The 144179-nt window shown below is 41.5% G+C and overlaps 1 protein-coding gene and 2 pseudogenes across 3 annotated transcripts; 2 read left to right on the top strand and 1 right to left on the bottom strand.

The window, feature by feature from the left end:
• Positions 1-5734: 5734 nt before the first annotated feature.
• Pcgf5 (polycomb group ring finger 5) lies at positions 5735-106652 on the bottom strand. Of its 3 annotated transcripts, none has more exons than XM_051199606.1 (10): positions 106493-106652; positions 46808-47094; positions 28319-28415; positions 25793-25848; positions 25624-25683; positions 22145-22293; positions 19048-19146; positions 16846-16935; positions 12386-12445; positions 5735-6548 (listed from the first exon to the last, which is right to left on the bottom strand). In XM_051199606.1, exons 2-10 carry the CDS (start codon positions 46917-46919, stop codon positions 6501-6503), a joined length of 771 nt encoding a protein of 256 aa, XP_051055563.1. In that variant the 5' UTR covers positions 46920-47094; positions 106493-106652; the 3' UTR covers positions 5735-6500. The 3 variants fall into 3 exon arrangements, with proteins under 3 accessions (XP_051055563.1, XP_051055564.1, XP_051055565.1); XM_051199607.1 differs by lacking the exon at positions 106493-106652 and adding an exon at positions 48994-49220; XM_051199608.1 differs by lacking the exon at positions 12386-12445.
• Positions 73182-73282, top strand: LOC127233587 (uncharacterized; annotated as a pseudogene).
• LOC127233582 (uncharacterized) lies at positions 87131-87243 on the top strand (annotated as a pseudogene).
• Positions 106653-144179: the final 37527 nt, after the last annotated feature.

Genomic DNA, 144179 nt, shown 5'->3' on the forward strand with positions numbered 1-144179 from the left:
GATGCTTTGACTTTGGTTTCCAGAAAATTACCACCTGTAAATTCCCAGATACATACAAATAGAACTTCTCAGGTCTAGCCCAAGCACAAGACCCTCCACATCCTTCTACATTGGAGAGAATAGCTAAGCCTGTGTTGACAAAAACACTCTGAAACTGTGACTTCCTTTCACAAATGCAAATGAAGAAAGTGATTATTGGTTTATGTTAAATGTGTTTTCCTGCTTGGGGGATGGTTGTCCTCCAAGCAGGCTAACTTCTGGTCAAGGAGGACGAAGTGTACCAGAGTCCATGTATCCCCTCCCTGTGCAGGATCCTTCTTGTTCTTTCCATTCTGAGCAGCCATGGTGAAAGTGAGATAAGATGCAAGAGGCTGAATCCAGCCATATCACACCTTACTGAGGGCCTGGGCTGTACTGCTACCTTCATGGTTCACTAATGTATCACTGAGCTCAGGAAAGAGCCTCCCTCCTTTCCGACTTACAGGTCTTTAGCCTAACTAGAATCTCTGAAGCAATTGGCATACAGAGACACAGCTAAAGGTTGACTTCAACGCTTCTGGAGCCAGATGGCAAAGGCCTGAATCTTCTTGCTTCTTGAACTCTGGCAAGTGAGCACTAGTCCTATGTGCCTGAGTTTTTCCTTGTATAGTGAGGCTACTAACAGAACTTATCTCAGAACTAAATGATCTAATACACTTAAGAGACCTGAGAGCGACACTAAGCACACCAGAAGTGTCTTAATGTCCAGTCATTGCTGTCATCTTTGTGTATCTTTTTGTAAACCTTGCTTTGTCACCAGATATAGAAGGGTTGCAATTAGGTATAATCCCTAAATACAAGTCAAGCTTGTGTCATTAGCTATTACAAAACCTAGTCCATTAAGCATTGCTTTTAAGACCTTTAAAAAAGCCAAAACACCACAACAAAAACCAAACAACTCCACCTGTAAAAAAACCAACCAACCAACCAAACAAGAAAATAAGCCAAGTTATCTAACTGGTGGAGGAAACAGTCTTTCAGATCTCTCAAGACTCTTTGATCTATAATTTCTTTTTTAAGAGACTCCCTGGTGTAGATAATTTGGTTTGTGTGTGTGTAGACACCTGAAGTATTAGTGAAGGGGCAGTCACATCTTTGGGAAAGCTCCTTAACACTCTTATTTATAATCTCGAATATGCAATAAACCTCAATAAAGTTAGCTATGGAAACTACTTAAAGGAACATTTTTTTTTTAAACAGTCTATACCAAGTAACACTAAACAGGCAAAATAAATATGCAATTAAAATTTAATAACAAAGATACTATTTTCAACATGGTCAAATATACATGGCTAAGCCCCGAATTAAAAAAAAAAAGGAAACGTATCCAGCTCAATAGTCATACAGTTTTGTACAGAACATTCCATAGAGCAACAGAAAATACATGAGCACAAAAATAAAAAATATTTAAAGACAATCTCTAAGCAGCATTTTCTTTCTGCAAAACAGACATAGATCTTGTATTGATTAAATATCTACAAGTGCTTTTCCTTTACAAAAATACATAGATTCTTAATAGATTAAGTCATTAACAATGACCTGGTAATTCTTTCACTTCAATTTGAATGATTCATAAGCTAAATCTTACAACCACAAAAAGGTTTTTATTTGTATTAAGATATTACCACTTTTGACAAAAAGCTTAAAATATTTCATATTTCAAAATAAAATTAGCAACATGACTTTACAATATATTCTGTGCTAGATTTACTGTGAGGGCTAGACTATGAAATGATCGCTGTTGAGTTACCAGACACAGCAAAGTGAAGGAACACATACCCCTCCCCCCCACACTCTTGTCCTGGACCACAGCTTCTTAAGGACACTTGGGCCCCCACTCTCATTCTGAAAAAGACTGCAAAAGAAAACTGGCCGTCAACAATGCCAGGTTGAACTCCAAACATGCACATGTGTAGAAAGAGCCAGTCCTGGTCCCATGTCAATGCACTAGACTGTGTAGAGATGCGTCCAGAATGGGTAGTCTTCACTTGTCTACAGTTTGTTTTCTATTAAGTGCTGCAAGACGGAAGAAAATCAGGCCCAGTACTTAACATATCTATTACAGCTGATTCTAGATTAGAAGACAATTAAGATGAAAACACATTGCTAGAAAGCCTCCATTTTGAATCATGGAAAAGAGGCCTGAGGATAGACACATCCACATGAGAATTTAAAACAATTATTTTGAAAAGTTTAATTCTTACCATTTTCTGAAGTGCCCACACATTTTACAGCTTAGCACAATGAAAGCCCCTACAGTTTAAGGATGATTGATGTATTTTAATCTCATGTTTTGGATCAAAACACACTGAGTGAATCTGACACTGTTCAATTTCTCATGAAGCAGACCTAGCAGACACACTATGTTCCTTATTGCTCTCCAGGGGATGTACATACAGACCTAGCAGACACGCTGTGTCCCTTACTGGTTACATACATTCAGGATTTACATACTAAAAACAATGCTAACAGCATTTCAAGTTTGTATGATTCTAATCCAAACAAGAAGTTTTGGCAAATTCATACTGATATTTTGATATAAAGCATGGATTTCTAGAGAATTCCTTATCCAATCAGAGAAATGGATGAGGGATCCGGCTCAGTTGCAAAGTGCTTATAGAGCAGACTACATGGGCCTATGGGCCATTTTGTCCACTCTGCTGATGGTTTACTTTAGGTAGATTTTACCCTAGAGGTGGTACAGGGAAAGAGTGGCATAACAGGACATTTTTCAGTGCTCAATTTTGTCAAAATTTGGCCACATGGCTAAGTTGAACAACAATAAAGTAGCAGCTGACAGCTACTTTTAAAGAAAAAAAAAATCACAGGCCCTTATGGAATTTTGCTTTAAAAATAGCAAAAGCACTTCTGTAAATCTAGTAGAATATGCTGTGCTGTGTTGTACGCAGGCAGGCCAGCTCTTCTATTGAAGTCTGCCTTCAAGGAAACTTCTCATCTTACTAAGAACCCAGGAGCTATCAGACATAACTTCCTCTATACCACCTCCATGGAATAAAAAACTTCTTAAAATTTAAGAATCTCCATTTTCTTTTATAAGTTTTTTTCTCCATTTTTTTTTTTAAATGGAGAGGATATTTGTTTTACTTCTTTGAGGATTTTCTAAGGTTTACCAGATGGTGCTGAAAAAAAAAGTGAACATATTTGAAAGGAAATATGCTGACTGTAGCAAAAAAGACATTTGACTCATCCCACCAAGAAATCTCAGTGTGGTGACTTCATTGGCAATGTTTTAGTAGTCAATCAAGGTTGCTACCTATTTAGTCACAGCACACCCTAACAGCTCCCATTCTCTGAACTGCCCAAGCTGTCTCCAACATGGTTATTAACAATAAAACATCTTTGGTGATACCTCTATTCTTACAAAACTCTTTTGAAAGACTACTGTAGTTTGCTAAGTGCCCATTTACAATGAGGCCACTTAAGAGACAGGTACAGATAACTGGAGACTTAGGCAGGAAACCTACAACAGAAATGCACTTTAGCAATGAGGCACTTTCTTTTAAATAGTCACTAAAGCTTAACAGTTTACAATATTATATAACACACTGGTTTTCTTAAGGACTTGTTCAAATAAACAGCAGTGCTCACTACGTTTGTACAATGTGGCAGATGAGTATGAGGCAGAGGTTTAGAAAGCAAAGAATATTTAAAAGTTGTGAAAGAACATTAGTCTAGTTACCCAAACCTCAGATTTAATATAACCTCCCCATGAGCCTTTTAGTTTTTTTTTTTTTTTTTTAAGCTTGAGGAAAGGACATTTTCATTTCTCTATTAACTGATGTGATCACTGCAATTCACAGTGATTCTTACAGACCACAGACATTCTTGATTATCCCAGATTCCTTGGCCCCTTTATGTTTGATTTCTAAGGCAGGTAAAACAGGTAAGAAAATCTTTTCTGGAGTAAAGTTCTTTAGTTTATTGCTTAAGGAACAACAAACAGGTTGAAGAATAATGTTCATTTGTTCTTGACTGTATGGACTCAGAGAGTTGTTCCTGAAGATTATTGAAACACAGAGGGCTTTGTTAAACAACCCTGCTCATGTAAAGCTGGCCACGAACAGTGCCTGCTCATGTTTCCTACAGTAGGTTCCTTACAAGGGCAACTAAGTGGCAATTTGGGGCATGTCACACCAGACAAGAAAGTGGTCCACACCTGACTGATATACCGGAGGAAGCTGGCTGAAAAAGCCTGATTCCACAGGCAACATGTTACTCATGTTCCCAAAGGACAACAGCCATCCTTAATGGTATGTTTTGGCACATAGTATACTGCATGTCAGTGAAAACGTCAATGTATAACATTAAACAAAGGACTTTTTATAAAAATGCTTTCTGTTTCATAGTCATTCCCTTGGAAAACAGTCATAACATGTGATCAGGCAATAGGCAAAATTTAAGGAGACCTTGTATATAAAATTCATCTATGGCCCTAAGTCTGGGTTGGGAAGCCAAATAGCCAAGTCTTAGTGTGTGGCTTTCAAAATTGATTTTTGACTTGTTAATTAAAATTAACCTTCTTATTTAAAATACACTTATCTAAATGTGATGAATTGTAGTACCTTTAAATTTTTCTTAGGGATAACCAGGAACTAGGTTTTACAAACAACAAAATAATTTCTGTAGTTAGATAGTAAATTTAGTTTTTGGTCAAGTATAATGGTCTTTTCTAAACTTCTGAGTAAATCAACTGCCTTGTAAATCCTGCTCATGAGTTCTTTCAGGAACAGACAATTTAATAAGATAAGTTAAAGAATTTCTGTGGCCTTCTAATATAGCAAACTTTAATACACTTTTTGATTTGAAAACTAATCACAAACTTTCAGCTGTTTATATGATGAACTACACAGAGACTGAGCTGCACTTTGTGTATTTCTTAGAGCTGTACAATGTTTTATCTCTATGAAGCACTCTGGACTGCAGGAAGCATTAGATTGTTAAGCATTTTACTGGGAAATGTAGAGCACATGTTCACAGTCTAAAAACCAAGTGTGGAATACTCTCGGTACCCTTACCAGATTTCTACAACAAGTCATTTTTCCTATTTCCCCCATTTCTCAGAAGTTAATTTGTTTTTTTCAAAGCAGCCAAGAGATGTGCTCTATAGTTTTCTTTTTCAACTATCTATTTTACAAGACCCAAGATGTTTTTCATGTAATAAGGTAACAGAGGACTCTGATTTGCAGGCTAATTTCAAAATGAATGGAAGACTTAACCAAACTGTCAACATGAAGGACATCACCAATGTTCTGACTTCAGATACACTCACCTTTAATGAACTCACAGTTAAAACAATAATCACACTTCCCTGTTTACTACGTATCTAAAATAAAATATCCCCAAAACATTAATTTTGGTTAAAATATTTATCTACTACAAGGCATTTATTTTGTTTTGTGCCTATGGTTTGGAAATGTGATACGTAACAATTTGGATCAGTAACTTGAGATTTTGGAAATTCATGAATGAGTGAATGGTTATCTAAAATCTTACTACTTAAAACCATCATACATAACTCTCTGCATGCCACAACACATGCCCAAGGCCAACTTAAAAGAAACAATGCTTTCATAAATGGCATTAACAATGCCATGATGCACACATAATATGGGCTAGACAATGGAGTTTTGTAAAGCAACACCCACTTGCCCCAAGACAGTAACAAACATTAACATACTTACACATTAATTTTATTAGAAGTCAGTATGATCAGCTGCCAACATTATGAACTTCAGTTGTTCAAGTCACATGTTTTCAATGTGAAGGGCTAATATACCTTCCTGTGCAATGATAGAGACTACCCAGACATTCAGGGTATCTCCAATTGCAATGTGCTCTGGTCAAAAGATAACAAAGGACTTGCACACTCAAGAATGAGCTGGCATATTGGGGTTTTTTTTTTTTTTTTGGCTGTTTATTCTTTTTTACATAAAAGTTTACCAAGAATAGGACAGTGGCTCAGAAACCACTTTTCTAAATATACTCTTATACAAAATAATTTCAAGATATAATTATACTAGGTTCTTGTACAGTACTCTATTTTAACAAGAATAAAAGTATTAAGTACGTGAAAACTGCAACACCACAAGGATTGAGCCATTTTACTAGTGTAATTAACATTAGAACAATCTTGCAACAGGCAAGCAAAATATTGAGAAAGCAGAGTCACGGCTGCACACCTAAGTGGCTTCAGCCGTGCTTTGCACACTGAGAGACAAAACGAGTATCCTATGTAGATGGTCAGTAGCAGAAGGGCACTTGGATTGCTCCTAATGGAAACAACATGAAGGGAACTGACACTTTAGACAGGCGACGGCCTTATGTGCATGCTGAAGATCAGATTGTGTCTCTCAAGTCCACACACGGCTCACTGTGCAATCTGCTGACGAGTAAACAAATAGTGCAGAGTTGATTCATTCAGTGCAGTCTGGGCCCTTGGCCTACCCAAAATCAATTCTTGGTCGATACTGCAATACCATGGGGTATGACTACAAAAGAGAAAAGGATGAGTAAGACCATATTTACATAAAACAGTGGTTTATACAGAAAAGCTTTGAACAATTGGGGATTATAATCTATATTTCCTGATAACTGTGATTACAAAAGTTAAAATTTAAGTTGTCATTTAAGATTCTAGTTACTATCAGCACCTCTCCCTCTCCTCCTGTCCCTATAGGCTTGTGGAGGACCATAAGTTGCATCCCACCAGCAACTCTGTGGGCTGAGCATTTCAGCCCTGGATTCTCCAGGGTTGCTGCTGGTGAAAACACACCAAACCATACAAGAGTAAGAGACCCTATTCTGCAAATGGGTGAAACCGGAATTTCGACAATACTGTTCATACATCTGATACCTCTTCCTTTTTTTTTTTTTTTTTTTTTTTTTTTTAGTTTTTTGAGACAGGGTTTCTCTGTATTGCTTTGGAGCCTGTCCAGGCTGGCCTCAAACTCACAGGGATCCTCCTGCCTCTGCCTCTGCCTCCTGGGTGCTGGGACTAAAGGTGTGCACCACCAATGCCTGGTTCTTATTTAAATTAAAAACAATCTTACTTTACACACCAATATTAGTTCCCTCTCCTTCCCCTCCTCCCATTCCTCCCACCAACTCCCCATCCCACCCCCCATCCACTCCAGGGAAGGTGAGGCCTCCCATGGGGGATCATCAAAGTCTGTCACAGCATTTGGGGCAGGAACAGGCCCTCCTCCATGTATCTAGGCTGAGAGAGTATCCCTCCATAGGGAATGGGCTCCCAAAGCACATTCATACACTAGGGATAAATACTGATTCCACGGCCAGAGGCCCCATAGACTACTCAGGCCCCCCAACTGACACCCACATTCAGGGAGCCTGGTTCAGTCTTATGCAGGTTCCCCAATTGTCAAGTCTGAGGTCTGTGAGCTCCTACTTCCTCAGGTCAGCTGTTTTTGTGGGTTTCCCTAGAATGGTTTTGGCCCCTTTGTTCATCACTCCTCCCTCTCCACAACTGGATTCCAAGAGTTCAGCTCAGTGCTGTGGGTCTCTACTTATGTTTCCATCAGCTACTGGATGAAGGCTCTATGATGGCATTTAAGGTAGTCATCAATCTCATTATAGAGGAAGGACATTAAAGGTAGCCTCTCTACTATTGCATAGATTCTTGGTTGGGGTCATTCTTGTAGATTCCTAGAAATTTCCCTAGTGCCAGGTTTCTCATTAAGCCCTAACAGCTCTAATAAGGTATTTCCTTTCTGGCTCTTCTCTGTCCTTCCCCCTCTCATGCAAATGCATGGAACTAGAAGAAACCATCTCGAGCGAGGTAACCCAGACACAAAAAGAAAAACATGGTATGTACTCACTCATAAGTGGATATTAGACATAGAGCAAAGGATAACCAGCCTACAAGCCATGATCCCAGAGAAGCCAGGAAACAAGGTGAACCCTAAGAGAGACATACATGGACCCCCAAGAAGGGAAAAGGGACAGGATCTCCTGAGTACATTGGGAGCATGGGGGGGGGGGATTGAGGGAGGTAGGAGAAAGAGGAGGGGAGAAAGCGGGGGGGGGGGACATCAGGGATCAGGAAGGTATAGTTGGGGGAAAAACCGAGAAGGAGAGTAAGGAAAGAGACCATTTTAAAATGGTCCTGTTACAAGTAACATGTTCCTAACTGATAAAAGTAATGGTGACAGTCTCCTTTCAATATGATTTAGAGTTCACAGCTATAGCATAAGTAAAAACTTTCACTGTCCTTGGTGCCATTGTATGTAGCAAGTATCTGGCTGCCAGGTACCTAGCACACAGTCCTAGAGAGGAGGGAGCCTCCTGCAGAGGGAGGCAGGGGCCATCTGCTTCACTGTCACTATCACAGAGAACCGCATCATCAGAAGCAGTCTATAGAAGCCATGCTTTTCCTGCTGTAAGAGCTACAGATTCCCACTTTTTAAATGAGATTCAATGAGTTAACTTCCAGAGAATTAAGAAAAGGCTGAGATGGCCACCAACCAATGTTCTGCTATCTCAGGGTAGGTGGGTACAAAGCCTTCAGTACAGAGAATACTGTATTCCTTAATATAGAAAAGAGGCAGACACAGATTCTACAATTCCGAGATGCCCTGTCAGCACTTACATGCATGTCACACACCGAGAGACTCGAGGCTGCTACCTCGACAGGACAGGACAGGAGAATTGGGGGGGGGGGGAAGCCATGGGCCCTGTTCTCAGCTGAAGGATAAAGCAGGCACTACTTCTAATTAATAGGGTAATATAAAAGTCTCTGACTTGCAAGGTTCCAAAGGTCTTAGCCTTATTCTGCTTTTTAATTTTGTTTAGTTGTCCTCTCTTAAGTTTTACTCTGGTCTTACAGAAACAGCTTACAACTAGGTTGAGCACAAAGTTCTCTATTTCTGAAGCCCAGTCAGATTTTTGAGGCCACTGAGACAGCCAGCCACCTTATCTGATTTTACTAAGCCTGGTCCTATTTCTCTTCAACTCCTGTATTATAGTCTTTTGAACTTTCCTTTCTATTCCTCATTAAAGAATTTGCATATTTTTGCAATTAAATTACCCATTTTAGAATACATTCATTATACATAAAAGTCCAGCAATGATTCTACTGAGCGTGAAAAACAGATAAGTAGAAAGGTTTGGTGTCAGTGGCTCAGATTTTCTGTTTGGGCTAAGATTCTTTTTCTTTTTAGCTTCCCCCCTCCCAAAAAAAAACTTGTGTTTGTTCTGAGGATACATGAAGTTTAATAATTTTACTGAAATGTGCAAATTCTTGACATATTCTTTCCCTTCTTAATTAGGTAATTTAATAAACACAAAATACAATTTTACCATATTTCCTGACTTCCAAAAAGTTAATTACACGTAGTATATTTTATTTGTCAATTATATTTCCTTTCATGGCAAGTTAAGCTTTTTCTTACAGATATATTGTAGTTATGTTTAACAACATTAAACCACTTCTGATCAGATACTGCAAAAATTATGAGATTTCTGCCTTGTGCTTTTCAATATTAATAGTTAAGTCACAATTTGTCCCTTTTAATTTTCAAAGGTACAGTATGAAAGGTCGTATCTGTTATAAAATCATTTGCCCAACTGTATTTTTTTTCCTTCACCATTATATTACCATTTTTCATAGTCACTGTTTTGCTCCATCAGGACTGTGTATAACCTGAAGTTTGGGTTGAGTGCCTTGCTGTGGTCTTAGGGCAATCAGTGAAAAAGTGCCACATCTGCAGCTAACCTGCATCTCTGCATGTACCATTTCCAACCACAGCCTCTGTACTTTACTGTCTGCTCCTTGAGATCCTGAATGGTGAGACATGCCTATTTCTCAAAGGCCACTATGTGTGTTCCGTTGGCTTTAAGTGTTCTTCATTATATTTACATGTGCCTCACAATCCAAACCTACCACATCAAAGAATTTCTGATGTATTTTGAAATATATTCCTGTGTGTGTGGGGGGGGGGTACATGCTCATACAGTTGTACATGGGGCCCCCTCTCTTCCTCCCTCCCTCCCTCTCTATGTACAGTTGTAGAAGCTAAAAGTAATCATGGGTATGGCTCCTCCAGAACTATCCACCTTATTTTCTGAGACAGGGACTCCCATTGACCTGGAGATAGCCAATTAGGTAAGGCTTGCTGGCCAGTGAGCCACAGCAATTCACCTGTCTCTGCCTCCACAGCACTGGGATTAAATGTACACCTGCCCAGTTTTATATGGGTTCTGGGGTTGAATGCAGGTCCTCACACCTGCAAAACAAGCACGTTACCAACAAAGACATCTACTTAGGCCTCTAAGCTATATTTATTTACAGTTTTTATTGGACACTAAATTGTCCTTGTTTTGTCTATCTGTTCTGAGAGTAAATCTGTGTTTGATGTTTACTCCTATTGTCCCAGGCCTGGAAGCATATCTCATGCATACTTAAAATGCTCCACAGCTATTTGTTAAGGAGCCTTTCTGTCTCAGCCCTTGGAACCATTGCACTGGGTGACTCCTGTACGAGAACTTATTCTGGAGCAGCTCTCTCCTCACCCATGTGCTTTATAATGCACTGTTCACTACTTATCTGAAATTGTGACTGACCAGAAATACTTATTTCCTGATTTACATTAGTTTTACTAACTTTATTCGGTTAAATAAAATCTTGTAAAGTATGCAGAGTTACATTTAACTTCCTGCAGAATCTGACATCTAAGATGCTATTTAAAGTCTTTGTGTGTGAAACAGATTTCTGGATAAGCATGAGTAGGTCTTTGTTTTAAGAAAATATATAAGGATTGAAAATTTTATGATCATCTGTCCTTATATTTAGCTTATTTTTAACAGCTTTATTTAAAAAAAAACTAAGATGCATACAATGAGACAAAGAGGAGACAGAAAATGTGAAGTATTAATTGATGCTCCCTTTAGGAAATGATTTTGGGAAAATTTAAATTTGCAATTTAATCTTTTTACAAGATTGTTATCCACAATGAAGTGTTGGAGAAAAAAAAGGGGAGAGTTTATAAGTGTAGATTTGTCTCATTCCAATGTTCTTCAAGACTTAGCATCAGAGTTAAAATGGAACTTCATCTCTCAGGAAACAGACATCAATATGAAGATTAAAAAGTGGCAGTCTATGAATCATGCGTTATAGCTACAGACAAGGTTATCACTATGATTTATCATCCAACTATCTAGATTTCACTACATCAACTGAACTGCTCTGCTAGCTCAGCCCTCTCCCTCTTCTGCAAAATGAGAGGATGGCTTCCTTCCCGAGTGGCTTTCTGCTTGCCTATCTGCAAGTTTGGTTACTCCATTTCTAAAGAACTAGGACTTAACAGTATGTATCAAAAAGCTCATATTAGAGATTCCCACACCAGAGGACTAACAAAAGCCTGTGGGAAACTCTAACATACTCTACTCATTAAAACTTTTGATTAGTAATTTTACATGTGTTCTATGAGACACAAATGTAAACTAATTTGTCTCAACCTTGGAGCTGCAACCCTGAAGTTTGGGGTAGGGTAATGGGTTATTTTAAAGCAATACTATGACTCACCCATGAGATTAAGACTGAACATGTTATCTCTGCACTTACTAATATAGTATTTGTGTCTTACTATACTGCACAGACCCTTCTGTTTTCCATTTGAAATATTTATTTTTAAACATATGTATCGTATGTATGTGTGTGGGCATGTGCATACTAGTGAAGGTGTCTATGGGACCTAGAGGTCTCCGATGCCCTGAACCTGGAGTTATAGGTAGTTATGAGCACCTGATCTACATAGGTTCTGGGGGCCACCTGGTCTGTGTGGGTTCTGGGAGTTGGTTCCTGTTTTGAGCTGCTGAGCCCTCCCCAGTCCATTTTCCAAATCTCTAAAATATGTTTTTCTTACACGTGTTTTCCTTAGACACAAGTTTAAGCCCCTTGTGTGTTATGAAGTGATCTCATTCATTCCTCTGTGGTAGCCCAGAGCAGCAGTTAGGGCTGGGCCCCGCAGCAGCCAGGTCACAATTAGAGTTAGCCCTAGCTCCTATTTAGTCACTCAATTTGATATTTCATCTCAATACAGGACAGATTAAGAGATTTTTCAAAGGCTGAGGTAAATATTATTAAAAATTCTCAATTCATAAATAATAGTTATCACATATAATTTCATTTTAAGTTTAGTAAAATGGTTAACTCGGGGGAACTAAAATAACTGGAAACCTGTTATTTAAGTTTGAAAGGACTTTAAAAATTGGTTCTATAAAGTGGCATGCCTGAGAACTTGAGATTGGGATGGGGTGGTAAGCACAGGGCACTGTGATGGTCATATGTACCATTATGAGTGCCTCTTACCTGATACAAAGTGCCATCCTGAGAGCAGACTTGCGAGGCTGAGCAGTTCAGACAGCGAAACTGCGGAGGAGATGAACTCATCAGATAAGAGGCATCCACAACGGGACACATTTAAAACGTGCTATTTAAAGTAGTTTAATGTCAAACACAAGTACCAACATGAGAAATTTAAATAAAGACTGAGAAATGGTGTGGGTTTTTTGTTTTATTTATTTATTTACTTTTTTGGGTTTTCAGACAGGGTTTCTCTGCATTGTTTTGGAGATTATCCTGAAACTCACTCTGTAGACTGGGCTGGCCTCGAACTCAGAGATCCGCTTGCCTCCAGAGTGCTGGGATAAAAGGTGTGTGTGTGCCACCAATGCCCAGCTAGGTGTGGGTATTTTGGAAGGGAAATATTTAATAACTGGTGATTGGCAAATTTTAGTGTTAAGTAATTTTAGCATTTATCTATGAAGGTTTATGTCAGTTTGTTTGTTTTTAATATTCTAAACCTACCAAGATGGTATCCTACCCCTTTCATTGTCAAATGTTAGTTTCTGGGGAACCCTCATCTCCTAGTAGAGTGGGTACCATCTTCCTTCCACCTGTGCCTGAGATTAATCTCTCCTATGCCTTCTCTACAGCTACTCTGAGAGCAACATTATTTAAGATCACAACTCTTGAGGGGACATGGAACTGATCTTGGAGAGACTGGTCCATTACCCTTTTCCTTTCATATCGCTCAGGTTAGATTTTTAACCCCCATGCCTGCTTTAATAGCATTGATGAGTTCCTGGAGTCTGATCCTCATGTTTGAAGTCTTAATAGTTATGCAACTTATACTTTTCAGTTATGCACATTTTTAACACTGTATATTCTTCCAAGTTGAAAAGAATGAAATCTATAAATAGCTGAAAAATTAAACATAGAAATGTAAGTTTAATCAGGAAAAATTTAACTTCCCAAAGTAGACCTTTAAAGGCTATACTTTAGAAGATTTTAAACTCCACCAAGTTCTCTCTGGAAGTTGGTCCTTTATTATGCATAGTGATCACAATCTACAGACAGCCTGCACTTCTGCCCTTCACTGACTTGGATGGGTCCACAAGCTCTAACCTACTGCATATTGTCTGACTGTGAAAGTTGCAAAAATCATTCAGTAAGAATACAGAATTAAGATAGAAGTGATTTCATTATTTTTTCCCGTTAATCTTTTTGGTATCAGTTACATATTTTTTCCCCCTGAAACTGCCACAGATTATAAACCAAGCAATGAGAGACAGGCATTGTCTGAGGCTGCAGAAAAGGTGGAAACTGCAAGGAGCATCTTGGAAAAGGCAGCTAGATTGAGGGAATGCAACCTACCCACAAGACAGTGAACAGGAAGAACATGGGTCTGATGGGGGATGTCCTTTAGAATGCTGTGAATATGTTTCTCTTATTGGTTGATGAATAAAGCTGTTTTGGTCAATGGACAGGCAGGAAGTATAGGCGGGGCTACCAGACTAGGAGAATTCTGGGAAGAGGAGTTACAAGAGTGAGTTGCCAGAGAGATGCCATGTAGTTACCGGGAAGATAGGACTCCCAGCCATTCTCTGGTAAGCCATGACCACGTGGAGATACACAGATTAATAGAAATGGGTTAACAATAGAGATAGCTAGCCAATAAGAAGCCCGAGTCATAGGCCAAACAGTTTATAGTTAATATAAACCTGTGTGTTTATTTGGGATGGAACAGCTGCGGAACCAGGTGGGACAGAAACTCTGTCAACACAGTCTGTGATGGAAGCTGGGGGTGAACAGACAGATGCTGATAACAGCTCTCATGGAGTGGAGGAAGGGTGGATGAGGATCATAACACAGTTTAACAGAGACATTGTTTTCTACATTATTAGATTAGGCATTCTGTTAAATACTTTAGTACACAATATTAATTCTTGCTCAATTTTCCTTACACAATACTAGTATTGTCACAATTTTAAGGATCCCAAAATCTGAAGAAAAATTGGGATAAGAATACAACACAAATATATAGCAAAATGTGTTCAGAACACACAAGCAGTTCCTAAAAGTCAACAAGATGACAAACTCGTGATTAAAAGGGCAATGAACATGAATACTCACAAAGATGTTATATTACTAATATGAATATCAAGAAGTCAGAAAATGGGCCCTCTTGAATATTACGGGAATGACTGCAACTTGTGAAACTTAGTCCATCGTAAACCTAGCAATCTAGGCAATGGATATACTTGTTCATTTGCAAAAATACATGCCTTGGACTATATACAGCACTGCTTGTAAAGTTAAAATGAAAATAAAACCCCAATGACCACCAAAATAGTTAATTAAATTATGCTAGTCACACAAATAGAAATGTACCAATACATTAAAAAATAACTTGAAAATGTAATCATTTTCATTAAGACATATGGAGAATAAAGTTGCTAGCAATATATATGATTCCATTTATGTCTCAGAAAACTGATAACCACTGGCACTGGCATTATGAAGAGAAATACTAGGTAGATGGTAAGATCAGATGGCTACATACATAATCCCTGACTGAAACATTAATCTCTAATTACACACCCTCAATTTATAGAAGCCACAGAAGAAAAGAAACCTGGTCACAAATCATGTCTCCCAAACCTTGTTCTAAAGATCAGAGATGTTCATACATTGAGTAGAGCTTTCTAGAAATGAGTCTCAGGCCTGCCCCAAGCCTATTGAGTAGAGCTTTATTTTGTCATGACCATTTGTATTTGCACTAAGTATCTTTATCCTACTAGTCAACAACAGATCAACTCCAACATTAAGCATAACAACTGTCAAGCAAAAATACTGTCATGAATTATTAAATTTATAGCAGCTGTTTGACCACATTTGTTTTACTCTACAGGGAAAAGATATTTAAAAATAACACATCATAATGGTGACAAGGTTAGAAGGGGTCATCTTTTCTACAAGGTACTAAGCTTGAAGAAGACCCTAAGCTGGGAAATAGCAAAGACAGAATTCCATTTACCGCAGTACGATAACTGCAGAATTAGAATATGTTTCTGATAGTGCAGATTTCCTCTCTGCAGTGTGCACCTCACCTGGCATCTCAAATGCTTCAGGCTTAAGGATCACATGGAAGCCATGCACTTGCAACCCTTAAAGCCCACAAACAAGGCAGCTTTTATTTACGCAATACAATTGTACTAAAAAGGTGATCCCTCAAGAGTTTGATGAGTTCTTCAAGGACACACAACTATCAAGTGACTGACACTAGAATGTAAGTTTTCCTCCCTGGTCATTTTTTGCCAGCGACTAGGGTATTGAGCCTTACAGAGAAGATTTTTATCCACATGAAAGCTAGATAGGAAAACAACACAAATCCTTATTTAAGAAATTAGTATTTCAGTATTCTTGTTATCACTCATTTTCTTCTGAAAAAAGTAAACAAACATCTTAATCACTATATAGCACAAGGAGTTTTTGAGGGACTCTAACATCTCAAAAGATGTCACTTAAATGTGATGTCAGCATACCTGTGAACTACTGAAACACAGCAACCACCATTACTTGTAGATACTACATTATCTATATTGTGTGAGGTAACAACTAAACTTTCTGCTGTATTTCATAATTAACATTTTCATAAGGAAATGCCGTAGAGACATTATAACGCATGGCATACTATACTACAGTCTGTATCAGACTCTCGATGTCTCATGGAGAAGCTTGGGTGTTAACTTTTGCAGCTTTCTAGTCAATCTTAGGTACATTATGTATTCAGAGCATCAGGGGAATCTGGTAGCATTACAATAGTGCTCCTTATTCCCAGATGGCTTGTAATAAAGTACACAGAGTGAGTGCCTCGCACTTCCCTAACATTCCTGGCTCAGGTGCACTCAAAGAGTTAACCTAAGCAAAAATACTTACAACACAAAAACCCATTTTTGGGGGAAGGAGCTGATCTTAGGTTTCTCTTGTGAACAATTTCTCCCTCATCACTAGGGCCCAGGGCACAATCATCTATTTCTGGTATGAGAAACCTGCACCAATTCACTTATCCGTAGGCCTGACTTTACACTTGTAGTGATTATCTAATCTTACCCATCTGTTCTCTCCATCACAGCCCCAACAATTCCCCTTTCTGACTGTTAGTGATCTCAGGCTAGAATGGAGTCTCTGACCCCACTTCACACACTCACATTTCTAGGGGACGGTAAGATTTAAAAAGCACACACCGCCTCTGCTATCAGGCTAGCAAAATCCTGGATATATTTATTACTGGACTTAAAAACTCACCTTCAAAATATTTAACAGAGACATTATCTTGTACTTGGCCAAATTTTAAGGTGCTGGAGAATAAAGAGGAACCAGCTTCTTCTCATTCCCAAACTAATTTCTTAAAGCTGCTAAATAATATTGTTAAATTTGAATTATATAACTAAATATATTCATAGGTAAATATAAAAGCAATTTACATTTTCTCCTCTTAGTCGCCATCTTGTCATATAGATGAATTCCATAGTATGATCCTTCCCCATAATTTCACCATTGCACAGCACATCCAACTTTAAAAAGAATAATTAAAATATATCAGTCCAAAGAAAATTTGAATTTATAAATTTTTATACATTTTCAAATTGTAAAAGATCCAACTAGTTATACCAACATAAAAGTATTAGTTTCAAAAAAACACTGAAATTTCAATCTCACAGAATGTCAATAGTTCAGATGTAACACGAAACAGCATTTATCTTGTGCTATAAAACCATATCTCAAGTTGATACACAGTTTACAAATGCAATACCAACCATCTTGATTCATGTTTCTGCAATCCTCCGCGTTTTATTCTTTAAACCTGGGACTACTCTTACAGAATGAAAAAATGCAACAAGTGTATTAAGAGTGTGGGAAGTGCGTAGAAGGGTAGCAAACTCATTCTAAATCCACCGCTCTGCATCCTCTGGAGTCCAGGATGGAAAGCAGTTTTACCTCTCCTTAGTCTAGGGTCAGAGATGGGGCATCACAATGGTGGCACACACCCGTGCTCAGGGCTGTCTGGCTCTGGTGTACTTGTGGGTCCTCTTCTCACCTTGTATGAAATGTCACAGCGAACAAGTCTATAGGCTATAGGAAAACACCCCTAAAAGCTTAGGAAGGCCACAAGAACTTTGTGTGCGGTTCACTAATTCAACAAAGAATATGTAATGAGTGTTTATCAAAGATCCCTATTAATGAGATATCTGTCCTCTAGTTTCTAGTGAAAGAAACAGGTTAAGATTTTATTTCAGATGTGGAGGGGGGAAATGAGTTTTAAATAATAGTCTATCTATCTATACAAAGACTGCAATTTTGAGCTTGAAGCCTAACACAAAATATAGTCCAGATTATATTAGATATATGAACTAAAAATTGGTATTTTAATGATCTATGGTGATATATAACCTTTGAAAATTTTCACTTATGAACTCTTAAGAGAACGAAGTAGAACCTCTTTATCTTGCCTGTAAAACAAAGCCCTAAGCAAAGATATAAAGGTGCAATTACTAATCAGGCAGGCTGCACCCACAGTCACTAGCAACTTGAAGTACCCTGTCCCAATTATCAATGCTGCCATAGAAGTTTTAGACATTTCATTAAATCAAAGCCCTATATGCTGGGAAGCAAAATAACAGGAGACCAATCTATATCTTAAAGAAAGCAAAGGACAAGTTCTTTGATTGGGATACATAAGAAATTGTTAAAAATGAAAATCATAGTACATGGCAGAAGACAGAGAACAGTTCTCTTAACTCTAGTAACTTCCTGAAGATAATTAACTCAGCAAACCAGACTTTAAAAAAAGTACCTATACACAATATTTTGCATTAAGAAAACAAAGAAACAACACAGTAAAAAAATTCATTGTAAAGAAACAACACAGTAAAAAAAATTCATTGTATACTTGTCACTATAGATGTTATCTATAAATTGTTATCTTTTATGTTTATAACGATTTATTTTTATTTTATGTGCATTGGTGTTTTACCTGCATGAACATCTGTGTGAGCATGTCAAATCACATGGAGCTGGATACAGACAGTTGTAAGCTGCCATGTGGGTGCTGAGAATTGAACCTGGTTCCTCTAGAAGAGCAGCCAGCTGCTGAGTAATCTCTCTAACCCCCATATAGGGAATTTTTTAAAAGAACAGAATCAAACTAATAAAACTCAATGAACCACAAACAAAAGGAAGGCACAAAAGTAGTAGAGTGTACTGAAAAGGGTTCCAATCAGAGGAGGGGCAGATGGGAGAGGACAGTGGTAGGGAAGCAAGTCAGATTCACTATGTAAATGCATAAAGCTGTTAAACAGTAAAACAAAACAAAACAAAAATTAAAAAGGTGACACATCTTAAAGCATGTTGACATTATAAAAACCATTAAGCTAGATTTATTTGGGAGTATTTTATATAAGTTTCACAAATATCTTCTTTAGTTACAAATGCATTGATGTGATTTGCTTGGGACATATTGTTATAAAATATCACATAAATATTATATTGTATATGCTGTATATACAATGAAAATAACCAGTTTCTACAAAACATTTGAACATATCATTATTTCACTGCTTTTTCTAGAATTTTCCTACAGATCAGAATCATCAAAAACAATCACAATTAGATATTATTTTACTTACCTCATAAGAACTTGGAAGTTTTAGTTTTAAACTTAGAAACTTTTTAATAGTTCCTACAGTAACTCGTGTAGAACATCGAATGAATTTCTTCATGAGACCCTAAAGGAAACAAATGACAAATGAAACACTTTTTTTTTTTTTTTTGGACTAAAATCTTAGGCATTCTCGGGCATATACTTGTAATCCCAGCATTCAGAGGATAAGAGGGCTTCGAGTTTGACTTCCACCTGGGCTGCAAGTTTCATAAGACTACCCCAAACCAAACCGTAGCAACCAAAACCAAAGGCATGATTTTCACTATACACTTTGAGTATTTTCAAAATGGAAAACAAAAAACAAAAACTTTTAATTCTTTTAAGTAACATGTTCTTAAACATTGCCCATTTATATGATATTCTTCAACAATGCATTAGTGGGTGAATTAGCAAGATCCTATCAAGTAGACAATCTGTTTTTCTCTAACATTTTTAAATAAAGAAAATAGTTTAAGGAAAAGGCCACAAAATATCAACATTTTATTAGATGGTGTTACTTCAGAAAGCGGTAGGGACACTTGCTCAGCATAGTGCAGAACTGGAACTAACTGCAGAAAGCAACGCTTTCACATACGACTTGGGAGGAGCTCCGGACAGAGCAGAAGGCCCCAGCACCTGCCAGGTGTGCAGTGTGGGCTCGGCGCTGAGGAAGAGCATTCCCCAGGGAGCGGCTACTGCAGATCCCTACATATCACTAAGGCCTGCATGCTCCATGTGTTTCTTGTTTTACATGGAGACACGGGTTCTGACTCAGTCTTTGAGCTTGAGCAGAGCTCCTGTTCTCCAACTGCTCCTTACACACCACTGTTCAACCTCCTACAAGTCATTAATAATTCAGAGACGTCAAAATAGGTAAGGGAACATTTTTAAGATAAGGCAAGAGGATGTTTCTATAATTCATAATTCAATAAAGTCTGACACAAATCTAACACAATTCTAACCTGGAGAACGTGAAAGTTGACTTGGAAATACTTAGAAAATAAGCAATAAGCACTTTCTCTAGAAATACTTTATAATGAAACCAATTAACTTGCCCTGCTTCTTGGTTTTTTACGCCTGAGATTATCGTATGGATGGCTAGAAAGCACGGACACCATAAGAGGCAATGACTCACAGCGAAGTCAGGATGGCGCAGAGAAGCTGGGAGCCAGCTTCTTCGCACCATCTCCTACCAGACATATGGAGAATGGGAGCACTGTGCTACAGCCCAGGGCTCACAGGAGACTGCAGGGGATGGGGAGGAGGTCCATGTCTAACCCTACCTACCCTGCTCAGCTGTCTAGAAAGGAACATCTGCATATCTGAAGTAACACTACATGGAACAAGACTGTTTTGTTTCAAGAATATCATCTTCCTCCCCAAGGCACCAAAGCCCTTACTCTGCCCTGTTGTCTTTCTCCAGTCAGGAAGGGCAGAATTCAGAAATGCCCCTTCCTTCTAAGCTATTTTCCCTGAGGCCACAGTGTGAGTGCATCGTCTGAAGTGCCCGACTCAGCTACTTCAGAGACAGAAGGCTCAGCAGCCTTTAGAGGCTGACAAAATACAGACCTGATCTTCCTTTGCTTCGGAAGAGTTAAAAGACTAAACCCAAAATCTGCAGCGGTCCCTCATGTGGGTTCCAAGGGGACTGCAGCTGGATAAAAACAAAGTCAGCTTCTTGTTTAAGCCCAAATTCTTTAGTATTGCATTTCACATCTCTACCAAGCAGAGTAATTAACAAGTGTGACTTTAACTTCATAAACTGAAATATATCACCATAAAGTCATTATTTAAAATGAACAATTTAGTAGTTTTTATACTTGTTCAACCATTACAATATTTAATTCAAACTTTTCCTTGTCCTCCAAGGAAATCCTTTACATGTGCGCAGTAGCAGTTAACTTTCTATTCTGCTCCACCCTACCTGGCACCTGCTCATCTGTCCTGAGTGACAGGCCTTTCTTTTTAAACCACTTCTATCACTAATCACAGTGAGTAAATACTCATTTGCTTACTATGCTTCAATATATTCTTTGCTACAAGATGCTGATAACTGAAAATCTAAGTTAAAAATGATTTTTAATATCCTAATACAAAGTACCATCATTATTAATAATACAATAGTAAATAAATTCAACTGAAAGATCTATTGAGTTACAGAGATGAAACAAAACAAAATTATAAGCAGAAAACATGAACATGTACACAAAACAAAATACAGAGAAAAACCCTCAGTGACTAGTATGGACAAAATGACAGAAATCTATATAAGAGCTAAAGTAGTGAATATTTATAATGAGGATGAAAGCTGCTGCCAATTTAAAAAAAAATCAGGAAACAGTAAGACAGCAGTGAGTTTTAAGATCCTTTAGGAGGAAGTTGAACGATCAGATGTAGGGACACAGGATAAGAAATGAGGACCACATAGATAACAACTAAATCCTTGAAGGAGTGTATTCGTTCATAGGGATTTTATAACATAGCTTTACTTCAAAACCTACCATTGTATTAGTAAAACATATTAGCCATGCCACTGGAAGCTTAAAGAATTTCAAATAAAAGTACAAGAGTGAAGAATATAATTCAGGGCTGCAGAGACGGCTCAGCAGTAAGAACACCAGCGGTCTTCCAGAGGACCCAGGTTCAATTCCCAGCACCCACATGGCAGCTCCCAACCACCTGTAACTCCAGGGGACACTCACTGATAGCTTTTGATGGCCACAGGAATGCATGTGATACACAGACATACACAGAGGTAAAACATCTACAGATAAAAAATAAAACTAAATTTAAAAAAGAAAACATAAAGATAATAAAAAAGGGTGCAGACATTGCTTGAATGAAATAACCAGCCTTGAACTGACTGCTGCATTTTAAAAATTAGCCACTAGATGGTGGCATTTGCCCGGGAAGGTTGGGGGTGGGATGATAGGTGCATGGAAAGCAAGGTCTGGGTCATTCCCAGTGTGAGCCCGGGAGAGGTTGGCATTCAAGTGCATTATGTTAACAAAAAACCTTGAAAGAAATCATTCTGAGGAGTTGGAAAATTTGTCAAAAATTAACAGTGAAATCTGTCCACTCACCTTTACTACATTGTCCCCTGACTGCCCATTATTTCGTAAACAATCTAGACAGATAGCAATTTGTGGGTCACTTCTATGGTAGTCCTTATCATCTTGGTTTTCATCACCTTCTTCATCTGCTTTAGATTTGTCAGCCTTTGAAATGTCATCTGTAGAATTGAACAAAGCCCATGGAACCCAACACTGAAAGTCCGTCAATAACACAGTACTCATGAAAGCAGTAAGCACCCTGAAATATTTCCTAACGGTCTTAAGAAATGTTAATACTTTTTAAGGTCTTCTAACATACTCAGCAATGGAGTACTCATCAAAGGCCATTAGAAACTTTACACTGTAAGAATTCTAGGCATACTGGAAAAATCCAAATCAAAGATTCTGGATTAACTGTATTTGGTCATAAAATGGCGTTGGTGATTAGGCCACTTCAGAAGGCAAATAGGATACGAAATACTTCCAAGTTCAGTAACTGATGTGCTCAAATTAAAAACCAACTGTTAACTTTCAAATTATATTCTCTCTAAATTCTCCAAATTACAAATTATTTATAAAATCAGCTATAGAAAAAAAATGAGAATTAGATTTTTAAAAACATGCTTTGTAGCCATTTAACATGTTAAAATTGCACTAAGAAAATATGAGTACTATGAACGACATTAAGTTTATTTAAAATGTTACATGCATGCAACAGCATTTATTGATGTGTTTATGGAGTTTCAGACACACATTGTGCACTTAGTCTGAGGTACCAAAATGTCTGAAGAGGAAAAACCTTCCTTGGGCTCTTGTGCTGGTGTGGTGCTGTCTGGGAGGCTACGGAGCCTCTAGGAGGGAGTCTTGCTGGAGACGAGCGGCTCTGGAGGGTTACTGCTCAGCTTCACTTCCTAGTCTCTTCTTGGTGGCAATGGGTTAATGTGACTAGGAGCCTCCTGCTCTCGCTCCCACACCACACACTAACCCACCTTCCTTTCTTCTTGACAAGAGGCAACCAGGAGGGGATGGGGAGGCAAGTACTTTGTAACAGAAATGAGGAAGTAACAAATACCAGGAGTTACCATCTTCAGAGTTATGGTGTCAGGGTATAGGAAAGGGGAAAAATAATTTTAAAAAAGGCAAATATAGGATGGGGAAGTAAATGAAATATGTGACCATGTAAGATCCAGGAAAGTTTCAGATAACATGTTTCTACCTAAGCTAAATATGAAAAATCAACTAGCCAAGAATTACACCTATAAAGTCCCCCTACCAATTGAGAGGACAGTCTTTGTTAATATAGTAAAAGCCTCACACTGTACCTTACAAAAGAGGAAGATGGCTCTTTCTTTTTCCCATCCATATTTACACAGAACCCATGTACAGACACTGTCTTTCATGAACCAAACACCTAGCTCAATGAACCCCATCCCCCACTGAAGACCAAATCCAAAAATATTTTGAGAAGGAGAAAATAGGAAAACGGAGACAGAAATCACAAACCAGGATATAAAAAGTGTCTGTTTTGTGTATGGCCCTCATATACAAAAGAAATCCTAGCTTAAACCTATTCTATAATTCTGACAGCAATTCCATGTGCTTCTGTGCTAGTAAAGACTGGAATATTTAATTTTGCATGATCCACTGTTTTTTTTAAAACACCAAGCTGTCTAAGCACATTGTACACAGGTAAAATAAGCTTTTGGTTAAGCAATTTCAGCATCTTCATTTTGTTGTCCATAAAAACAGCCTCTTGCTACCTTATTCTACTAATAAAAATTACTATCAAAGCTCCCCTGCTGAGGGATTAGTTCTACAGTTAAGTAAACTATTAAAGCCATTATCCTCATTATAAATTCGAGAGAGCCAGCATTTCCTCGTCCATCTGAAATGGCACTGTTTTTATGAAACTTGATGACAATTCAATGGTTTTATGAGAAAATTAAGGCCAGGACTACATTCACAAATGCACAGAGGATACTTTGATGATATTTTGGACAGCCTGAATGATGTGTTTAAAAACATGAAGAATGATAATACTTTATATTTTAGATATCCCTTTGTATGGCTAATATACATACAAACAGCTCATTCTCAGTACAGTAATATCTACGTTGTGAACATTATTTGAAGATGTGTTACATTTGTTTATGCTCTGGAACATTTGTTTAACGATGCAAAGATGTGTTGCTTTTTTTTTTTTTTTTTTTTCATTTGTTTAACTCTGCAAAGCTGTGCTACTTTGCCTGTCTAAAACACCTGATTGGTCAATAGTGAGGCAGGAGAAAAGGATAGGCAGGGCTGGCAGGCAGAGGACATAAACAAAGGAGAAAAAGAAAGCAAAGAGGAAGAAGGAACAAGAAAAGGAGGAGGACATCAGGGGTCAGCCACCCAGCTACACAGCAAGCCACGGGGTAATAAGTAATGAAAGGAATACAGAACAGAGAAAGATAAAGGCCCAGAGGCAAAAGGTAGATGGGATAATCTAAGGTAAGAAAAGCTGGCAAGAAACCAGCCAATCTAAGTACAGGCATTTATTTACATGGTTTTTTTTTGGGGGGGGGAGCTGGGTGTGGGCTCCCCCAAAAGTAAAGACTTAGAAAAAAATTCAGCTACAATTTGCCACTTTGTTGAAATTACTGTTGTTACTGTGTGTAAATGTGTGCATGAATGTGTGTGTGTGTGTTATGCATGTGTGTTCACAGAGGACAAGACTCAATCTTGGATGCTCTTCCTCAAGTGCTATCCACGTTGCTTTTTTGAGATGGGGTCTCTCACTGGCCTTGAGACTAGGCTGGCCAGCAAGCCTCAGAGACTGGCCTAGCTCTGCCTTCTCTGTGCTGACTTTTAAACCCTGTATACATGCATATATGTGAATGTCAGAGGACAGATCTCCTCCAAGTCAGTTCTCTCTTGTCACCTTGAGGGACTGAGGGACCCAACTTAGTTATGTCTGTGTGCAAATTTCTCCGGGCCCTGCTGAAATGGTTAATTATTACCTGGGTCCCAGAAAAGAAACCTGGACACTTGGTCTGATGATGGGAATATCCTGATGAGCGCACACAAAGACACCTGCTGACAGATCCAAGTCCTAAGCCTGAACCCTGAGCATTCCACTTATGTTCCTTTCAGAGCACAGCAAATCCCAACTTGGCTCTTAGCCACATTTCATTTCTATCTCCTGTTAAAGTGTTTTTATAAGGGAAGTAAAATTAAAATGCCCTCACGTTTGAGGTGCACACTTAGATGATTTCTTATGTCAGGTTTTCCTGTCCTGAAACTATTGGTATTAACACCTATTCAGTTTTCTCTTTCATTTCTTTTCTTTCTCCTTCCCAAAAATCCAATTTCCACTCTCCAACTACCTTCACCTATGCTGCTCTTCACTGATTCAGATAATACCTCATGAAGGGCTGCACGAGTCTTGTACAGGAAAACCGTGAGCGTAGAAAGACATTACTCCACCAACTTAACAATGAGAGGCTTCAGAAAGACACAGAAAGAGTTACCTTGTCCATTTTCTTGAGGTTTGTTTTTTTTCCAAAATTCCAATTCACGCTGAAGTTCCTCTAATTTGAAGGAAAAAAAAAAGTGAAAAGCATAGGATGATGAAATCTTTCAAAGAAATACTGATCTCACAAAACATGGAAAGTCTGTAGAATCCAAAGGGCAACTTACGTTCTCGTAGTCCAGGTACCAGCTTAAATATAATCTCCTCCAGTGTATTATCCAACCTTCAGGGGTTGGGAGGATAAACAACGAAGATGTCAAAATCCAATATACAAACAGCTCAGATTTCTTAGATGACACACAGACTGCAGGGGCTTTTTACATTTACTTTTTTTTTTTTTTTTTTTTTTTTGTTAAAAACCCTTTACTTACTACACCAGGGTTGCCTTCACATGGGAGCATGCCCACTTCTAGTAGTAGTCCCCAAGTTCCCAGCCTTCTCTACATGTACACCCTCTCTGAACATGCCTTTGCTGTTCTTCGCTTGATAAAGAGGTAGAGCACAGATGTCTGAGAATTCCCAATCCCAAGAATAGGGACTGCACTGGAAAACTGCTTAGACCAGACAGAATGTGGGGCAAATGATGCTGAGCTTGGACCCTGCCTGGGTCTTGAGGCCTTGCAATTCTGCTCCATGTGCAGCAGCCAGAGAGGTGCTCCACTGCCCTGTGGAGGCTGCCCTAGACCACCGCACTGGCAGTCCACCCCAGTAAGCAGCAGAACACAGCAGTTAACCGAATGAGCAGCGACGAGCACCGCCAAGGCCAGATTGCTCACTAACCCACACCAATGGCGAGGAGAAAGGAACGCTGTCATTTGAAGCGTTAGTGTAGGGGTGGTTTGTCATACAGCAATAGCTAACGTCCCACTCTTCAAATCCCACAGCACTGGCTCTTTCCTAAAAATGAATACTCTCCATTTCACCTTCTGCTAGCACCTAGACACAAACTTATTTACCTTGGCAATTTTCTAGTTTTCTTTTCCTCATAATACATATCCCTTCTTTTTCCTGGCTCCATTTCTTCAGCCTATTGTGCTGCTTCTACAACACCTGCCCTTACCTCATTTTATCCTGCTTAACAGAGTTACTCTTCTTACTGCACAATCATCTAAAGAAGCAAAATCTCTCCCTTGAGCGTCTGTTACAGCTATTTCTGGAGCGGGAGAGGTGGCCCAGCAGTGAAGAGTACTAGATGCTCTTGCAGTGAACTGGAGGTCAGTTCCCAGCACCCACACTGGGCTGCTTACAACTGCCCCTAACTGTAGCTCCAGATCTAATGCCTTCTTCTGGGCTCTGCACAGATCTGCAGTAGACACACCACACAGAGACAGACAGGCAGGTAGGTGGGGGTGGGGGGTGGGTGGGCAGACGGATGGACAGATGGATACACACTTTTCGGATGGATACACACTTTTAAATCTTCTTTCAACTTCAAAAAATCTGAAGAGTATAGCCTGCTATTTCTGTTACATACTCTGTTACTAGCTGCTTTTTACCTTCCTGAACTCCCTATCATTGGTCCCTATGACCAGTGATCTGATAGCATGGCTTCACACCAACTCTGAAATTCCCTTTCCCTGTTTAAATTTTTTCTCGTCTGTTCTATGTGCCTAAATACTTTTCTTTATCCAACTAAAGTTATCCCCCACTGTTAGGGAGCTGGTTCCAGCACTCTTCACAGACATCAAATCTGGGTGGTCGAGTCTTTCATATAAAACACTGTAGGACATCAAAGCTAATACACATCTTTCTATAGCTTCAAATCAGCTGTAGTTGCATGTAGTAATACAATGTGAATGCATTGATTAATTTTTTGTTTGGGGATAATGACAACTGAATGCTCAGTACAGAAGCAATTTTTCTTGCAAATATATCTGATGGGAGGTTGGCCAAGTCCACTGGAGACAGAACCCGGCAATAGGAAGGGCTGCATATTCTGTGTTGCTCTCTGTATGTCACCTTCCTTCTTTCAGTTCTTTTCCACGGGCCATGTTTCCAGGGTCCTCATCTATTTTTGTAGCTGGAAACTAACATGTGAGCAGTTGTTTGCTTCACACCTTAGGTCTAGTCTGTATTTTCAACAGATGCTGAACAATCAGCCACCTCCTTTTACCCACGTATGTCAAGACTGTCTCATAAAATCCCTCCAGAGCAACATAGAACATCCCTTAGCTACCTCACTTTCTTACAGTTTTAAATAATACTACAACACTCCCAAACAGGCCCAGAGTAGAGGACTGTTTTTTCCACCCGATTCTCACACTTTTCTCTGAGCCTCACTCTCAGCTACTCCTTGGTCTGTCTCCCACATACCCTTTCTTAAGTACCTCACACCATCCTTCCATTCTTAGGTACCATCACCTGTCAGTCTCTTTTCTCCCAGCATGCATTTTTCCTACCATTGCCTTCCTGATAATTGTATTACCAACACATTTATCCAATCTAGTTCATCTGCATCTGAAAATAATTCAACTGAAGTCACTCTGAAAAGCCCAAGAAAATATTGTCATTTTAACTGCAGATATATTTCCTAAATATTACACAATCTTATTTCAAACTTTTATTAAAAGATTTAAAAATGAAGTAAAATGCAATAAAAAGACTAAATGTCTGACATGTTCAAATAGCATAATAAATGATAAAGATTACAAATGTATATAAAATTATACAAATTATGAAATATGTATCTTTACCTCAACATTTCTAATGGATTTGTTTCATGAACTTGGTTGCCACACCTCGGACAATCATTGCTGTCTTCAAAGTGCTGGACAATACAGGTCTTACAGACTAAGAAAAAATAAGACAGTAGGTTAAAATTAAACACTACAAAATGTGGTGATATTTTGTTTATGATATAACAAATAAAGCTTGCCTGAATATCAGAGTGCAAAGCTAGCCACACTAGTTAGCCACAGAGGCCAGGTAGTGATGGTATACTCTAATCCCAGAGGCAGACATATATCTGTGAGTTTAAAGCTACCCAGAGCTATACAAAATTGATCCCATCTAAAAGAGAAACAGAGCTCACACAAAGATGATCTCAGCACCTGGGATCCCATGGCTTTAATCCCAGCACTGGAGAGGAATATAAGGCGGGAGGAGACAGGAGCTCAGCCAAGTCTGAGGACCAGTGCAGTTGGGAGCAGTCTGAGGTTCTGTGGATCACCCCTTTGATTTGAGCATTAGTGGCTGGCCGATTTACTTCTCTGATTTTCAGCTTTTACTCCAATATGTGTCTCTGGGTTTTTATTATTCGTGCTACAACAAATTTTTAAAATTATACTCCCCAAATAAAGCCTAACTGAAATCAAATACTACTGCCACAATATCAAAAGAAAATTCCAATTTACTTATTGTTTCTCTATTCATAGCCCATTAAAAACTGGTACATTTTATATAAAAGTGTCTTTCTTATTTAAAGTATGACAGAGAAACGTAAAAATTTCTGATTTTATTTCTTTTGCTAAAAGTTTATCTGATTGAAATATAAACCATTCTCAATAAACTTGAAAGGCTGGACATGTAGCTCAGCGGTAAAGCACATCATGTCTGTGAGACCATGGGTTTAATCCACAATAATGGAAAAACAAAACTCTGCAGAGTTTTCAACATGTTTGATTACTTATACTGTTGAGGTGGGTCCTGGGACAAAACAGTGATTACGACAGAATTTCTGGGCCTTACAGAGCATGATGAATTTGCGCTCAGGGATGCCAGTGTCACAAAACATACAGAATAGGATATGGGTGTCATGTTGGCACAAAGGCATAAGAGGTGGAACTGGAAGAAAGGCTGAGAAATGGACAAGGGAATTAGAAGATTCTAAATGAAGAACAGAAAGCTTAGGAGATGCTGCCGAAGGGGAGAAGTGGTTCTGGAAAAGGGGAAGGAGGGGCAGCCTCTCGGAGTGACAGGTGCTTACAAGAAGGTCAGGGCCCTAAAGGTGGTGGCAATGCAGTAAAGGTCAGACACATTCTATGTGAAAAACATGGCAACATCATGGAAGCCATTGACAAGTTAAAGTCTGGGATGAGATTCAGTGATCACAATATAGTGAAGATAAAGCCAGAGGGACCTGGGTAGGATGACCAGAGGGTCCATTGTAGGACCATTTCCTGCCTGTAAGTGGGATGGATAAGCTTGTGTTTACAGACCCACCGGTTAAGACAAAATTTGGATATCATATTATTATGGTTGAAGGGAGAAAATAAAATCACATGAGAGACAGAAAAACAAAAGTTTGGAGCCATATGGCAAAACAGCCCACATTTCCTCTGAACAGAACTAATTTCTGTGGTTATGGGTTCCTTTTATCTTTTACCTATGCGTCTGTTACCTAGTAAGCCAACTGCAAATTTCAGCAACTGAACTATAAAACTGCAATCCAATCCCTATCCTAATAATTCCCTTTCCAGTATCTTTTCTCTATATTATCTCATTTTCCCTCTGGGTATAGACCTGCTACTCTTCCTTTATTTTACAACTGCCCCCACGCTAATCCCTTTCTTCTCCTTATATCCCATATGCTCTGACAGAAGTGAAGTTTGTCTAAATGACTGGTCAGGAGCAAATACAAAGAGGTCTCCCACTGAGATTAAGTCTGCAAACTCAGGCATATCACACACACTGCCTAGAGCAACAACAGGGAGAATTCTGCCAGTCATTTCATTTTTTTTTTTTTTTTTGTTTATTTGTTTTTTTGAGACAGGGTTTCTCTGTATTGATTTGGAGCCTACCCTGGAACTAGCTTTGTAGACCAGGCTGGCCTCGAACTCACAGAGACCTGCCTGTCTCTGCCTCTAATCTTAAAATTACTTAGTATGTATGGGAAATAAAATCACTTACTTAATTTAATTTTTCATTTACTTAAAGAACTGAATGTCAGGTATTAGACTAGAAGCTGGCAATATAGGAATGAATGACACAAAAGTCCCTATCCTTAAAGAATGTATACTATGCTTAGAAACACACGTACATTTTAATGGTAAGTGGCAGTCTTATCTTCCCTGCCCTTAAGAAGGTAGAGGCAGAGTCCTGATGTCTGGCAGTTGTTTAGATGCAATGATCAGGGTAGGTAAGAAAGTGCCATCTCAATACATCTTTTCTATGCTGTTTGATAAGGGCATTTAAGTCCCATTCTATCTTTCCCTTTATTCTAACAGTCAAGGGTAGTAATCTCTTCACTATAATTCTTCTGAAATCTAGATGAAAGGCATTGGAAAACATGTTTAAAAGTTAAGATAATAAAAGTAGCCCAAAGTATAATATAGAAATATTAGTCTTGTTCTTCAAGATATCCTGATACCTAAAGAGTGCATACAAGTTTTTGTTTGTTTGGTACAGGGACTCATGTAGCCCAGGCTATGAATTTATTAATCTTGGTCCTCCTGTTTCTAGCCCTCCAGGACTGGGATTACACATAAGCACCACTGTGCCCAGACTCCAAAAGGGTTCTTAAATGTTTGTTCAAAAGTCAAAATAATCTCTCAGAGGGTCATTTTGTTAAAAACAGACGGAATTCCTTTAGGAAAGTCCTGGTATGTATGTACTCATTCCCTAGAGTCACTAGATAACTAAAAGTTAAAGGGAAAAAATAATAGATAACAAGAGTAAATGATTTTTGATGAAGCCTAATACGGCTAATACTGACCTGGAGCTCTGATTCTTGTGATTCACAAGTTTTATCACACTTAATGAATTCAGCAACCCATGGTTGTCTACAAACCTTGACCAAACACAGGTACATGCCATGCCCAGAGCAAATCCTCATTAGACTAGCCAAGACACTAAGGGTAAGACCATATCTTCCCAGGGACACCAATACTAATCTAAGTTATCTGATCAAAGAGACGTAAGGCTGAAGCATGCAAAGGTACACAGAGTTCTAAAAATAATGTGTGTGAGCTGCTTGTGGTCAAAGCAGCATCAGTACCAGAACACTGATGAGGAATACTTATCTACATTCTAGATCTGGATTTTCAATATGGAAGCCACTGGTCACATGCTGTTACAAGTACCTGAAATGTGGTTAAGTTGAGATGTAATGCAATTGTAAATACACACTAGATTTAAAATATTTAAAATATAATTAACCTAAATAATTTTTGTTATACAAATGGGAATACCAATTATCTTAGATATACTGGTTAAATATTAAACTTGTTTCTTTAAATGTGGCTATGAGATACTCTAATTTTTAGGATTTTGTGCAGATGGATGTTTTGTCTGCATGTATATCTGTGCATATGTGTGCAGTGCTCTCAGAGACCAGAGAAGGCCTTATATCCTCTAGAACTAGAGTCACACATAGATGGTTGTGAGCCAACATGTAGGTGCTGTCAATAGAACCTGGATCCCTTGAAGAGCAGTGATCTTAGTACTGAGCCAGCTCTTCAGCCCTGTATTAATAGCAGATAATTTTCAATGCACATGCGGGCTACTTTTGGGGGGTGGGGACTAAATCCAGGGCCTTCACCATGGCAGGCAGGTGTGTCCCCAGCCTTGTTTGAAATTTCAGTTTGAGACTGAATCTCAGTAGCTCAGGGTGGTCTTGAAGTTACTATATTGCTCAGGCACACTATCAAATTATATGGGGTTACAGGCAGGAACCACCATACCTATTGTGGACCACAGTTATTTCTACTCAAGACTCTAAATGGACAGAAACTCCTGTCAAAAAGTGGGTTTATTTTTCAATGGGGACATTTGAAAATACCATATTTTATTCATGTCATCAAAATGAAAAAACAAGAAGCTTCTGTGGGTCTTTTCTATTAATGATAACAATAATACCTAACTAAATGCAGGATTTATGACATGAACTGAGACATTTCTAGAGTTTAAGGCTCAAAACTAACCTTAAAAATAATTAAATTTGAAAAATAAATTTAAAAAGAAAAATTAAGATGTAGAACACCACCCCATTTTTATCCTAGAGTTCCTCAATGTTCAAATGATTTGCTGGTGGCTGGATGGCTGCAATCATCATCAGTATATGACAGGAATTACATAATAGCCACCATCCTACATATGTATGTATTTTCTGACTTCTATGTATAATGTGAATATCCAAATTGACAAGCAATTCAATGTATCAATTTAGTGATCCTCAACCTTCCTAAGGCTGCAACCCTTTAATATGCAGTTCCTCATGTTGTGGTGACCCCAACCATAAAATTATTTCATTGCTACTTTATAACTATAATTTTGGAGAGAGAAGTTTGCCAAAGGAGTTGCAATCCACAGGTTGAGAACCACTGCATTAGATTCATTAATACAATCTAATAATCTGATTTCCACTAAATTGGGTAGCAGTGTTTGACCTCATACATGAATAGAGGACAAACTGTCCAACATTATCAATGATAGACAGTAAATGGTGAAAGTGAGGACTTGAATTCAGAGTCTATGTCATAACTGATCCATACAATGTATCTCTTCATGCTCTTTCCTACTGGTATATAAAATATAGAATGAGACTTCCTTATTCATTAATTTGGGAGTTGTACATGAGTCAGCTTGTAGAATTAGATCTCCTTTAGTATATTTCATAAATAAAATGGCCTTTCAAATAGCTATTTGTTCTTTTCTTTAAAGAAACAAAACTCTAGGAAATATAACTGCCTTCTGGCTTTTCTGAGGTGCAAAGTAAACACTGTGTTTATATTACACAAATGAAAGCTTGAGGAAACCTAGGCCCAAAGAAAAACGTGAAATGGCGATAAGGTTTCTAATGTTTAACAACTTTTCATCACTCGGAAGCGGTCTGTGAGCCTCAGTTCAGGAACCGAAATCCAGACTAGCAAGAGAGCACACTTTAAGGAACCTTATAGAAATGTTGAACTGTTCTCCTGGCTAACCTAACTGGCCTCTGAATGGTGTTAAGAAGGCCCCAGTCTCTGAAGACTAAGCATGAAGATCACCAAGCCTTCCTTCTCACCAAGCCACTCCAGAGATGTGGCAGACACAGTTCGGCTCTTCAGATATCCCAGGTGCAAAAGCACTTCAATGACAACGCTAAGCATGTCGAGTCCTAGCAGATGCCAGACTCTGGGCTCAGATCTTTGTATGGACTACATTTCAGACTCTGACCGCGCTCCTCGGACAAATGAGCAATGCACTAAAGACCCCAAAAAGACAGTCCTAGCCATGCAGTAGAACTGGCATCCAAATTTCCCAATTTCACATCTAAAGCACAATGCAATGTATCTTAGGATAGAGAGAACTTAGCCCCTGACTTCAAGAAGACATCTTATTGTTGCTGCAAAGTGGTGGATAAATCCAGGGCCTCAAGCGTGTTAGGCAAGGACTTTATACTACCCCTCCCCTACTTTGTATCTTTAATTTATCATTAATTCACCATAAACATCATTAGGTGAAAAAGATTACTAACTGAATTCTTCTACAGTTCTTTAGGTTTGAACAAGGTCAAGTATACAAATTAACAGGGAGATGGCTATTGCTGGACCATAGTTTTAAAGAGCATATCTGCAGGTTCCCTTTGGGATTAATTCACCTGCCCCAAGACACTAACTCTGCAAAGCTCTTTCATTGGGGAAGCCAAAGGTAACTTGGGAAACACTGGAAAGTGATGCACGGTGGACAGAAGCTGGTCACAAACATCCTCCTTTACAGAACCTGTTAGATGCTTCAGTCTAGGATGTGGCTCCCTGCTACACTATACTCAAAAGCACTTGATCAACCTCAAGGATTAGTCACTGTCACAGGACAAGATATAATCAAATAGTATGTGAGTTAGGTACAAGTAGGGAGGCTAAAGTAGCACAGCATGGTCATTCCGGATGACTGCCACAGACTGCTCACACCTGAATCTTACCTACCCCGCCATCAGGCAAGTGGTTTGTTCTGTAACCGAGTATAAGGGAGATTTAAAAAGGTATACCTTACTCAGTTGTTATGAGGACCAAATGTAATTACTGGTTTATAGTGTCTGGTAACTTGTAAATTCTTGGTAATTGTGAGCTCCTTCTGCTAATTAGATTACTGGGTGAGCATACACTCAGAAGAAGGAGAATCAACAAGTATTGAATACCATCAGACCATTACTGACTTGATATACCTATTTTAACAGATAGGCACTCCACTGGGATTGAAATGCCTATCATGTTGTAGTTAATATCCTGCAACCATTTCAACTTTGTAATTCTGATATGATGTTTAAGACACATTAATGGCTTCACCTGGAAAAAACTATCTTCTCATGTAGGACACTTCTTTTTCTGGGGCAAGGTGGGGTAGGTTCTTGTCCAAGCTCCACTAACACTTCATCACTAGCCATTTTCTCCTGAGTCTCATGCTCAGCACACTCCAGGATTGCTCCTTGGGCTAGAAGTTAGCTCACAGTCACTTCCCAATCATTCTGAAGAAACCTGCTTTGATGCACTATTAAACACCGACTTCACAGCTGAATTATCCAAGAACTATCTCACTTCCTTATTTTCAAGATTTTGGAGGCATCTGCACAACAGGTACAAGGTCATTTGTTGGCCTATCTTAGACAAACAGCTCATCCACATTTCTTATCTATCACAGAGCCTGTTTCCAGCTTCGATAGCACAAGGTAACTCAGATTTCTCTTCCTGAGCACTAATTCTGACATTACTGACCATAAAATACTGATCAACTTTTCTCTCATATCTTTAGCATTGCCATCATTAGTAACACTTTATTTAGCAAACTGCCCAAGGGCAGACTTCTGCTAAGAATATCTAGTGTATTGGTCTTATGTGGCAACTTAAAACATTTTTTACCTCCTTCTTTGACTGTATCACCTTATGTGTCATTCTTTAAAAAGAACAAAAATAAATCAAAACCAAAGAAACAAAACAGTCTCCTTATGCAGGTTTGGCTGGCGGGGAGCTGGTCTCTAGCTCAGAGGTCTGCCTGCCTCTGTCTCCTGAGTGTTGGGGCTAAAGGCATTCACAACCATGTCTTGCTGTACCATTCTTTGTTATTTTTTGGGTGCTGGGGGTCAAGCTTTCCACCACTGAACTAGAACCTTAATCCTATAAGTCATTATGGGTAACATTTTTTTTCATACTGTTTTTGTATTGAGGACTTTATCTGCTAACAGGTTGTAAGTAGGCTATGACTATTTGCAGGACAGGTATGTTTCCTGCTTTTTATAACATATATTCCTACATGTGTAACTAACACTGATTTTAAAATTCCTCAACAGCTTCAATTTACTTCCATGAGCGTTTTGGTTTTTCTAATATTTCTCCTATGCTGTTAAATATAGCTTGCCTCAAAACACTATTGTAAGGAGTATGGTTTTTCCGCCAGTCTGGTCCCACCGCCGCGCCAGCCCCAAATAACGCACAGAGACTCTGTATTTGATACAATGCTATTGGCCAGGTTCTAGTTTCTTATCGGCTAGCTCTGTCTTAAGTATTAACCCATTTCTATGTATTTCCACGTGGTCTTACCGTGAGCGGAGGAACGGGGGTTCTGTTCTCTCCAGACTCTCCATCCTGACTCCTCCTCACTACTTCCTCCTTGTCTCCTAGTCCCTCCTATCTTCCTTTCCTATTGGCCAACAGTGCTTTATTCATTAACCAGTATGAGAAACATATATGCATAATGGCATCTCCCATCACACTATTATGATAACAACTGCATGGTGTATATCAGAATAGCATTTTTTTTCCCTCTCCATACTTCCTCAAATGCTGTATCCCTTTCTCTCCCACTGGGACAAAGAAACAGGAGGCAGCAAGGGAAAAGGCTTTAAACAGATTCAGGACAGAGACTATGCTTTATGTATGATGTGGGAAACCTGACACTGAGTAGGAAGGCAGAATGAGAGGAACCTCACATGAGAAGTCAGGTAGAATACCATGGATGCAGCAGCATCACTACTCTTGTTTAACACACACGCGCGCGCACGCACACACACACACTGCAGCATTACTACTCTTGTTTAACACACACACACACACACACACACACACACACACACACACACACACACACTTCAACTCCTCTGCCTCTCTGCTATGGTTTGGATGAGGTCTGCTCCCGCAGAGTCTGTATGCTTCATGCTTGGCCCCTAATGTTAGGATGCAGGAGGTGATGCACCCTTTAAAAGTGGAGTCCAGAGCATGGTCTCTATGTCTCGGAGGCACTGCTTTTGAAGGGGAGGTAGCTCTAGCTATTAGGAGCTTCTACACCAGCTTGGTCTCTCCTTCCTCGATCTGCTTCCTGATTTGAGATCTGACTTTTTGCTCCTGCAAATGCTTAGGCCACAGTGTGGTGCCATCTGCAGCAATCACCAGAAGCCACACTAAAGAGCCTCCTGATTTTAAACTCTTTCTCAAACCTCTTTTCTTTGAAAGTTGCCTGTCTTAGGTGTTTCATTATAATAATAAAACACAGACTAAAAATGCCCTTTTTTCTTTGGTCACACCAGCTCAATTAAACCAGAATCTTGATTACATTTAAATCCTACATATTCTGATTCAAATCCTTCTCCCTTCTCACTATTCACCAAATACCTCACTTCCCCCTTTACTAAAAAAAAAAAAAAAAAAAAAAAAAAAAACAATACTAACAGAATCAAAGGGAACTTGTACCAACACCTACTTACCTACTTCTCCACTAGTTCCTCTACTGTGTCCTAACCTGTTTCCAGAGCACTCATGGACCTACCTCTGTAATTTCAGCCCTGTGCACTGGATATCTTATCTGTCACCTGGCATATATAAACCCCTCCTAACGATTCTTACTAGTAGTGTACAGGCAGGCCATTTTCTTAGTGTAAAATACTTGCTGATTCTATTCCTTGCCAACTATCTCTCCATTGCTTTGTTCCCTGTTGTAATAAAACTAGAAATTGATACCTATATAACCCCCCCAAAAAAACCCTTATTTTTTCATCCAATCTGTATCTTTATTAAGGTTAAGTACAGGGCTTGGATTTTCTTTAGTGGTAGATTTTGTACCTAGGACTTGTGAGGCCTCAGGTTCAATTTCCAGCATTACAAAAGAAAAAAAGTTAAATATATCATTCACAGTACAATGGTCAACTAGGAAATTAAAGGGTTTCTGTCTTCCCAAATGTACTCATATTTTTTTCTCCTTTCATCTACTAAAACTGCTCTTAACAGGATCCATACAGCCAAACTTGTCCTACTAACTTAACTAAACACATAACTCAGCTGATTTCCCCCGTTCTTAACACTCAGAGTCTGCCTACCTCTTGGCTCCTCTTTATTGTCTCCTGGGTTAAGCCCTCATTTGGTATTTTATTCTGTAATCCATATTCATTTTCTTCATGGTTTCACTGTTCATGTATGTTCTATATGCTGACAGTCTTCATTAACAAGCAGGGTCTACCTTCAAAGCATATTCAGAATCTGTCATTTGCCAGCATCACCACCCTGGTGCAAGCCATGACCATCCCTTTCCATAAATATTGCAGTAGGGTCCTGATATTTCTATTTTCAATACAGTAATTTAGGCGGTTCTTTTTTTTTTTTTTTTTTTTTTTTTTAACTATAATGCAGTTTGTATTATCCCTTTACTCAAAACCATTCATGAAATGGGCTTCATTTCCCTCAGAAGAAACAAAACAAAAGCCACCCAAATCCTTAGATGTGCAGATCCTGTAGCCCACACCACCACCTCCTCACCTCTCCACTTCCACTGACTCACTGATGTCTAGCTGTACTGGCCTCCTTGTTGCTTTCCAACATGCCACATTCATACCTTCAAATCTTTGATCTTGGTATTTGCTCTGCATAGAACTTCTTTCTCTATGATAACTGACAGGCTAACTTCTCTACCATAAGTTCAAACATACTGACTTAATGAAGCTTATTCTAGATACCATACAGACTTTTATAAACTATAACACCTTCTTGACTGTCCAATTTCCCCTGCCCAGTATGACCTTCCCTTTATCTACAGCATATAGTGATAACTTTCTAATATACACTGTGATTTACCTACTGCATGCTCTACTGCTTACTATGTCCCAAGTGCCTGAACCAGAATCTAAGCAATAACAAGCTCAATAAATGTGTAGAGACAAAAGGATGCCATAGGGGTTAGGATAGTAAAGGGAGCCAAGATTCTAGGCCTACAACTCTATCACTGTACTCAAGTTAGAAAGAAGCCTATGTAGTCAACTGAAGGAATTCTGAGTTTCCAGCAACAATCAAAATGCACCCCTTTCAATCGTAACTAATGTCTACAAGGAGCTTTTCTCTATCAGTCAGTAGGAGCAGATTCTAAGGGAGTTTTGTTTACTCCTTTTTTTTAATACAATAGTCTGTAGAAAATCAGTATTATAAAACAAAGCAATTGTGAAGATTCTTCAAAGTATGCAAAAGAAGTCATTTTCTACAACATTAGATTGCAGTTCCTTAGTTTGCATCCAACCTTCAAGCTGGTTCTTAATCAGTACAGTGTATTTACCATTATCTCTAGCACTGAGGCCTTTCTGTTTCATACTTTGACCTCAGTCCAACACTGGTATGGGTTCTAATTCATCCTGGCCCATGTTTACTACCAGACATCAATATACAAAACAATTCCAAGTTTTAAATTTTTGTTATCCCTTAGTTTATCTGTTTGTGTCTTCTATGATGATGCTTTGCTTGGTGGTTTATTCCTCACTGCTTCAAAATAAAAAAGATCCATAAACTTAACATAATTCATCTTTAGCATAATTAACAGCTAGTACCCAGACTGTTTAAAACCAGTAACTACTCTTATTTCTAAAAATCATCAAAATGAACAATGTAATCACTTTTATTAATGAGTGCTAAAACACTACCTGGCGCTTTTAAAACCAGTACGATGGTGTCTTCATTTCTACTGCAACCTATGACACTATATGCGCACCTACTAGTAATGTAATTTCAATTTGGATATTTTATTTTTCTAAATAAAAACAGATTTTTACTCCCACACTAAAAACCTTATTAAGAAAATATCAGAAATTTCATAAAAAATAATGTCTTTTTACATTAGGATAGCTATTCAATTCAGAACTAATAGAGGAGATTCATATCTTTATTGAGTGCCTAGTAATACCTCACAAAAATCAGTTTTCTCTCATACATAATTAATGTTACTTAATGAAATATTAAAAATAAAGGTAAGTAGATGAAGAAAAAAAGAAACTTAGGGAAATGTCTTAATGCATTTGCAGCTGTGCCCGAGTCTCACAGTGGTGGAACTGAGGGCCCAGCTCTGGTATTTACTGGTTGTTTCTTATTTCTCAGTTCTCCTCAAGCCTTCTGTACCCTGTGTCTTCCTTTTCTGAGGTCTCTGATGAATAACAACAACCAAGAAAGGCCTTTCTTTGCTTCATTTCCCTCACAGTATTTGTTACATAAAGAACCTAAAATTCCTTTTTTTTTTTTTTTTTCCCTTTTTCTTTTTGTCTGTCTGCCCTATCAGAACATAGATTCTAGGAGGTCACAGGGTGGGTCTGTCATGTTTGTTTCTGTTTCCTGTAGCAAGAATAATGCTTCCAATAAACACTTGCTGAATGACCAAATAATACTGCCCAGCTACAAGGGGTCTTGGTTAGATTAAATAAGACAATGAAAAGAAAGCTTGAACTCCCATGACAAACACTCAATAAGCAATAGCTTCGACTTCAATCTTTTAATAGCATGTATTTTAATCATGATATGATTAAACTGTAAACTGTCTAATTTAAGAAATGCTAGAATGACAACATCTGGTCTAGCGTGGTGCCTGACAGACTCTCATATAGCACAGAATCACCTAGAGGACTTGTTAATACAGGTTCTGCTTATCCCCATAGGTTCTGATACCACAGGTCTAGAGTGAAGCCCAAGAATCTGCACTGCTAATGAGTTCCCAGGTGACATTGTTGCTCATGGATGCTGATAGCTTGGAGACTGCACTTTAAGCAAGAGTATGGGATGTAAGATTTTAGCATTAAATATCAGCCCCTATACCTAAACTAAGTAGTCAAATGGTTATGATATTCAAAAACAATACATGGGTGCTAGAGAGATGGCTCGTCACTTACGAGTGTGTACTACTCTTACACAGTTATAGAGGACCAGAGTTTGATTCCAGACTCCCATGCTGGGCAGCTCAATCTGCAACTCCAGCTCCATGGGATCTGTCATCCTCTTATGGCTTCTGCGGGGACCTACACTCATGTGCAAAACCCCATATAGGCACACTTAAAAAAATAAATCTTCACAACAAGACCAGTGAATAATTAATTATAATTTGCCACCATGAGTAAGCTTCTTCCGCATTGTCTTACATTTACTGTGTGTATCTATGTGAGGAATATAACTCAGGCTTGATGGCAGGCACCTTAACCTGCTGAGTCAACTCCTCCATTCTTAATGTTGTGTTAAGATATGAAATCACCAGTTCTTCATAGTAACATCAACTGTACCTTTCAGTGAACCTGCCTTGTTTGTATAAGTTAAAAATGAACACAATCAGTGTTTTGTTCCAAGGGTTACTGCAATAATTTCTGAAAGGGCAGGAAGAAATTATGTGCCACAGGATGTATTTATTTATTTATTTGTGTGTGTGTGTGTGTGTGTGTGTGTGTGTGTGTACAGCATGGAATTTCATGTCTATGAACACATTTTCTCCCCCTGAGGGAAGAACTGTAAGAGTCCCACAGGGGCTCTGATCTAGAAAGAGGTAAGCACCAATGCAGTGCAGTGATGACATCACACTGCACTGATGACATTGGCATGGCACTGCAGTGATCACATCTGAGCTTTTGGAATGATGCTCTTTTGTCCTTAAGTGATTTTTTTTTTAAAGTCAACAATGTATACAATCACTAGTATATACACCCTAGGTAACTCCCACACACTTTTTAGGGCCTGTTGTAAGACAGAGGATAGCCTTTGGTCTAGCACCATCACACACTGTTCCTACTCTGCAGTCTATCTTTCTCTAATACTCACAGATCCCTACCTCAGTTGGTTCTAGGATTTTTTTTTTTTTTTTAAATTCCTAACTCCTATCCAACATTGTGTGCATGTCCTTCAAGTTAGCTAGTACTACGTTTGAGTCGCTGAAAGGAAAAAAACACAGTAATCAATCATTAACTGTGCATTTAAGCTTGTATCACACACTCCCCTGATATAAAAGAGACACTTAGTCTACATCTATGTGGACAGAGCGGGCATGGATTAGATGGAACTTGGAGGAACCAAGTTTCTAGTTAAAGGATGGATAACTGCTGGCAGAGAACAGAGCAAAGGAAGTCCGTGCAAGGAGGTAAAGTACCTGAACCAAGTGTCTCCTCTGTGGAGAAGAAGAGGCAGGGCAAACAAACCAGAGACAATAGCTTAATTCACTCCGGAGGCAGCAGTATACCACTGAGACATTTTTTGGTCAAGATGAAAAGTCATAGCACAGCGACAGACATCATGCCTTTAGAAACAGCCACCCTGATACTGGTTAAGAATGTGCTACAGTGGGTCTGGTGAGAGGGAGGGAAGGTGGACTTGAATGAGAACAGCAGCAGGGGTGGGCCTAAATGGACTGGGATTCTGCAACAGTTTTGTTGTTAAGGGTAAAGAGAACCAACCAACAGCTGTCTAATTGGACCAAAGGTCCACTCAATGGGGGGAGGGGGAACCATGCCTAATACTGAACACCTACCTACCCTGCTTCCTGGAAAAAGTGAGCTCAGGGTCACTGGGAAAGAATCTACTACAGGTATTTTGCTAGATTAATGTAATTCCTTACTACATTCCAAATCTTACCCTTAGACCCACAAGTAAGTGTAGCTGTCAGTGCTCACCAAAGAAGTCCATCTTTATACTAAATGGGGATCATTACAGAAAGCTACAAATGGACACAATGCAGAGATCAGTGGGTCATGGGAGACACACAACTGTCATAGCTCCTGTGTCTGTGGCTCAGGGAACACTGCAGAAGGGAGGGAAAGAGGCAGGAATTCTGCCATGAAACAGTGTCTCCTAGAAATGGCTGCATAAACCAGCCTGGAAGAATGACGATACCAATATGCATATCAAAGTGGAAGGGGGGGAATTTAAATGTGTTCCCAGTGCTACAGCAACTGGTGACTGCTGGGACAAAGCCTCTCCTAGAGAGGAACCCTTATAGGCTGTCCAATGCAGAATGGTCATCCCTGAAACCACACACACACACACACACACACACATACACACACACACACACACACACCCAAAAGTAGACTTAACAGGTTGTTATTTAATTATTTGTGCACACATGTGTGCACTTATATCACCTGAGAGTGGAGACAACATGGAAGGGGCTGGAGGGAGGAAAGGGAAGGAGGAAATGATATAATTCTATTTCAATTGAAAACGTATTTTTAGGAAGTGAGAATGAAGCTAGATAGAGGCAAGTGATCTCTGTGAGTTCATGGTCAGCTTGGTCTACAGAGCTAGTTCAAAGACAGCCAAGCCTACAGAGAAACCCTGTCTTAAAAACCAAAAATCAAAACAAAACAAAAACCACCACCACCACCAGAAGAAAAGAGAGAGAGAGAAGAATGAGGAAGGAGTACAGTAATCTGAGGGGAGGCTGAGGCATTTGCCCATGCCAAAGCTCTGTGATGGAGAACTCCCACTCCTCTGTTGCCGCAGGCCCAAGGGCATGTGGCCCTACCTGGAAAGGCCTAAGGCCTCCAGGAGCTCAGAAATTCTCTAATTCCACTCTGCTCTAATATCCTGACCCACACTTGAGATTCTATCATGTCCATTATCTTCACTGTGCCTCTTTTACACATTTTTTAAAACTCGCTCACTCTTCTCCAGCTTGACTAGCTAGGCCAGGGGGCAGATTCCATGTCTGGTTTTGCTCACTCGCCTAACTTCACTTATGTATTTCTCATTGACTGACTAATGGGACAGAAGTCTTCTAAGTTCCCACAGCAAGAATAAATGTGTATTCATTCTTTACTAGTGTATCATTCCACTGTAGTTTTGTGCAGACATTTTAATAAGATACTCTTAGTATAAAGTTAAGTATAGAATTCTCAGATCTCAGGCACCAGGCTGAATATCCAACTTCTCCGGTTTCTGGTCAGGGTTCTCTTTGGATGATAAAGTCCACATTTAGGGTAACCATTATATTCTAATCAAAGTTCTACCACTGCAACTCTCAGTAAAGGGGCCAGGCCATTGCCAAAGGACTGTTTACACTAGAATGATTTGTATAGTTTGTTATTTACTTCTTTAAACTTTCAACTACTATTTCAACAAGCTATTGCCAAGGCTATTATTGGCTGCTCTCCACAAACTGATAGTATGGGCCTATTGCTGAAGACAACACTAAGATATCTCATTGAACACAGAGAAGCCAAGCCCGGGGAAAATCAAATACTCTTGTTCTGCTAAAGAAAGATAGCAATGAAATGACTCCAAATGACATTCTGTTACATCAGTAGATCAGTGCCTCAATCAGCCATCATCAAAAATGCTTCTTCTTGCAGTAGATGGGAACTAACAGAGACCCACAAGTGGGCGGTATACATAGGGTAAGGGACTTTGGGACACTCAATCCTCAAAGGGATGTCTTTATCAATCTCTCCATTTAGGGCTCAGGGACCTACCTATGCAAAAAGGCTGTAAAAACCAGAGATGATAGAGAATTTTATGGAAACTGCCCCCAGACACAACAGGACCAGTACATATATGAACTCACAGAGACTATGGAAGCAAGCACAGGGCCTGTACAGGTTCAAGCCAGATAGGTCCTCACTGAGACCGGGGAGTGGACACAAGCTCTTACCCCTAACCTAGAAGCTATCTGCAATAGGTACCCAACCGCAAAGGAAACATCAGTCTTCACCAATGGAGTCTCACTGAGTATATTATCCATACTTCAGAGTAGGCTCCATGCCTAGGAGCAAGAGCAGATGGCCAACACAAAACAAACTCAATGGTATTTTTGTAGGTTTTTTGTCTCATATTTGTTCTGTCTTATTGGTCTTTTACTTGTATATTTTACTTGTATGATTTTGTGTTTTTGTGGGTTATCGTGTTCACACATGCATACACCTAGGTGAATTTCTTGGGGTTTTGTTATTCATTCTTTAAAAAGAGAAAGAAAGGGCATGGTGTTGGGTAATAGACAGGCGAGAGGAGGAGGGATTCGGGGAGGGGAACATGTAATCAGACCACAGTGCATTAAAAAAATAAAATAAAAAAAAAAAGGCAAAAAAAAAAAAAAATCTCAGCTACTCTTTCTATGGAAAATAATCCTTCTCTATACAGAATTTTAACAGTGTATTCTTCAATGTTAAAATAAATGGTAAAGTGCTACTTTAAGTAGCTAAGTAAAATTTCATGGTTCGTCAGGAAAAAGATCGTAAATATGTGTGTGTGTGTATGCATGTGTGTATACTTCCACAATTTTTTGGTTTTCTTCAAAAATGAGATACTAATTGAATTTTATTTCAAAATTTGTTTCAGGACATAAAATTTGTAGTAGACAGGAATTGGGAGATTTGTGCTTTTTTTAATCTTATCTCTCATAGTTGGCCATTTCTGCTGGAGAGATCCAAATACAAAAACAATGCACATATGTTAGGATTGGCAAAACAAAACAGACTGTGAACCACTTATATGTCTGTATAGGTACAATAGGAAACACAATGTGCTTGACTGTCCACTCCAGTGTGCATACCTTACTGACTCTTCTCCCAAAACATCCAGTCTAGCCACTCTTCACTACCTCTATCCCAAATTTTACTATCTTTCTTTGAAGTCTATGTCTTACAGGGGTGGTGTGTGTGTGTGTGTGTGTGTGTGTGTGTGTGTGTGTGTGTGTTTATGTTGTCTTAACTGATCCAATGTTTCTTGAACCTGCTATTCCTACTCCTTCTGTCTAGAAGGTTCTTCCCATATCCCCACAGAGCTCAATCCCCTAAAGTTTCTGTTAAGATGGCGTAGAGAGGCTGACATGGCAACATATAAAATAACCCCATCCTTATCTACAATGGTTCCTTCCCATGCCATTCATTACCAATATGGAATATACTTATTATAAGCTTCCTTTCCTAGAATGTAAACTTCTTGGTCAGAGATTTTATTATTATTTTGAGAACTCTTGTATCATCTGTATTTAGCAGATGAGACAGAGTAGATAATCAATAAATGTTTCCAATGACAATTTATTATTAACTGTTCAAGTTAAATATAAGGCAAGAACAAGTTAACTATAGAAGACATTTCATAGTTAACTACTAATTGAACAGCATGTGGCAATTACTGTCACAGAGGAGTATCCATCAACACCACTAGACATATTTCCCACAGTATATGTGACCAGAGCTGACCACAAGAACCAGTAGGTATCAGTATGTTCAAACAGCATTCAATAAAATTCTGTTTTTAAAACTGTGATTAATTTATATGTAACATAAAATTTGTCATTTTAATTCCCACATGATTTTATTTGGCTCATTTCTTTGAAACAATAAGTATGAATTTTATCTGTTCATGGGGGGAGAAGCATTCAAAGGGAGCTTTGAAAAAAGGCATTGCTGCTAGTTTAGAATGCTTAATAGACATTAAACTGAGCCTACTGGAATTAATTCCACTGAAGTCAGAAAATAAAACTTTACTAGCAGAAAACACAGAAAGTATATACGCATACAAGTGGTTATAAAAAGGTCTCCTCCCCTCTGATAAGACAGGAAACAATGAGATCTTAAAAGTTCTTCAGCTATGGCAATACTGCCATGGACTCTATGTTGGCATGCTTCAGAATTACCAAGGCAACTCCCTAAAAGACAGGTAGTGGTCTGTGAACAACCTGCATTCCCATTAGGTTCTTAGGACAGGCCGATAGTGCTGGGACTGGTAAAGGAAACAACTCATAGGCATCCTCTAGCTCCTTCAGGGCCATTAAAAGAAACTGAAATAGTTCACTTTTTGCAAATTCATTACCAATTAAAGCCTTTTAAGAACATTGTACAATCTGGTTTTAAAAGTCAACATGTATTAGGATTGAACTGGTAGGAAAACCTCATGCTTACGACACCCCCGAGATAAATATTCTGAAAATTAACTTGGAAATAATTCCGAGATTGCTTTTTAAAACTTAAAATCCATCCAGACAAAACCAGGGTGCAACAGTTTTAAAGGAACAAACACAGATAAATTCTGATGAGCAGGTGACATAAAGATACCTACATGTATGGAGGCATTCTGTCACCGTCGTCGGCTTGATCAGGTACCCTTTACAGATGTAGCAGGTGATGTAAGGGTTGAAGTCTTTCACCAAGTGTTTCCTTTGGGTAGCCATTCGTGGTTACCTGGCTTCAGCAGTTCAGGCAAAGAGGGGCACTAAGTGGATGCAAAGCTGGTCCCAGTAGCTGGCACAACGTTCTTGGTAGATGTCCTGAGGCATGAGCATGAACATCCAGCCTGAGCACAGACCACTGGTCATCACTCCCTTTCACAGTCCTGCTTTTTCATATCTGTTTCCAAAACCACAGAAAGAAGGCATCAAATTCCTTGGATTACATTTAATATCATTATCAGTGAGCAGAACATCACCTTTATTGTCCAGTTAACCTATAAGTCTATTACAACTTAACTGAGTAACAAATTCACCCAGTTCTGAAGCCTCAATTATTACCGCCACTCACGAACACCCAAAGCTACTGAATCTAGGAGTAGATAGTTGCATGCTGCCAATGCAAAGTACAAAGACTCAAAAGTGAAGTCATTAACCCACCTAGCAAAATGCTCTCTCTTTCTTTCGGCACTCTCCTAGTTAATAGTCAAGTCAAGTTGATGCCCTTATCCTCTCCTCAAAGAGACGCCTGCCACCCTCCAGTCAGGCCAGCTTATATTCTGCTACCATGTTGATTACACCCATTGCAGTCAATGTTTCTCAAAAAAATGTCAGCGCTTCCCCTTCACTAACAGGAAAAAAAAAAAAAAAAAAAAAAGTAACCACACTCCTGGTTGATTTTAACCTTTCCTTCAACACTTCAGGTAGACTGACAGGCTCGTATGTTTCCTCCTGAGAGCTGCATGCTGCTTGTCTCCGCGACTCCCTCTCCAAAGCTGTCCTCAGTGTTATCTCTACTAATGCTCACTTCTCCCTGATTACACTTTCCTTTCATTTTGACTTAAAATTATTCATTCATTCCTGTTTTCCGAGGTTGAGTTTCATATAGTTCAGGCTGGCCTAGAACCCTTGAATTGATCCTCCTGCTTTGGGAGGATCACAGTGCTGGGATTACAGGTATTCACCATTCCCAGTTAACACGGTAACATAGGGCAAACTCAGCACTGAGCATGCTGGGCAAGCACTCTACCAACAATTTATTCTCTATCTCTATTAAGCAGAAAGTTTCAATAGAAACCAGTCACACATAATAGATATATACCCTGGGGAATGTACTTTCTCCAAGTCTCAGATGGCTGTTTATTTTGTTGATTTTTAACTGTAAAATAACAGTAAAAGCTCCAGGTACCTAGAAAGGAGTAATACAACTTGATAGTACACAGTGAAAAACTGAAGAAATGCCATTACTTTTCTTGCAACTTTACGAATAGCTATCTCATTGGGTTATTTGGAGTTTTGCAAGTTCCTTACAAGAAAGATGTGCTTAGAAAACAATGCGAACGAAGATGCTTATGTCACGAAGTTCATTCTACACCAAGCTCATGCTTCAGAAGGGAACTTTTCTCCTATCTTGGCTGTTACATCATAGGCGAGTATAAAATAACTGGAAAGGTCTAGAAGGCATCATTCCGCCAGCACACACCTACTGTGAATGTTCAAGGCATAGGCTCTGAGCATCTATCCCTTCGGGGAAATGGTGTTAAGGATGTGACAGAAGGTGTAATTTAATTAATTGCAATCTGAAGATTCTGGCCTTAGCCCTTCGTGACCTTCAGCAAAGCATTAATATCCCAGCCCGGGTCTCCGCTGTTTTCTCTGCTTTTCCTTACTCCCAGGACTTACTCGTGCGCTCGCGGCAAAACCTGTGGGAAGCGCAGTCCCGATCCCAAGCCCTGTCACCCGAGACTGGGAAAGGAAGCGAGTGCTTGCGGTGTCGCGCGGGCGGCCAGGGGCAACTTTTCCGCGTCGGGAGGCGCGGGTCCCGGAGGTTCAAGCCCTCCCGCCGCTTAGCAGGTGCTCGGCCCGGGAGCCGGGGCCACCCGCGCGGAGACCGCGGGACAGGACAAGTTGTCGCGGGCCGGCCGGGCCGCCCCCGAGCGAGCTCACATCCGAAGCCCCGCACGCCCGCCCCGCCCCCGAGCGGCTCGGGCTCCAGCGCCCGGCGCGGCAGGTGTCTGGGACGCCGCGACCGCCGGCGCAAACTTGGCGCGCGGCCGGGCCGCCCCCGCGCGGTACCTACCCAGCGGCCGCCGCCGCTCCTCAGTCCGCCGGCGCGCCCGCCTCCGAGCCCGGGAAAGCGAAAGAGAAACAGCGCCTGCCGCGGCCTGTCTGCTCCCCGCGCCCTGTCCGCCCTCCCCCAGCAGGCGGGAGCGCGCGGGCTCCACGGGGCCACTCGGCTCTGGCGCGATAGGGCGCGGCGGGCCTCGGGGCCAAGCCGGTGCCGCCTCCAAGGGCAGCTCCACCCACCTCCAACCGCCAGAGCCGTCCGCCCGCCGGCCACGCCCCATCCCACGCCCTTCCTCGTGGGCCCCGCCCCTCTCCGCCGGCCACGCCCTCAGCCCTCGCTGGCTTGCCGGTGCTCCTCCTAGGCGCCTGGGCCACCCAGCCTTCCCTGCCCCCCACCCCTGTCGCTCCCTTGTGACACGTAGCTGTGGCCAAATTTATCTCTGTTCTTCTTATCCTCGTCACCCATCTCCCGCTCGCTTTCATTGTAACAATGACCAGTATGGTTTTTTTTTTTTTTTGTCTTGTTTTTTGTTGTTTTTAGCTGGCGGGGTCAGTGTTGATACTGAGTCACCTCACTAAAATTTCCCCTTGGGTTCAGCGGGTAAAAGCCCTGAGCTCTTGAGTTCAATCCCCAGTACACAAATGCAGGGAGATGAGAATGGACAGAATGACTCCTGCTAAGTTGTCCTCTGACCTCCACAAGGGCAATGTGGCACAAGCACACCCCCACACATCCATCCATACATATATATATATATGAAATCGCTATTGAATTCGTTGCAATAAGGTGGGTCCAGCAGTCATGATCATTGACAAATACAGGTAAGCTAGAAATTTGTGTAGGGGGTGATGATGGTAAGTGGTAAAAATTTATTGCTGTTTGCAAGGTTCTAAACAAATACCCCCCCCCCCCCAGTGCTCTTTCTAGTGGACTTTGAGATAGATTTCCAGCGGAATTCACTGAAGGAAAAGATTTCTTGAAAGGCTTCCTGAATTTCTTCATTCAATCATTTTCTAACGTGTTCCCCAAACTCAAATTCCTACTAATACAACTGTGCTAAGCATTAGCTGGACACCAGGTCATTTCCGTCTTAGAAGACTATACTCCAGGACTGGGTTCTAGGCAAATCAAGGTAGCCTTCACTTACTGACCAAACATAAGGAGCATTTTCCAAAGGGCAAACTGCAAAGACAATCTTGGATCTCACATACCAGAAAGAAACAGGGTTGCAATTCCACCATCTCTTTTGTAAAAGCCAGAGCAAAGGTGGCTAAAGAATTCACAGAGAATGCTGAGCATTTGCATTTATCCCCTACAGACAGGCAGCACCTCTGGCTAGTGACAGAGTGCAGGCACACAGGTGTCCAGAGATACATCTCAAATTTAAAACTCACCAAGTACAACAAGAAACTTTAAAAATTATCCACGTTATAACTAAACTTTGAAAGTAAAACAAACTCATTTGAATATTGCCACAGCAAGAATACATCTTCTGATAGAGCTCTAAGTGATTTCTCTACAACCTTCGTAAAGACCTCTTTGTAAAACTATTATTCCAGGATGGGGTGACTTCCACAAGACACAGCAATCGCAGTATGCAAAAGGAAACAAGTCAGGCCAAGTGACTACAAGCTTCATAGCTTTTGATCTGAACATATCCAGATGGGAAAGGTCAATCTATTTCCAGTCTATTTAGAATATGCAATAAAAGGTTCTATTAAAACATTGCAGGAAAGATCCTGCAGTATACACCGTAGCACATATAAAACGGCCTAAAACTGTTCTAGTTTGTGTCTGAGATTATCTTAAATGTCTTTTTCAGGAGTAACAGTTTGTGTAACTCCAAGTGGAATGAAATTGATGATCAATAAAGGAGCTACCCAGTATTTTCAGAAATGATCTTGACCATGGGTTCAAGGAGGACGTACACTAGCAAAGGAGATAAGGAGGGCTCATACTGTTGTTGCAGGCAGTCGCTGAAGATGGATGTAGAGGTGGAGATGCTGGGGAGCTGGAGTGTGATGGTGGGGCTGAGAGACGGGATGGGGGTCCCATCCTTTGTGAGGAAATCTGTGTTTTGTGTCTCTACACACAGCTCTAGTTGAACAGTGTCTTAGTCATTGTTCTACTGCTGTGAAGAAAAACCATGACCCCAGCAACTTGTCCAAAGGGCAAAGCATTTAACTAGGGGCCAGCTTAAAGCCTCAGAGACTTAGTCCATTATCATCATGGCAGGGAGCATGGCAGCAGGCAGGTGTGGTAGCTAAAAGCTTTACCTTGATTCCTGTAGGCCAACAGAGAGACTGGGCCTGGCAAGTGTTTTTAAAACCTTAAAGCCCACCCCCAGTGGAATGCTTCCTGCCACAAGGCTACATCTCTTAATCTTTCTCATCCTTCTTAAATAGTGCCAATCCTACATGATTAAGCATTCGAAAATATGACTCTATGGGGTCATTCTTAGTCAAACCACCACAGTTTGTGATTTATTCGCTCTCTTCTTTAGCGAACAAATTGATTCTCTTACCCTCAAAAAGCCAAACACACACCCATCAACAACCCCCTCCCCAAATAAAAACCCTCAAACACTAGAGCAATGCTAGGGAAGGTAGCATTCCTCCTGAGTATACACTCTAACCTCTGACTTCATTTTTGTCACACTAGTTCTAGTTGGTATCAATAATAAAAACTCAAGAGACAGATATTGGGGTTAAAGCTGAAGATCAGAGAAGCAGAGTGGTCAGCCACTAGAGTTCTCACCTCTAGCAATGCTCAGACTGAAGGGGTGATCCTGTCCATAGACTGCATCTCCAGACTGCACTGCTCCCCACCAAACCTCAAACTGCACTGAGCTCTTGTCTCCTCCAGCCTTGTATTTCTCTCTGGTGCTAGGAAGAGAGGCATGGGATCCCAAGTGCTGAGATCATCTTCATGTGAGCTGTTTCTCATTTAGACTGGATCAATTTCATGTAGCTCAAGGTGGCCTTGAATTAAGAAATCTGTCTTCCCCTGTCTCCTGAGTGTTGGGATTAAAGGTGTGAGTCACTACTGCCTGGCTTCTATGGCTAACTAGTGTGGCTGCTGGGATTAAAGGTGTGTGCCACCACTGCCTGGCCTCTAAGGCTAACTAATGTGGCTAGCTCTGCACTCTGATCTTCAGGCAAGTTTATTAAATCATAACAAAATATCACCACACTTTTTACAGACACAATACCAACGCCCTGAAAAGGAGCAAACTCACATCACAGCTGATTTGGGTTGCAGCAAGCCTAAAACAAAAATATCAGTTTCCGTTTTGTTTACACCTTTAAGAAATTCTCAAGTACAAGAAGTTATGAGATATTAAACAGAGTAACTTAGAAACAACCCAAAAATGTATGGAGAAATGGGAGGGATAAGCAAGTAACAGCTGCTCTTTTCACCACTAATTAATTAGCAAGTTAATATCAACTGATTTTAATGGTATTACTTTTTTGAAAATTAGGGTGATGTATTTCCCTGAGTATTTACTTGATTGCACTGTGAAACTCTAAGACTGTGTTAATAAAATTTACCTTGGATCAGGGGCCAGAGCCAGGGATTAGCTGACAGAAATTAGCCATAGAGAATATGGAGGAGCCAGGGATATGGACAGAGAGACACAAAGGAAGGAGGGGGGGGAGGGGGCACTTCCGAGACTCAAGGGCCTCTTTGGTTTGAGATGGAAAGAGTGATGCTCTCTTGCTGGGTAGCGGGTTGCTTCACAGCCTCTCTGAGCTAACAGGTTTTCACCCCAGTATCTGATTCCCGAGTAAAGAGGACAATGTGGATAAAAATAACAATTCCTTTTCATCATTTTAAATTGTTTTATGTACTTCAATATAGTCTTTTTTTTTTAACAGTATCTTTAACATATAAGCTGCCTTCTGTAATCTAAATGTCTTTCTATAGAGATTGCAGAAAATATTAAAATTTAATGTAAGTATTCTATTGGGCGCAAGTGCCTTTATGACATAAATATTACAGCCCCAAACCAATGAGTGCCTAGAACTGGTGATGAAGAGCTAGGCGGTTGTGTGCTGAGACGGGAATGAAGCAGAGTCAGCCATCCTTGACTATGCCTCCATTTCTCACTGTGCCTGTTTCCACAACCCAGTAACTGCCAAGGACTCTGCCCGTCCCTCAAACCCCTATCCCTGCCTCCTCGGGTCAGAAGCATCTCTCCCCTTCATACACGCCAGACTCTGACTCAGTGTCCTTCAAAGCTGTTACCCAGTGGTCCTCAGTAGAGCCACAGTCTACAGTGTGCCACATCCTGCCTCCACCTTCAGAAAAGCCCCTGTGTTATTAAGAGAGCTCTAAAACACCTGATAAGGCCACCCCAGGCCCCTGTTATCTCCACAGCCCCCACTATCTTCCATGATGGACCTCCCTGACCTCTGGCTAGCTCAATGGTCTTCTTATAATTTGATGCCTAATCTAATCCCTTCACTCTTTCCTGCCGCTGTTAAGTCTGAACAGTCCTTATGTATTTTCCAGGTATCCACTTATTCTCAAGGACAGTTCCTGGAGATATCCAGAGTTCTGAAGAGCCTTTTCTATGACACAAACCACACATGCATATATATGGCAACACACTTTCTTGCATGTGTCTGCCTGCATGTGTTTTCACCTGTGTAGGTACATGTGTACAAGTATGTACACGCATGTGGAGGCCCAAGGCTGATATTGAGTATGTTCCTTGGTAATTTTCCACTGTATTCACTGAGCCATCTCTCACATTTTTGGTTGTGACCCTAGTCTTTAAACAGCCGAGCCATCTCTCCAGCCCTTGAGCAATATTTTGAAAGGAATCTAGAGATTGCTGATACAATCAATGCATTATCTGTCTCTGACTCCTGAGCACTGGAATTCCAGGTGAGCTAACAGAACTACCCAGAGTTTATGTGGACACAGGATCTGAACTCTGATCCTCATGCTTGCCTGGAAAGTGCTTTATCAGCCCAGTCACCTCCTGAGCCCCAAGGGCCACATTCTTACTCTTTCAAATCACCTATCTCTCTGACTTGGAATGTGGTCTGAATTAGAAGATGAGCCCAGTGCATCTGTATTTGCCCTGGACTATGCACCCCCAGTGCAGGTGACAGCAAACAGCAAACACTCAAAGAAATGTTTATTAAAAAAAAAACAAGAAAAACATGAATAGTTACATTTGAAGACAGAGACTCTATTCTTTCTTTGATTTCTTCTAGGGTGAATCTTAACAGAGTATGATATAGTTATAATCCCTGCCTTCTAGGATGGTTAATTAAAATCACACCAGGGAGTGGAGACTTAGCCACAAGAAAGAGTTAGATAGAAATACATCAAGTTTGTTAATGGTGTTAAACAGAACATGACCAAATGGTAAGAGTGCCAGGTGAAAAAGGGCAGTACTATGCAGCGGTCAAGCCATCAGTCCCACGTGCCACCCTGTCTGTTAGAAAGGCCACAAGGCACAATCCCAAAGGCTTCGGGTCTGAGGGACAAAGGGAAAAGCCAGAAAGGAGGAGACACCCGGCACACTAGAAAGAAACAAGCAGAGAGAGGCCAGAGACAGGAGCAAGACTAAGATTCTGAAACAGTAAACGTCTTTTCTTTTTTGTTGTATGTACATGTGTATGTATGTGAGCGTGCTTACATGTCCAATCATGCATTTCATTCCCTCCTCACCTTATCTTTTTGAGACAGTGACTCTAACTGAGCCCGAGTGACACCAATTGGCTACACTACCCTGCCAGTGAGCTCTGGGGACCCAGCTGTCTCTGTCCTCATTACCCTAACAGAACCCTGCTTTTACATGGGTGCTGGTCATCCAACTTCTGTTTCCATGCTTGTATGGCAACTACTTTAACCACGGAGCCATCTTCCTGGCCCAATATTTTAAAGCACTAGAAATGGACTATGCTAAGATGAAAAGTCAACATTTGTTTCCTTCTTTGGAAAGTATGTGTGGTGGTGGTGGTGGGGAGACAAATCTAGTTTTCTTTACTATCGAGTTAATGGCTGGATGAAGCAAGTTCCAGTACTTCTCAAAGACTAACGGAGATAACTGAGTGGGGACTGGAGAGATGGCTCAGGGGGGGAAGAGCATTGGCTGCCCTTCCAGACGACCTGGGTTCAGTTCCCAATTTAAATTCTAACTAGTGGCTCATGACTGTAACTTTAGTTCTAGGGGATCCTATACCATCTTCGAGCACCCATGGGCACTGCACACATGTGGTGAACAGATAAACATGCAGGCAACACACTGCCTCACAAACACACAGAGAACAGAACTGCAATGGTTTCAAACTGTAAGGGAAACTGCATTTCTCCAATCGTCGGGCCTGCGACATGTCAAATCATCCTCATGAAACTGCAGGAGGTTAAAGTCCTAGGGTAGTAAATGTACAGGAGATCTGAAGGTAGAAACTAAGAATAAGTCCCAAATCTCCAGTGACGTCAACAACCGAATGCCAGAAGGGTAAGTTACAAGGAAAGTTTTGATCTTTATTGATAGCTGGGGATTAGAATTAAAGGAAAGACTAGTGGCAAGAGATGAGTTTTGTTCTCGTTTATTTAAAAAATGTATACTTATTTAGCACACACACTGGCCTGCGGGAGCCCCTGTGCTGTGGTAAGCCTATATTCACCTCTACAGGAAGGGAACTCCACAGCGGGGAGGTCAAAGGGCAAATTTTAGAAGCTGGTTCTGTCCTTTCACCACAGGTTCTGGGATGGGACTCAGGCCATCAGACCTGCATGCCAAGCACTTTTTCCTGAGGAGGCAGCTTGCTGTCTCAAGAACCGGTATTTTGGTAGCATAAATCAGTTCCCTCGGTATCCTTCCTATGAAAATGGGGATTATTTCTTCCTTTGGTGAAGGGAAGTATTTGGGATCAAATCCAAGGCCTTATGCTAGACAAGTGCTCTTACATCCCCAGCAGAACACTGAGGCCATATCATCATCTTAGCCATTATGTATGTGCAAGAAAGATCTTCTTTATATATTTTATTTATTACAACAAATATGATTGAGATGATAGATCTCAATGGCCACATTCAAGTTGTTACCCCCTCCTGAGACAGGTTTTCTCTGGGTAGCCCTGGCTGTCCTGGAACTTACTCTGAAGACCTGGCTGGCCTCAAACTCACAGAGATCTGCCTGCCTCTGTCTCCTGAGTGCTGCAATTAAAGGTGTGCTCCACCACCACCCAAAATGTTCCCCCACACACAATCAAGTTTTAAAACTAAGATGGGAAATCATAAACATTTCACTAGAAAACTTATATTCATAAAGGTTTTAATAACTAGGTCAACATTAAGAATTTACTTACTTCCCTCTAGTGAGGGAGTAACAGAATTTCCCCCCCAGTAAGATACAGATTCTCCATAGGGTGTGTGCGCGCGCACGTGTGTGTGTGTGTGTGTGTGTGTGTGTGTGTGTGTGTGTGTGTGTGTGTGTGTGTGTGTGTGGTCAGAGTTAACCTTGTGAGGAGTCCATAGTTAGTAGTTGATGGGCAGGGAATGCAGTGCTGTCGGGCAGGCAGGCAGCCAGCAGGAGGAAGAGGTGAACAGAGAAGGCAGCAGGCAAAGCACTAAGAAGGGAAGTTGCTCTCCCACCCATTCGCAATCCCATCTTGGACCTTGAAGCTCAGAGGGCAGGAAGGAAGAAGGAAAAAAAAAAAAAAAAAAAAAAAAAAAAAAAACCAAACCACTCTTAAAAAACAAGAGGTAAAATCAGTTTATCTGTTGTTTTCAGGTATTCAAGTAGTTAATAATTGACTACAGTACAGGTCTCTCTCTCTCTCTCTCTCTCTCTCTCTCTCTCTCTCTCTCTTGGCTTGTGGAAAGCTAGATGGAGTCTAATTTAAAGCAGGGAGACATTCGCTAAAATATTGGATGGAAGCTCATAATTCTTGAATTTTAGGATCATGAACCTCTGAAGGGACTGTAACTTCTCCCTCATAGTACAAGGAGATAAAGAGCATCTGTCTTGAATGGTTACCTCTGCTGGGAAGAACTATCTTAATCATCTAGAGAAAAGTCTTTCTTGGTACAAAAGCTGTAATGTCTTCTTGACGAAAAGCTAGGAAGAGATCACCAATTTCAATGCATCTCAAGTAAATTGGCTCTATGGGTATACAGTGAATGGAGCATAAACTCCACATGGGCTGGGCATCTGCCACCATTGTCAATCCCTAAAACACAACAGATTCTTATTAAATGTTTGCTGAATGGATCCACAGACAAACAAATGAGGAAACAAACGATGTCCACTTTTGCAGGCAAGACTGCTTATGTTCAAATCACGATACAAATAAGCATCCATGGCTCAGTCTCCCATCACTTAAATCACCCTATTCGAAAGAAGAGCACATCACATAGGAGTTACGTGACTTATAAAGGTCATGCTATGGATGCACTGACTTCAGAGTCAATGGGCAGACACATTCTGAATTAACTTATAATTCCTACACCTGTACTGCTCCCTACTATGGAGACGCACCAATAATGGAACATGTGGGCATAATTTAAGTCCCTAGTTCCAAAGAAATCCATTGGACAACTTCTTCATACCCTTTGCTTGCTTTTAGTATACAATAGGAGGAAAAGCTGGTTGGCCAAATTTATGTGCATCATGTCTGCTTTCCACATTCCAGGAATTTAAAGCTAAGATCACTACTTATGGGACAAATGAGTAAAATAAGTCTTGGTTAACTGGTTATCACAAGGTGAAATTGAGAACCATTTCTCAATGTATATAATGTCTAGTTTCATACATATTCAGAATGTCTGAGGGACATTCTGCCCAGCAATGTCTTAGGGAGGCAGAACTGGCTGAAACATTAAATATTTAGAAAACCTGACTGTTATCAGTTATATTCTTCCCTGTAAAAATGTCCATGCAAACAGAAAAAGAATGGTCAACAAGGAGCACAGAAAAGGGGAAACACGAAGGGCAAGATTTTGGCTGTGTGTCATCTGTACTAGTCAGGGCTAGGAGATGCTGAGCCAGAGTAAGCACTGAGCTAGTCCAGGGCAGTATGCTCTAATGCTTCCTAGGAGGAGTCCATCACACCTAAGCTGTCACCACTTCTGCCCAGCTCTGATTCCAGTGCTTACAGAGAGGCCCTCTGAGCACTCCTTTATGGTCCCTTCTGCAGATAGAAAGTATTCTTCTTCCTATATTTGATGCTATGTCGATTGAAAATTTTAAATTAGAGAATTCTCAATAGAGGAAACTCAGATGGCTGAGAAACACTTCAAAGGTTCGACATCCTTAGACACCAGGAAATGTAAATCATATTCACCTTACACCTGTCAGAATGGCTAAGATCAATAACACAAGTAACAGTTCATGTTGGCAAGGAGGTAGAGCAAGGGGAACACTCCCCCCATCGGTGGCAGGAGTACAAACTTTTATAGACACTGTGGAAATCGGTAAGGCAGTTCCTTAGAAAGATAAGAGTCTACCTCAAGATCCAGATCTACCATCCATACATATACCCAAAGGATTCTCCATCCTACTACAGACACACCTGCTCAGCCATATTCATTGCTGCTCTATTCATAAGAGCCAGAAATTGGAAGCAACCTAGAGGTCCCTTGACAGAATAAAGAAAATGTGATACAGTTACACAAGAGTATTACTTAGCTGTTAACAATGACATCATGAAATTCACATATAAATGAATGGTAGCAGAAAAAGAAAATCATCCTGAGTGACATAACCCAGACCAAGAAAGACAAATGTGGTATTTACTCACTTATATGTGGATATTGCCTGTTGAATCAATGATAACAAAGCTACAATCCACAGAACCACAGAGGATATGTATTAAGTAAGGGACGGGGGTGGGGGAGACAGATAGGTCTCATTAAGAAGGGAGAAGAGAATAGTTATGGATGGATCAGGGGGCTGGAATGGGATGATCAAGTGGGGAATGGATGGCAGAGGGAAATAAGGGAGGGATGTAGGTGGAGATAGCTAAAATTAAGGGCCATTTGAGGGATGCTATGGAAACCCAATATAATAGAAGCTTCCTAAAACATATACATATGTGAAAGTGATCAAAATGAAATCACCAAATAACGGGGAGGCATATCCCCAACTGGTCATCTCTTGCCAGCAAATCAAGCTTCCACTACTAGGCCCAGGTATGTCCTAATAGAGTTGTTGGCTAACAAGGTCCCATAGGAATGTTCAAATAACCCAGGCAAAACCTATAGGTTGCTCTCCACAACTTCAACAAGGCCCAACTGCTGAAGACAGCACTTACACAACTCACTGACCATGAAGAAGTTGAGCAGTTGCCTACCTAGGGTGGTCATCCCTTTGTGCTAGTGTCTTTGGTACAGGAAGGTACTGTGTATGCTACCACGTAAGTGAGTAAGTAAGTAAAAGTAAAGTCCAAGCCAGCCATAGATCTTTTGATCTACACAATGGTATCCTGCCTGAAAGATATGCTAAGGGATTCAATGGTGGCAGAAAGCTTGTGGGAGTAACCAACCAATATCTTATTTAAGGCCAACTCCAAGAGAAGGAACCCATGCCCGACAAGTGTAACCAAGAACCCAAGAACCAGAGATTAGGTAGCTCAGGGACTCGGGCTAAAGCCAAATATTACTGGTGTGAAGAAGAAAAAAAAATAAACCATAGCAATAAGATGGCTCCTAATGATATTCTGCTATATTCATAGATCAGTGCCTTGCTCAGCCACCATCAGAGAAGCTTCCTCCCGCAGCAGGAGGGAACCAATACAGAGACCCACAGCCAGACATTGTGTAGAGTAAAACACCTTGTAACACTCAGCCTTAAATGAAATGTCTCTAGCAAATCCCTTCCCTCAATGCTTAGGGAACCCCAAGGAACAGAAAGCAGAAAGAATGTAAAAGACAGAGAGAACGGAGGACAACGAGAAAACAAGGCCCGATAAAACACCATGATCAAAGCTCTTAGGAGCTCATACAGAGCAAGGCAGCATGCACAAGGTCCGCACGAGTCTGGACCAGGCCCTCTGCACGCGTATATGGCTTCCAGCTTAGTGTCTTTATGGAATTCCTGAGTGGGTCTCTGATTCTTGTGCCTTCTCTTGGGCTCTTCTCCTTCTGTTTGTCTTGTCCGACTCTGATGCACTAGTTTCTGTTTATCCCTTAGAAGCCTGTTTGTTTTCTAATGAGAGACAGAAAGGGAGTGGATTTGGATGGGAGGGGAGGTGGGAAGAACTGGGAGGAACAGGAGGGAAAACTGTGATCAGGATATATTACATGAGAAAAAAAAATCTATTTTCAATAAAAAGAAAATGTAAACAAAAAGGTGAAATTGCCAACCAATTGCAAATCTCCCCGCAAGTCTTTTCCAGAGCCTGGATTTGTGAAATTCTTTTAGAATTGGGATCATCACTGAGGATCCTTCCAGATCTTCAATTACATGCTTGTGCAATTTGAAGGTATTACCTTGGGGAGGGACACAGTAAACTCCGTGTTGTGTCTGTGCTCATATGTTCGCATGGGCATGCAGGTGTACATGCATGTGGGGACCCACTCTGTCTAGTGTTCTAGTTTACTTTCTAACACTGCAAAACTCTGACCAGAAGCGACGTGGGAAGGAAATGGTTTATTGGGCTAACCCTTCCCTGTCATAGTCCATCACTGGGAGGCAATCAGGGCAGGAGCTGAAGCAGAGGCCATGGAGGGACACTGCTCACTAGCTTGCTCTTCTTGGAATTTTTGATTTGCTTGTTTATACACCTCAGCATCACCTGCCCGGGGTGGCCTCTAGTGGGCTAGAGGCCTCCACATCTATCTATCTATCTATCTATCTATCTATCTATCTATCTATCTATCTATCAATCAATCAAGAAAGAAACTGCTCCAAAGGCTTAGCTGTAGTCCAATCAGATGGGGACATTTTCTCATTGAGGTTTCCTCTTCTCAAATGACTCCAGATTGTGTCACGTTAAAAAAACAAAACAAACATCCCACAAACAAGACTAACAAGCATAGCAAAACTGGACGCATAATGAGCTCGGGTTACCACCTTTCTCTGCTTCCCCAGTGCTGGGATCAGGTACATACTGGGATCATAGCCAGCTTTTTATGTGTCTGCTGGAGATCCTCATGCTTGCAAGACAAGAACTTTACTAACTGAGCCATCTTCCTAGCCCCCACAGTGCTCAACTTTAGGTTTTGAGGACCATAGTAGTTTCTAATACAACTACTCAATTTTGCCTAGGTAGAGGAAAATTGCCAAGTCAACATGTAAATGTAGGTTCATTCAAATAAAACTTTATTAAAAAAACAAAACAAACAAACAAACAAACAAAAAAAAAACAGGCAGAAAACCACATGCAACCCTTGAGCATCAGAGCATGCCTTATCTGAAGAACATTTTCTGTTTTAAGTGTTGGCAGTTAAAGTTTCTGACAATTCTGAAAAATTATTCATGACAATTTCAACTGAGAACCCTATGGTACAATGTCTATCATTGTACGATTTCTTATTTCCAGGCAATGGAAAAAGTACAGTGTTTCCCAAGTGATCTCATCACCACCAAATACCCCAGGGCATTAGAAGGTATTGTTTTATTCCACTCTGCTATGATTTGCAATAATTTGGACTTTCTCCTGTAATATAATAAAGGCAGTCTTTCAAGAAAGTAACAACAAATGTTAAACAAAAACAATATGTCCTATTTGTCAAGGATCTTGACCTCACCCCTCTTATTTCAAAACATCCAGAAACGCTACTGTTGTTTAAAAGATGCATTCTCCCATTCTATCTGGCACTCTGACCTAAGAGAAGCAGGAAGCTATCTACTGCAAGCTGGCCCGACCTCAGCAAGTCATGCTGGCCTGCCTTTTGTGGTAGCTTCAGCTTCACCGTGGCTAGCTCCAGCAGCCAGATGCTGGCTGAGAAGAGACCCTGGAGGCCCAGGTGGGTCTCTTCACCTTTGAAAATCAGGATCTGCAACCAGGTAGGGGACATTGAAGATAAGGACGTTGCAGCTGTGGAACTAGATCTGCCTGGATTAGCTGGAGCAAAGGAGGTGTGCACTCACTTCTATGATTTTCAACAAGCAGAGTTCAGCTGTAGACAGGTACAACACTTTCCACTCCTCGCTTTTCACAATGACTATAATATACAATTTCAAGGCACTCTGCACTTGAATCACCAAGATGAAGGCCCATTTATTACCTACATTGTTGGTGAGTTATAAGAGGTTTTGATATCAAATGATTTCAATCCTGCCATTTTAATTTACTAAATTAAGGAAGATGCTCCCAAATTCAAAGAGAAGTAAACCATATACTCTATCCACTTAAGCTTCCAAAAATAAGTGTTAAGAGCTGTTGGTCCTGATTTGCATTTACAATGATATGCCACTTCCTCAAATGCTAAGCAGATGTTGAGTGCCACAAGATGCCAGGGAAGGTCACTGGGACTTGGAAGCTACAAGCTGGTAAATCACCATTTCTCTCAGTGTCTGCTTAATTCTTTAACCCTTTCTACAGAGGAAGTCTGAAGTTTCAAGTGAAGCATTCACTTCTACTAGGAGGAAAACTTTCTGTAATCAGAAATGGAATGTAGAAGTGCAGACACAGGTCTGGAAATACTGATGTTTACAGATATGAAGTCTTGACGTCGCTTAAGACAGTTCACATTAGAAGCACCCAACAACAAATTGGTCATTAACTGGCCAAGTAAGTAGAATTTAGCTTTTTTAAGAGGTGACAAACTCACCAACAGGAGGGGCTACATCCACCTGCCCTTGAGTTAGAAAAAGCTTAAGGAAACTGACTAAATTTAGAAGCAGGGTTATATGAACCGGGAGAGATCTGTCCAGTCACATACAACACACAGCCCCAAGGACCCTATAGGATGGCTTAGCACTGTGGCTGGTGTGGTTTACAGACGGCCACAGTAAGACTAGAGGGGCACAAGGGATGAACTGACTGGCCAGAGGGCTGAAGGGCTCCAGATTCGTGCAATCTACATCTAGAGAATAGAAAGGAGGACATGGTCCAGAGGGGGCTTAACTGAAGTAAGTAGAAATAAAGTTCTAGTGACTGTTCATATTAGTGACTATAAACCTGAATGACTGCTGTAAAATCATACTAGATTATAGTTACTTCCAGATAACCTTTCAGATTAGTTCGTATCAATCAGAGATTTCTATCTGGCATAGAACTGATTTTCACTACAGATAGCCAAATAGTTACTGTAATTGCTTCAAACATATTTATACATATATCTTCATATATGTATAGTACAGTTTGAAGACAATATCTTAAAGATAGATACACTATCTCAAGCATTGCAGAGATTTTTTTTTCTATTCTTGTTTTTTTTTTTTTTTTTTTTTTTTTTTAAACAAGAGTTTACTATGTTGCCCAAGCTGAGAGCAAGCTCACTCACTACACAGCCCAGGCTGGCCTCAAATCGTCACCCCTCTTGCCTGGGTCACCCACATTTGGATGTTATAGTTACTCAAAGACTACAGTTTTTAACTGGCTCACAGTTTTACATGATCTACCACAGAAATATCAAGATGAGCAGCTTCCTGATCCCAGAAAATAAGTGGTATAGTTGGAAGGGACTTGAATTTGTGAGCCTTGACACTTAAAAACAAGTTGTAAGTAAGGAAATTGCCTTGCCAGATATGGAATCTAATATTCAGAATAATTTACAATTTCCATGCTTTCTCTAGAGATATATTTTTATTATGTATATGGGTGTTTTGCCTGCATGTATGTGTACCACGTGTGGCTGGCACCCACCGAGGCTAGAAGAAGGTGTTAGATCCCCTGGAACAGGAGTTACAGATATGTAAACTGCCATATGCATGCTGGGAATGAAAAACAGGGTCCTGTGGAAGAGCAGTCAAAGCTCTCAACCTCTGAGCCATTTCCCCGGCCCTCTCTAAATAAGATTTTACTTCCTAGTATCAGTAGTTTTTATGGTCATTGGTGAAGAATTTTAAGTGTATTTCTTTGTGCCTGTGCATTTGTGTGTGCCTGTGTGGAGGCCAGAGGTCAACACTGAGTAACTTTGCTCACTCTCTCTCCCCCCCCCCACCTTATCTTTAGAGACAGGGTCTCACAGAGCCAGGTGCTTATCTATTGAGCAGACTGGCTGGCTGGAGCTCAGGAGACCTTTCTGTCTCCATCCCCGGCCCCCACCAGCACCAGGGTTACAGGTAGCCTTGAGCACTCCCATGTTTTTACTTGCTGGGAATCTGCCCTTGGGTCCTCATGCCTGTGAGGCAGGGGCTTTACTGACTGAACCCTTCCCCCAGCACCACCAAGTATATGTCTATATTTTGTATAGTTTGGTGTTGTTGCTGCCAAAGCACTTTGTTTTCTCCCTCTGAATGGGATGGGAGATTTTGCTGCTCAAGAAGACCCCCCCCCAATAAACCAGAGATGGGATCCAAAATAACAGATGCAAGCCACATAGAAACATGGGAAAGCAAGTCAGTGCGACTTCTCCAGTGCATGGTAACTCCTCACCTACTAAACTCAACCGTACTGAATTAAATAGAGTGCTGGGTAAAGAATGCTCAGTTTACTGTAAAAAGTGATTGGAGAGGAAAGGCAACCACACACAGGGAAAATCCAGCAAAAAGTAAGAAAGAAAGAGTCCCAAACAGGGAGGTCAAAGCAAGCAAAGAGAGATTTAGAAAGGAATTTGAAATGCTAGAAATAAAAACCCAAAGAATTGAACAGAAAACACAGTGAAAAACATTACCAATAGACTGGACCAAGCAGAAGGAAGAATATCAGGGATGGATATACTACATTCAAGCATCAAAAATGACAAAAAGTAAATGAGCATGACCACACTGTCTAAGAGCTCTGGAATATAATGAAAAGACCAGACTTAAAAATGTTTAGGTTAGAGCTGTAATAAAGCCTAAAGACTTGGAGAATCTATTCCATAAAATTATAGTAGAAAATTTCCAAAATCTAGGGACAGAAAAAGCAGAAGAGGCATTTGGAATCCCAAAGACATGATTAAAGCAGAACCTTTGACACAGTATATTCTAGATGCCTAGAGCACACAGGATCCAGGTGTGGTGGCACACACCTTTAATCCTAGCACCCAGGGAACACAGAAACAGGCTAAGCTATTTGAGTTCAAGGTCACTTTGGTCAAATAGTGAGCTCTAGGTTAGTAAGGACTTCTTAGTGTGGCCATGTCTCAATTAAAAAAAAAAACAAACAAAACACACACACACCAACAAAACCCAACTCATTTATAAAAGCAAATACAGTGGAATAACATCAGATCTTACAACAGAAACCCCAGAGACCAGAAACAAAGAGCAATATATTTCAAGTTACGAAAACAATTACTTGCCAACCAACTCTACCACATCCAGCAAAGCTTTCTTTTAAGATTGATGAAGAAATAAATATTAATATTCCAAGATAAGCACAAATGAAGGCACAGTCATATAAAACAGAAAGGAAGTCATTATGCTAACCAAATTCATTCATGAAGCCAACATCACTGTTTCCAAAACTGGATAAGGTCACAACAACTAAAAAAGAAAATTACATGTCAATGTCTGATGGACACAGATACAAAAGAAAAAAAAAAACAAAGCAAACAAAAAACAAAACTCAATACAATTCTCGAAAACCAATCTCAAGAAATACATTAAGAACATCATACATCATAACCACGGCAGGTTTATTTCAGGAATGAAAAGAAGACTGTTCAATAGGTACAAATTAATAAATATAACACAGAACATAAATAGATTTAGGGACATAAATCACACAATCACTTAAATTGATGCACAAGGGCCTTGGTCAAAGTTGAATATCACTCTATCATAAAAATTCTGAAAAAAACAGGGTTAGAAGGGACATATTCCAACACAATAAAGACATATGTATTAATCACAGTTTTCTAAAGTAACAAAACTTAGAGAATAATCTCTCTCTACATATATATATGGAATTTGTTAGAATGACTACATGGTTCAACAGTCATTGCCATTGAACAGAAACTTCAAGAAATCTGGCAGTTATCCAGTCCATGAGGCTGGATGTTTCATCAGTCTTCAGTATATGCTGGAATCCGGAAGAAATGGGCTCTACAGCAGCATAGCAAATGGACTTGCTAGTGAGGTAAGGGAAAGCAGGCAAAGAGCAAAGACTCCCTTCTCTGTGTCCTTATATAGACTTCCAGAAGAAGGAATGGCCCAGATTAGAGGTGTGTCTTCCCACCTCAAAAGATCTGGATTAGAAACAGATCTTCCCATTTGGCGTTGGTGAGTCCCAGCACTCTGGAGGTAGAGGTAGAGGCAGGCGGATCCCTTGAGTTCGAGGCTAACCTGGTTCCAGGACAGGCTCCAAAGCAATACCCTGTCTCCAAAACTAAAAAACAAAAAACCAACAATAACAACAACAACAACAAAAGTAGATCTTCCCATTTCAAATTAAGCAAAAAATCGCTCATGGCTGTGCCCCTCAATGTTTGACTTTAGTTAATCACAGATGTAGTCAAGGTGACAACCAAGAATTGCCATCACACCACATATGACAAACCTATATAACCAACAAGATACTAAATGGTGAAACTGGGCATTTCCTCTAAAATCTAGATTTAGACACGTGCTTCTACTCACTCCTAGCTAATACATGGCTTGGCTTAAAATCTTAGATAGAACAATTCAAGGATAAAAGGGATTCAAAATAAGAAAGACAGATGACATGATCCTATGTTTAAAAGACTACCAGCAAACCCTAAGTATGGATAAGCAAGTGATGGTTGTGGGCTCAGCCTTAAAGAGGGCATCTGCACCACCATCTTTAAGATTCAAGGAACACTGTGGAAGAGGGGTTGGGAGTCTGTAAAAAGTTGGAATTTTGGGGTGAAGTGCTGCAAAACACCATCCTCTAGGGTTTATGCAACCATCACAATCATTAACTCATAACACCTGTGATCACCGGCAGTGGTTGGCACAGACTGGCCCTGTCAACTATCAGTCATGGAAGGGATAGAGGCTTCACAGGAGTCCTACCCTTTCCTGATGAACTATTGGCTACTGATAGCTCTGGGTGTGAGTACACAATTAAGTACCATTCTGCTGAAGCTCCAGTAGATAGCTTCATATCCGTGGTCTCACAGATAGCCCTGCTTAAACTCAGTAGGTCGTAAAACAAAACAAAGAGACAGGAATGAGAAAGAGATTTGTAGGGGAAAAGGGGGTGGGCGGCATGGTAGGAAGGTGGGTGAGGGGTCAGAGTGGTCACTACTATATAGTGTGTGCATATGTGGAATTGTCTAAGAACAAAATTAATTAGCTATAATACTTTTTAAATACCTGGAAATAAATCTATCTAATGAACAACAACAACAACAACAAAAAAAACCTACAATGGAAATTTAAAAACACTTATGAAAAACAAAAAGACAGCACTAGAACATGGAAAGATCACCCATGCTCATGGATTGGGAAAATTAATATTGTTATAATGAGTACAGTACTGAAAGGAATCTACAGATTTAATATAATCTCCATCAAGATCCCACAGCCATTCTTTACTGAACTAGAGAAGAACTATCCTAAAATGCTTATGAAAGCAAAACCCCACAAAGCAATCCTTAGTAAAGGAGAAATGCTGATCTGATCTCAAATTACATTACAGAACCACAGTAACCAAAGAGCATAATAAGGACACAAAGCGTACTTAGACTAATAGAAAAAGGACTTGGAAATAAACCCATACAGCTACAGTCATCTAACTCTTGACAGAAGTGTCAAAATACACACCAACGACAGCCTTTCTAGCAAATAATGGGGGCAAAACTAGATTCCTACCCCACATGTGAAAGAATAAAACAACACCTATGTCCCCCAGCCTACACACAAATCAATTTAAAACAGACCAAGAACAGAAAAAAGGGACTGCATGGAATCAGATGTCTTCTACACAACAAAGGAAACCATCACTAGAGTGAGGACCCATCCCACAGAATGGGAAAAAAAGAGCCCCAGTTAAAAGCAACAGAACACTAAGACACACATATTCAAGGAAAAGGATTAAACTGTAGTACATCATGTTAAGTGAACTAAGTCAAACTCAGGTGATGGGAGATGTCATTCTGTAAATATGTTGGCCAATAGGAAAGCAAGAGAGGAGGGACTAGGAGACAAGGAGGAAGGAGGAAGTAGAAAGGGGGAGTCAAGATGGAGAGTATGGAGAGAGCAGGACACCAGCCAGCTCTCTGGTAAGACCACATGGAGATACATAGATTAACAGAAATGGGTTAATAATTAAGACAGAGTAGCCGGTAAGAAACAAGTAACTGGTCAACAGAATTATATCTAATACAGCATCTGTGTGTGTTATTTGGGGCTGGCGCAGCGGTGGGACAAGACCAGCGGCGGGAGGAAAAACCTTACTCCTTACACTCAGGAAGAAAAATAACTTTTTCTCATATGTAGAACCTAAATTGAAATATGTACATATGTGCATGTTCATGTGTTATACTGTGTGCATATAGAAATGCATATAGCATATGAAATGAGAAGAGAGACCATCAGAAAACAGGAAGAGACAACCTTTAAGGGAGAAGAATGACACACACAGACAGTGTGGAAACAAAAGCAGATACCTAATGCACAGAAGGTGAACTGGTGGATGGCTAAGAGGACCCAGGGTCACTGGGGGAAGGGGTATGAATTGGAACAGAGTATGATACGTGTGGATGAAAACACCATGACAAAACCCATTAAACGTTGCATGCTAACTTTAAAAATTAATTTAAAAAACAAGAGAAAGAGAACTGTTTTTCATAGAGGGAGCAATGTTCCATTTTATTTACTCCCCAACCAGAATTAGCATGTATTAGTCATTAAAATTAGGTTCTGCTATTCTTCTAGGGATACCCAGAGTTATTTTCTATTTATATTTATTCAGATTAATTCTCTATCTCATCCCCCTCAGTACAGGAGCATCTGGGCATACAAAATGTGATGCAGGATAATGCTCTTGTGCACTGTAACGATGTGTCACTCTTATTGGTTTAGTAAACGCTGGCCAGTAGCCAGGCAGGAGGTATACATGGGGCTATCAGACTAGGAGAATTCTGGGAAGAGGAGAGGGAGAGAGGGGGTCGACAGCCAGTCACAGAGGAAGCAAGATGAGAATGTCTCACTGAGAAAAGGTACCAAGCCATGTGGCTAAACATAGATTTAAGAATTATGGATTAATTTAACTTGTAAGAGCTAGTTAGTAGTAAGACTGAGCAATAGGATAAACAGGTTACAATACAAGCCCTCTGTGTGTTTACCTGGGACCGAACAGATGAAGGATGCAGCAGGACAAGAAAAGCAAACAAACAAACAAATAAAAACTCTGTCTACAAAAATGAAATGTTAACAAAAAGTAAATAAAGCAAACAAACTTCTGGTTCTGTTCATGCCATTCACTACCTCTACCTGGCCAGAATTAAGGTTCTCCCAACAACCACAGCAAAATAATTTAAATGTAATTGTTGCTCAAATCTGTGACCTGCAGGTGTAGTGGAAACAGAGTGATCATATCTCCACACAGCACTCCTGCACATCCCTGTACCTTCCAGTGTCCAGAATCTGGCAATCAGGGTGTCACTTCTCAAACCCTGTCTTTATTGCCACACAGGTCAACGGCAACCCCACAAAGCTTCAATCAACCCATGCCTATCGATGCCTATCAGTTCAATCAAAGCCAACTTTCCAAGGTGGCTTCCACTCCCCTTCCTTGCCCAACAGCTATGCATGAATTTGCTCAACATTTCACCTGCCTGTTATTTCTTCTATTACTTATAAAACTTCATGAGGTAAGTACAGTTGCTTTGCTCATCATATGAATGAGGGTATGCCAGCACCGAGAGTTTGCATGACAGCAAGGGTCACAAGCCTGTAATGGATGAAGGTGAAGTGGAACTTGGTCCCGGGGAGCCAACCTGGTGCCTCTCAGGCCCCTTCTAGAGCATTCTGCCCTAGAGTAGAGCTCTCAGACCTAGGTCTGTGTTTCCCAACATAAAACCTTGCCTGTTTTACCTACCCCACACCCTACTCTCCCTCCAACCCTCTTTTTCTCACCCATTTACACCAGTTGCAATTCTGAATCATCCAAAATAGCTCCTTTGCCCTCTCCACCTAAGAAGACTCTCCCTTTTGAGGACTTCCGGTGACTTTAAGGAGTTTTGATGTTCTTGTTCATTAGGATCAGGGAAGCTGGTAAATAACAAGAAGAGGTCGGTGCATAAGTCTTGCAGGTGTTCAATAAATGCTGGCTGAATTTAAAATAGCTCCTATGGCAAATGTAACAACTGAAACTAGTATGGTACACTGTCAGAAGGCAACTCTTGAAGTAACAACCTCAGGATACTTCAGGCAAGACTGAAGGAACCACTTCACTTTCTGGGGCAGCCTTCAATCTAGAATCAATCATTCAGCTAACTATGCACTGAGGACACATTTGTGTATTTGGGCTGCTAGCAGCCCAAATACACAGTGCAGACTAGTGGGCAGCTTCAGGAAGGGCAGGAAGAGACCAATGCTCAAACCACCCCACGACATATTGAGGTGTGTAGGTCTGCTGGATTCAAAGTTACAACTGGAAAAGTCTCATGAGATGGGGAGGAAAATAAATTATACTCAGTTGCTTATCTTCCTGGGTTTGAGTTTGTGTTCAGCAAATACTTCAGACTCATATAATATATGTTTAACACTGTTTTGGGTACCGTGAATGATGCTGTTCCCAGCTCTGAGAGAGAGAGAGACAGAGACAGAGACAGACAGATTTGAGAAGTTTCCAGTGTCAAAAAGGATTTGACATTTATGTATATTTAAATTGAGAGAATGGACCAAACTTGATCTCTTATTTATTATCAGAGAATTCATCAACATTTCTTCAGAGCTTATAAAGATACATGGAGATCTAGGTCAGAACCGGAAACATTTCTGATTGTGAGTGTTTTTAAAGGGTAGCCCATGGGAGAAAGAATGGCAGTGACAGGACGGCACAAGGCAGGTGTGAACTAATTGGTAGCAGGTGTCGAGCATTAGAGGCACTGGTGTAGCCTTTCTGCTCGCCACAGGGCCTGGCATCCAGCCACGGGCAAGCTTTGAATACCTAGATCGTGGCTTGCACAGACCACAGGTTCCATGCCCTGTACTTCTATAGGGAACACTGGCGCTGTGTGGGGACAATGGCCTCTCACCAGATGGAGCTACTTACACAGCGTGATTCTCGAAGGTGCCACCTCCAACCAAGAAGTCTTAGCAGATACTTACTAGCCTAAACACTGTAGCAGACCATGTCCAGGTTAAACACCACCGAGAGAAACAAAGGAAAAACTCTGATGACACAGTGTTTGGTGGGCTTTGTAGGTAAGTGATGAGACCAGGAACAAATCACCAGGACATTACCTGGTACAGGTGGGGACTCCAGCAGCAGGCAATCTCTTCAATGACAAGAATGGCATCTAATACCCGTCGGGGATTGCTAAGAAAGTAGTGGGCCACATGGAATTGCAGAACATTAATGCCAGACATTGACTGAGATTTTTAAAATAGAGATGTCTAATCTATCATCCCCTATCTACCCTAATGTCAGAAGCAGCAGAGGACACAGGGAGTCCAAAATAAAACAAAGTAATCAAACACACACACATACAAGAAGTGTAGCACCCACTTGGGAAATCTTCTGACCCTGTTAATACTGAGCTGACATACCCATATACTCCACTCCACTCTCTCTCTGGCTGAGGTATTCAAAGGATCAGAGTTTAAATAGCTGGTGTCCTCTTACCCACCTTATACATTAGAGGAAGTGTGCCTCACCCTATGTCCATGAGAGTCAAGCGTTCTTGAAATGTTCTCATGTAAGGAAAAAAAAGAAAAAAAATCTCTGTTCTTAGTAGGATGAAGTAAGGGGACATAAAGTTAGACAACAGAAGGGCAAATGAAATTACCTTACAGAAAAAAGGATTACTGATTAAAATGCAAATAAATTGAACAAGGTTACCAAGCAACACAAATACCATGTACATGTGGAATTTTTTTTTTGAATTTTAAAAAGTCATAAACTACAAATAGCCAAAGTGCTAACAATAATTTGTCTAGAAATGACTTCTAAGAAGACTCAGGAAGTTATTTGACCAAAATCCACTCCTTCAGGTCAAGAGAAACATTTATTTTTTTGGTGCAGAAAGCTCAACCTGCCTAACTTTTGTTTGGGTATCAATAAAGCTATGTTTGGCCAAGGAGAACATTAAGCAGATGAACATCCACAGCTGAAACTACTGCTACTTCTCCACGATTCCAGAGACTGGGCTGGAAGCCCCTCTTTGAAGAGTGAGGATTTGCAAATGCAATGGTGAACGTGGGGACACAGCTCTCCTCATCTGCGTGGTTGAGGAGTGCCTTTTCCCTTCCTATGTCTACCAGAGGACACAAGTCCCTAAAAGGGCATTCCCCTCCATGCCAAGAAGTTTTGCATTTTTATATATTTATTTATGTGTACCATGTGTCTTTTTGAGTTGCCTGGACGTGCAGGAACTGTAGAGGCAGAAGACGGTGTCAGGACCTCTAGTTCAGGAGTTACAGGTGGCTCTAAGTTGCTGTGTGGGTGCTGGGAACCAAGCCAAGGTCCTCTGCAAGAGTAGTAAGTACTCTTTACCACCGAGCCATCAGTAAATTAAATGGGAAACATTCCTTAATTGTGACTTTTCCACGGGTTTTGAGTTTGTCAAAAATAAAACTTGGAAGAAAAGTGAGATATTTAACACCAACAGGGCGACAAATGGTCCCTGTCTCCAGAACTTGCTAGTAGGAGAATCTGACCACTAACTGGATCACCCTCTGCACTGAAGCCATCTTGTGGCTGATTACAAAGAAACGACAGGCCAGAAGGATTCGGCCTGCAGAGACTGCTTATAAGGGGAAAGCTCTTTCCAGTAAAAAACCCTCCTTAGAAAATGCACTGCTCCTGATCTGGTGTTCGGTGTGCTGGGCTGTGTCCTCAGCACAGGAAACACGGTAGAGAATCAGACTCCTTGACGGGTAGAATTTACCGTCTGATGGAAAAAGACAGAGAATAAGGAATACAAGTCAGGTAGCGATAGTGCCGTAAAGGAGGATAAAGCTGAAGGGAAGTTTGGGGAAGTGGTATTTTGAAAAGGGAGGTTAGTGTTTCCTTTGGCACCATACTAACACTAGAACGATACAGAGAAGATGGCATGGCTCCTGTGCAAGCACGACACACAGAAATCTGCAGTGCTCCTTAGCTTTTTAAAAAGGGGAGGGGTCAGAGGACTCTAGTCGGATCACACTTAGACAAGACACGAACAGGTTAAGGTCCTCATTGAGCAGATGGGTAGTGGTGGGAAGTAAAACAGCAGAGAAAATCCCAAGCAAAGGGCTGAAGGTGAAGGGCGTAAGGTCACACACACAGCCACTCCTAGGTCACTGCTGAGACACTGTCATTGATTGCTACCTCCCACCTTCCCCATCTACTCAGCAGCCTACTGTCCTAGACAGCTGGGGCAACAGCGTCCTAAGGAAGGGCCCAGCCTCCTTTGCTCCCCTCTACAGTGAGACTCTATGGAGGCTTTCCCTTCCCACCTACCAGTCACCTCAGGAGACGCAGTGCTCCCGGTACATTCTCTGACACTTTTTAAATCCTCAACCCAAAAAGTTCCTCTTTGGAAGTTCTGTTTGCTCTCAAAGTGTCTAGTCAAGGCTAAAATCAAATGGAGCAAACAAAACTGTTAGAGGACACAGAAGACAGTAAGAAAGATAATTTATATTAGTAAGTAGTCAATATGCTAGTATGGATTTTTCAGGAGATTTAAAATACGACTTTTATACAATATATCTTGACTATGTGTTAAAAATTTACTTAATTCACTAACAAGGAAACCACCAGATGATGCATCTGTGTCAGTGACATACAGAAGAGGCAAGTACATTCAGCCACCAAAAGTCCGAAAAATGAAATAAGATTTCTAGTGTGCAGGGCTGGAGGGATGGCTCAGAGGGTAAGTGCATTTCTCGTTCTTGTAGACGATTGGAGTTCAGTTCCCAGCACTCATGTCTGGCAGCCTGTAACTCAGCTCCAGTAGCTCTGATGTCTTCTTCTGGGTACCATGGGCATGCATGTATATGTGCATGTATGTCCAACACACACACACACACACACACAGAGAGAGAGAGAGAGAGAGAGAGACATCTTTTTTTTTTAATGTGACTAATTCAGTTATCAAACCAGTTACTGTCCCACAGGACAAATGAGACTGTAACTTTAGCATGGTGCCGTCAGCCCTTTCCTCTGAACTGAAATATTCTCTCTAGAAAGGAGGAGGTGTGCTCATGAGAGCCAGAAATAAACAAACTTCACATTTCCAAGTTGGGGGGGGGGGGCTCCCAGACCTATAGAAGCAGAAAACAACAGTTGGGGAGAAGGCTATTCCCTGTTGGTAATGCACAGAGCTCTAGGGATGTGGCCTTTGTCAGGAGCCACCCTTTGGGTGGGTGGACTTTTTATTTTTTTATTTTTTGTAATGCAGCTGCTCTGGGTTGCCTCTGTTCCTGTAAGTAACCACAATAAAACTCAGTGTTCACTAAGTTGGCCTCTGGTGCAGCTGGTACTTTGGTCTGTCATGGGATTCCCTTATGGAGTAGGTAGACTTCTGTGTGTCCCCTCTCCCCAGGAAAATCTCTCCTACAACAGGGCATCATCTCTGTCACACAGAAATCCTGTTAGCTCACTATTTACACATGAAATCAGGGTCCTATTTAATAGTCAATAGTAACTTAGACAAAGGTATACTTAACTAAGGAATATGTCCGAGTGCATATAACTATTCCAGGATAACACAGAAAGGACATGCAATCCACGCCCAGCTCACTCCCACTGCACACCTGCCCCCACACCTCCATCCCTCCTCCCCCCACCTCTATCTTAAGGTTTGGACTGTCTTCTCAAACATTTTAAATATGCAATGCAATCCTGGCTGCTTCAACTCTCCCATAAAGGGGTAATCTTGATAGCAGCATGCTCTAGAGCAGTGGTTCCTCAATCTTGGTAATACTGAAACCCTTTAATACAGTTTCTCATTTTGTTGTGACCCCCGACCACGAAATTATTTTCATTGCTACTGCTATGAATTGTAACGCAAATATCTGTGTTTTCCAACCATCTTAGTTGACCCCTGTGAGGGGTTTGCAATCAACAGGCTGCGAAACGATGATCTGGAGACTGAAATTAGCCTGTAAAATCACCCAGAGGTGAACATTCACCTGCGCCCCCCCCCCCAAGGCTGTAAAAGTCCTTAATTTTCTTGTTTGCTTTCTTTCTTTCTGTCATATATTTGACTTCCAGTTGTCTTACAACAGAAAACCTGCTGCTTAACCCTCCTTCTAGTCATTTCTACCAATACATTTCCTTGCTGCTTCCCTTCCCTTGGCAAATCCCCCCTGTATGAACATTAAGCAGGTCAACCTTTCCAGCAAAGCATGGTCCTTTAACATAAAAATTCACACATATAATACCACAGTATTATATCAAGCATTGCGTTATTAACACATACATGGTTAATCCATCCATCCACCTACCCTTGTACCAGCACCAAGCTCCTTACTACTTAAGATCAGTAAGTTAACAACCTCCATTCACCAAAACCAATTAAGTAACAAAGCAAAAAATCTTCTCAATAGCTTTTAGGAGCAAAAATTTATCAACTCCGGACTCTGTACTACACATTAAACTAAGACTCTTAATTAGCAAGAAAGATGGATGCCAGACAAGGATCACTCGCTATTTGCTAAATAGGTGCCAACCCGGGTTTTACAAAAATGTATCCTTTTTAATCTTCACAGAAATCCTATGAACTAATTTGTATTTTAGCCCCTCTTTTTTGGATGAATAAACTCAAGTATCACAGAATTAATTTTCCCAAGGTCACAACGTTTGGTGGAACTCAGATTATTAACAGCTTCAGAACTCATACACTTAAGCATTATGCTATGTGATAGGAGATGACGGGTAAATTATATAAAATGGATCCATCTCTGCCACCTCCTCCTCCTCCACAACCACTGCAATCATCCTCACACTTATATATCATTCTTGCACAACCATTGTTCTGAACATATGAAGATTTAAAATTTTTTTTTACTACAACCCCACTGAGTAAGTATGACTAATATTCAGTTTGCAGGAAAACAAACAAACAAACAAAACCCCACTGAGATAGAAGTCCAGTGCCTTCTTGCTTGAGGTCACAGTACTAATGAGATGCTGTTGGGATGTAGTCTGGATGGTCAGGTCCCCGTGTCTAGACACCTCACCCCACCCCATGCCCACACCACTGCTCACAGTGATCCTGAGAGCACAGGGCAGCTGGGCATGCCTACTGTTCAGAACCTCTGAGTCTGGAAAGCGACATGCTAAAGTACAAAACTGTAATAGAATGCTCATTAGTATAACCAAAAATCATCATGTTATAAGATTTTCATTCAGCCTCGTTAAGAAGGCAAAAAAAAAGTAACACACTTAAGCAAGGTTTCATCTAAAATGACTCTTAAGAAAAGACTAACCCCCCCCAAAAAAAAACCAAACTTAGTCAATTCAGAACAAAGGACGTGCTATGGTGGCTTCTTACAAATCCTTCTATAGAAATTTGTTTTGTTCTTGCAGCATTGGGGTTTCTCAGAACTCCCTTGGGGGCTGTGGGTAGTTGGAGGCGGAGGAGGAAAAGCGACAGGACCAAGGTTGGTTCCCGACTCCACGTTCAATTAAGTGGCTCCGTTAACGTGTTTTACATACTGGGCTTCCCCTGGCGGTTTTGCTATGAGATTTTTGTTTTAAGTGGGCATGCCTTCTTAACTGTGTGCCTTCCCTGGCCTTAGCATTTCTTCTTTTGCTTCTTGCATGCCATGTTTACCCAAGCTCTGGCCATTCTCTCACCTGACCCCCCTTTCTACTCCCTCCTGTCAATCAGGATCAGCATCACAGCTAGTGTTTGTTACATGCCAAGCTGCAGTTAGATATTTTTATATCAGTGGTGTTGTAGACTGCTCTAAATACCCTGTGAATCGAATCCTATCATATTGATACCCTTTTAAGAGCAGGAAACAAAGGCTTAATTTGCCTACTGCCCAATGTTCACTAGGTAGTGTTGTTCTTTTGCTGCAGCTATTGCCTATGAAACACAAACACGAGACTCAGCGCCCACGTGGAGTTTATTGAGAGAGGGGAGAGGAAGGGGGTTGGCTGGTGGCCAACTGAAAGCAGAGAGGAGACAAAGAGAGCAAGGGAGAGAGAGAGTGAGAGAGAGAGGGAGAGAGAGATAGAGAGAGAGAAGGAGCAAGAGAGAGGCGCACTTGGCGCACTTGCTTTAAAAGAGAAACTTGAGCGCATGCGTAACTGAGTCCCCTGGCAGCCAGGTAAAGCTTGAGCAGCCAGGTAAATCATAACCATGAGCATCCTGCCCATCATCAGGGGGTGGGGTCAGCAGACTGCTGGTTTCCAACAGGTAGGATGAAAATATAGTCAGCTAGCCCTCTCCAAAAGCCCCCAATTACTTACTGGCCGGCTATCCTACCCTTTACCTACTTCAATACTACTCCAGTTCCCAGTGGGACTTTGTTCAAGACTCAGTCTCTTTAAAACAGAAGGCACACAGGAAGTACTTTTCTTTCGGGAACAGCTTTTCTAGCCAGACCTGGACACCAGTGAGTTCTGTAATGGCTGGTCACAGCGCAGCAGCATCTGCCCACAGCACTGTGACTGTTGGTCAGGTCTCCTTCTCCATGTCCCCTGGACACCAGTGAGTGCTGTGGTGGCTGGCTGGTCTCAGTGCAGTAGCATCTCCCCTGTGACTGTTGGTCACCAGTGTTAGACAGCCATAGTGACTGAACTCCTCTGCAGACTGAGTGACAATGCAGGGAGTTAATGACCCCACGACATATCTCAGGCACGGGGCTCATCAGCAATACTCCAGTTTCCTTTCCATGTGAATGGGGTAACTTTGGAGAACGGACACTGGTCCCTGGGGTTTCCGGGAGGGACTGCATTCCCAAGGCCCACAGCACAGTCCTAGAGCACACCTTTCTTGGGTGATTTTTCTCTCATGACCCTACTTCTGCATTGGCCATGTGACATTTCAGGGGTTGCTTGTCAAGTACTTGTGATTGGAGGGGGTCTGTGCTGTGGAAAGCCACACTTAGATTTCCTGTCCCTTCTTATCACCCACTTCTCCATTTGCCAGACTGGAGGCTCCATAATCCCTAAGGCTTCATCAATGACATATACAAAGGTTCAGTAGCAAACTAAAACTGATCATAATGTTTATTTTTCTAAAAAAGAAAAAAGAAACCCACTTACTTTTATTGTTTGCATTTGAGTGTTTTGCCTGATGCATGCCTGATGCCCTAGGTGTCCAGAATAGGGTATACAATCCCCTGGACCTGGAGTTAAAGATCACCAGATGGGTGCTGGGAACCAAACCAGGGTCCCATGGGAGGGCAGGAAGAGCTCCTAACCCCCGAGCCATCTCCCCAGGCCCAGGGGTCACTACTTCTTAGAGAAAATCCTGCCTCAAATCTTAGAGACGAGGCCAAGTCTCACTTACAGTAATGCAGAAGGTGCTTGGGCGTCGTTGGGGACTGGCAGGGTGGCTTTTATGAGTGCTGTAAGGCTCTGCAGGGATGGACTTTGCCCATGTCACTTTCTCAAGATGCCTAACATGCAAAGATTGAGGGGGCTGGTATAAAGGCCTGGCTGTCACAGCCAAGTCAAGAGAGGTCTGAAGAGCTATTCCGGCTAAAGACTTCCACTGAGGCTGGAACCACAGCTTCATTTACTTAATTTCTTCTTTGTGCCATTCCCATTCTCTCTGTGAGTGTGTGTGTGTGTGTGTGTGTGTGTGTGTGTGTGTGTGAGAGAGAGAGAGAGAGAGAGAGAGAGAGCAGAGACAGAGAGAGACAGACAGAGAGAGGGGGGGTGTTCGCATGGTGCATAAGTACATGTATATACACACACAGAGGCCAGAGGAGGACACTGGATATCCCGTTCTATTGGTTTCTGCCTTACTCAAAGATCTGCTCTGAGACAGGCTATCTCACTGAATTTGGACCTAGGCAGGCAGCTGTCAAGCCTCAGTAATCCTGGTGTCTCTACTCACCACAAGACTTGGGTTACAGACACACACACACACACACACACACACACACACACACACACACACACACACACACACAGAGAGAGAGAGAGAGAGTCATTGGTCCTAAAACTCAGCTCTGCATGCTAATGCAGCAAGTAGCCTCACCCACTGAGATATTTTCCTCGCCCCCCCCTTCCATCTCTTATACAAAGAACACCCCCTCCAGTCTTCGAGAACCAAGCCTGTGACAAGCAAACTTTAAATTTTACTTACTAATGTCTCTCAAACTAGACCATGTGTAACTTTACTGGTGGAGGCAGAACTGTCCCTTCTTGATACTCTGGACGCAAGAATTGAGTGGCAGAAGGGAAGAGAGGCAGAATGGAATGAGGTAGATACAAACCTGTTAGGTATGAGAGGCAGTTTCAGTTTCTGAACAAAACAAAAAGACACAAAAGGTCAGAACAGCCAGTGAAACTGAAAGCCGAGCACACAGCTGAGGCAGCCAGAGATGATGTAAGAGAAGCATCCAGAGAGGGCTACAATGGGCTCCCTGCAGGGGACACACACTGGATACACACAGCCAAGACTTCTGGAGTAGAATCATCCTGACCTGACGCAGGGCTCCTGACTTCAGAAACGCCATCCAATCCACAGAGTGAGGCCACAGGGAGAGAGGCCAAATGTCAGGTGGAAATTCCCAGTTATGTGCAGGGCTGAATTGGTTGCCCTGGAGAGTCCAGGGGGATCCCCGGGGTGCCGTCACCAGGCAGGACCTTTACAGAGAACCTTCCCAACACCCGAAGGGCACAGAGGGGCCTGGGTCCCCAGCAAAGGTCAGACATGCTCTGTGGAGGGAAGGCGGGTGACACAGCTTTGCTCATGGTTGTGTCTAACTGCTGGTGTCCACCACCTTCCTCTGCTGCACTGTGGCCAAGGGGTTAGAGGTGTGGAGGGTGGTAGCAAAGTGACTGACTCTTAAAACGGTGAATGTGGGCAGAGTCCAAAAGAGGCAAAGGGGTCAGTTTTACCTGAAGGAGGCTGGCTACACGAAGAGAAGCTGAAGTACCAACAGCAAGGTCAATGCCGGTGCCCAAGGTCCCGCCAGTCAGGAGACCGGGGCGGCTGAGAGTGAGCGGGGGTGGGGGGGTGGGTGGGGTGGGGGGGGTGAATCATGTAGGGCCTTCTGGCTTCTACTTCAAGATGGAAAACCGTGAGGACATACCTGGGTACAGTGACATAACCTGACACTCCAATTTCCCTCCGCGACTGTTGAAATGTAGAATGTAAACCCCTCAGGCTTGCACATTTGAACACTTGGTCCATAGTTGGCAGTGACTGGTGGAATATTCTGAAGCGTAGTTGAGGAAATGGGTCACATGGGGTGGGACTTGAGGTTACAGCACCCCCTCTGGAGCTATCGCTTTCTGACTGCTGCCACAGTGGGACCTGCCACTGTATACTTCTGTCCACAGCAGAGTGACTCCTGTCACCATGCCTTCCCTAGACGTACTGTGTCCCTGAATTGAGAGCCACAGCAAGTTCCCCCTACTTCCTATCAGCGACTCTGTCACAGCAAGTCACGAGCCCTCTCCAGGATTTATTTTTTACATAATATTCCTCACAACCTGACCAGTTAAACATGCTGTGACTTCACTATCTCAACCCCTGAGGATGCAGGCTTTGTGAAAGGTGCTGCCTGTCTGTGGGGCCTGTTGGTGATTCCCAGTCTCACTCAGAGTGTATAATTAACACAATGAATCAACACAGCATCTCGGAAAAAACCTGGGTCCCCTTCATGAATGGCAGTGTGAACTCAGACAAAGACACACAGGTGTCCTTTTAACCTACTACTGTGAGGATAAAACAACAAATATATGTCTTCGGGGGCCCTTAGAAGAGGTCCCCAAACCAAATTACGTTTCTCTTTTATAAAGACTGATGGCAAGGTTCAGTAGAAAAACACAGACCCAGCAGCCATTGGGGAGGGGGTGTTTCAAATGTATGCAATTCATTCACTGGCCATGTGCTCAATAAGAGTATCCAAGAAAGGCTGTGCTAATGAGTCTGAAGCAGGACAGGATGTTATGGGGGGGGGGGGGGGAGGTGAGCCTGGTCAAGGCAGGAAGGGGGCTGTGGGGAAGGATCAAAGGTACACTTCCTCTCCCATCAGCACCAGGGTCTCCACTGACTCAGGTGCAGCCTCTGGTTGGAGAAAGATGTTTCGAATTCACAAGTAAAACCAAATGAGAGATCTGCCTGCCTTTGCCTCCGAGTGCTGGGTGGGGTTAAAGGTATGTGCTACAGTGGTTGATGCCTGTTTTGTTTTTTATTAAATCAGTATTTTCATATTTAAGTTTCTAGATCAATTCGTTGGCTCAAATTATAACAAAAGTGATTTATATTTTCAATGGAAAAATTGGAGCAGGAAAGTATTGGAATGTGATCAAATAAAATGAGGGATTTTGACCCTGCAGGGAAGGGAAAAGGGGGTGTGCTTGTGTTGGGGGGGCTGCCTAGAATGAGCGGGCAGAGGCACCAGAGAAGCTGTGGTTCTTCCTTGCCGGAAGCAAGGTTCTCACTGACTTTCCACCATCAGCACTCTTATCACAAAATTCAGAAGTCCATTGTGAGCTTAAATCCGCCATTTAACCCCACTGACTCTATCCCCTCATTGTATAAAAAAAAAAAAAAAAAAAAAAAAAAAAAAAGCAAAGCAGGCTACCTTATAAATCACACCTGCTAGGGGTTAAATAATGCAACACACAGATGTAGCCCTTAGCACAATGCTTGGACAGCCGCAAGCCCTCCATAAATGTCAGTGCTCGCTGCGATGCTGACGCTGCCCGTGGAGACCTCACTTTCTGCGGCTACACCTCAGTGCAGACACCCCTGGAAAATAATGTGCCACAGAGAGGTCATGCAGACAGGCAGGAACATGCCTGGAGAACTTGGGTATCTTAGATCAGGCACCAGACACATCAACAAGCTGGTAGATGACTCTGGCCGGTCCCAAGCTGTTGAGCCCACCCTGTGAATACCATGTGGAATAGGGCCAGGCCACACCGACAAATTCCAGACTCAAGAAGCCGTGGGAGATAACAAATGATTACTGTTGTTTAAAGTCATTAAGCTTTGGGCTGGTTTGATACACAGCATCAGATAACCAGAATGCTCTGGTCAATCCAGTCCCTTATCCAGTCCTTTCCTAGAAATTCCTTCGTGCTATTAGCCTGTCTAATGAAAAGATGGGAGTTCCACCTCATCCAGCACAGGGAACCAAGAACCTGGAGGTCCCAGCTTGTCTTGCAATGGGGTCCCATTTGCCTCAGTGGTCCTTAGCCTGTAAGCGAATTCCTGTGCTGGCACAAAACCAGACCATGGGGGCACCAGGCACTTATGTGGTGAACAGGCAAACATGCAGGAAAAACATTTGATACACACAGTAAAGAATAAATCTTTAAAAATTTAAGGACTGGTTATGGTTTGTTTAAATGTTAGCATTAGTTGTTGTCCCCCCCCATTAGTACATTTCTGTACTGGGCACGATTTACTCCCTCCAATCTCCTGGCACACTTGTTCAGTCCAGCCTTTGTCAGTATTTCATTTTAGCTTTATGCTCTTCTTACATTGTCCACTCTGACCTTACCCCACCATCACCACATGGAATACCAGGAGAAGGACACTGAGCCATTCTGACATGTGCAGTCTCGAAATAGACCCCATATGGAGCACCTGGCCAGCAGGGACTGGGAGCAGCGTGATAAATGTGGAGTGCCTCTCCTCCTGTCTCATGGTCCTGGAGATCTCCTTCTCCCAAGGCTTCCAATGCTACCTCTGTGCCTTCAAACTCCTACCTTCCTTTTTTTTTTTTTTTTTTTTTTTTTTTTTTTTTTTTAACAGATCCTTATATCCAACTGTTTGCTCTGTGGATTTTCTTTGGCTATGCAGTGAATTACCCAAGTTAAAGTTTATTATGGTCAGGTAGGTGTTGGCGGTCTTGAAGATGTCTATCTTCTGTGCCATGACTATTTGCTAAGAGGCCACACGCACTCTAGGGCCATGTCTTCCTCCATCTTCAGTCAGCAACAGTGCTTCTGGTCATTTGTCCACAGCTGCCTCAGTTTCTGACCACTGTGCAAAAGTTCTCAGCTTTTAGGGCCCGGTACAAATTGGTACCATCTCAAGATTAACCCTTTCTGACCTCATTTCCACCCAACCCTTTGTTTTCTGCAACCCAGTCACAGCGGCCGCCTGTGTACCCTCCATCCCTCAGGTACACCACCTTGGAACTTGATTCTTGTTTCCTCTCTGTCTGGGGCTCTCTTGGCCAGCTCCCTTACCCTATGCGTGTTGAATTACTGGTATGTCAAATCTCCACAAAAGAAGGAGCCTCGGACAATACCCCTTATTACGTCAGTTCCATAGGTCACAAGCCTGGTTGTAGCATCAGTTAAGCCATTCGCTTAGATTCTCAAATGGAACCTTTCTGAAGCCCACTGAGCATCTTCTTTGGGTTGCTTCTGGTTTGGAGCTGGATTCAGTCTCTGCTGGGACTCCGGGGGCAGTGAGTGAAAAGCTGATTTATCTCCTCAAGGCTGTTCTTCTCTGTCCTCCTTATGCTTCCCCACCAGCCCCTTTATGCTGCTTTGCAATCAAACCATGCCAAGTTCTGGACACTTCTATACACTAACCAGTGTGATTTTTCTGTTTTAAGGGACATCTCTTATTTTCAGATCTTTAACTTGGCTTGCACCAGAAAGTCTGTTTAGCCTAGAAATTTAACCCATTCACAGGTTCCCAGACTACAGCCAAGTTCTCCACTCCCCACTTCCCCTGGGAGCCCCCTTTGTTTATGCTCCACTTTTCATACTCCTTAGCTTTTACTCCCCTGTGGAAGACATGGTAATGGTAGGGCTGTCTGAGAATCCTGTTTCCCAATAGTAGTGAAATCAACTCTGCAATGTTAACAATGTCTGTTGTGCACGACAATATGCCACAGGCAACCTAGCAGACAACTGGATAGGCATTTCTTTAAGGAGTAAGTGGCCCTATTGTAGACTGTTTTCTAACCCATTTCTACAGGGTTTTGTGGCTGTCACTCTTCCCTTTGGTTTAACAGCTTGAAAGCCCTGAGCAGGACAGATTCTGCAGGATGGCAGGAAGGTGGGTAAATGACAAACACTTTTTCTCTAGACATATCCTGTAACTGCTGTCAGTAGCATCCAATTGGCTTGACTCTCTTTGACAAAGATGTACAAAAATGCCTGCTGGGGGAAATGTGTCTAATTATAATTTCTATAAAAATAAGAATGGTTTTTTTTAGTCTATTATCCAAGTATAAAAGCAAAACAAATTGAGTTGGTCCGATTAAATTTAAAGCATAGACTGCCCCCAGTAAGCTTAAATGAAGCTAGAAGAATGGAAGGAAAGAGGAGACAGGCATGAGATGAACGTGAGCAGGCTTTAGAACCAAATGCATTTTAGAAATAAGACCCAGACTTTATAGAACAGGGAACTGAAGCTCAGGGAGGGTGAGCAACCCTCATGTCACACAGCTAGTCAGTGATACAATACTTCAAACACACACGCTACTAGCTATTTGAGAATAACACAGTGAAATAAATAAATCTCTCCTCCTTGTCTTGTTGTTGCTATTCGTTTTGTGGTGTTTGTTTTGTTTTGTCACAGGGTCTCATGTGGTCCAGGCTGCCTCCAAGACTGGCCTAGAACTCTGGACCCTCCTGTCTCCACCTCCCAAGTGACAGGAGCTGGCTTTTCTGCTGTCTCCTTGGGCAGTGTTCATTTAATGATCGAGTCTCTTCTTTAGAGGGCTGAGTCTGTCTGCAGTGTCCCAACAAAGTCAGGACGCTCATGTCGGGAGCAGTGTTCTTGGCAGGGCACAGTCCCCAAGGGGCATGGCCACAGGTCTTGCAGCACCACAGTGGCTCTTGGAGGGCTGCTTAGGACACCAGTGCACAAGGACAAAACTGATGAGAACACACTTCAGCAAACCAAGAGGGTCAATGCAGTATTGTTTAAGCAGATTACCTAGACGCTAATGGAGAAAAAATGACCATCAATGCAAGTATCTTGACAAGAATCTGTATTTATGGACACAAACTTGCTGCCTGTAGAAAGGCAAAAATGAAGGAAATCATATTTTAAGAGAATAAATGATATACATTTTAATGAGATTCTCACATAAACACAATGGCAGCAAGAACTGATGTGGAGTAGTTTCTAAATTTATCAGATCGTCACCTATTGCTTTCTGAATACCTACAATAGGGAAGAAAAACAATGCAGTAATGCAGATCTCTAATTTGGAGGTGAGACCTCATTGGTTTGGTATTTCTCAATGCTCTTCCATTCACTACCGAGCAGCTGGTATTCTCTTTTAAAAGAAAATCAAGAAATTGGTTTATTAAGGGAATATGCACAGAGTGACTTAGTCAAGGGGAAAGCATTGCTTGCTGTCAGAGAGAAGGAGAAAATAATGTGTTTTTGGATCCACTGATCATCTACCCTCACCATGGTTACAGGCTGTGTTTCCTAACTTTCCCGAATCACACTTGAGTCAAAATGACCTTGGTAGTAATTTGAACCAAATCCCCTATCTCATACACAGAGAAAATGAAGCTTAAAGAGGACGGGCACCCTAAGTCTCCTCACTCCCCTGGACTGATGTGGAATCATTACACTTTATGACCTCAATGTCTGCACCCCTCAAACCCATACGGTAAGACCCTAGCCTCCAAGGCGGCCCTCTTGAGGCGAGGCCTTCTGAAGGCATTACATCACGAGGGTACAGCTGGAGCCCACATCTTTACCGAAGAGAGTCCCTACATTAGTTCCATCCTGACATATGAAGACATAGGCAAGAAAGCACAAGCTAGAAAGCAGACCCCTCCCCCCCACCCTGACATCAGGTGACATCAATTTGCTCATGTCTTGACCTTGGGCTTCCCCACCACTGGAACTGTGAAGAAGAAACTTTTGTTGTTTGTTAAGCCACCGAGTTTCTGTCATTCTGTTATAGCAGCCTCAATACGTTAGGATATCACTGCAGAAAAATAAATGGCAGGTGTTAATTTCTGTCTGGCTTTTATTTGTAAACTATATAAAACTGTTTCAGTGGTTAAAATTTCCATGGTTTTTCACATAACTGAACAAAAACTCTCAAACTATTTTTTATAGTTAAAATTGTAGTGTAATTTGAATATAGGTGCATTCCACACTGGCCCACGTGATTCTGGGGCATCTACCTGTTTGCTTTTAACCAGGCAGGCTTCATGAAAGAGAGCAGATAAACCATGCATATTATGCAGACTTCTATGAAGATTTTTGTTTTTTTTTTGTTTTGTTTTGTTTCTAAGACAGGGTTTCTCTGTGTAGTCTTAGCTGTCCTGGAACTCACTCTGTAGACCAGGCTGGCCTCAAACTCATAGAGATCCTCCTGCCTCTGCCTCTTGAGTGCTGGGATTAAAGGTGTGTGCCACCACCACCGTCACTTTTCTAGCTTATTTTAAGACATTTTTTTAATCTCAGATATTTAATATTTATGGTGGCTTTTCCTTTTCCTATTTTTGTACAGATAGGTATATCTACATTTATGCATATGTAAGTTTCTGTAACTATTTGGAAAGAACATGTCACAAATTTATATTTGGTAGGGAAAGATATAATAAAAATTAAAGCAATGCAACTTTTAGCTATGTATTTCTCTGTTATAAACTGAGATTAAAAGTTTGCAGCTTAACCACTGCTGAATGCACAACACGGTGGAGGAAAGTATAAGGGGCATAGTGGTAGCACAGCAAATGCAATGATAGTGGGAAAAGAATGGAAGGAGATGACCAAGTATCAGGGGGATGAAGGCATAAGGAGAAAACTGCCAGTAGCAGTCTGCACAAAAGATTGTGTGTGTGTGTGTGTGTGCGCGCGCGCGCGTGCGTGCGTGCGTGCGTGCGTGCGCACATTCACTTTGGCAGCACATATACTAAAACTGGAACAGTTCAGAGAAGATTAGCATGGCCCCTTTGCAAGGATGACACTCAAATCTGTGAAGCGTTCTGTATTCTTTTCCCAGTTGCCTTAAGGAACTTATGGCTGTATGTTTTGTTTGATCAAAGAATAACTCTGCTCTCTTAATCTTTGAAAGCATGACATCACAGACTTGTTAAAGGTTTCCTAAGCACCATCTTCTGTATGCTGACTGCTCGTGGTCACAGTCACTCTTTGCTGCCTAGCTCTGATTGATTACTGTGCTTATTGATCCTTTATTCCTTAAAGATTATAAGAATTGAAACAGACCAAAATTAAAAAGAATTTTTTCCTTTTTTATAATTTATTTTTTACATTCCAATCCCGGATTCTGCTCCTTCCTCTCCTCCTGCTCCCCCCACTCGCCCTGCCCTTCTCCCATCTGCTCCTTGGAGAAGGTAAGGCCTCCCCTAGGAAGTCTAAGTCTGTCCCATCATCTTGCTGAGGCAGGTCCTAGGCACCTCTCCACCCCCACACCCGTGTCTAGGCTGAGCAAGGTGTGTCTCTCCATATATAGAATGGGCTCCACTAAGTCAGTTTGTGCATTAGTGTTAGATCTTGGGCCCACTGCCAGTGTCCTCATATACTGTCCCAGTCACACCAGTGTCACCTATATTAAGGTAGTCTAGTTTGGTCTTATGCAGGCTCCCCATTTGTCAGACCTGAGTCAGTGATCTCTCACTAGCTCAGGTCAGCTGATTTTGTGGGTTTCCTCATCATGGTCTTGACTCCTTTGTTCATTTTTTCACTCCTCTCTCACTTCGATTGTACTCCAGAAGCTTGGCCTATTAGTTAGTTACAGATTTCTGCATCTGCTTCCATCCATTTCTGGAAAGGGTTCTAGCTTCTCTGGGGTTGTGGATTGTATGCTGGGTATCTTTTGTTTTATGTCTGCTATCCACTTATGAGTGAGTATATACTATATTTGTCTTTCTGGTTTTGGGTTACTTCACTCAGAATGTTTTTTTCTAGTTCTGTCCATTTGCCTTAGAATTTTAGGATGTCACTGTTTCTTACCACTGAGTAGTATTCCATTGTGTAAATATACCACATTTTCTTTATCCATTCTTCAGTTGGGGGGCATTTAGGCTGTTTCAAGAATTTTCTTTTGCCTACTTATGGGACCATTTTCCTGCTACAGGGTTGCCTTATCCAGCAGCCTTGATGTGATAATTTGTGCCTGTTCTTATAGTAGCATATTATTCCATGTTTGGTTGATGTCCCTGAGAGGCCTGTTCTTTTCTGAGGGGTGACAGAGGGAGAGTAGATTTGGGGAGAGTTGAGGTGGGGGCAGAGATACTGGGGGAGGAGAAGGACTGCCATGTCAGGAAGAATAATTAAAAACAAAATAATAATAATAATAATGATAATGATGATGATGATTTTGGCATGGAAAGATAATGTGTTTCACACACAAAAGCAGTGACCAGAAATGGAATTGCTTCCTCAGTGCTAGCAGAATGTAAGGAATGTGATGTTCCCTTGCCTTGCACCCATACCACAGAGGCTGTAAGCTCAATGGTCTCACTTTAAACCCACAGTGACAAGGTCAGCAGGCCTGTAATGCTGCCCAGTGACCACTCATGCCCCTTGTGTCACCTACCACCCTTCTGTCCAAATCTCTCTTTTATGTATCTGTTCTTCTCTGAGTCGCCACTATCCCGATTCTCAATCTCAGCCAAGGACTCATAAGCTCCATCTGGGCAAGTAACAGGCCCCAAGGGTAGAGAAAACAGAGGCCCTGGTCAGAAGGCTCAACATGACACCCAGGGATTTGGGCTTTATTCTCTGACAAGAGGTGGGTGTAGACAGATCTCCACATAGATGGACTCTTTTCTAAGAGACAAATGGGGTGGGTGAGGAAGTTAATATTGGAAGTTAATAATGAGTGACTGGCTGAAGAAAGTGGCCTCAATGGAAGACCAAGTTATAGTTTATGGCTGAATAGTGAGAAGGTAGAGAATTCCAACTTCTCTTACATTCGTGTGTGTGTGTGTGTGTGTGTGTGTGTGTGTGAGTGAGTGAGAGAGAGAGAGAGAGAGAGAGAGAGTGTTTATGTACACATGCCACTGCACACACAAGCTTGCCCATGTGCCATGGCGTACACCTGCTGAGCTCGGAAGACAACACGAGGGAGTCAGCTCTACCCTTCTTTCATGGGGTTCTGGAAACCCAACTCAGGTCATCATGCTTGGAGTAGATACCTTCACAAGCTGAGCCACATCGCTAGCTCCAAGAATTCCAACCTATTAACAGCACAATTATATTCGATTTTAACCCGTGAGCTCTGAAGTGTATTCTGCGAAGTCACTAACATAATGTTAGCGTAGCTGCTTCCTGTTTTGCTGAGACTGTTTTGTGATAATAGTGAAACAGTTAACTCTTGAAGCCAGGGCTTTGGTTTTGAGCAAGCTGACGAATCGCTGTCAGAAGGCACCGAAGCCCTGAGAACAGCAACAGTCCTTCCACCAGGTGGGGAGAGGGGCAAGCGAGTGTACAGAAAATAGTCTAAAACTTCCTACAACTTGGCAAAGGGATCATGTAAATGCTAGAATTCTATCAGTGTGGAAATTTCACCAGTGCATGTATTCATACACAAACATATAGAGACACAGTAAGAAGTAAACACACAGATGTTTCTTAAGAAACCTCAAAGCATCCAAGTTGTGCTCATAACTCACCGTCTGCCTGATCTCTTCCTGGTGCAGGGACACAGAGGATAAAGGGTCTCCTGAGCTGAGAGATACCACATTCACTCACCCTTCACCTCCTTCCTGTATCCTGGGACACCATCTGGGTACTTTAAGAACAGACCATTTTTCTTTGTGGGTGTGTCCCCAGGCAGCAACATTCAGCTCACCTCCAGGGACCTGCTAACTGAGAACAATCTCTTCTTCACAGACACATCCACAAAGTGACTGTATTTACATCTTAGAAGGTCACCTAAGGTACCTCCTGGGTTGCTACTGGGTCCACACAGGAAGCTTTTTAGCCATGAGTCAGAGCAAAAGCGTGCCGATCTTGTGGCAGTGGCTCTTAACCCTTGCACTTAACTACTTGCACAAGGGTGTCGAATCAGAGGCAGCTATAGGTGACTCACAGGTATCAGTACACACTTCGGGGCCTGGCCCTCCCCCACTCAATCACAGTCACTACAATTAGGTCCCAGGTAGCAAGCAGTGTTTTTAAAGCCCTCAGGTGATTGTGAAGCTAAGCAGCCACGAGAAGCAGACCTCACCAGACCTTGCTTCTGGGGTCATCCTGCTCCCCCAAAGTACATGCAGGCCCTGGGGGCAGACTCTCAACTCCCCAGAGAACATTATGCCATCCCAGCAATTGGGGTGCACAATCAACTGTGGAAAGCACTGTCCCAGACATGTCTTGTATCAAGTGGGCAAACTGTGAACCGTGTATGAGAGGGCCAGTCTCTCACCGTAAGGCAGGATTTCTCAACCTGTGGGGTGAACGACCCTTTCAGGGGGGTCACCTAAGACCACTGAAAAACACCGATATTTACAATATGATCCATAACAGTAGCAAAATTAGTTACAAAGTAGCAACGAAAACAATTTTATGGTTGGGGTCACCACAACACTAGGAACGAATAAAAGGGTTGCAGCATTCGGAAGGCTGAGAACCATTGCCTTAAAGCCTACTCTGGCCTACTCATATTAATAAGTATGTATAATTATAAAGCAACCTCCCAGCAACCAGCCTGGACTTTCCCTGAACACGGACAGACTATCAGAAGGAAGCAAGACTTAGTCCCTTACACATCTGACTCATGAGGGGACTCTGCCATAGTGAAGGAAACCACGGAGACATGGAGAAAACTTTTTTTTTTTTTTTTGTCATTTAAAGTTTTCTCTGATGTACAGAATATTTATCTCATCTATACAATAAATTTCTTCTTTTCCACATTTTTTTTTTTTTTTTGAGACAGGTTTTCTCTGTGTAGCCCTCCCTGGCTGTCCTGGAACTCACTTCTGCCTCCCATTAAAGGTATGCACCACCACCGCCTGGCTTTTTCTACAATTTCTTAAGTCAGCAGTCCAATGCAGCAAGCTATCTAATCTTGGAAAACCATAGTTCTTTTGACCCTTTCTTGAATATTTTTCATCTTCCTTAGAATTCCTCTGGTGAAACTAACTAGCCATGCAAACTTCTGGTGATGCCAACCACAGTTAGGACTGCTGTTCTTGGTGAGTTCCTGGCAGATCTTAGCTGGGAGAAACAACCACAGAGACATAGCTGGAGGGCAACTTGAGGGTGCAGCTGAGGGAGCCCCAAGAGCAGCACCGAAGGAGAAGACTCAAGGAAAATCACAGTAAGTGCACATTTATTTGAATTTGATCTCTAAAACTTCTTCACAGAGAATCGGAGGAGAAAGTTAAGCAGCTTTTGCAAAAATGACCACCAGCCTCTGGAAGCATATTCAAAATGAAAACAGGATGAGAGTTCTGGAAAGCAAGGCTATTTAAATGTCAGTTGGATAGAGGAGTTAGCCCTTACTGCAAAGGAGAAGTTGGAAGCAGTTGGAAGTTTTTTTTTTGTTTGTTTGTTTGTTTGTTTTCTAAATAACTGGTTCCTCTGGTTCCCATAGTCAAACACATCAGAGTTTGAAATTTGTAAAAGTTCACCCAAAGGGTTCTTAGATGGAATGTGCCATGCTGGAATCAGGGCTGTGGCAGAGAGTTCTAACTTCAAAGTAAATGTGTGTCTCATCTTTTAATATTCACATTTCTAGAGCTTTGGACCCAGGTTGACCTCCAATTCCTTTTGACCACTGCATCACCTTTTTATTACTAATTTTAGTTTTATACTATACCACCCCATGGGAATTAAGAGATCCAATGTATGCTGTTAAGTTTAAAATGGAAACCAGCAGCATCTTGCCCCCCTTCTCAGCCAACCCAAAGGCACTTTAAACTCTGTTCTAATATTTCATTGCATATACCTAAACATGTATATTCTAAGATTTACTGACATGCTAATCATAGACCTTCATTAATATATTTTCAGATGTTCCATTATATGCTAGCTTTGTCCCCTCCTGGTCATCTATAATAGTCAATCTTTTTTGGAGTCAAGTATGACCAGGGGCACAATGCAGTTTATGTAATAACCAACTGTTATAACAATACTTCCATAACAGCTAGCGGTAGCTGGTGTTTTGACCTCCAACACAACATTACCCACGATTCAGCAAACAAAGGGTTAAAATCTGCAAAGCAGGGCCAGCCTTCAAAATTTGCCTTTACTCTATAGCAGGTCGCTGTTCCAACTTGTCAGTGGCCTGGCTACCAGTTGGTTGTTAAAAATTCTGAATATTGCCTGTAGGTATGGCCACGTAATCATTCTTGCTATTGGAATATAAGTGAAAGTGATGTAGTACACTCCCAAACGCGCCCTTGTTCTTACAATCTAGATAAACACTGGCTGCCCAGCTTTCAACTGTATAGATGTGGGAAAGCCTTCACAGACAGTAGGGGAGTGAGGTGAGGGGGAAGAGGAGGAAAAAAGACTGTGTAAAGAAAGCTGACAGACACACCAACCCTCAAAAGGCTCGCTCATCCTGAACTGCAGCATGGAATAAAAAGCTACTAACTTCTACTAACTACTCCTACTAACTTCTAAATCACAATTTAGGGAGTTTTATTATATTACTGCTCTATAGACTTTTTTTAAGTTTTCTAAGATTAAACTTCTTTTAGTTTACTGAGACAAGGTCTCACTATGTAGCCTTGGCTATCCTGGAACTCCCTATGTAGACCAGGCTGGCCTTGAAGTCAGAGATCCAATTTTCTCCTCCCTCTGCCTAAGTGCTGGGATTAAAGGCACAGCAATCTTTTAACTGGCTCAGCAGTGATTTGCCTCATTGGGACCTTTGTAAACACCATGTGCCCAGCCATTTTCACTTGCTTGTAAGGCAAATTATAATTGCCTTCCACCAATCTCATTTGACAGTTTTTCTTAATCGATAAGCCCTCGGAAATAGCTGGTCCCTCTGAAGGGCATTTTATACTCAGTCAAAGGTGTCAGGCTGCCTGTTTTGTTTTTAACCTGGAAATTCATGTTTCTTCCTCTCTGCCTCTCTGACCTGGACAGCTTCCCTCTAGGGCTGCTAGACTGTTTTAATTGTCATTCTAGAGTGTTCTTTGGTCTTTTGCCTTCTGTTTAGTTACATGTTTCTGGAATACCGTATATTATTCTCCATTTATTCCCACATTTTTTTTTTTATTTAAAAATACCACCCAGTAGCTTTTAGTGAAATGACGCAGAGAATAATTTATTTAGATCTTTAATATGAAGTAATAAAAAAGTTTTAATTCTTTTTTCTCCACTTGATACTTTGTGTTGGCTTTTTTGTTGTTGAAAAAAAATTTCCATCTGAATTTTTAAGGCAGTAATCTAGGGTTTGTTTGTTTGCTGAGACAGGGTTTCTGTGTTATGTAGCTTTGGCTGTCTTAGAACTCACTATGCAGACCAGGCTCACAGATACCTGCCTGCTCCTGACTGTTCCGATTAAAGGTGTCCAAGAATCCGGTGCTGGTGTTAAACCACCTAATGCCATCCTATTTTCAATCTTCTGCATAGGACCCGTTTCCACTATATTATTTAATATATATTCACTCTCTTATTGTATTGCCAGTTTTATAGTGATATGTACATTAGGGGGCGTGTGCGTGCGTGCGTGCATGCGTATGTGTGTGTACTTTCGTGTGTTCTCACTGACTCTTTAGATAATCCTGAAATGAATGCTTTCCAGTTCTGGAAAGTTTTCTTTCATTATTTCTTACATAATTTCCTCCCCTTTATCTCTCTCTACAGTCTCTCTAGAATGTATTATGTTCATGGCATAATACTTTAATTCTAATTTTTCTCCCCTATTTTTCTTTGTTTTTATTTTATTTTATTTTTTTCTGGTTCAGCCCAATGAAATTTTAGGTCACTTGAATGACTTTTTGTCATTGCTATTTTATGGTCAATTTCTATGATTAACGTTTTATTCTCTCATTGCTACTTTTCCACAGTCTCTACTCTTGTGGGAGAAAGTTTCTTATTTCTCTACAGCTTAATATAGGCAGACGAGTTTTCATGCTTATTCCCCTATTCTTCCTGTACTTCTGTCTTCTTTGTGATTATTTTTCTTAATTTTCGTAACCCGTCTATCTAATCACCTGGCTATTTGAGACACAAAATGTGGGAACTGCTCAGTATGTAGAATTTCATTAAACTTCTGTTTTTACTGATCATTTTACCCTTTTCTAGCTTTTTCTTGGTAATTACACAGCCAGAACCTTTAATTTATTTCCATTCTGCAGAGAAAAACAAGTCTAGCCTTAGGATGTTGCTTGAGATAGAAGTAGATTTCTAAGTCCCCCCTGAGGCTTTCAAACAGTCCTGCATCTGGAGGCTTCTGTCTGCCTCATGGCCTCTGCTTCCAGAGCCTCTCCAGATTCTAGTGATAAAATGGATGCTTCTTCCCAGTATTCACCCCAACCCCTCAGGACACGTAGGCGCCAGTTTTCTCCTGCACACTGTTTGTCCTTTATCTCCTGACTATCTGCAGCTGTCTCCCTACTGTTGCCTCTTTTCGTGGTCACCATCATTACATATCTGTTAATACTGGATCTGGAGGCCTCCCGAATTCTTATGCATCAAGGCTTAGCTGTCATTCAGTGCAGTGGGACTATTCAGAAGCCATGGGAACGTGGGGCGTTGTGAAAAAAGCTGGGTAACTGGGGTGTGGTTTTGAGGGTGTATCGGACCAAGAGCCCTGGTTCTTTCTCTCTGTGCTTCCTGCCCACCAAGAGAAGGGCTTCATACCAGGCCGTGTTCCCCATTCCTTTGAACCAGGCCCAGAGACAGCATGACTGACTAAGGATACTGAAACCTCTGAGATGATGAGCCAAAGCAAACCTTTCTCTTTTGAAGTTTATCTCAGGTTATTTTCCCACAGGGATATCAAATTAATGCTGCATCTCAGGAAGGGCTGTGGGTAAACATGATCAGTCCACCAGATTGTCATACTAACTACTAACTCAATTTCATAGGCAGAGGAACTACCACCGAAGCTTGGTCTTTCTTATTCTATTGACACGCCGAGTTTTGCTGAAGGCATTTGAGTAACTATTAGCTGCCCAGTCATCTTATTATTTTTCAAGATGTGGGAAAAGTCTTTTCTTTTTTAATCACACACACAAAATTATTCAAGTGAATCATAATTCAGATGCAGTGGCTCACACCAATAATTTCAGCCCTTGGGGGTACAAAGGTAAAGGTGCAGATTCAACAACAAGATTTACTTAATAAGTTAACTTAAGCAAATAAGTTAAATAAAGAATTCTTTTCCAGGTAGCACAGAAGACTCTTAGTCTGTTAATTTGTCAGTTTACTCTTAAAATATTATTTATGGCACTAGATTATTTTTCCATTATTGAAAAATGTATCTTTTTCATATAATATGTTCTGATTATGGCTCCCGTCCCCCAACTTCTCTCTATATCCCCTCAATCCGAATCCACAACCTTCCTGTCTATCCTTAGAAAACTAACAGACATGTCAAGAATAATAATACAATAAAATAAGGCAAAAGCAAATGAATTGGACTAGGACAAAATAAACAAGCAACAAAGAGTTAAAGAAAAAGCACAAGAAATATGTATAGACACAGAAACACATGTTTATATACACGGGCACCCCATAAAAACACAAAGCTAGAAGTTATAATATATGCGCAAAGGACCTGCAAGTTTAAACACACGCATGCACGCACGCACACACGCGTGTGCACACACACATACATACATACACGCACACACATCTACCTATCTAGTTGGGACTATAGTGGGGAATGTCTTTAATCCCAGCACTCAGGAGCAGATGGGCGGGCCAGTTTCTGATTTTGAGTCTAGTTTAGTTAACAGAGTGAGTCGCAGTACATCCAGGGCTACAAAGAAAGACTCCGTCTTGAGAAAACAATACATAGATTTTTTTTTTAAAAAATTAAAAAAATTATGTCCTGACAAAGCATTTGTGGCCCTAGATCATCATTAAAGGTAATATGTGGCTTTTTGTGCAATAAAGCTTTTTCATGGGAGCCTTCTTGCCACTTCATGTCTACCTTACGATGAAAGGTACCTGCCTTGATACTGTTAAGTGTTTTCTAAGAAGCTGTTCTCACATCCAGGGAATTATAGCCTTTTTATTCTCATCTAACGAACACAAATTGGAGACACTAAAAGATTTCAACCTTTAAGGATAAAATCCAAATTCACGGCTACATGGACAAATAAAGTCCAAGAATGACTAGGAAGTAAAACACGAATGTTGCATCTTTGGTCTGACTCCACTCAAAAGGAACATACTCCAACCTGTCAAAACTTAATACACGCCTTCCGCTCTTATTCAGGACTCCCCCAAAGAACAAGTAAACAGAACAAGCATCTAACAGGATAGACGTTTCCCCATGTGGAAGAAATTAAATGGGTTTAGTTCTTGAGGTGGTAATTATATGGATGCTAGCTTTTCACAGTTTGTTAATGTGTACATTTACACTTCAAACGTTTTCTGTATATGTATTACATTTTATAATTTAAAAAAAAAAGGTCTCAAAAAGCCAAAAAGAAGAATACATAAGGCAGAAATCCCACTTGTCAGGAAATATACGGCTTCAATCTCACGTAGCCAGTCTGGCATGGATAAAGAAGGAAAGCTGCCATCACTAACATAAAAGACTAAACCGATGTCCTGCCAAATTTCAACAGTTGTCTGTGCTATTTGTTCAGCATAGCTACTTGAAGAGGATGATCAGAGACTAGGTTGGCACTGCATTTCCTATGGTAACACTGACACCTTGACGTTTGCATAACACTATTTATTTACAGAGTTTTAACATCGAATCCACAGAAGATACATCAAATGTGACTCTCTACCAGCAAACCGGAACTGTTAACAGAACGAGTGAGTTAACAGAACGAGTGAGCTGTCAGTGTAACTTGTCTTAACATTCAAGGACCTGGGTTCGAGTCCCAGAACTGGGGTAAGGGGAGGGCAGCAGCAGAGATTACAAATAGTGAAAGAATCAGTTGAGAGAGGATGTGAGTTGGGGTGGGGTAGTGTCATGAACACATGTATACATGCATGCACAAGCCCGATAGGGGCTTCTTAAAATGTTTTGTGGAGAAAGCTTTCCAAATTTCCAAAGTTCTGAGTTCTTGACATCTGTGAGTTTCCTGAGATTCCCACAGAGGAGGAGCGTTCCACTAAGTATGGCTGTGGAAGTGATTACAAAGGGCCCAGGCTAGCTGTCCTCAGCATTGCACGCACATCTAGTTGATGTAGTAATACTTCATCAGAGGTCAAACTCAGATGCATGTAAGGAGCAGACAGTCAATAACCTTATACAAAGAAACTGATATCCTTTTTGGTGCAAGAGGTTTCCAAATAAGGGGTACCCTCAATGTATCTTCCACAATCCATTTCTCTTCACAGAGCAATTTATTTGGTGTATGACTGCCATGGGTCTGATTCATGGGTCCCAGTTCTCAAATAGTGGGGTTTGGGGGGGAGGAAAAAAGTTTTAAACGATTTAAACAAAGATATTAAGTGTGGTATTTAGCGCATTTTTCTTTCTACATGAGAAGTAAAGACACTTAGGTGAGATTTGAGTCAGCGGACCCTTCAGTTACTTTGCCAGAGATTCTAACTAGAATTCAGAAATCCCAGGTTTTATCAGTCCCAGCTCAGCCCTGCATGTCTGGGATCCTCTCACGTTTGTAGTACTTCCTCATCTTTTAAATGACATAATAACCTTCTCTTCCCTGCCCTTTCTCTTTTAATCCTGTGGGCTAAATGCTAAGACAGACTTCGATGCATATATTCTCTGCTTGCTGGACAGATATTCACACTGACAGATGACTGCTGTGATACTCTAGCCTCACAGTTCTCGAAGACTACCTACCAGCTTTCTTCTTCCAACGGCCTGGTCCTCTCCTCATCCTTTAGTTCAGCTTCACTTGAGGTTTTTTCTCTTTTTTTTAAATCCTAACTCACAATGGATCACAGCATAATTAGAAAAACCTGAAAATTCCTCGTGCCTTTCCCTCTCTAGCCCCCCAGACCTTCCCCTTCTCCTCATTCTTGCTGCCATTACATTGCAAGTGCTCCTGTTTCCTCTCCCAATCACCCCTCTCCATTTTCACTTGTCCTTGACTGAGTGACCACAGCGGGTTGGCAGTTCAGAGACAAACAAGCCATCTCTACTTCCAGTGTTCTGGGCAATGCTGGAGGAACCCATCAGCACAGGAGTGATGTTTCCTCCACAAGGACAAGCGACTTCTCTAGTTCTCTTTGCCTTTTGATCTCCTGATGATGTAAGCTTTCCAAACATTTCCCACTCCCCCTCAGTTTCACATCTCACTCTTAATTTTTCAACACATCAACGAAAGATGACCAATCCATTTCAAAAGAAGCCCGTCTACAAACTACTCTGGAATCCAGAATCCATCCTGCCTTGCTCTAACTTTTTAATTGCATAGGCTATGGTTCTAGAGAAATGTAATGGCATGTACCCATCACTATAGTATGACAGCACACTTCCCACAAACCCTCCACGTTCTTCCTCTTCATCCCTCCCTGCACACCAACCCCCGGTAACCGGATACTGTCTCCACAGTGGCTCCTTTTGCAGAATGACATTTAATCAAAGCCATGAAGGCAAGGAATACTTTAATAGGTATAATTTCTGATATTTTTCTTCCATGAATTATACCTTTGCAGTCCTATTATAAAAACAAAAACAGCCAAACTAAAGTTATCAGCATATCCCCCTCTGCTGTTTTCTAACAGTTTTATACGACTAAATTTATGTTTATGGCTCGTTTTGAGTTACCTTTTGCTAGTTTTCACATAGAGCCCAGTGGTCCCAGCGCTTGCTGAACAGGCAATGCCCCATCGCATTGCCCTTGTTCCTTGACAGTGATCAGTTGATTGATTCTGTGGGACCTCAGGAGCCCTCCTCTCGATTCTGCTCCACTGACCTGCGTGTTTAACCTCTCGTCAATGCCACACTGCCTTGATCACCACATCCTTAAGTCTTAAAGCCAAGTAATGTCAACCATCCAGCTCCATCCTTGAGTACTGTGCTTGCTTTCCTATGTAAACTCTAAAATTAATTTATCAATGTCCATAAAACGACGAGTGGAATTTCATTTGAGATTGCACTGAATTTATAAATCAAGTTCAGAAGTCCTGACGATACTGAGTCTCCCTATTCACAAACATGAAATGTCTACTTAACTTTCTCCGATTTCTTTCAATACTGTTCACTTATCACACAGACCTAACACCTCTTAAATGTAGACTTAGAACTCAACATTTCACTTCTTTTGGTGTGCTAATGAAAACTGTAAAGTTTGTCAATGAGTTAGTATCATCCGAGGAAAGGGGACTTCAGTTAAGAAATGTTTCCATCAGAACATCATTTCTGTGGGGCAGTTTCTTAACAGATGATTGATTTGGGAGGGCTTAACCAACTGTAGGAGATACAACCCTTGGGTAGGCGGTCCTGGTTTATCTAAGAAAGGTGGCTAAGCAGAACATGGAGAGCAAGCCAGGAATCAGTACTCCTTCAAGGCTTTGATCTCTCCCTCCAGATTCCTGGTCAAGTTCCTGCCCAGACTTCCTTCATGATGGACTGTGACCACCAAGTGTAAGGTGAATTAAACCCTTTCTTCCCCAAGGAGCTTTTGGTCATGATGCTAATCACAGCAACAGAAACCTAACTAGGGACAATATTGTTAACTGCAAATCAGTCTACCAAAGGACTCGGCAATCCCCCTCTTAGACATATACCCACATTCACACAACAAAGACATGTGCTCAACTATGTTCATAGCAGCATTATTTGTAATAGCAAGAACCTGGAAGCAACCTAGATGCCCCTCAACTGAAGAATGGATAATGAAGATGTGGCACATTTACACAATGGAATACTACTCTGCAGGAAAAAATAATGGAATCTTGAAATTTGCAGGCCAGTAGACAGAACTTGAAGAAACCATCCTGAATGAGGTAACCCAGTCACAAAAAGAGGAACATGGTATGTACTTGCTCATATATGGATTTTAGACATAGAGCAAAGGATCACCAGCCTGTAATTCATACTGCTAGAGAAACTAGGATACAAGGAGGATTCTAAGAGGTTCATATAAGGTCTCTCACAGAAAGGGAAAGGGACAAGATCTCCAGAGCATATGGGGAGTGAGTGGAGAGGGAACTAGGAGAAAGAGAAGGGGAGGAGAGGAAAGCACGTGGGACTGGGAAGATTGAGTCAGGGGAGGAATAGACGAGAGGAGAGAGAGACCATAAAAAAGGAAGCCATTATAAGTTTGAAGAGAAAACTGAACCTAGAGAAATGTCCAGAGACCTACAAGACTGACCCCAACTAACAATTTGAGCAACTGTGGAAAGGCTACCATAAATGCCCTTCCTGGATAATGAGATCAACAACTAACTTAACCACCATCATGGAGCCTTCATCTAGTAGCTGTTGGAAACAGAAGCAAACACCCACAACTAAACACTGAGCCGAACTGGAATCCAGATGCAGAGAGGGAAGACAAGACCAGGCTACAGAAACACATAGAGACAGCTGACCTGAACAAGGAGGAGCTAACAGGCCCCCAGACTGATAGCTGGGAATCCAGTATGGAACCGACTCAGACCCCCTAAATAAGGGTCTCAGCTAGAAGGGCTGAGCAGTCTAAGGGACCTCAGACAGTGGAACCAGGAAGTATTCCTGGTGCACAAAAGGACTTTGGGGGCACATCCACCATGGAGGGATAACTGCCTTAATCTAGAGACAGAAGAGAGGGCATAGTCCCTACTCCAAATGACTTGGCAGATTTAGATGATCCCTCCTGGAGGGCATCACCGTACATATGGAGTGGGGGGGTGTCAGGGTGGTCGGGAGCATGAGAGGGTGGGAAAGAGGGAGGGAGGGGAAACTGGGATTGATATGTAAAAAAACTTAAGAGGGGTGCTAGTTAAATAGCTTAGCCAGTAAATGTGCTCACAGCCAGGCCTGGTAGGTAAGTGTAAGTTTGGTCCCTGGGACCCCTATGGTAGAAGAAGAGTTGACTCCTGCAGGCTGTCCTCTGACCCCAACCACAGGGCATGGCACATACTACCTCACCCCCAAAACACATACAAACAAAACTATAACTTAAAAATTCTTTAAAGAATGGGCATTGTTTGTCCAAATAGTATCCCACAATTCAAAATTCAATCAGTATAACAAGTATAGGTAGACTGTCAATCTGGATGTGAGGTTACCTTTACCTGCTCCTGTACTTCCAGCCTGAGAATGCCTGGTGCATTAATTTTCTTCCTACTCCACCCCCTCCATGGGAAGCCACCCCACCCACAAACACTTGGACATCTTCCTTCCCGTCCTTGCTTGTCTGGGACAGTGTTAGGGATTGCATTCAGACACTTACACATTAAAAGCAAACATTCTACCAGGGAACTAATCTCAAAGCCAGGATTTTGTTTTCAGGGAATCTTCATCCACTGTCTCTCCAATATTCTCAAGCATATATTCCCAGTTTTACCAGCCTACCTTAATGATGCCCTCCATTATCTCTAATTTTAATAACACTGCGCACTGAGGGATTCCATCAAAGAATGAGCATATTTAAGTTCTGACTTATAATCACCTCCGTCCATCTGACCCATGTTAATGGAGACGCTTTGCTACAGCTCTTCCTATGTGTTTTAATAACTGCCAATACCACCCCAGATTGTTATTCTGTTTGTCTTCTCCTTCATCCAATTAGCCAGCAAGTGCTGTTGCATTCCTGCCTATGGCAGCTCACTCATCTACCCATCCCTGAGTCCAGTCTGCACTGCTGCTTTTCTGGAAGCTATTGTAACAGTTCCTCATAGGAAGCTACATTGCTCCCATAGCCTTAAAATGTAACTTTTGAGAACACCACCCTGTACTTAGCATGCCTTTGATGCTCTCCACTACAAACCCAACAGACTTCGTAGCCCTAATGTTTCCATGTGTCCCCTTTCTCATTAACCTCTTCTAGTCCCTCGGCCTTCAACTCAAGCACATTTCTTCCCTTCTGGATATGGTCCTTCAAATCTCAATACAAGTCGGTCCCCAAATCTCTGCCAGAACTACTCCCACTCCCATGTAATCTTTAAGGTCTTGTGCCAAATCATCCATGTCCTCCTCAAATTTTCTGTCTAGTAATAGATGTGTTCTTGTTCCTAAAATCGCCATGTGTTTTCTTTACAACCCTCTGACAGGCTGTGACACAGCCTTTGGTTATCTGTCATACCCTCTCTATGTAACTTGAAAGGCTCGCACAGCCCGATTAACTCACATACTTCTTACATTGTCTTTCACATAGCAAACTAAGAGAATGTTCAAGTTAATCTACATCATGAATAGAATACAAATGGACTTAATTTATCAATGTTAATTAAACAAATTCTTAGGAGGCCTAGAAATGAAGCACTTTTTTTTTTCAGTTCATAACATTACTTTGGGATATTGGGATCACTTTACTTAAACATGCACAAATGTAACTGATTCCCAAAACCAGAGCTGGGCTAGACCTTGGGGGTCATTTAATCCCTCTGTGTCAGCCCCATAGCTGCCTAAATGTGTAGTTGGCAGCAGTTACCATTTGTTTTATTTCTCTTATTTTTATTTATTTATTGATTTTTCGAGACAGGGCTTCTCTGTGAAGCATTGTAGACCAGGCTGGCCTCGAATTCAGAGCCTCCCAAGTGCTGGGATTAAAGGCATGTGCCATCACCACCCAGCTGTTTATTTCTTATTTATTTATTATGTACTTTTGAGACCAGGATCCACCTAGTACAGGCTGGCCTTAAACTCACTATGTAGGCAAAGATGACTTTGAGTTCCTTATCCTCATGCCTCAACTTGCCAAGTCCTGAGATTACAGGTGTATATACCACCACACCATCTTCCAGTTATCACTCATTAAGAGCTTGGTATTTACCAGGTTCTTATACACTACGCCAGACTCACTCAATCCCTTGGTGTATGCGGAGTCAACACCACCACTCTCTACACCACACACATGGTAGAGATGAGAGTTAGAGGTAGAGCTGAGGTTCAAGCTTTTCTACTGACCACTGTTCCAGACATCAGACCCACTACACGGCCTAACTTCTCTCCTGCTATGTCTCCAGATACTAATTAGACTAACTCAGTGGAAACACACACTCAAAGTTTCAAGCCATTTTATTGTAACTTAAAGACATTAAAACTATGATGTAGCTTTGTCACTATAAAACTGTGAAGCTGGATCTTATTTGCCAGAAAACTTCTTTCCCAGTTTTTATTTCATACATACATACATACATTTTCCCCAATGGAAAAGTCATTTGTCCAACCGCATTCAGCAAGTAGTTGCTGAATCCCTTAGATGTGGGACACGGGAAGGTACACATGTAGGCATGATTTTACTCCCCGAGGGTTCATAAGCAAGAGGTGTTAGGGGTGGGAGCAATCCCTCTCCACCTGTTGGTTCGCGGAATAACCCAGGGGGCGCCCAACGACATAAACTCCAGATCTTGGTTCTAATCCCAGCTCCGAATCTTGAACAAATCATTTCACTGCCTTAGTCTCTTCAGAGAGGGACCTGGGAAAAAGGAGGAAGGTAGCCCAGCAACTACAAGCTCTCTAGTGGCAGTGGCGCTAAACTGCCATGTTCTCTGAGCTCAGTCTTGAAGTTACACTTCCAAAAGTGACCATAGTTACTACAAGACGAGGAGAATGGAAGGGTGACCACTCCCATTCAGCAGTGGACTGTGGAAAAACTGAGTGCCGGAGGTCCTGCTACAGGATCAAGGCTGAATAACGTGACTCAAAGTTTATTTTTTATACTAATATACTTTATCAAGGTAGTGCCCTTGGGAGTATTAAATACTACATTCAATTCTTCCTTTCATAATATTGATGACTTATAGCTTAATCCTTTTAATATTCAATCGAGAAGTTTAAATTTAAGCAATATCTTTTACATATTTCTCTGTGGCATTACCAACATTAACAAGTTAGAGTTAGGGCCTCTAACAGAGGCTTTGGGTTTGTTTAAATTAGCACTATATTACTATGGACAGTATACAGTTAGCAGGAAAGAGGAATGGAGAAATACCCGTGTTTCAAATGAGTGGAAACATACTGGCCAGCGATGATTTAACTGTTTGCACTCCCCTTTTCAACTAGTCCCTGTATGTTCAATGGTTTGCTCACTTGGTAAGGCACGGTAGTTCCTTAGCCTCACATGCTTCTTCATGCTAAGCATTGCAAGACAGGATGCTTACGGGTTTGTCATGCTGTGCTGTTAACAGCCTGAGGAGAAATACAACCGATCACGAGAAAATGACAACAGCAAAGAGGAAATCAGAAAAGAAGAAATCAGAACAGCACTGTATTGGTTGCTTGCCCACCAAAGGCAATGAGTTGCAACTGTCGCCATGGTCCTGGCAAGAACCAGGAAAACAATTTATTCATTCAGTATGCCAACAAACATAGGGTGCCCCAAATATATATGAGGCTTAAAAAATTCTAGTATAGAATAGTATGGAAATTAATAAACGGGTAAAGTTCTCCGTTCTCTCCCCCATGGAACTTACATCCTTGTAGGGCAAGAGCAGACCTACAGAACGCTTCAATAAAAATATTATTAGCGATTAGGAGCTATGAAGGAAAAAGGACCATCGAGAAGTTGAGGGGGGAGGGGGCGACGACACCAAGAACTAAGTGAGTAAAGTCATCTAGAGTATTTGTGGGTCCTGCCACTAGAGGTGAGCCCCAAATGAGAAAATTTTGCTCTAGAGTCTTCCAAACGCGGGGTGGGGTGGGATGGGGATGAGTCAAGTTAGCGGTTAAGAATGATGACAGTAGGAAACATTCTGTATTCATGAATGAAAATCTAGAAGGCCTTTTAAAACTTAAAAGAAAAAAAAACAAGCTAATTACCATCTACTTAAGGGACCGATCAACTTTTTAAGGTTCTGCTAATTACTCGAAAACTACTGAAGTTGACTCAATTACTAGAAGCCTTTCCAAGCTAGAGACCTCCTTCACTTGTCACCATTGAAATTCTGAATGAGAGTGGACCTGGCCCTGCAGCGAATCAGCGCCTCCTCTGCCTCATTATCGCAGCCAGGTGGAATCTGGTTACCCTCCCACAAAACACCAAGGCGGGCTGGGGAAGGTGGGGGAGCCCGACACCCTCAAAGTTTAAAACACAAAAACCTGCCGCCCAATCGCAGGGGCTCCCCCCGCCCTCCCAGGCGGCATCCCTCGCAGAAGGGCCGCTCTCCAGGGTCGCAGGCCCACGGCGAGTACGCGCGCGCGCGGTGCCCGCGTGAATCATCGGAGCGCGATCCGCCGGGGCGATGATTCATTCACCGCTCCGGAGCTCGCGGCCACACGTCCCCGGCGTACTATGACGGCCGCACACGCAGCTTCCTTAATATTAAACAAATGTCTCAAAGTACAGAGACGCCTGCAGCGAGAAACGCCTAGAGCCGGACGAGGTGGCGGGGAGCGAGCGTCCCGGGGCGCGGTGGGCAGGGCTGGTTCCCCCCCCCCCGACCCCCGGGGCGCGCGGTGGCGCACAGGTGGGTCCCCGCCGCCCTCGCCGCCGCGTTCCCGCTCGCCCCTCTGCTCTCCGTGGCATCTTATATAATAGCCCGAGCCAATCCGAACGGAAGCAGGGCGCGAGCTGCCGGGGCGGCCGGGCAGAGGCGCTCAAGCCCCGAGCCCGAGGGGCTCCCCACGCAGCTCCCACGAAAGGGGGGGAGGCCCGAGCGCCCGCCCCACGCGTCCCCTCGCGAAGGCGCTCGGCCGTGGCCGGTCCCCTTCAGGAAGCCGCGAGCGTCACCAACTGCGTCAGCTTCTTCAAACACCGTGCCCTGTCTCTCTCCAGCCCGGGAGCCGCCGCCGCGGGGCCAGGGCCGCGGGCCGTGCTGGCAGGCGCGTCTCGGGGGAGGACAAAGTTCCCGGGGACCCTCCCGTCGCCCGCTCGGCCCAGCCGCGCCGTCCTCACCCGTGCCCTGGCAACGTGGGCAACTTGGGACCCCCCGGCGGCGCGCGGCCCCATGCAACCGGCTGAGCTCGCGAGGCTCCCGCGGGCAATCTAGCCCAGGGCCCAGCGGAAGACCAGCCGCGCTAGAAAGTTCCCAAAGCCGGGGAGCCACCACCGGGGTCCCCGAGCATCGCTCTTACCTAGCTCTCGGGAGGCCACGTTCCGGGCGGGCCGCACGGGGCGCGTGGTGCACGAGCGCGCGCGCGTGGGGCGGTAGGTGAGCAGCCCGCGCGGGCGGGGGCGGAGCAGGGCCGGGTGGAGGGGTGCGAGCCGCGCGGGCGGGGGTCCGGGTGGCCCAGCGGCGGGAGGGCGTGCTGGCGCGCGGGAGGGGCGGGGGGGGGGGAAGGACGACAGCAGCCGAGCCCGCGGTGACGGTGGCGGTGGCGGAGGCGGCGGCGATGGGCGCGGGGCGAGCGCGCCAAGGGGGCGGAGGAGTTGCCAGAGGGTTTGTTTACGCATTGCTGCCCGGCTCGGGGCACAGCCCGCACTCCCTGATTGGACACAAACTGGGGCACAGCCTCTCGCCGCCGCCCGCCAGGCCTTCTGGAGCAGCCGCCGCCGCTGCGTAGCTCCCGGAGCTCTTGCCGGGCACAGCCCACCGCAGTGCCCCGGCCTGGAAGGGAACGGTCCGGGCGGCGGGCAGGGTGGGCGTGGAGCGAAGCGGCCGCCGGGCGCTCGGAGTAGCCCACCTGTAGTGGTGCGACCTTGGCAAGGAGAAAACTTGAAACTTCTCTGGCTTGGAGGCTGCTTCTGCTCCAGCGACTGATTCGATGCCCCCAACTCCATCCCCTCCACGGCCACCCATGCTTCCACAGGAAGCTTGCCCTTGAGCAGATAGAAAAGCAGCTCAAATATCAGCGTGTCTTTGGTCAAGTCGAGGCTTCTTATAGAAGCTGGCCGTGGACACTCACAGTTCTTTTCTGCCTCCTGCTTCCCTGATTTTAATTTCACATCTTCCACATGACATTCAGAAGTTGTCCTCCCAGAAGTGACCTCCTCACCCTGGTGCTGAGCATCTGGTGCTGAGCATCCTCCAAGGACTTCACATGGTCTCAGCTTCCTTTACGGGGCGGACCTCCACACCTCCTCACTACCGACCAACTGTCACCTCAGAACCTGTGTCTAAATACCATGCCTTGAATGCTGTGGTAGATTTGCATTGCCGGGATCATGTTCTGTTCTCTGCCAGAGAGCATCAGGATTCCCTCTTCCTGGGCAGATGTTCCCAGACTCGGCTCCCTTCTCCCACTATTTGTATTTAGTCTTCTGGACGTTGTGGCGACTGACATCAATCCGACCTAGGGATCAGTCATGTGCCTATGCTGTCTGTGTACACACCCACTTTCATTCTGTAGCTTTCTTAAGGAACAAGGCCAGGTTTTAGCAGGGCTCCAGCAGTTGGGAGAAAGGGAAACTAAAAAGAACCGGTGTGTTGTCTTCGTGTCTTCCATTCTGCTGGGTCCGAAGCACTTGGGGTCTCTGGAGAACCGAGAGCACAAACCTCATCTTGTCAAAAGCAAGAGCTTCAAACCCCAAGCGTGTCCTCCATGTTTCCTGTCACTGTATTCACTCTCCACATGTAACTGTATACTCACATGTGCCTCTATACTCACAGCCGGCCTGAGTGGAACATGACTGAGGGCTGCAGAAGTGTCCCCAAGACAAGGCCCATGGTGGCCAAAGTGAATAAAATAAGTAAATCATGAGGCAAAGTGTTTTCACAGATGATTAGGGACCCTGAGAGCCCTCCAGTCCTGATGAAGTTCATGGATTCATCTGTGACCGATGAAACATTGCTTTTGTTTCGTGGGATGGACCCTGGTCCTCCTTGACTCCCGGGATGCCTGGATTTCTTTCTCTAGGTATGCTGTATATAGACCCATTGGGGAAACACCTAAACTCTGGAGGAGCATCAGATGAGCGTTTTCTCTCTCAGATAATTCAAATCAGTTACAAAGGCAATGCAAGAACTGCAAATGCCACCAGGGGAGGGTGAGTCTACCCTGAGATTGGTAGCACCTAGAAGCAACTTCTCCCGTAGGGTCCAGAGCAGTGGAGTAGAAATCACGGAATGCAGCCTCTCCTGGAGATGCTCTCAGAGCAAAGGGTCCTCCCCCCTATCCTTTCTTCTCAACCTCCGCAGTCACCACGTGGAGAAAGCAGAAGCTAGAGCACATGTGGCAAAGGCTCACACATGACAGGTATCAGGGAAAGGTGGAGCCGAGAGTATAGTGATGAGTGACAAGCGCCCCAGGCTGGGGTGAAGCGCTGGTTTGCCTCTGGGACTCACCCTCCAGGTCAGTTTCTGCAGTGTAGCCAAACATTCCACCTCCCGCCAGCCCCTCCAGCCCTGGCACTTTGTTCTCCCCCATGTTTCTTTGCTTCCATTCTCTTTCTAGTCCTCTCTTTTCCGTTGTGACTTCCTTCGGCTTTCTTTTTGCCATCCCCTCTCACTTGTCTCTTTGAGTTTCCTTCCCGCCTCCTCCTAACTCTCCCTCTCCCAGTTCTTATCATACCATCCCTGTGGCTGTGGTATGAAAGACCTGCTTCCCATTAAGGCATTCAGAGTAGGCACCCCTGAATTGTCAACCTTGCACACACAGTGCTAGACAGTTTGTATATGTCATCTTGCTTAATCTTCACCATGCACTCATGGGTCAAGCACCACTGGGTATAATTTGGTGGCTTGCCTATTCTCTGTCACAAAGGAGACTTTGTTTCCGCAAGTCACTGTCCTCTTCCTGTTCCTGCTAGGAGTTCCCTCCTCACTTTCTTATCCTACACATTTTCCTCTCATTATCAGAAACACCTCCCCAAGCCCCAAATTCCAACAGTCCAGTACATCATTTTTAGCCTACAAAGATTCCCAGCGGCTACTGGAGGAGACAGCATTCAGGCTTTTGAAGGGTGGATAAAATTAAAAAGCTGGAAATTGGTCAAGGAAGAGCATTTTTGGTGAACAGGAACTATGATCCAATTCAGCCTACAAGATTTCAGTACCTGAACATCAAGGTGATTAAACAGGGCCATTAAAGTCTACCCATATTCAAATCCCTTCTTTGATAAATGTTGGATTGCATGACCTTGAGTTTACATGTGGTTAAGTGTCTTCCTCAACATAGTAGGGAAATGACGTCATGTACTTCTGAGGCTTTTGTGAAAAATAAACACATATAAAACAATCTATGGTGAATTTGGACAACAATAACAAAAACAGCCATAGAGTAAGTAACTTAAACAGCAAATGGTTGTTTCTAAGAGTTCTAAAGACAGAAGTTGGGCACCAGGGTATTGTTGCAGCCAGAATTCTGTGAGAATACACCTCCTGTCAGGACTGGACATTGTCACCTCCTTGAATCTTGGCAGTGGAGAGTGAGAGATATACATTGAGATTCTTTTCTTCCTTTTTGGTTTTGGGGTTTATTTTGTTTAGTTGGTTGGTTGGTTGGTTGGTTGGTTGGTTGGTTTTTCAAGCCCTGGCTGTCCTGAAACTTGCTCTGTAGACCATGCTGGCCTTGAACTCACAGAGAGATGCCTGCCTTCCAAGTGCTGGGATTAAAGGTATGCACCGCCCCCCCCCAGCATATTAGAATCCTTCTCATGAGGGCACCCATCTCATTCTCAAAAAGCTCACCATTACCACCAAGCTCTTCCCAAAAGCTTCACCTTCAATACCATCACACCAGATGAGGATTCCAAAAGGTGAAATTTGAGGACTCACAGATACTCTGCATTATGAGTATGGAGCACAGTGACTAAGAGGTAGAACTCAAAATATATAGATGCTTATTATTATGTTTCCCATGCCATCAGGCTAGAAGATGCTAGAATGAGCCACAAGCTTTTAAAGCCCTGACTGAACATTTCTGATACTAGGAGTTCCAGTGTATAGTGCCTTTTGATGCCACTCTGCTAGTTTGCTGTTTAAAGAGGGACTCAGCCAGGAATGGTGGCACACACCTTTAATCCCAGCACTTAGAAGGTATGCAAGTGAATCTACCAGGCCAGCTTGGTCTACATATGAGTTTCAGGACAGCTGGGTCTATGAAATGAGATCTTATCTCAAAAAACAAAACAATAGCTGAGCATTGGTGGTGCATGCCTTTAATCCAAGCACTTGGGAGGCAGAGGAAGGTGGATCTCTGTGAGTTTGAGGCCAGCATGGTCTACAGAGCAAATTCCAGGATGGGCTCCAAAGCAATACAGAGAAACCCTGTCTCAAAAAACCAAACCAAACCAAAACAACAAAAAGGGTCTCAGTTGTATTTCTAGCTTCAATTCTTCTGTTTCCTCATCATCCCTGGCTGCTCTGGCATACTAAAAAATCCCAGGAGGAGATAGGGAGCATAAAAATGAGTATGAATGTTTCATAACCAACAATAGTTTCCAAATTCTAATATAGCAAAACTTAAGTAATTTACATTTCAGAAAACTAAAAAAGTCATTGAATTCGAGGTGTTTGATTCATAGTACTCCTAGCCTGTGTAGTATTGAGCCCACCAGCTCGAGAGAAGGTGCATAGGAGATTCACCGGGACCATGAAAATGCCTTCAGACTGTCTTGTCTATCACAGATTACTCTCTTCTTCTCTTAGTCCCTGGTCCTACTGTTCAAAACTCCCCTAACCCCACATGGATTATGTAGCCCACTGTCAGAGCACAAACATCTTGAGACAATGAACCGCTTGACCTTTTAGCAAGATGCTAGCTCAGTATTGGGAGTAAGACAGATGCTACAGTTGTGGAGCAGCCTGGCATGAGCAGTGGCATACACTCTGAAGGAATCTCTTCCTCCTGGTCCTTCAGATCATGTCTCCTCGGGTGACTGTAGTGGCTAGATTGTGCCCTACTCCACTAATTTATCAAAAAAAAATTCAATTTCTGAGTGTGGGATAAATGCAATCTGTAATATAAAGAACATTTGAAGACATTTATGTAAATCAAAGCAATAATTTAAGAGGGTTAGTAAGGCATTTTCTAGCCATTGGACTTTTTGAAACATCTTCAAACCAACAATACAAACCTTATCCAAAAGTAAAGGGTACTTAACTATCTCCATTAGATGCTATCATAAGTACAGAGCTTTCTCACTTCTACACATGGCTATATTATTCTGTCAAAGTTAGTTCTTAAAAGACACATTTTCCCTTAATTTTAAAGTCTGTAATTGTTCCACTTTTCCCTATTCTTCAAAACCAAATTTATAATTCAATACTTAATCTGTAAAAGCTACATTATATCTCCCCAACTTTACTTATATGCCTTTTCTGGGAAGCTGGAAGGAAGCAAAAGGCTTAGTTCTAGATCAACCACTCATTTCCTTAAAAAGAAATCGAGACACAAGAAAATGAGAGTGGCATGATAGCTCAGTGGGTAAAAATGCTTTGTTGCCAAGTATAGCAACTCCAGTTGCATTAATGGGACCTGTATGGTGGAAGGAGGGAACTAACGCCCACAAATTGTCCTCTAACCTCCATGTGCAAGCTGTGATATGTCTGCGTGTGTGTGTGCGCGCGTGTGCAGACATGTACACATCCGCACAGAGAGAGAGGGAGAGAGAGAGAGAGAGAGAGAGAGAGAGAGAGAGAGAGAGAGAGAGAGAGAATAAAAGGGTAAAACAGACTGTGGCAATAGTGGCAAAACCTACCTCTCGTTGTCAGAGCACACGCTCATGCTCTGTGTACTTACCAGGTGTCTTTGAAACATACCTGGAGATGGACCACATTGCCAAAATGATTCCCCAGTTGCCTACTTCTGATAAGAACAGATACTACAGTTTAGCCAAAAGGTGGAGAAGTGATAATTGCCTATTTCTATCTCACTACCCAGCCACCGGGGCCCTTCTGAATGGAGGTGGGTGACCTTTGTCCCTCCCTTCTCTTTATGCCTCCACACCTTCTTCAGTTTGTCTTCCTTAGTTGTTGTCCTCGTGGGCTGAAGTAGACCTCTTCATTTTACAGTTGTATTAGAGCAATGGTAACGGCTTGACTCTCTCCCACCTCTGTCTCTTACACAGTAACCCTAGAAGAACCATTTTTAATGTAACACAACTTTATATATTAATGATGAGATAGTGCTATCTGCCATGTACAATAAAATTTAACGTGAATTTAAACCTTCAATAAAATATGCATTTATGGCTGCGTTAAACCATTCCAGTTCTGACTAGCTGTGCGGCCTTAGACACATTTAACTTCTGCAGTGGTAGCTGGTGATAGTAGTATATGTGCCTAACTCCTAGGATGATTTGAGAACTAATCAATGGGACAATGAATGTAAAATGTTTGAAACAACAGTTGTGATTGTTTATAGTATTTATCGAGCTATTTTCAAGAATTTGAGGGTCTTCAGATGAATAATCTGTTTTTAAATTTATTTTTCTTATTTTACATATCGATCCCAGTTCCCCTTCCTTCCCTCCCTCCATGTCCCCCAACCACCCTCCCCTCCCATTCCCCCCCCACCTCACATGTAGGGTGATGCCTTCCAGGAGGGGTCATCTAAATCTGTCAAGTCATTTGGAGTAGGGACTAGGCCCTCCCTCCTGCCTCTAGGTTAAGGGAGTATCCCTCCATGGGGAATGTGTTCCCAAAGTCCTTTTGTGCACCAGGGATACATCCTGGTTCCACTGTCTGAGGTCTCTTAGACTGCTCAGTCCTTCTAGCTGAGACCCATATTCAGGGGGGCCTGAGTCAGTCCCATGCTGGATTCCCAGCTATCAGTCTGGGGGCCCATTAGCTGCTCCTTGTTCAGGTCAGCTGTCTCTGTGGGTCTATAGCCTGGTCTTGTCCTCCCTTTCTGCATCTGGATTCTAGTTCAGCTCAGTGGTTAGTTGTGGGTGTCTGCTCTACAAGACTGACCCCCAACTAACAATTTGAGCAACAGTGGAAAGGCTACCATAAATGCCCTTCCTTGATAATGAGATTGATGACTAACTTACCCACCATCATGGAGCCCTCATCTAGTAGCTGATTGAATCAGATGAATAATCTTATATCAAGTTTACAACATAGATGACCCAGAGGAATTATAAAACAAGGTCACCTAGCTAAGAGGTGGCTGAGCCAGGCTTCAAAACTGAGCAAACGTGTGTCCTACAGTCTGCTTCTTGAAAAGAACTTACAGATGGAGGTAACCTTATATCCCTTATTTATTATCATTAGTATTGCCTTACAGTGAAGAAGAAACTCTTGCTCCTGCTCTCCTTTGGGTTTCTTTCTGAAATCGGGTCTCTGCACCACTCTTGGGAGAGAGGTGTGCGTCACAGTTAAAGGCACCGGGTACAACTGTTTCTGCTTTTCAGAGGGACAAGGAGGATGGTTAGCTTGTGCTGCCTGGACCCCCTCACTTCTCTGCTCTCCCATTTCCATTCTGCCTTCCAGAGTAGTTTCTGTTCTGTGGCTATTCATTGCACTTGCTGTAAGATGTAACACTCCCCTTGTTCAACTCTGTCTGTTCTACTCAGAAGATGACTTAAGAAAGGCAATCTATCCAGGAACTTCTCAGAAAATATTTCTTTGGTCTCTGAATTTTTTTCTTTCTTTCCCTTGGGGTATATTGTGCACTGTGGTTATAAAATGGTCCCACTTGACCCTTGTCCTTTAAGGATGCTAAACAAGAACATAGAGTTTCCTGGTATTCCATGAATTCTTCTTTGGCCTGTATATGGCTTTCTGTGCCTTGCCTAGTCTCTTGCCTTCCGTGTGTGTGTGTGTGTGTGTGTGTGTGGTGTATTTCCCCCTGAGCATCTGGTTGTTTACACTTGAACATCTGGCCTTTTTGATTAATAGCAAAAATTGACCTTGGCCTTCTAATAATGAGATTTTTATAGATCCTAGAATCATAAAATGTTAAATCTGTAAGGACTTTTGTAGATAATAGGGGCTCACGCATTCCTTTTGTAGTGAGGAACCAAGACACAGAGAAGCCACTTATCAGAGGAATGCTATGACCTATAGCAAGAGGAAGCCTCAGGCAACCCCAGACATAACCTTCATGTCTTCCTTATGAGCTGGGTTAGGACACCTGAAAATATGTATATGTACAATTTAAAAATATCTTCTCCCCAAATGATTAAGTTCTCATATTAGTGATTTTTAAAAACATTTTTTTTTCCTGGGGGTGAGGGGTGGGAAGGAATTTCAAGAATGAAAAAAAGATCATGCCCAGACAGATGAGATTTATTAAGAACTGGGTCATATCACTTAATGATCATGTTTCTTTCCCAGTGGTGCCTGATACAGTGCCTGCTTGCTGCACAGTACAATCTCAACAATGTTGATGGCCGTCATGGTGAGTTATGTATGACAAGGTCTCATATTCCTGTGGTCTCAGTCCTTTCCCAGTGTTTGTTCTTATAATGAGACACGGGGTGGGAATTTAGTAGCTGCCATCTATGGTCACAATGGTGGTGACTTCAGATGGAAATCTCTATGTGCCACCACAGGCACAGACAAATGTTCTGAAATCACTCTAGATCTGAGGAAGTATGTCTCTGATCCAGTCATTGGAAAGACGCAGACTCTGACCAAATAGTTTGGAAAATATCAAATAAAACAAGAATCATGGTTTAGGGTTGATTTGCCTTGCTTCTGGAGGAATTCTTGGTGTCTTTTAAATACTGGTATGAACCCTGCAGATTCGTAAGTGGGCAGGGCATTACTATATAGAATTATGTGAACAATTTGACCTTATATCAATATCTATTAGATGTGTTTCCAAAGGATTGGTGTCATATAGAACTAACTTTGGGTTTCATTTAGACAAATCTTCTATACTCAGTTTGTTCTAAGACCAGCTTTTCCACATGATAAGATCCTTGGCTCAAAGATGATTACTTTTCCTCCTCCTCTTCCTCCTTCTTTGTAATGAATGAGACTATGTCTACTCTCCTCCTCAGTTATCATTTCAGAACTTAGATGCCATTATTTCTTGGTTTGGAATTTCTCCACCCAGGAAGTCAGGCTATTTGAGACTGTCCTCACGCATGAGCTGCACAGTTCCCATAATCACTTCAGCTAACCTGTTCTAGTCACATAGTTCTCAGTGAAGACTTGTGTGCGTGCATGTGTGTGTGTGTGTGTGTTTAACTTAACTACAACAATGACAACTAGCTCTTATTATATGTGCATTGCAGACCACATATTGTGTTAATAACTTTACATGTAATGCACCACCTAATTATTACCACAGTCTTATAAGGAAGTATTAATAGTATTTCTGCTTTACATACAGGGAGACTTATAAATAACTTAAATTTTCCCAAGAAGTTCCCACATTTATGGGGAAGGGGATAAACAAGGTTAGAGCCAGGACTTGAACTTTTGTTTAACTCCCATCTGTACTGTTAGCTTTTTTTTTTTTTTATGTCTAAAAGCAGTGGTCTCCTGGTCCAGCCTTGCTTGGCATGGCACCTGGCACTTGTAAAGAGACTTAGAAACTTGGCCAAACCATTCAGGCAGGAAATGATGGAGCCACATTTTGAAACTATATTCATCATACATTATTTTAACATTTAAAAAATTTTGGTTTTTACTTTATTAAACCAGCATCAACTCTAACTGCGTTCTAAATATTTGTCCTTATGCCCATAAATAAGTGTTGTCTCACCTCTCCTCAAGGGAACGTCTGCTTGCAGCAGACAGAGCTCATTACCGAAAACCACAATCAATCATATTGCAGTGTTGTGCAGCCCAGTCTCAAAGAATGCATCCACAAAACAACTCCTACACCTAAGGATCAGGGGACTGTCAAATTCAGGTGTGATTTTGGTGTTCCAGAAAGTGATTGGAAACACCAGGAACTCATTAGGAACGCCTAGCCCTCTTGAGATCTTTGTAGGAAAACTTGGCAACCATCCATGAGGACCCTTGGAGCTGTAGTTGTACTTGCTCTCCAAGAGACAACAACCCAACTCCTCACAGGTCATGGGATTGTGGGTGGCTGGATGCTTCCTGGCCAACTTTGATACTTTTTTCTCTCTTTGGTCTTGGTCTCTACAGCTGTCAGCCCCAGCAGTTGCCCATCATACTTCATGTGGGTTTTTTCAAAACTTTATTACATTGGGTTCAACTGTCATTGCTTAGATTCTTCTCCACACACAAGAAATCTAGGACATCTCAATACCCTGGCGATAAAGTAGGGCAAAGCTAGTTCTCTAACAAGTGAGCTATCTGGCTGAGTGAAGACAATGTGACTCTAATCCTGTAGAGGACCCTGCCTGCTCTGTCTTGGAGAGGACTCCAGGGATATGAAAGGAACGTCTGTCCTAAATTTAATAAATATGGTGGGCACAGGGGGAGAAGGAGTCAGAATGGCTCGTATGAGGTTGAAAATGATGGACTCTGAAATCCCATAGCACCCACAGGGCATGACTTTTTAAGCCTTGGGGTCCCAATCCTATACCTAATACCAACCTAACTGAGCAGAAAAGGAACAGCCAGGGAAATGCAGTCATCAAAAATACAGACTGTGGAGAATGAGTAATTCTAGGGGAGATGGAGAAGAAGGGTTCAGGAGTGCTTGGTACAACATCAAAAAGAAAAGGAAATTTGGTGATGAAGCTACAAACTCTTTACAGAGGTAGGAGCTAAGGAAAGAACTGCACAGATGGTTCTGCATGAACATTTTGTGGCCTATAAAGACTAGATAGATGATGCTAAGAACATGAATTGTGCGTGGATGGAGGCATAAGCCATGAACTTCTATAATGAAATAGGTGAAACAATGGGCCACTTTCACCTGAAGCTGACATCGATGTTAAGGAGGCGAAATGTGTTAAGGGGGTAAAACAGGCAGACGTTACTGATAGACTCAAACTTCACATCACCCACTTCTAACCTATTTGACTTGTCACAAAGTGAGGTGCCTTCTGGAGTAGGGATCTGTGCCCCAACGGTCATGGATAGACTCTTGGGGTCTCAAGTGTTTCAAATAAGCAAGGATTTTTACTAGGCAGGTTGCCACTTGAGTGATTATTTCCCAAATTATGCACAACACAAAAATACTAGACAAATAAAGGAGGACGGGATCATAAATTTGAGGGTTCTGAATCAGAAGGAGAAATGAATATGTTTTATATGTTGTTTAAACCAAAGTGTACAATTAATAATTTGAGAAATTAGATTAAAACACAGTTATCTCCTCTACCAGCCATAGCCCCTACTTCTCAGACATTTTGCACTTGTCAATTCTTCCTCGCAACATGTCGGGATGGGACTGCATCTGATATATAATCTGACTATCAAGGGTGATACTTGTCCAACTTTAGACATGAGTCACTGAGCAGTAGCCTTCTAGTGATTTTAGTTTTAGAGCCTTCAGTTTTATGGGGAAAATTCAATCTCCATTTTAGTCTATAAATATTAAATATTTACAAGCCAGACCAAAAAATGCAACAACAAAGTGATATCCAGTCCTCTGTTTAACATAACTGTTTGCATCTGCTCAGAGCAAAATAAACTCAGGACATTGGCTTCCTCTTATCTTAGGAAAGGACCCCACAAATTCAGATCCTGTCATAACTTTCTATCAAATTTATGCAATCCAAGCCTAGTGAAAACATAATTTACTTCTCTTTTCTCTCAGTAACAGCCACTAAGAGATCACTATACAATAGAAAATGGTGTATATAGCCAAGTAGTAAATGGTAGCTGGCCCCAGATAGCAAGAGTATGTGAATTCAAAGTAGCAACAGCAGTTTCAAAACAACTTCCCTTCCTATCTTTTCACCTAAGACTTGGTGGTTAATTGAGCTGTGAAGATTGCTGCAGAACTTGGAAACCTCCTAAGAAGGCTACTTCAATAATAACCACTGACTCTTACATTCTCCTGATAGTGAGCAAGATCTCGTCAAGTGCTTTATGCATGGTGGCGTATTTATTCCTAAGGACTTACTAAGAGGAGAGAACAATCATGTTGTATTCCATTGGAAGAAGCCTTCAAGATTGAGATAAGCATGTGGGATGTTTACTAGGGAGTGTTCTGAGCATCCACAGTTGGAGAGGAGGGAGAAGATATTATGCCTGTTTTATGAAACAGAAGCACATATATCCGAAGCATGCATATATATATATATATATATATGCATATATATATATATATATATATATATATATATATATATATATATACTGAAGCATAGAGCTGTTACAGATCCTGAGCAAAGTTACACAAGGAAGGGGTTGAACTAAAATTAGAGAGCACTAGCTATTAAGTGTCACCGTTACACTGTTATACCATAGTCTACTTAATAACTGCCCTCCCGCAGACACTGGGTTCCCTATGCACTGATACTTTAGAGAAAGTGAAATTACAGCTGTTGCTCTCTATCATGCACACATGGTCAGCATCTCTCACATGCACACATGTTCTTCCCTATACTTGAAGGACAACTGCACAAGTCCATTGATTTTTCTCTTGAAAACGGGTTTTGTCTATGTGGGGGTGATGACAGTTGTATAAAGGTCCACTCATGGAGGCACAGCATTGCTCATCCTTTGGAACACATTTCAGACATCACTTTTACTTGTGAATTGTACAACTCTTGTTTTTTGGGTGGAGTTAATTGTCTTGTATATTAGCTTTCCTCAGTGACTTTTTCAGGAGAGACATGCCAAGCCTTTATTTGAATAGATGATGTATCCCCTGGCTTGGTATGGATATTCTAAAACTTCATTCATTTTTCAAAATATAAGGTCCAAAACTAATATATATGTATATTTATATATGTGATATAATCATCACAAAATATAAAATATTGAAAGTCTTAAAGTAACTCAAATTTATTATTTCTAGAAGAGAACTCTGTCATTGTCTCCCACGACCTCATCAGAGAACTAACTGTCCCTCTGTCAGTCTCTGCTAATGGCACCAAAACCCACCCAAGTTGAACAGAAAACTATTTCAGAATATTTCCACCGTACACATGTAACTAATCAGCGACTTGTTCAGCAACCCCTCCAACGAGCTATATCCAGAACTACTCACTGCTTCCCACCACAGTTTTCCCCTCTGTCACTCTTGTCTTCCGGTTAGGAATTTTTCACCAAAAAGGAAATGATGTTTAAAAACAAAGTCTGTAATATCATATTCCACTCCCTGTAAAACCACCCAATCTTTCATTTGGGCATAAACTGAAACACAACTCCTCCCTTTGAGTGGCCTTCCTGTACACTGCAGTGCCAGACTGACCTGGAACACTTCACTCTGGGTGGGATGGGCTTTCCTCCCTAGCACACTTTGTGCCTGCCCATACCTTCAGTTTGGTTTTACATAAATGATGCGTCCTCTGAGATGGGTCCCTGACCAGCTTATCTAGAATAGCTCATCCAATCTTCTCCCTCATCCTGCTCCATTCCTGCACAGTATTCAGTACCCTCTGACATTATCTTGTACATTTTCTGTTTCTCTTGTGAAAAAGAGAGTCCCTGAGAGCAAGGGTACTCTTGCTGTAGCCGCCCTGTGCCAGCCAGTTACTTAGGGAAAACAACTGCTCTTGACAGTTTTCTATGTGCCCTTCTTTGAAAATTATAAATCAGTCACAATGCACTTGACCTGCCTTTTAGAAAACTCATTTTTAAATAACTATAGTTACAAAAATAGTGCACAGCATGCTCACACAACCTTCCAGCCAGCTTCCCCAAATGTTGATGACTGATGAAGAGTTTTTAAAAAACAGAAGACTGTTATCAATCCAACACTATTTATTACTAACCAGTCTATAGCTTATTCAAAAATATATTCTTACTCAAAAAAATTTTAGATTGTAGAGTACAGTTATTTTTTTTTTTTTAGATTGTAGACTGCAAAGATTCTGTATTTAACTTAACTGTCATTTTTTAAAAAAAAATGATTTCTTTGAATCTGGGAAAGTTCCTTAACTTTTGTTCTTTCATGGTCTTCAATTTTCTATTAAAATTCCCCACACTCTGGATTACTCTGACATTTTCTCATGAATAAAATAAGATAAAAAGTTTGTGGTAAGAGTAGCATTGATGTGATACTGCTTGGCCAGACTCTCACTTTGAAAACTTTCGTACTCTGTTCTAGATATTAACTAGAGTATGCTGTGTTCTTAGAATGTCATTTTAACATACATGTGTATTTACACACACAACTGAATATGTGTCTATCTACACCTCCCACTCTTCATAAGGGAATTGGTAGCCAGATAACTCTGGATTTTTCAGTGTATTTTCTCTGTCCTTTTGCTTCAAATCCTATGTTGTCCTGTATTGGTTGTCTATTTGTGTGTGTGTGTGTGTGTGTGTGTGTGTGTGTGTGTGTGTACACACAAATGATGAAAATAATCCACAAACACACTGACTTAAGGCAAGGAACATCCGATTACTTTGAAAGTTAGCAGAAGTGGGTTGAATGGTAGTTTTACTGGTTACAACTGGCCTCATTCACTCGTCTTAGAACTGACAGGCTGTTGGCTGGATCAGGGTGACCTTAGGCGGGGTGAAGAACCCTTGGTGCCACATGCTTCACTTTCCCTGGGATAATCTAGGTAGGTTCTTAAGGTGAAGCCAGGTGGAAAGCACCAAGTGCATTGCACTGGACAAGGAAAACCACACAGTCTGCCCAGGTTCAACAGGTAAGGAAATCTCTCCATTTCTTTGGTGAGAGGAAATGGCAAGTCACATAGCGAAGGGTGTGGTTACAGGCAGGGGTGAAGATTCAGGCCCATTTAAACATGCACTTATCCTAACCCATTGTTCTTTTTTCCCTAACAGTTTTAGTAAGGTATAATTCACAAACTGTACAACTCAATTATTCAAAATGTATAGTTCCTTGGTTCTAACTACATTCACAAGATTATACCGCAGTCACTTTTAGGATATTATTGTCATAATATGAAGAAACCCTGTTCCCATTAATCACTTCTGTTTCTCTCCAAAATCTAACATCTCTTTGGGTCTAAGATTTTGGAAGAATATATACATTCACCACCATAGTGTGATTTTACTTATTGAATAATATGTCACCATTACCCTCCTCTACACTTTGACTGTAATGAATATTATTTTGAAGTAAAACTCTCTGATGCTATTGAGGGTATCTTAGAAAAATTAGTTTTCAAGTATTGAATGTAATGCAAATTAATCATTTCTATTCCTCATCTTACATAGTTATTTCATCAGATGAGTATTCTTTTGAAACTATTTCCAGAGTAAATGAGGGTCTTCAGGTCTGTGTGGGTTATTTTTGGTAGAAAAGATATTACAGTTGCTTGCAGTTTCATAAAGAACATTTCTTTATGATTTCTCACTTTGAGATTCTGTTAAGGAGAATGTGGGAAGAATAGTTTTGATGGTTTGAATGTTATCTTATGTTCCCAAATGCCCTTGTATTTTTATTATAGTTTTATTATAGTGAGATACTGTTTCATATCCCAACTCTAAATTTAAGTTTGATTTGGTTAATTATTTGCCAAATAGCCACAGTAAAAATTCACTCACATTCTTGTTTTGTTTTACTTTTTTGAGACAGACTCTCATTGTGTAGAGCAGGCTAACTTGAAATCTTCCTGCCTCAGTTTCCTAAATGCTGAGTTTACATGTGTACGCCACCATGCCAGACTCATTTTCTTTGATAAAAAAATGTATACTGGAAAGCCCCTTAGTCTCAGGTAAACCTGGGCAACTGGCCCTTAGGAGTGCTTTAGAAAGAAGTAGCACTGTGTGCCAGACATTGGAATTACAGTGCTGAGTAGTGCGGACAAGGACACAGTCTTCGTGTCACTTAGATAGGTACCTAGACAATCCCTACAGCCAGGGAAGTGAGCAACCAGGGACAGGCTGGGGTTTGACTGTGGTGAATAATTTTAAGTGTGTTATTTTCTAATTGGCTACTGTTATTCTTCAGAAAGACAGGGTGATTTCCATTGGTTCTGTATCTTACCCACATTCAAACGCCTTAAAGTTGTAGTGATTTTTTGATATTCTTGAATGTTTCGTATTACACACTCACTTTGCCTGTGAGTGATAAATTACTCTCTTTCAAATTCTTATTTTGTGACTTGCTGCACTAAGACTTCTATAATGTTGTATGGTGGAAACAGTGATAACAGGGACTGGAGAGATGGCTCAGCAGTGCTATGAAGTAACAACTATCTCTGACTCCAGCCCCGCGGGATCTCATGCTTTCTTCTGATCTCTGTAGGCACCTGATTTGCATGCATACACAGACACATAAGAAAAATAAAAGTAAACATTCAAAAGGGAAAAGAAATAGAAGTAGCATACTTCATAATCTTAATCTTCTTTAAAGGAAAAAAAATTAAATTTTATCACTGAACAGGTCATCTGAGGTGACTTTGGAGGAGAAGCAACCAATACAAGACAAGAACATTTCCTTCCATTACTAACTTGCTAAAAAGTTTTTATAATAATTTGATTTTTGCCCCTCTCTGACTCTGGGGAAGTTGCACCAATGTCCTCTCCAGAAGGGAACAGGTAGACAAATAGGTCATCTTAACGGCTGACAAAAACCATCATCAACTGGCTTCCAAGACCTCAAAGACTGGATAAAATATTGTGTCAGCATCTAGAATGTCAGTGGCAGGGCTGGTCACAATGCTTGTAGAGTTCCAGGTACACACTAAAAGGAGCAGCACAGAGCAAGGCCACTGAAGACCCTGCCAGGGGCAGCATGTTGGGAAGTAGGGGTGCCCACTGGGACCACGGCCTTTGTGCTTGTTACCTGGCTGGGCTACATAGCAGGCATTGGGTCCAGTCAGAGGAAAAGGAGCTAAGCAAAGAGGATTACTGAAAACCTTAAATGCAGCTGCCACCAAGAATGCAATTCTGGTAACTGCTGGCTTCCTCTGTGGTCACAAAATCTTGTGTTTGTGCCAACTCCAGTTACTCCTGTCAGTCTATCTCCTGCATGGATTGAAGTGGGTGAAGATCAGAGGGCCTAGTGTGTTGAGACTTGTATGTTGTTTCCTATAGCACTGTCCCTCACAGCCTTTATTCCAGCGTGTGCTCGACACATAGTTGTTGAATTCAGTGAAGAGCCTGAGCTCTTAATTTCAGTGAAGAAAGAAAAACAAAATCAGACCAAGTAATAGGAACTAGGGAGTAGCTGGATGGTGGTGGTGCACGCCTTTAATCCTAGCACTTGAGAGGCAGAGGCAGGCAGATCTCTGTGAGTTTGAGACCAGCCTGGTCTACAAGAATTAGTTCCAGGACAGACTCCAAAGCTACACAGGGAAACCCTGCTTCAAAAAACCAAACCAAAACCAAAGCAAACCAGAGCAAATCAAAGCAAACCAAAACCAAAACCAAACCAAAACAAAACAAAACAAAAAACAAAAACAAACAAACAAAAACAAGAACTAGGGAATAGCCCTAAGGAAGGGTTTATTCACATTGCAGTTACTATTCTTGAATCAGGACTACAGGAGTGTGGAATTTGGGATGATACAGATTATTTTTAGAAAAGCCAGTCTTTAATTCCACAAGAAAATAAAGACAATGCATTTCATACTGAGTGATCAGGAATAGCTACAGAAGACTAGCTGTGGGTGAACTATTACATAACAGTGACCACATGCTTGAATCTAGAACTAGAGGGAAAGGAAAGTAAGAAAAGAACACCATTAGTACACCAACTTAAAAAAAGAAACAAGCCCTAAACTGCTAGGTTAAAATGAATTCTTGTAGTTACTTAAGAAAAATAATACAAAAGGGAATCTGAAGAAGTTGAAAATACTTCTGTGAGCAACAAATATCACCAATTTTGCAAATTAGATGTTAGAAAAAAAAAACCCCATAGTGTTCATGAGCACAGTGGTAAAAATCTCTGAAGGTTGAAGGACTCCTGGGGATGATGAAAGGACTCTATAGACGTCAGACACAGGAGCGCACGTAACTTCTAGACCAACTTCACATCAGGGTTAGGCCAGAGATAAGCTAGGACTTCAAATGGAATGTTGTCCTAATACAAGCATCTCTGACTGAGACTTTCAATAAGTCACTTGAGCGGCAAGAACAAGAATACTGAATTAATCATAAACTATTTGGAAAACTGTCCTCTAAGGAGACCCAGGGGGATTTGTAAGAGAAACTGTGACCACAGTGGACTCTAACAGACGTCAGCCTTTGATGACACCGCACTAGGCAGACAGTCCCAGGCTAAGACTTTGTGAAACAGCAGGCAGAGTTTACTCAAGGGCAGGCGATTGTCTTTGAAAGAGAATGCTTTCATAGCTAAAAGGATGCTTTTATCAATAATAAGTGCAGAGGGCAATCCAACTCAACACTTTAATGGAGGGTCTGGGAAGGCACAGTCTCTGTGTGTTCTCATAACACCAAGCTCCTCTGTGTAGAGCAACACAGTTGTTGCTCAGTCAAGCTGCGTGAGCCCACCAAAGCATGCAACAGAAGCCAGCACAGACAACGGTTAGATAGCGCACAGGGCAAGAAGATCTGCTTTGCACTTTAAAGATAGGGAGTACATCTTACTCTGGGCCAGCAAGTCTGACCAAATGAGCAGCTCTACAAGTTGAGCTGGTCTAGCAAGTGGGTTTTGGTCCCCACGATAGAAATTAAAATATTTTCAAGAGTCCAACAAGAGTCTGTCGTTAATGTAAAATTTATAAATAAATCCATTACATATTAACACAAGTGAACAATTTTAGTAACCATATTTTTAAAAGTTAGAATGTTATTGTTTTATATTTTTCAATCTCTTTTATAACTGAACTATATAAAGCATCTCTAGTCTTTTTATATCATTGTTGGGGCTCAAAGATTAAAGAGTCCATACAACTCTCACAGAGTATCCAAGTTCAGTTCCTGGCATCCACACTGGGTGGCTCACAATGGCCTGTAATTCCAACTGTGAGGGTTCTGACACCCTTCTTCAGGCATCCACAGGCATCTGAACTTATGTGCACATATCCACACAGAGAGAATTAAACAAATGTGGGTGTTCTGCTTTGATGATATAAAATAACACAATCATTATTAAATTTAAGATATTTATTTAGTGTGTGTATATGTGTGTGTGTGTTAATACATATTGAGTCACCTGTATGCACAAATGTCAGTGCATCCATGGGAATAGTTTATGGGAGCGGCTCCTTTTCTTTTTTCATGTGTTTGCTGGGGATTGAACACAGGCTGTCAGACTTAGCAGCAATCACCCTTTCCTGCTGAGCCATCTCATCAGCCCAGTATTACTTAGTTTTCAAAAAGTTAGTTACAATGGGAATCTGAACCCTTAACAACTGGTCATGTGCTGTAAAAGCAAATGATTTGTCTTGTACTTTGATTGTGTCCTCAGCCCCTGCTTGAGTGTAGTTGTGAACGTGATTTCCAACTTGGCATTCTGTTCAATGGTGTGTGATTTTGTTTTGTTTTTTGAGAAAGTTGTGTAGCTCAGGCTGTCCTCAAACTTATGGTTCCCCTTAGCTCAACCTCCAGAGTATAGGGATCACTGGGGTGTACTGCCATGTCTGGCTTTTCAACCTCATTTCTTTGAAATGACAGGTTCACTTCATTACTTTTGGATAAAATGTCTGCCGAGCCCTGCACCCACCTTTTGCCTATCATTCCTTTAAGTTCAAACTGGCACTCCATGGACAAGTCAACAATGGAGCCCACAGTTCAAGTTCAGGCTTGCACTTCCCAAGAAACCCTTAGATTCATAATGAAATGGTGGTGATTTGTGTGTAGTTCTCACTCATCACTTAGGCATTAAAATGATGTGTTATCAATGACCAACACTCAATCAAATTAATAACCTTACTAATTCATCAAGAACACTCAGGCAAAACTGACTTTAAAAAAATGGGGAGTGCATGGTGTGGAGAATATAATGACAGCCAATGCTAAGACCCTGTCGGTTCTGCCCATCTTTGATTTGGAAAGTAAGCACTAATACTATGATGACCAAAGCAAATGGCTTTGTATTGTAACGAAGATTGTTTTTATCTTCTTGTCCCTCCAAGAGTGTTCCAAGCATCCTAAAGGTTATGGGTCACTCTTTAATAGCTACACACTTTACTTAGACTGAGCCCCGCAATACTGTTTCACCCAAGACAGCCAAGAACATGCAGTCTCGTCTGCCTAGTATAGAAACTAAATACCAAATCCTCCTAAAACTTAAATATCTGCTTCTTTTAAAATATGACTCTTCTGTAGCTGAAATACATTTTTTTTTTTTTGCAAACAAGAAAGATTAATTCAAGGAGAGTATCTATAATTATTCAGGATTGAAGGAGCTACCTATAAGAGAAAAAGGAATAATTAGGATCTTTCTTTGGAAAGCTGGATAGTTGTTTAAAAGTCGTGATTTCACTGGATTGGTATTTATTGAGCATCTGGAGAGTGTGATGTGTTATGTAAGGAGGCATAGATCTGGGTCCCTGCTCTGACAAGAATTGGTATGCAACTAGCAAGCTGGAATATGTAACTGTAATAAGAGACATGAGAATTTAAGAACTAAATAGAGATAAGGTAAACAATATCAGAATTTGCCACAAGGGAATATGAGATGTAAAGTGGCACAGACATTTGGGGTTCTGCTGTCTTCAGTGAATCTCACTAGTTAGAGCTTTACCCAAGACCTGTGACCTTGAGCCTGAGAACTCACCCCTGTCTTGGGCTCTCCCAGCTACTAGTGAGACCCAGACCAGCAACTCCATCGGAGTTTCCTACTGGCTGCTATGGCAGAACAGCAGTGTTGGCTAGTTTTGTTAACACAAACTAGAGGCACCTGAGAAGAGAAAAGCTCAGTTGGGAAATTGTCAGCATCATGTTATGTTGTCCTGTACTCATGTCTGTGGGGCATTTTCTTGGTTAATGATTATATGGAAGGGCTAAGCCCATAATGGACTGTGCTACCCCTGGGCAGATGGTTCTGAGTTGTATAAGAAAGGTAGCTGAGCAAGCTACAGAAGCAATCCAGTAAGCAGCACTTGTCCATGGTCTCTGCTTCAGTTCCTGCTTTGAATTCCTGCCTTATCTTTCCTTGATAATGCACTGCAACTCATCAGTCAGACAAATCCATTCTTCCCCAGAGTTGCCCTTGGTTGATGTTTTATTATAGCAATAGAAAGTCAAGGACTACAGTAGCTTGGGGCATTCTTTGCTCACATTTGCTCCTGCTAAGCTGTCCTTGTTGCCCAACCTTTAGGGAGTTTTTAGGATTATGTTTCAAAAGCCCAAGTATTTATCTTGAGATCTTTATGCCATATGACAGGTATGGAAAATGGAAAAGGTTGGAGGAGGTAGAGATGGGCATGGAGCTTTGCAAAATCAGGGCAAAACTTACAGTTCCTATCAAGGTTTGAGTTACACATTTGAGTTATTTTTCAACATGATGGCCAAATACATGCTGCCCTAGGTTTGTAAGAGCTTGAAAACAGGACCTAGCTGATGGAGAGAGAAGAAAAATGATGAGGAGAAAGATGAAGAACATAAATATCAACTGTGAGCAGAAAAGGTGGGTTCCCAGTGTATGTGTGACTCCTTCTGCACTCCTTTCTCCTACCTGTGTGATGGGTTGTTATGGGAGTGTCCATCATTCCAGCTGTGGAAAGTGAGGCAATCTCTCTCTGTTTGTTGACTCATTTGCTAGCTCCAGCTGTAGATTGGTCAATTCATGGCACAACTTGGGGAAGAAAGGGCCTCTTCTAAGAAGATAGGATTTGTAACTTTCTGAGATGTTGGGCAATGAGTAGACATTCCAAAGCCTATTTGCACAAGTGACTGTAGCTTAGCTGTTCTCGACCCTGTGGGTTGTGACCCCTATGTGAGCTGACCAGCCCTTTCATGGAATTCCCATATCAGATATTTACATTCCAATTTGTATAGCAAAATTATAGTTATGAAGTAGTAATGAAAATAATTTTATGGTTGGGGATCACCAAGCATGAGGAACTGCATTAAAGGATTACAGCATTAGGAAGGTTGAGACTCACCATGCTAGCTGGATAGAAAAGGAATTTTCCCCATAAAGAATTGTAGTTAGTAGATAAGTAGGGTATTTTTAAATAAAATTAGTGGTGCAAGAAACATAATTTGGCCACTGTAAAAAGTGACCCATGAACTGGAAAAGAAGCTATTTTAATATAAGTGACTAGGTAGTATCTTGAGAGTATAAAGATTCCTTAAGAATAAACGAAAGACAATAGACACAGGCAAATATGTCTACAGACTTTTTGTTGTTGTTTTTGGTTTTTAGACAGAGTTTCTCTGTGTAGCTTTGGAGCCTTTCCTGGAACTTGCTCTGTAGATCAGTCTGGCCTCAAGCTCATAGAGATCTGCCTGCCTTTGCCTCCAAGAGCTGGGATTAAAGGTACAAGACACCACTGTCTGCCTAGTCTACACATGCTTTATAGAATAATAAAGAGAAGTGATCAATAAGTCGGTGGAAATATTCTCAGCCCCATTATTGAGTAAAATGCCCACTGAAAACAGATATGGACATACTAGACCATATCACTGAATTTGAAAAAATAGCTTTAAAAAGTCATATGTTGTCATATGGGAGTTTTCATAGGATATTAGAAGAGGAGTAAGCTGTAAAGTAGTTTGCTTTTGCCTAGTAAAGTCAACATTGTGGAAAAGATTGTTCCATCTCTGGAAACAGTCTAACAAACAGAAGGGGGAAAATATTTCTCTTAATTTTCAAGATAAGCCCTTAGTTAAAAAAATCATTAATTTATCAATCATGTGATTTTGACAAATTATAATTTCATAATAACCTGTATTATATGAGTATATGTTTTATTTTTTAAAAGTCCCTTCCACAGTAATTCCCTAAAGTTCCTTTTTTAGGACACGGTTATATACTCTAAATGAATTATTGCAAATGCATTACAGCAAGATGTAAAAGAAAAACCCAAAGTCCAATAAGAGTAAAATGTACAAATAAGTTGTGTATCCACACAAGCAAAAACTCTGTAGAAGTGCAAGTTGAAAAACTACAGCATTGCACACCAACATGGATGACCCATAAAAGCAACATGAAGTGTTGGAAGCGAGTCAAAGAATGGTATATTTCATGTGGTATTCATCAAAGAAAGTAAGAAATATATAGTTTAAGCATACCAACTCCTGTGACAAAAATATAAATAGTATAATGGAACGATTAGCAAGACATTCAGGACCATGATTACCACTGGGAAAAGGAAGTGTTGATTATAGAAAAGCATTAACTAACTCCCAAAGTCTGAGGAATGTTATATTTTAAGAAGTACATTCATTTTTAATTATTATTCTAACTATTTTATAACATACATTCATATAATATATGTTATGATGAAATTTTAATTTTTCAAAATCACCTGATTGATAAACTATTTTTTAAACTAAGGGGCTTATCATGAAAATTAGAGGTATGTTTTATCCCTGTTGTGTCTGTTAGCTTGTTTATAAAGATGGCACAATATTTCCCACCTCTCATGTGCTGTGGCATTGTGATTTTGTCACCCCTCCTGTGGAGAACAGGCATTTAGGAATGTCTTTTTGCCCCTTCCATTCTGGATTGACTCTAGGACTTGCTTTGGCAAATGTGATGTGGTAGGAATGACAGCTTTCTGAGGCTTCTGTTCTTATCCTCCAGCAATCTGAGACCGCCTTGTGATGACGGAAGATCATGTTAGCAAAGCTGAGCCATCCATCTCATCAGAGCCAGCCCTTAGCCACTACCCCTGCCAAACATAACTGTATGAGGTAGCCCAAAGAGTACCAGAAAAGAACTATCCAGCCAAGTTCTGAAATCAGGGGTTACAATAAACCAAAAGCAACCAAGTTTAGAGATGTGTGTTAAACAGAAATAGAATATGAACATAGCTCCATAGTGATTTAGGAATTCCTATAAGTTGACATAAAGGCAGCCCACTCAGAGTGCCCAGTGACAGACTGGCCATGGAGAATCAGCACTGGACAGAGGTATTGTGATCCAGGAAGACCAATGATAACCACACTTGCTACATGAAATTACAACAGGGTGCTGATCCGTTTTTCAAATGTCACATGAGATGTTTTTTATAGGATTCTTCCAAATGGGGTGATTATCCATCACATAGAAATTTGAAGTAATGCAGCTTTGGAGTCATATTTTCATTAGAAAAAGCACAAGACAGTGTTGTTTTATATACGTGAGCATCATAAGCAATTTGCATAGTATTCATCGGCATTTCTGGCTAGGATTATTGTCCTGTTCTTCTCCTACACTCTAACACCTCCCACTTCCCTTTAGGATCTGGGCCAGGACTTTAGCAGAGATGGTGGCAAGAAGGCTATAGCTACCTCTAAAACCAAAGGAAGACACTAGGAACACAAGCCTAAGCGGGCATGAACAGGACACACTGACAGGTGAGGAATTTCCTTCAATTTGGAGAGCTAACTAGTCCAAGAGATTGAATATGGGGATTAAAAAAAAAAAAAAAAAAAAACCAAAGAGGAACCGGGCGTTGGTGGCACACGCCTTTAGTCCCAGCACTCAGGAGGCAGAGACAAACAGAGCTCTGTGAGTCCAAGGCCAGCCTGGTCTACCAAGCTAGTTCCAGGACAGGCTCCAAAGCAATATAGAGAAACCCTATCTCAAAAAAAAAAAAAAAAAAAAAAAAAAATCAAAGAGGGCAGTACATCATGGAATGGAAAAGGGACTGTGGGGCAATAGCTGTGGTGGCCATGCTTTGGCATTGAAACACAACTCAGACTATCTAGGAGCATAGCTTCATGATCAATAGAGGCCTCATCCTCCATATCCCCTGATCCCAGAGTAAAAATGTCTGGCAAAGACTCAGGGGCCGCTGTGCTTATAACACGGATAACATTAAGGAAGAGCCCTAGGCATTCAGCAGATTGATTGAAAGCAGGAATACACTATTGGTTATTTTTCTCATTACTGTGGCAAGATAAAGAAACATAAGGGAGGAATATTTGTGTTGATTCATTCTCTGGGAGGGTTTAATATATCATGGGGGAGAGGCATGGGAGATGAAGCACTCAGGTACCTGGTGGTAGGAGCTTGTAGGTGCTTGTTACATGGCACTGGCCAGGAAGCGGAAAGAGATTGTTCCAGAACTAGGCAATCCCTGTTATTATCCCTAAGACCTTCCTCTAAGCAGCCCTCTTCCTCTAGCTAGGCCTGTTTCTGAAGGTCCCACAACTCCCCCATATAGTTCCAAAGTTTGAAATCAGGTGTTCATACACATCAACCTGCAGGGCATCCTTTGCATTTGAACCATAGCAAATGCATCACAGATGTATACGATGATTCTGGGATGTGACAGCCATGCGTCTGTGCATCCCTGGCTCAGTAGCAAACTTCGCCGAATTCAGCTATAAAGAAACATTTAATAAATGATTGACTTTGGTGATATGGGCAACACTTACAGAAAATATGGAATCGGGAAGAATCATGGAGCAATGATAGGAAGGACTCTGTTGCCACCAGACTTGAAGGGACTACTTACTAGGACTTTAGAAGAAGGAAGTGCTTGAGTGGCAGGGGCTATGGAGCTTGACTTTTACAGACCCTGAAGGTGTACTCTGCCTTGACCAGGGCTGTCTGAGACCTGGGGACTAAGGGGCTTTTGTAGTGCAGACCTCTACACATAGTCCAGAGGGGCACAGAGATGAGTGGAGGAGAGCAGAAAGGGATCTGTAGAAGCTAGTTGAAGATGCCAGCACAGAGTACATTTTAATGATGATCTGTGTGTCTTTGTATATTCCTCAAACACGCGCTCTGCGCTCTTATCTGTGAACCACCTCCCACACGTCAGAGTAGGAGAAGAGGAAATGCAAGGGCTCAGGAAGGGAGCATCACTTGGATGTTGCTGTCCTTGTTATAATTTATTACTATAAAAAAGAAATACATATTCATTTAAAATGCAAGTCGTCTGTAAAATCCTGTCACAATCGTAACAGCCAGCTGCATCTGAGTGTGTCTCCTAATGCTTTTTTCTTCCTTCTATGTGAATGTTCAAAGGTTCATAGCGTATTTGCGCTATGTATCTGTCTGCTTATTTTCTTGATTTTATTGTTTTAATTAATCGATTGTGTGTGTTTGTATTGCATGCACACGAGTGTTTGCATGTCAAAGGCGAAGGAAGACATCTTTCTCTATCACTCTCTGCTCTGTTGCTTTAAGACAGGGCCTGTCCATTAACCAGAAATTCTCTGTTTCGGCTGAGCTGCCTGGACAGTGAACTCCTAGAATACACTTGTATCTGACCCTCAGTGCTGGGGTTACAGTAATGCACAACCATGCCAGACTTTTTATGTGGGTGCTGCAGATTTGAACTCAGATCCTCTGCACCATAGTTACTCTTACTCATGGCGCTAACCACAGCTCTTGAGAATAACTTTTAACAAATTGAACAAGTTAACTGTGCAACTTCTACTTGGAGACATGTGTTAAAACTCCCATGTTTGCCCTACTTGATCTTCATACCCTTCAGAAAATTAAGTAACAAACCATGACTGTCACTTTCACTGTCAGTGCTGGCATGCCAGGACGAATTTGACAAATGATAAATGTCACTGTGACCAGACAGCTGACAAAAAGCAATGTGAGAGGTAAAGGGGCTTGTTTTATGCCCTGACTTGGAGAAGCACAGTCCAGCATGGAAGAGGAGGGATGGCGATGATGAAAGCGGCTTCATGATGCAGACCAGCAAGCCCAGAAGAGAGTGAATGCCAGTGTTCAGCTGGCCTTCCTCCCTTTCCTTTGTATTCAGTCAGGGGCATGAACCCATGACATGGTGACACAGACATCCAGGGAAGTTCTTCCCTTCTCAGATGAGCCTCTGTGGAAATCACTTCAAGAGACATCCGAGATGTGTCCCCTATGTGATTTAAAACACAATTGAGTTGATGAATTAGCCATCACATACATGTTGGCGTGAAGGGCACACATGAAACATTTATAGGAGTAGAGGAAATAACTTTGAGAGTTTCTTTCCAAGTGAGTTTTGATCATATAGCCACCTACAAATTAATAATTAAGTAATTTATTCAATATTCATTTCTAACTTGGTCAGGATTAAGATATATCATATGAACAGTTTATCCTTAGCTCCTTTCATTTGCCATCATCTTCTATCCCCTTCATCAAAAAATACTGGTACCCTACTCCAAATACATGGAAGAAACAGTCCTATTATCACATATCCATACACAAGTTATGATGAACATTTTGATCATCAAATTCCATGTATACATTTGTATCATTTCCTCACAGTTCATTCTTAGATCAGCTACCTACTGGGAAAGGATTAACAACATTGAAAGTCCTGGTAAATATCACCAGCTCACTCTCCAGGACAGTTGGAGAATGTACAATATCTTGCATTATAAATCAAGAAAACATTTTAGTGTCTTTAGTACAGGAAGCTACTTTGAAGGCTACCAGAAGAGAAACATATACATCAGCCCTGACATAAAACGTTTGATCTACAATCTGCACTGCCTGAAAAATATGTTAGGACAATGGTGGCACAAACCTTGTGGGAGTAACCAACTTATGTCTGACTTGATTTAAAGTTTACTTCACAACCCATACGTGATACTGCTTGAGTGGCCAAGAACCAGAAACTACATAGCCTAGAGACCTAGGGTACAACCATATACTACTGGTCTAAAAACATAAAGGAAACTAACAGTAAAATGATTCCTAATGCTATCATGCTATACTTGTAGATCGGTGCCTTACTCAGCCAGCATCAGAGAAGCTTTCTTCTGCAGCAGATGGGAACAAATACAGAGACCCACAGCCACAGATTATGCAGAGAGTGAGACCTTGCACAACAGCTCTAAAATGGATGCCTCCATCAAATCCCTCCCTTCAGATCTCAGGAAACTCCACAGAAGAAGAGGCAGCAGGAATGGGGGAGATGGAGAGGATGGAGGCCAACAGGAGAACAAAGCCCTCTTAATCAGCTGAGCAAACAAAGATCATATGAACTCAGAGACTGAAGCATCAAGCACAAGGCCAACACAGCTCTGCACCAGGAACTCTCCATGTATATTATAGGTTTTAGTTTAGTATTGTTATGGGACTCCTGAGTGTGTGAACAAGTGGGTCTCTGATTCTCATGTCTTCCCTTGGGATAATTTTTCCTTCTGTTGATTTGCCTTGTCCCACTGTGATATGACAGTTTTTGCTTCACTTACTGTATTTTATTTTGTTGTTACCTCTCAGAAGTCTGTCTTCCAGTGAGAGACAGAAAAGGAGTGGATCCAGATGGGTGGGGAGGTAAGGAAGAACTGGGAGGAACAGAAGGAGGGGAAACTATAATCAGAATATGTTGTATGAAAAAAGAATCTATTTTTAATAAAAAAAATTCTCTGAAGGGAAAAAAAGAACATTTATGTCTTCTTCCTCTGAGGTAGGAAGTGTGCCAACTGCTGTCATGTCCAATTTTAAAAATAAAAAGTTCACATGCAAATAAATAAATAAAAACAAATCAAGAAAACAACTGATAACTACTAGCTAGGATATGGGGGTAAAGAGCCCCCTCATTCATTTGATGGGATTGCAAACCGATGTGGTCACTACAGAAACCAATGTTGAGATTTCTCAAAAGACTAAAAATTGACTAACCCTATGACCTAATTATATCACTCCCTGGAACATAACCAAAGGACTTGGTATCCTACTACAGAGATACTTACTGTTCATGCCACTCTACTCACAGTAACTAAGAAATGAAAAGAGCCTAGATGTCTTTCAACTGATAATGGATAAAAAAAAATGTGGTACACATCCACAATGAGTTTCTGATATGGGATGTCTTTCTGCATGCTGTGAATATGTGTTGCTTTTATTGGTTGGTGAATGAAGATGTTTTGAACAATAGCCAAGCAAAATATGGCTAGGTGGGAAATCTAAATGGAGATATGGAAAGAAAGAAGACAGTGTCAGGGAGATGCCATGTAGTTGCTGAAGGAGTAACTTTCTTGAGCATCACTGGTAAGTCATGGCCTTGTGGCAATATATAGATTAAATAAAAATGGGTTAATTTATGAGAGACGTAGCCAGTAATATGTCTGAGCCATTGACTAAACAATTGTAATTGGTATTAAGCCTCAGAGTTATTACATAAGCTGATGTGGGGACATGGAGGACAGGAGAGAAACTGGTCCTGTGGGATCAGGCAAGACAGAGAAAAACTTCCAACTACAGATTTCTATTCAGATGTAAAGATTAATAAAATCATGACTTTTTGGTAATGAATAGAGCCAGAAAAATACTATATTGTGTGAAATAACCTCGACCCGAAAGACAAATGTCATATACTCTCTTTTATTTATGGATCCTAGCTCTGCATCTTATGAGTTGTGTGTGTTATCTAGAATAAACATAGAATCCATAAAAATGGACCCAGGGGGAAGGGAAAGAAGGAATTTTAGGGGGGATACTTTGATGTAGGGGAAAGGGCAAAAGATGGAGGGGTGGTGTGAATTGACTGAGGAGGGTAACACAGAGGGGGGGGGGAAGAAGGAGAAATAAATAACGCTAAAGAAGTTTTAAAAATCCATAAGGAAATACATTATTTTTATAAGCTTATTTTAAAAATATGTATGTAAGTAATTCATTTCTGAAAATATTCATTTTAAAACAACACATATTATTATTTATTATTATTATTTAATGAAGTTATGCCCCAAGGGTGATAATGCTCTCCTTCAAAAGACACAGACTATCTAACAAAAATCATGCCAGACAAGGGAACCCTCCCTTTGAGTTACTGGTCAGGGGATCTAAGAGACTCTCAAAGTATATAGGCAATTGACATTGACCTTGGTTGTTTTTCATAACTTGAACCTAAGACCCTGTTGCTGAAGACACCGTACACTTTGAACAAAGGACTTGGAGGAAACAAGCAGGAACTGACCTGAAGCCTCCTCCCTGACGACTAGCTCTCATAGTATCTGATGGTGCTTTGTAAGCTGCCAAAGGAGTAAAGCAATCAGTAACCCTATACATCCATAAAGCCTGTGAACCATAGCAATTATTACAATTGCAAGATATTCTCAAGGGCACAATAGTGACACCTATGTCCTGGGGGGTAACCAACAGCTAACTAATTGGACTTAAAGCCTGTTTAATAGTAAGGAATTCATGTTTGGTACTATAAATCTGGACAACTACTCATATCTGGAGAGGTTGCAGATCCTACAGGAGAACCTACTACTGCCATTTCCCCAAAATCAATATAGGTTCTAATTGTATCATAAATACTTACCCTTACACCCACAGATAAGTGTAGCTCTGAATCATCAGCAAGCAAGTAGATGGAAGCTACTATAGAATTCTACAGCTGATCAAAGTGCAAAGAATAAGTGACTACCGTAAGTCCAACCCCAAAGACACATCTGTAATGAAACCTCTCCACCTAAGCTTAGCTCAGGGGACATTACAGAAGAGGAATCTGAAACATTTTAAGAGTCTGAAGACCAGGATTCCTGCTATGAGATAGTGTCTTCTAGACAGGACAGGAAAGCTGCTCCCATGAAATCTCAAGAATATGTTTGCCTAAACAAACTTGCATATTAACTGTGCTGGCTAGTTTTATGTCAACTTGACACAAACTAGAGGACTTTTAGAGAGAATCTCAGTTGAGAAAATGCTCCCACCAGATTGTCCTGTAGGAAAGCTTGTGGTACATTTTCATGATTAATGGGCGATGGGGAAGGACCCTGTTCACTGTGAGAGGTACCATTCCTAGGGGTGACCTTGGATGATGTAAAAGAGTAAGCTGAGAAAGCTGTGGGCAACAAATCAGTAACCAGCATGTCTCCATGGCTTCTGTATCAGTTCCTGTATCCATCGTGTGTGTGTGCGTGCGTGCGTGTGTGTGTGTGTGTGTGTGTGTGTACATATGGATCTGTAGCCATAGTAATTATATAAGAAGAGGTCATGAACTCAAGAGGGAGTGGGAAGAGATATGAGGGGAACATGGAGACAGAGTATTGGAATTTATGTAAACAGCATTCATTTATGAAATTCTCAAATAAGTAAATAAATAGGTGCCTAGCTGATATCCCATTTCAATGGTCATTGGAGTCAAGATAGTCTTTTATTTTGGGGATCAGCATGATGATTTTAAAAAGTGGTAATGAGATCCTTCAGAGGAGGCTCAGTCAGGCTGAGTGCTAGCCTATTTTCATCAGTCTATGCTTAAAAAAATTTATTAATGGCACCCGAGTTGCTTTCATGGCCGGCATCAACTGGTTGAGAGGGTCTTTATTTATTATTACCTTTTCTTTATTGATCTTGTGTTTATGTGTGTACATGTTGGTGCTATGACACATGTGTGGAGGTCAGAGAACAGCTGTGGAAGTCAGTTCTCCCCTTCTACCGTGTGGGTTTCAGGCAGAACTCAGGTGTCAGGCTTAGAAGTAACTGGCTTCACCCGCTGAGCCATCTCAGAAGCCCTGAAGGAGGGGCTTTGTGGCAACAGAAGAAAGCAATGAAGAGAATAACCCAGCAATCTTAACCACTCACATTTCACTGCACTCCCAGCATTTTTCTATGAATATGCATGCATGTGCAAAAGTGTATGTGTGTTCTCATGTTCTTTATAGGCTATTTCAAAAATAACTGAACAATTTACTTCGCAACTTCTGTTTGTGAACATATGTCTCACAAGTGGTGAGGCTGCAATGAAGAGGCAGGCAGGTTTTGCTGAGTGTAGAGAGAGAGAGATGGTGGTAAAAGACTGGTCACCAGATTCCCAGATTTACTCTTGGCTTCCTCTACCAGGGATGGAAATACCAAAGACACAGGCTACTTCCTCTTATGATATTTAACGCTGTATCAGCACTTACCCAAGATATTTTGGGTTTTCTTTTAAAATTGTAGCCGAAGTGAGAAAATGATAAATTATTAGATGGGAAAGAATATTCTTCTGGGGTCAAGGCTGATGACCTGAGCAGACTCAGTTATGGCTAATGTAGACCGGAGGAAAAGGCTTTCTAAATGCTCCCCTGGGAGCTCACAAATTGCAGCCCACAGATTGCAAGCTAAAGATAGGTCTTATATTTTTAAATAGTTGAAAAAGATAAAAGAAGAAGAATATTTTGTGTGTGTGGGACAGTTTTATAGCATTCAAATTTCAGTGTTCATTAAAAAAAATTGTTGGGCCATTGAATAGCTGTGATTTAGGCTAGATGTCCCATAAGCCTAACATGTTTACAATCTAGTCCTTTATAGAAAAAGTTCCATTCTTCCTGTGGCAGAAAGGAGTTTCCATTTCATAAACATGCACTGTGTACCTCTGTGCTGTGACACAGTGACCATGTCATTTACCATATGTGTGAAAGCTGAGGTTCTAAAAATGTAAGTTTTCTGTGCCTGGTGGAATGATGGGACTGAGTTTCAAAGTCAGATATCTGACTAGAGAACCTGAAAACTCATCTGTACAAAGAGTAGTCAGTGAACATCTTTCTGCAATGCTTTTTAGGCTTCCCCATCTTCTCTGAGTCATACATCATGCCAAATCTGCTTCTGGAGGGGACCAGCATACTGTATAGAAAATAGCAGATGTGATGTCTATTATTGACCCTGATTTAATAAACATTGGCTAATAGTACTATGAAAATACAATTACTAATAACAATAAAGTTTTATTTTGTTCTATCTAGATACACATTTAGATAACTTTCCTTTTTATTTAAACTTGTTTTACATGTCAATTCAAGTTCCCTCACCCTCCCATCCTCCCCTATCACCCCCACCAAACCCCAGCCCATCCCCTTTCTGCTCACCAAGGAGGGTGAGGCCTTCCATGGGGAGTCTTCAAAGTCTGTCGTATCATTTGGGGCAGGGCTTAAGCCATACCCCCATGTGTCTAGGCAAAGAAAGTATCCCTTTATATGGGATGGGCTCCCAAAGTCCTTTCATATAAGGATACATACTGATCCATTACTAGAGGCTCCATGTACTGCCCAGTCCTCCTAACTAACACCACATCCAGGGGGTCTGGGTCAGTCCTTTGCTGGTTTCCCAGCTATCAGACTGGGGTCCATGAGTTCCCCTTGTTCAGGTCAGCTGTTTCTGTGGGTTTCTCCAGCCTGGTCTTGATCCCTTTGCTCATCACTCCTCCCTCTCTGTTACTGGATTCCAGGAATTCAGCTAGTATTTAGCTGTGGGTGTCTGCTTCTGCTTCCATCAGCTACTAGATGAAGGCTTAAGGATGGCATAGAAGGTCGTCATCAATCAATCTCATTATCGTGGAAGGGCATTAAAGGTAGTCTCTTCACTATTGCTTAGATTGTTAGTTGGGTTGATCCTTGTAGGTCTCTGGGCATTTCCCTAGTGCCAGATTTCTCCTTAAATCTATAATGGATCCCTCTATTATGGTGTTTTTTTCTTGTTCTCCTTTATTCTTTCTCTGTCTCAATCTTCCTGTTCTCTCATGTCCTCCTTTCTCCTCCTCTTCTCCCCTTCTCTTTCTCCTAACTCCCTTTCCTCTCTCTCCATGCGCCAAATTTGCATGGGAGATCTTGTCCCTTTCCCCTTCTCCAGGGAACCATGTATGTCTCTCTTAGGGTCCTCCTTATTTCCTAGCATTTCTGGCGGTGTGGATTGTAGGCTGGTGATCTTTGCTCTATGTCTAAAATCCATATATGAGTGAGTACATACCGTGTTTATCTTTTTGTGACTGGGTTATCTCACGATGGTTTCTTCTAGTTCCATCCATTTCCCTGTGAATTTCAGGATTTCATTGTGTTTTTCTGATGAGTAGTACTCCATTGTGTAAATGTACCACATTTTCTCCATTCACTCTTTAGTTGAGGAGCATCAAGGTTGCTTCCATGTTTTGGCTATTACAAATAATGCTGCTATGAACATAGTTGAACAGATGCCCTTGTTGTATGAATGCATCTTTTGGGTATATGCCTAAGAATGGAATCACTGGATCTTGAGGCAGACTGATTCCCATTTTCCTGAAGAACCGCCATATTGATTTCCAAAGTGTCTATGTGAGTTTGTACTCCCACCAGCAGTGGAGGAATGTGCCCCTTTCTCCACATCCTCTCCAGCATAAACTGTCTTTGGTGTTTTTGATTTTAGCCATTCTGACAGGAGTAAGATGGTATCTCAGAGTTTTGATTTGCATTTCCCTGATGGCTAAGGATGTTGAGCACTTTTTAAAGTGTCTTTCAGCCATTTTAGATTCCTCCATTGAGAAATCTCAATTTAATTCTGTACCCCACTTTTTAATTGGATTATTTGGTGTTTTGGTAACTAGCTTCTTGAGTTCTTTGTATATTTTGGAAATCAGCCCTCTGTCAGATGTGGGGTTGGTTAATATCTTTTCCCAATCTGTGGGCTGCCATTTTGTCTTGTAGATCGTGTCCTTTGCCTTACAAAAGTTCTGTTTCAGGAGGTTCCATTTATTAATTGTCGATCTCAGAGTCTGTGCTACTGGTGTTATGTTCAGAAGTGGACTCTTGTGCCAATTTATTCAAAGGTACCTCCCATTTTCTCTTCTAAGAGATTCAGCGTGGCTGGGTTTATGTTGAGGTCTTTGATCCATTTTGACTTAAGTTCTTGCATGGCGATAGATATGGATTTATCTGCATTCTTCTACACACCATCATCCAGTTATGCCGGCACCATTTGTTGAAGATGCTTTCTTTTTTCCATTGTATAATTTTAGCTTCTTTGTCAAAAATCAGATGTTCATAGATGTGTGGGTTAATATCAGGGTTTTCAATTTGATTCCATTGGTCTACCTGTCTATTTTTTATGCCAACACCAAGCTGTTTTCAGGACTATAGCATTATGATAGAGTTTGAAATCAGGTATGGTGACGCCTCCTGAAGTTCCTTTATTATACAGGGTTGTTTTGGCTATACTAGGTCTTTTGTTTTTCCATACAAAGTTGAGGATTGTTCTTTCAAGGTCTGTGAAGAATTGTGCTGGGATTTTGATGGGGATTGCATTGAATCTGTAGATCGCTTTTTGGCAAGATTGCCATTTTTACTAGATTTATCCTACCTATCCAAGAGCATGGGAAATCTTTCCATTTTCTGTTATCTTCTTTAATTTCTTTATTTAAAGACTCAAAGTTTTTATTATATAGGTCTTTCACTTGTTTGGCAAGTGTTGCCCCAAGATATTTTATGTTTTTGTGACTATTTGTAAAGGGTGATGTTTTTCTGATTTCTTTCGCAGCCCCTTTATTGTCTGTATATATTAGGGCTACTGATTTTTTTTTGGGGGGATTAATCTTGTATCCTGCTACTTTGCTGAAAAATAACAACTTTCTTGATTAAATTATTACATATTACACACACACACACACACACACACACTATATTTGCAAGGTCTTACAACAAACCTTTTCCATCATTTCCCCCTTTAAAGTGCAGGGTGGTGATAATATTCTCTCTCCTTTTGTGAGTAACTGTTCCTCTCAATTTCACTGTGGCTCTAATTTCTTCTGACTGTGGCCTTTTCCCTTACTTATGAACCCTCCACCTCACTTCTCAGATCCATCTCCATTTGTGATTATCTCTGTACAACTCAAAGGGCTCTCTGTCCCAGGAACAATGGAAGCTTTCTTAGCATCAGGTTTGACATGGCTATGCTCCAGCATGAGGGACAATTTAATGACACCATTAAGTTTTGACATTTAGGTGTCTTTTATGAGCTGTCTAGCCTTGCAAACTGTTTACTGTAATCAGAGACTCTCAAAAGTGGAGGGCACATTATAAACCATTTATGACAGCCTCATGACTATTGTTAGAATTGCATCTGGTCCACTCTTGACAGGTACCCCGGGTCATGCAGATATACCAGAGTGACTCACTTTTCTCCTGAAACAACATCCTCCCTGTGAGAAAGGCGTGTAGCCCAAAGATCTTGCTTATTCTGAGTCGAGTTTGCTATTCTGTTCCATCTTTTAAAGGACTCATTATCATATAAAATAATGGGCTTCATTACCTTCATTACGATGTGTTCATGAATATTTTGTTCGTATTTGTTCCCCAGTGCCCCCATTCCTCTCTTGCTTGTCTGTTTCCTCCTACCAGATACTTCCAGTCTGTTTTCATGTTATAAACACATAAAATATATTTAAATTTATTACATTTGTATGTATGTAAGCATATGTATTTAAATCTAGGTTACACGTGAGAGAAAACCTGTGTTATTTTGTCTTCCTTCCCTAGGCCCCCTTCTACTTTCTTGTCTTGTGATATTGTATTTCTTAGTCTGGCCTATTTTCAAAAACCACAATAATTTCTAATTTCATCCATTTTCCTGCAAATGTCATGGCTACATTTTTCTTTATGGCTTAATAAAATGCATTATGCATGCACACTAATTTTTCTCTATCCATGTATCTATCGATGGGCATCTAGGCTGGTTTACTATCTTGGCTATGGAAGAAATAATCGTGGGTGTGCAGGCATCTCTGTGGCATGGTGACTAAGATCAGTGCGGCCAGATATTCTGGTAGTTCTATTTTAATACTTTGAAGGATCTCCACATTGATTTCCAAAGTGGCTGCATAAGTTTACTTCCTCCCAGGAAGCTGGTTATGAGGGCTTAGAGCTGATCTCAACACTGGACAATAACTCGGGAGTCTGTTAGTTCCCAGCAAGTGGACATTAGCAAATGGATTGACCTCATGAGCTTTACTGCTGCACACAGAACTCTCAGGCTCTAGTGGACAATTTGACAGACACGGTCTCATCTCAGCAAGGTTGTTGCTGCTCAGTGGCCTCTGAAAATGCAGATAGATCACCTGCACAGGTTCAGTCATGTGTTTGCTTTCCACATTCCAATACACTGGGGAAACACTCCCAGCTAAGATACTCAGGGTGAACACTGGAGAGTTTTGCCTGTTATATAATGACAAGTAGTCAACTATGAAAGACATCAAAATATAAATAAAAATTAAACTCTGGGTCAGCCAGGTATCTTAGCTGATAAAGTTGTCTGTCACCCAGTCTGGTGACTTGAGTTTGACTCCCCAAGACTCACTTGGCAAGAAGAGAAAACCAACTGACTTCCCCATCCATGGTATGTACATGCCTCCCAACACCCCCCCCAAAGAAATAAACAATACAATTTAAAGAAGAAACCAGGTAGAAATCTATCAAACAGAATTCTGCAATACTTTCATGACTAATCAGAAGAGAAACTAAGTCTAGAAGTATATTTGAACAGCAGTTCCTAACAGAACACAATTGGGAATGTAAAATATTTCATAAATGGTCAGATACTAATTCAATTACGACTTCAGTTTTTAAATATAGAATAGATGATATTCACTGATACTTAGTTACAGGCTAATTTTGTGCTGGTAGTAAGTTTGAACTCTCTCGGGCACCTTTCCAGCTTCCTGGTATTTCCATTTCATCTCTTCCTTGTAGATACGCTTATATAAAAATTACAAGCCAAGAAAGAGAACACGTGGAGTTTGTCTTGCTGAGGCAGTTGCCTTCTTTGATTTATTATTTTCCAATTCCATTCATGTTTTTTTATGGCTGAAAAAATTTCATTGGGTAAAAACACAACATTTTCCTTTTTCATTCATTCAATGATGGATTTCCTTGCTATGGGAATAATAAAGCAATAAATGTAGATGGGTCTCTGTAGTGGGACATAGTCTTGCAGGTGTATTCCCCGGAGTCGTATAGCTGGGTCATATGAACATGCTGTTTTTAGTCTTTTGAGAAGTTGCCACACTGATTTCCACAGTGGCTGTACCAATTTATACTCCCAGGATAGTCAACAAATATTCCTGCCCCCCTGCCCCCTATCCAGTATTTGTTGTTGTTTGTTTTATTGATGTTAGCTTTTCTGACTGAGGTGGAATGTTCCTTGGATGATG

The sequence above is a fragment of the Phodopus roborovskii genome, unplaced genomic scaffold (assembly GCF_943737965.1).
Source record: "Phodopus roborovskii unplaced genomic scaffold, PHOROB, whole genome shotgun sequence".
Lineage (NCBI taxonomy): Eukaryota > Metazoa > Chordata > Mammalia > Rodentia > Cricetidae > Phodopus > Phodopus roborovskii.

Coding starts and splice junctions, on each gene's coding strand:
- Pcgf5 (XM_051199606.1), bottom strand. CDS start 46,919: ATGGCTACCCAAAGGAAACACTTGGTGAAAGACTTCAACCCTTACATC. Junction 22,294..25,623: donor ACCTCAAGAAAATGGACAAG/GTAACTCTTTCT, acceptor TCAATTCTACAG/ATGACATTTCAAAGGCTGAC. Junction 6,549..12,385: donor AGGATGGCACTTTGTATCAG/GTAAGAGGCACT, acceptor TCTCTTTTGTAG/TCATACCCCATGGTATTGCA.